This window comes from Myotis yumanensis, unplaced genomic scaffold (genome assembly GCF_028538775.1).
Source record: "Myotis yumanensis isolate MYYU_CA2020_CCGP unplaced genomic scaffold, mMyoYum1.0.hap1 SCAF_15, whole genome shotgun sequence".
NCBI lineage: Eukaryota > Metazoa > Chordata > Mammalia > Chiroptera > Vespertilionidae > Myotis > Myotis yumanensis.
This window is the reverse complement of record NW_027223766.1, coordinates 42,094,303-42,238,481: the sequence shown is the minus strand read 5'-3', so window position 1 is coordinate 42,238,481 and position 144,179 is coordinate 42,094,303. Positions and strand designations below refer to the sequence as shown.

At 42.3% G+C, this 144,179-nt stretch overlaps 2 protein-coding genes, 1 long non-coding RNA gene and 1 other non-coding gene across 7 annotated transcripts in view; 2 read left to right on the top strand and 2 right to left on the bottom strand.

Annotated features, from left to right (window-relative positions):
- The window catches only part of SPAG1 (sperm associated antigen 1), a 52,448-nt gene extending 34,687 nt beyond the window's left edge, over positions 1–17,761 (top strand). Inside the window, exons 14-19 of the mRNA XM_070391858.1 lie at positions 190–356; positions 3,443–3,575; positions 6,343–6,469; positions 14,058–14,222; positions 15,729–16,094; positions 16,199–17,761. Of these exons, the coding sequence (XP_070247959.1) occupies positions 190–356; positions 3,443–3,575; positions 6,343–6,469; positions 14,058–14,222; positions 15,729–16,094; positions 16,199–16,330 (1,090 nt within the window). The 3' untranslated portion in view covers positions 16,331–17,761. The remainder of the gene's footprint in view (positions 1–189; positions 357–3,442; positions 3,576–6,342; positions 6,470–14,057; positions 14,223–15,728; positions 16,095–16,198) is intronic.
- Positions 17,762–25,381: 7,620 nt separating this feature from the next.
- On the bottom strand, positions 25,382–62,739 carry RNF19A (ring finger protein 19A, RBR E3 ubiquitin protein ligase). 3 transcript variants are annotated; one of them, XM_070391850.1, is made up of 10 exons: positions 62,649–62,739; positions 45,989–46,756; positions 42,055–42,263; positions 38,275–38,419; positions 37,461–37,623; positions 34,143–34,257; positions 33,524–33,685; positions 30,173–30,386; positions 28,153–28,296; positions 25,382–27,568 (listed from the first exon to the last, which is right to left on the bottom strand). In XM_070391850.1, exons 2-10 carry the CDS (start codon positions 46,660–46,662, stop codon positions 26,878–26,880), a joined length of 2,517 nt encoding a protein of 838 aa, XP_070247951.1. In that variant the 5' UTR covers positions 46,663–46,756; positions 62,649–62,739; the 3' UTR covers positions 25,382–26,877. The 3 variants fall into 3 exon arrangements, with proteins under 3 accessions (XP_070247951.1, XP_070247949.1, XP_070247950.1); XM_070391848.1 differs by lacking the exon at positions 62,649–62,739 and adding an exon at positions 62,247–62,488; XM_070391849.1 differs by lacking the exon at positions 62,649–62,739 and adding an exon at positions 61,651–61,729.
- A 3,585-nt stretch (positions 62,740–66,324) lies between these two features.
- On the top strand, positions 66,325–101,934 carry LOC138992884 (uncharacterized). Of its 2 annotated transcripts, none has more exons than XR_011468194.1 (5): positions 66,325–66,465; positions 70,146–70,292; positions 72,509–72,626; positions 84,745–84,852; positions 101,832–101,934. It is a non-coding gene; the product is annotated as an uncharacterized lncRNA (long non-coding RNA). The 2 variants fall into 2 exon arrangements; XR_011468195.1 differs by lacking the exon at positions 101,832–101,934 and adding an exon at positions 85,283–85,333.
- Positions 101,935–133,415: 31,481 nt separating this feature from the next.
- On the bottom strand, positions 133,416–133,622 carry LOC138993579 (small nucleolar RNA U3). The gene has a single exon (XR_011468298.1). It is a non-coding gene; the product is annotated as a small nucleolar RNA U3 (small nucleolar RNA).
- Positions 133,623–144,179: the final 10,557 nt, after the last annotated feature.

Sequence of the window (144,179 nt, the reverse complement as noted above, 5' to 3'; positions counted from 1 at the left end):
GGGAGTGAACCCACAACACAGGTATGTGCTCTTGACCGGGAATGGAACCCATGACTCCTTGGTGCATGGGTCGATACTCCAACCACTGAGCAACACTGGCCAGGGTGTAAATCTTAACTCTTGATATGACCTTTGGTAATATAAAAAGCAAATTGCATGATCAATAGCGAAAACTCATGTTCTTTTTAGAATAACAAGAATTTTAATGGATCTGGATGGACCACGCTGGCGGGAGAAGCTGTCGCCCATACCTTCTGTGCCCACTTCCGCGCAGTTGCGAGCCTGGCGGCCTACGGCAGAGACGCCCCCAGACCAAGTGGGAGATTCCTGCAGCCATCACCAACCGGGCAGCACAGGTAGGGGAAGTCTGTACTCATTTCTTTCAAGGGTTGAGCCCTGTACATTTCACAGTAGAGCAGTAGAATAAGAGTATAAAAGTAGGCGTCAGACCTGGGATTAAGGCCCTGTATACCCTCTTTCTAACTACAGAGTCTTAAGAACTTGCTTCACACCTCCCGGGTCCTAATGCATATGATAGGGATTAACATGAGCAACTGCCTCATGGAGTTGCTCCTAGGAATAAATGGAGCTATGCATGTAAAATGCTTAGCACATGCTGACTGTGAGATCACAGTAGCCTCAATAAAGATAGCATTATATTAACAGTAAGAAAGAAAAGAGTTAAGTCGCCGGTATTTCTCTGTGACACCATTAAGACTGATGTGTTTGAAATATAAAGCACCCTACTGCATAAGTAGGCAGCAGATACTTCTGCCTTATGTCACAGTTGTGAACGTGTCTGCATTGCCGTAGTACCTACCTCATTGCTTTGTGCCGTGGTTAGTAAATGGGACTGCCCTCTTGCTTTCTGCTTTAAAGCTGGTTGAGGCCTCATTTCTCCTGCCTGCTGAGGAACTCTTGTGTGTTCCCTGGATGAGCTTCATCTTGCAGAAACCCCGAAGTTCCAGAGCCGTGGTGTCCCAGTGGCTAGTGTTAGACCTTCATCTCTCATTGCCTCGGAAGAAGATGCAGGGACCGTCTGCCAAGGCTTTTAGATGATGTAGCAGTCCCCGGGACATCACAGAGATCTCTGCTTCTCTAGAGTCCGTCATTAATGGGGCCTGGCTCAGAGCGTTTGCTCAGTGAAGGGTGGCTATAATGTACAAAGTACATCTACTAACCATACTGTAGATATGTCATAGCAAATCATAAGGACACGTATAGTTAGCTCTTTCTGTTCCTGGTGTCCTGATTACTAGTGAGAATGGATACCAAGGGCTTACAAACCTTGTTGGAAGAAAAGCTGGAGGAAAGGTTTTTAATTTTTAGCAAATTGAGGGGGGAAAATACTGTGTTATTTTGTTTTAGAGCTTATATATACCAGCATTCATTCAATGGGGAGTGTCATTTGACCCCTTGGAAACTTGAAACATTAGAAATATTCTGTTATTTGAAATAAGAAAATGAAAAATTAAGATTTTATGCCATTTGTACAGAGGGACAAATAAGGTTATCATTTACATTCAAGTGAATGCTGTAAATTCAATACATCTATCAAGATTTTTAGATCACAGAATTTAAAGGTATATTTTAGAGTTTAGGTTAAGGATTTTTATTTATTTACCAGTATATAAAGTTATTCATAGGGTAAAGTTACTACATAGATTTAAAACTTAAAATTTTAACAGTTTATGTGTGTTAGAAAACTTTGGTTGTAAGTAACAGAAAATCATAAGGAATGGTTTTGGCTCAAGTAACTAAAAGGGCCCAGGTGGGCTCTAAAATCATGCACAGCTCATCAGGGTTCAGGCTCTGGCCGGAAACAATGGAACCACAGCAGTTTTAGGCTTCATGTCTGTACATATCAATGTCCAAAGGGAGAGAAACACCTTTGCTTTTGGTGGCATTAATTTAAGAATGAGGTAATACGTTGCCCCAAAGTCATAGCTTTTTTATGCTGTTGTTCTATTGGCTCGAATTCTGTTGCTACCTTTTTTTTTTTTTTTTTAAAAAAAAATGTTTTTATTGATCTTTAGAGAGAGAGGAAGTGAGAGGGATAGAGAGATAGAAACATCCATGGGATAGAAACATCATCATTAGGCTGCCTCCTGCACGCCCCCTACTGGGGATAGACCCCACAACCTGGAGATGTGCCCTGACCAGGAATTGAACCAGCAACCTCTTGGTTCAACCGCTGAGTCACACCAGCCGGGCACTGTTGCTACTTATTCTAATGGGTCATGTGCTCATTCCTGAGCTGGTCTCTGATGAAGAAATGCTATGCGCTGGTTGGCTTAGGCCTAAAGTCCTGATCCCTAGGGTCAGCTTCTCCTGAACACATGGGCCGAACAGAAGGGGGTAGCTACGAGGGACCCTCAGGGGGACGGGGGTGGGGGGTGGGAGTGGGGGGGGGGGAATGGATCCTGCGCAGGCAATCAGCCGTGATCACTGCAAGACAGTAGCTAATGATAATAGTTGGGACACTGATCGCAGATAACAAAACCCAACTCTTAATAGCTTGAAGCAAAAAAAAAAAAAAAAGAAAGAAACAAACCCCACAAAACAGGTTGTTTTGGGCTCTTATAGTGGAGAAGTCCACAGGTGGGGAGCTGCAGGGAAGGCTGGCTTTAGGCCGCATTCTCCTTCAGCTCTCTATCTTGGCCTTTCTCTTGCTCTGTTGGCTCCATTCTCAGACTCTTCCTTTGTCTCACAGGATGGCAACATCGCTCCTCCTTTCACCCTCATTCCCCGGGAAAGAGCAAGAATTACCTTATCAGATGCTGCCACAAAATTCATAGTGCAGCTCATTGACTCTCATGGGCCCAGGCCTGACCAAAGATTACCCCAAAAGGTAGGGGAAGGGTAGGGGTTGCTTTAAGCCACAGGAGTGAAGACTGGAGGAGGTGTGACTCTCCCAAGAACTTTAGGGTACTGGACAAATGTCTACTTCATGCTTCAGTGGGTTTGTTTGTCCATTTTTCACGAAATAGTGATTTAATGAAACGCTAGATTTTTATTTTTATTTTGGAAAGCACATTGGTTAAAGCTGGGCTCAGCGAAAGAAGAAAGGGCTGAGGATAGTGGAAGCCACAGGAGAGCCTAGGCGGGGCTGCCTTAGCTCCCAGGGAAGCCAGAGGAAAGGGCAACACTAGGTATTCCTGTCTCTAGCAGGGAAAAGGGATGCCAGTGTGGATAAAGGTGATAAAATTACGTGTATCTTACATGTTTTCTAATTTGAAAAAAGTGTCATAATGGTATAATCACTTCCACTTACAGCCAGTTTATCTTTCTAATTTGTATGCAGTTTTGTTCCATTTGGACTCTCGCTCCGCACGGTATGGGGCAAGTTGATTTGCAGTAGATTTCCTTACAGCTGCACTTGAGATTTTGTAGAGGTGCTTCGATAAACATTTCCTCTGTTTTTATTTTTTGGGTTCCATAGATGAAAAAATGTTTCAAACCCTTAAAGAAGAAGGAAATCAATACGTCAAGGACAAAAACTATAAAGACGCACTTAGTAAATACAGTGAATGCTTACAGATTAACGATAAGGAATGCGCCATTTATACAAACAGGCAAGTTCTGTGTAACTTTACATATTTCCTATGTTAATATTTTAATTGTGAAAGTTTTTCCCATGGATCTGATAATTTATGTAGCAAATTGTCCAAGAGGTGTGTGTGTGGGGGGCGGGGGGGCGTAGGAGTTCCGGAGAGATTGCAGACATGCGGTGTGGTGGGCTGGGAGGTCCGGTGTGGCCTGTGTTACGCACAGGCTGGCGTTCCTGCGTGGACGGGTGCTCTGACCCTTCCGGGCGGTGGCCTCGCTGCAGCTACAGGCCTGAGTGTTGTCCTCCTTGGTGGGAGTAGGACAACACTCGAATTAGTGTCATAAGTGCCCTTCTTCTCTTGAAGTGTTAAAGCAGTGGTTCTCAACCTGTGGGTCGCGACCCCTTTGGGGGTCGAACGACCCTTTCACAGGGATCGCCTAAAACCATCGGAAAACACATATATAATTGCATATTGTTTTTGTGATTAATTACTATGCTTTAATTATGTTCAATTTGGAACAATGAAAATACATCCTGCATATCAGATAGTTAGTTACATGACGATTCATAACAGTAGCAAAATTACAGTGATGAAGTAGCAACGAAAATAATTTTATGGTTGGGGGTCACCACAACATGAGGAACTGTATTAAAGGGTCTCGGCATTAGGAAGACTGAGAACCGCTGTGTTAAAGGAAGGGGTCAGCCTCTGTAGTGTGCAGCAGGAATGGGCAGATTGTTCTAGAATGCTGCTCAGGTGCCGTCTTCACCACATTGTGGTATAAGATAGTTACCTAGACGATGGTGATTTGGGGAATTTTAGGGAGTAAGTGGAATCTGGGGTGACAAGGAAAAATAAGGCATAGTTCCTAAAGAAGAGGGACTCTTAGCGTGAGCTTTCTAGCTATTTCAGATTAATTCTTTTAACTGAACTCCTCACGGCTTTGTTTTGTATCTTTTCCTCTATTGGTAACCTTTTTGCCAAAAATTTGTCACTGACTGCACCAGGTGTTTTTCTACCCTTCTGCTCAGTGTTAGGGCTGCTCAGTGTCCCGGGACAGCCCTCTCTCCCTTTGGCGGCAGTGCCAACGGCTCAGTTGCCTGCCTCTCCTCTTCTCCCTCGGGCATTCTTGGGGTTCTAAAGGTGTAGACCCCTTTTTCATCCTCTATGCTCTCTGGCCATTTCATTCTCTCTGCAGTCCATTTAACCACCTTCTGATTATGGCCTCTAACTCTGTCCCTGAGTTTCGGACCTGAGCGCTCCCTCCCCTTCTGCGCTCCTGATGGGCTATCCTCCCTGACTAATGCCTCCCTTTTTGACCGGCCTGTTTCTGCCTTTTGTCTGCAACACCCTTCACGTGTGCCTGCAGTCTTGTTCCCTCCTTTCTCCTCCCCCAAGTGGCAGCCAGAGGGCTCTTTCTAAACATGGGGAACACGTCAGCCCCTATTTAAAAACCCATTAAGTTCGGGATAAAGCTCAACTTCCCTGGCACAATTTGCAAGGCCCCTTGTGATCTGGCCTGCCCGCCCTCCCAGTCTCATCCCTACACTACGGCCATCTGGCACTTTTCTTACCCCGTTAGGAACATGGGATATGATCCAGATACTGCCCTATGCGGAGTGGCTCAGTTAGTTGAGTATCATCCCATGCACCAAAGGGCCACTGGTTCAAATCCTGGTCAGGGCACATATCCAGGTGTCGGGTTCGATCCCAGGTCTGTTTGCATATGGGAGGCAATCAATCAATGTTTCTCTTTCACCTCAATGTTTCTCTCTCTTCCTCTCCCTCTACTCTCTAAAAAAAAATAAATAAAAAAAAATAAAAATGCACATGTTAGCCCTTGACCTACACTCTCCTCTCCCTACATCTTAACTCTCACCCCAGTGCCTTTGCTTTGGATAATTGTCACTTCAGACTCCGGGCTTCAGTTTAAGTGTCTCTTCTTCTGGGAAGTCTCTTCTGGCTGCTCTTGCCCTCTCCTTGGCGCCCCCAGATCTGATGAGACTCTCAGCTGTGTCCTCCCAGAGCACCCTTTACAGATTTTATTGTGTTTGTTTTTATTTTTAAAAATATGTTTTTATTGATTTGAGAGAGAAAGAGAGAGAGAGAGGGAGAGGAAGGGAGAGGGAAAGAGAAACATCAATGAGAGAGAATTACTGATGGGCTGCCTCCTGCACACCCCCTACCAGGGTTGGAGCCTGCAACCCAGGCATGTGCCCTGGCCAGGAATCAAACCGGCAACCTCCTAGTGCATGGGATTCTCAACCAATGGAGCCACACCAGCCGGGCATGTTTGCTTGTATTATTTATTTATTTATTTTAAAATATATTTTATTGATTTTTTACAGAGAGGAAGGGAGAGAGAGAGAGAGAGAGTTAGAAACATCGATGAGAGAGAAACATCGATCAGCTGCCTCTTACACACTCCCTACTGGGGATGTGCCTGCAATCACAGTACATGCCCTTGACCGGAATCGAACCTGGGACCCTTCAGTCCGCAGGCTGACGCTCTATCCACTGAGCTAAACCAGTTAGAGCTGTTTGCTTGTTTTAATTGTCTCTTCCTTGAGGGCCGGGGCTGTATTTTGTTTGCAGTTATATTCACAGTGTCATAATTACATGTGTTGCAAGAAAATGCCATGATTGTACTTCAGTGTTAGGTTTTAATTGAGAAACAGCTGTGGTATATAGATACATACCCAATAAGCTATTTTCTGATTTTTCTTAGCAGTCAAATGTATAGGCATATTGTCTTTTCCTTTCATAATACTGAGTTCCCTTGTTACACCAGAGCTCTCTGCTACTTGAAGCTGTGCCAGTTTGAAGAGGCAAAGCAGGACTGTGATCAGGCGCTTCGGATAGATGACGGGAACGTGAAAGCATGCTACAGACGAGCTCTTGCTCATAAAGGACTCAAGGTGAGGACCTCTTCATTTCAATACATAAAGTTCAGCTCCGAACAAATCAGGTGGTTTTCACGAACATCAGTCTCGGGATCTAGGAACGGGAGTGAGATTATCCTGGGATTTAATCCTGGTTCTATACTAACCAGCCCTGAAACCTTGGACTAGGCCTCAGCTTTCTCCTGATTATAATGTGGAGCTAGATAATCTCTAAGGCTCCTTCCAGCTCAAAAATGATGATTTCTTTCCTGATTTTCTAAGGAGTGTTGTTAGTTATGAAAAGTCTACTTAAAGGACAGGAATTTTTTTTTTTTACTGACTTACTCCAGGCCACCAGCAATGCCATTGGATTTCTCCAGCAAAGGACTGGGGTTGTCCGGGGTGGGAGGAAGGCATCAGAAGGGAAGATGGTAGAGACATATCAGAAATTGGGAAGCTCATGTTGATTTGGGTCTTAACTGACTGGCGGTCAGTATGGGACTAGCGAGTGGCATTCTTTAAGAGCATCACACTTTCAAAGAAAGTATTGTATAATTATGCTTTGGGGTTTATTTTTGTTTTGGTCTTTAAATATTTTTGTTGTTGTTGATTTGAGAAAGAGAGAGAGAAACACTGACTGTGCTTTTCCACTCATTTATGCTTTCATGGGTTGCTTCCTGCATGTGTCTCGATGCGGGATTGAACCTGCAACCGTGGTGTACTGGGATGATGGTCTAACCAGCTGAGTTACCGGCCAGGGCTGCTTTTGTTTATGCTGGTTCTTCTGCATGGAAAACGTGAATGAATGTTCATGCATCACAAGGGAAAATCATACAGAACAAAATGACATTTTCTGAAATGGCATTTTTTTTTTAATATTAACCCTGGCCTATTATGCTTTCTGCTGGTCATCTTTTTATTTATTTTATTTATTTATTAATTTATTTTTAATCCTCACCTGAGGTTATTTTTCCATTGATTTTTAGAGAGAGTGGAAGAGAGAGGGAAAGACGGAGAGAAAATACCGATGTGAGAGAAACACATCGATTGGTTACCTCCTGCATGAGCCTTGACCAGGGCCCGAGCTGGAGAGGAGCCTGCAACTGAGATATGTGCCCCTGACCGAATCGAACCCGGGACCTTTCATTCTGCAGGCTGGCACTCTATCCACTGAGCTAAACCGGCTAGGGCTGAAATGGCATTTTTAATAGTCATGTTGATTAAGGTATAATCCAGTGAAATTCACACATTGTAAATGTGCAGATCTTGGATTTCTTTCTCAGCAATTTTTTAAAAAATTGACAGTAGTTTCATGTGCACAACATAATTGTATGTATATATAGCAAAATGATCACCATACTATTCATCACCACAGTTATAAACTTTTTTCTTGTGATAAGAACTTTTAAGATCTATTCTCTTAGCACTGTCAGATATATACCACAGTGTTATTAACTACATTCACTATGCTGTACATTACACCCTCATGAATTATTTATTTTATAATTCGAAGTTTGTACCGTTTGACCACCTTCACCCATAGTGCTTATTCTCCACCCCTCACCTCACCTCTGGCGACCGCCAATCTGTTCTGTGTATGAGTTTGGGTTTTGTTGTTGTTTGTTTAGATTCCACATAGTAGTGAGGTCATCTGGTAATTGTCTTTCTCTGTGTGACTTATTTCACTTGGCATAATGCCCTCAAGGTCCATGTTGTTGCAGATGTCAGGATTGCCTTCTTTTTAATGGCTGAATAATATTCCAGTGTGCATAGACACACCACATTTTCTTTATCCCTTCTTCCCTCGATGGGCACTTAGGTTGTGTCCAGTTGTTGGCTCTCGTAAATAACGCTGCCGTGAACATGGCGGTGGGATATCTTTTTGAATTAGTGATTCTGTTTCCTTTGGATATAGACCCACAAGTAGTATTTTTAATTTTGAGGAAACTTCGTATTGCACCAGGTCACATTCCATCAACAGTGCCCAAGGGCTCCGTTTTTTCCACATCCTTGTCAACACTTGTTATTTTTGTCTTTTTTATAATGGCCATTGTAACAAGCATGAGATGATATCATTGTGGTTTTGGTTTGCATTTCCCTGATGATTAGTGATGTTGAGCATCTTTTTTCTTTTCTTTTCTTTTTTTTGTTAATCCTCACTTGAAGATATTTTTCCATTGATTTTTAGAGAGAGTGGAAAGGAAGGGGAGAGACAGAGAGAGAAACATTGATGTGAGAGAGACACATCGATTGCTTGCCTCCTGCAAATGCCCCCGACCAGGACTGGGGATCGAGGTACATGCCCTTGACCAGAATTGAACCCAGGACCCTTCATTCTGAGGGCCGACACTCTATCCACTGAGCCAAAAGGGCTAGAGCGAGCATCTTTTCATGTACCTCTTGATCATCTGTATGTCTTTGGGAAAGTTGTCCAAGCAAGTTCCTCTGCCCATTTTTTAATCGGATTGTTTGTTATTTTGCTATTGAGTTGTATGAGTTTTTTATACTAGTACATTTTGGATATTAATCCCTTATCAGATGTATGATTTGCAAATATTTTCTCCCACTCAGTAGGTTGTCTTTTTTATTAATGGTTTTCTTTGCTGTGCAGAAGCTTTTGAGTTTAATGTAGTTCCACTTGTTTATTTTTGCTTTTCTTGCCTTTGGTTCTAGTGTCAGATCCAAAAAATCATCACCAAGACCAAAGTCAAGAAGCTTACTGCCTATGTGTTGTTCTGGTGTTATGGTCCCAAGTCTTACATTCAAGTCTTTAATTGACTTTTAGCTATGGTGTAAGAAAGTTTCATTTTTTTGCATGTGGTGTCTAGTTTTCCCAGCACCATTTATTGAAGAGACTTTCCTTTCACCAAAGATAATTCTTGGCTTCTTTGTTATAAGTTAACTGGCCATAAATGTAATAGGTTTATTTCTAGTTCTAGGCTCTGTTCTTTTTCATTAATCTATATCTGTGTATTTATGCTAGTACTGTACTGGTTTGATTGCTGTAGCTCTGTAATATAGTGTGAAATCAGGAATTGTGATGCCTCCAGCTTTGCCCTGCTTTTTCAAGATTGCTTTGGCTATTTGAGATGTTCTGTGGGTCCATACAAATTTTAGAATATCTTTCTATCAGGATCTTAAAGTTTTCGGAATACAGGGCTTTCATCTCCTTCATTAAATTCATTCCTAGGTATTTTATTCTTTTTGATGCAATTGTAAATGGGACTGTTTTCTTAATTTGGCTACTGACCTGAATAATACATGTTCCCATGTAGCCACTGCCTCAGTTAAGGTAGAGAACATTTTCATCTCTCCAGAAAGTTCCTTTTGCCCATTGCCTTTAATCTCCCCCCTCTCACCCCACCCCATTTATCTAACTGCTGCCGCTATAGATTAGCTGGGCACAGGCCCAGGTTGTGAGCTCAGTCCCCAGTGGGGTGTGTGCAGGAGGCAGCTGATCAATGATTCTCTCTCATCATTGATGTTTCTATCTCTCCTCTCCCTTTCTCTCTGAAATCAATCACTCAGTGTATATATATATATATATATATATATTTTTTTTTTTTTTTTTTTTTTAAAGAATACAGTTGTAGCCACATATAGAGGTGGTGCAGAGGGTGGGATCTAGGAGGGTCCTGAGCGCAGGGGCCTCTGTCTGAATGGAGCTGGATGCGCCACCCTCCCAGCACGTGATGCAGTCACCAGCCCGGAGCCCCACACTTGCCTGCGTGACCCAGACACCCTACGCCCTTTTGTTTTGTTAGCATCACTCATTTGTAAACCTCACACTTCCTAGGCGGTGTGTGGCATCATGAATTAAAGTGGCCTCTTCAAAGTTAACTCAACTTTTATTGAGCTCAGTGGATTTGGGTGCATGAGGGTAGATCCGCCGTGACGCACTGCTTTCCATATGTCCAAACACTTCAGCGGCTTGACCTCATTCTGGCTGCCTGACTCGGAACTTGTTTACCCGACTGGAAGTCAGAAGGTGTACCGAACGAAAGACCAGAATTTCATACTTCCTGGAGCAAATTCCAGAAATTGTATTGTGGATGTAGAAAGACAATCCCAAATCTCAGTAATCCTGTTCCACTAAATGAGGAGGCCGGCAGCTTGTTTTTCTGGTTTGACTTCTTAGGGCTTGATTCGTCTGCCCTGTCATTAGAGCTCTGTGCCAAGAGAATTGTTCCAGGATCTGCGCAGGCCGCGGCAGTTTATTAATGTGTCACTCACCCCTGGACCCACTTCCTCAGGACCCGGGATGAGGAAGTGGCCCCAGGGCCCACCGTGACAGGTGCCCCCAGCTCTCAGGGGAACCCTGCTGCTTGGATCCCCTGTCTCTCTCCTTAGCTGGCTTCCATTTCTCTGTGGGCCAGTTTGAGAAACACAGAGCTTTCCTTAATGTACAGTTGTTCTTCACAAGAAAAGGTAACCGGACATTTTGCTGTTGGCTTACAATCTGTTTCTTTGATGGAGCGCCGCTTCTGTGCTAGGCTCGGGGACCGTCGAGGTGAGTGAGGCCTAGGGCCTGCCTTGTGGAATTTACAGCCAGTTGGCGAGGCTACGGTACTAAGACATCAAAAAACTTCTGTCGTTGGGATAATCTGCCTACATCATAATGCAATTTCTGGAATAGCCAATTTTTATTGATATTAGTTGGAGCACATCTATTAATAGTAAATGTCATCATAAACCCATGTGATTCTACTTCATTTTTTTAAGGCCCAGTGAGATCAGCAGCAGCTTTTACTGCCCTCTTCCTGCCAGAGCCACACTCCCCTGTTTGTATAACCTTCTCCTTCCCTCCACCCTGCAGGCTGCTTTCCCTTCAGATCCCTCCCCCTCCTTAGTATCCATCTCAACCTTTGGTGTTCTTAATTGCATTAATGACATTTTATTAATTTTTTTACTTGTTTTTCAATATATATTTATTTTTTAATTGATTTCAGAGAGAGGAAGGGAGAGGGAGAGAGAGAAATGTCAATGATGAGAGAATCATCGATTGGCTGCCTCCTGCACGCCCCCTACTGGGGATTGAGTCCACAACCTGGGCATGTGCCCCGCCCGGGAATCACACTGTGACCTCCTGGTTCATAGGTGGACGCTCAACCACTGAGCCATGTGGGCTGGGCTGGGCTTACTTGTTTTTTCTTTTTTGTTTCCCTTCTTAAGACGTATGTTTCCACAAGGGCCAGACCACAGCTGTTCTTGTTCCCCACGCTATTCCCAGTTCCTGGCACACGGATGTGGCCGTGGCCATCTCTCAGGTGAATAAACCTTGCCTGACCACTCAGTGGAGCCGGCAGACTGGCCCCCCCGTCTTCCACTGCCTCCCTGCTTGATGCTACCGCCCTGCTGTCCTGCCCTCTTGCCACACTTGCCTGCCTCTGTTGTGGCATTATCAAGGCGTATTTCCCGTCTTCTTAGGTCCCCTTCAACCAGACAGGTTGCTCTTTAGGCAGCGATTTTTCTGGAATAGATGGGAAAACTCGTATTGATGCTTGTGGTGGTGGACTTTCATTTTGTAGCCCCACAGCTGAATTACCATTCACCTCAGGCCCTTGCCTTGATCATCCCAAGATGATCTTACTATGCCTCAGTTTCCTTATCTGTAACATGGGGACAATAAAAGTTAGTACTCATAGGGCTATTGTGAGAGTAATAATACTTGCAAAAAGCTGAGAATGGTAAGAATTGGCTCTATTACTCCTTTGGCTTACTACTTCCCTGCCTTTCAGGATGGCCCCTGACTGGAACACTTAGGATGGAACACAATGGCATTGGGTGTTTTGGTAGCATGTTCCAGCTGTGTTATTGTGACACAGTGGTGCCTAGATTTGTTACTAATAGTACATCATGTGCTACAGTTTGTAAATAATCTACCTTATCTTTTTGATAAATAGAGAAGATTTAAGGTTATGCCTTTGAACTCATCTCTCCATCACTCTGGCTCTCGTGTGTTGCCGGGCTAAGGGGGAAGGGATGTGGCATTACAGCTAGTCCCTCAGGGTGGTCACATGACACTGCTTATCTGTCCTGGGCCTGAGCCTGCGGTGTGTGCTGTGATGGATATATCATAAATACTCAGGTTGCACGTCACTGGGATTCTTCACCTCCTCACAGAATTAATTTTGGTTTAATCAAAACATGGGTTTCCCTGGCCAGCGTGGCTCAGTTGGTTGGAGCGTCGTTCTGTACACCGAAAGGTCGCAGGTCTGATTCCTGGTTAGGGCACATACCCAGGTTGTGAGTTTGATCCCCAGTCAAGGGTGCAGTCAGGGAGCATATGTGATGCAACCAATCAATGTTTCTCTCTCATAGTGATGCTTCTCTCTCTCCATCTCTCCATTCCTCTCTTTCTAATATCAATACACTTATCCTCAGCTGAGGATTAAAAAAACACACACAAATTTAAATGCAGGAGGCAGCCAATCAATGAGTCTGTCATCATTGATGTTTCTCTCTCCCTCTCCCTTCCTCTCTGAAATCAATAAAAATATATTGAAAAAATTTAAAAAGCATCAACCCATAAAAAACTATGGGTCTAGTCTGTAGTTCTGGAATGTGGCCTGTCACAGTGGCTGATGTTGTGGTACATGTCTCTACTGCCGGATTCCATGCTGTGTTTGGTGAGCTTAGATTTCTTTTCTTTCCCCTCGACCTCTCCAATGTATTGTCTGACTCTTTATGGGAGAATAAATGTCAACTCTAGCCTATTTGAACAGTGTAAAACTTTGATGGGTTTTATGGAACAGATAATCTGGTAGCAGCTAACATTTGTTTAGCCCTTTATAGGTTTAAACCACTCGTATATTATTTTAATTCGTTTATTACTTGGTAGAGCCTTGTGGAAACTAGAATAGAAAAGCTCCTGTTATTCACACTTTAACGATAAGAAAAACTGAAGCTCAGAAAAGTTAAGTAGGATCTTGTTCAGGTTTCACTGCGAGTAGGTGCTAATGTGAGGATGTTCGTTATTTCACTTATTTAGCCGACAACATGTGCCCACCGTGTGTTAGGGACTGTGGAGGTCATGGTGATAGAGAGTTTAACCTGGGTCTTCTAACTCCGGATTCTGTGTGCTGTCTCTTATAGAGGACTAGAGGCCCAGTGCACAAATTTGTACACGGGTGGGGTCCGGCCAGCCTGGACCAATCGGGGCTGGGCCAGCTGGGGAGAGGGGCCGCAGGAGGTTGGCCGCCCAGCCCCCCCTCTCCCCTCCAGTCGAACTCCCGGCCAAGGAAACAATTTGCATATTAGGCTTTTATTATATAGGACTAGAATCCTGATGCACGAAAGTCATGCAAGGGGCTTGGCCCTCACAGTCACGGCGGCTTGCCTCGGCCCTCGCAGCAGCGGCTTCGTCCAGAAGGATGTACGGAAGGTTGTTTGGCTGTCCAGTCTAATTAGCATATTGTGCTTTTATTATAGATGCTCACTGTGTTATGGGTTATAATAATTTAGCCCAAGTGTTTCCCTGAAGGCCCAGCTTTCTAACCGTGGTGCTGACAGGAGCCCACTGCGCCACCGTGCACTCCCGACCGTCCTCCTCCCTCCCCCGGGCTGATCTGTGCCCTTCTCCTGTTATCTGTGAAAATGACTGCCTCTGACCTTCTACTTGCAGGATTATCAGAATAGTTTGAATGATCTCAATACAGTTCTCCGGCTAGACTCAAGTATTGTGGAGGCCAAGATGGAACTGGAAGAGGTGACCAGATTCCTTAATGTGAAGGATCAGGCAGCATCACTCAACAAAGAAAAGGAGAGAAGGAAAATTGAGATTCAAGAGGTATTTGTGTTTGATTATCTTTGAAAGTACTTTTTGGGAGATGTTATATTGAATTCTAAGGTCATGTTCTTATGAGTTCTACCAATTTCTTTTAAATTTTGTGTGTTTTTTTTATTCTGATGCCCAATGAAGAAATTTAAACCGATTGTAAAGACAGACTTTTCCTGTGCCGTGGTTTAGCCTGTGTCTTTTCCTGGTTTGGTCCATGGACGGTATTGGGAGTCTGCATTAGGTTCTTCCGTTCTTTGCCCCTGTCCCCCATTCCCTCCCTGTCTGGCCTGTGTTTTGTATTGCTTCCATGCCAGACTGCGCTGGGAGCCTGTGGCCACTGAGCTTTGCTTTAGGGTGGACCCAGAAAATGCTGACAGGACTGATGTTGTTTCAATGGTCCTGGCAAGCCACATGCTATAGAGATTTTCCAGTTTGATTCAGACCTTTTAGCACTCGAAGACTGGCCTCCTCAGAGATTTTTGGACTACGTTTGATTTCAGATTAAATTGGTGTCTTGTGCGATATAGCTTTCTGCTTTTGCCTTCAGTGAAGAATATCAATCATGAATTCCTGTGTATTCACGAATACTAACATATCATATTACATTTCCACTAAGAGTAAGGAACTAAAATGTGAGAGGCCAGGAAGTGTTTTTCCTTTAAGGATGGAAGAAAACTCTTTTAAGAGAATTGAAAAGTAAGTTTACTTCTCTATTAAATGTAAAGAAATAACTAAAAGTTATGAAAAAGAGATAAAGTTGTTATAGGTCTTCTTTTATACAGCAGCTTTATTCATGGAAAATTTTAACAAGAGCCCTGGCTAGTGTGGCTCAGTTGGTTGGGCGTCATCCCGTGCACCAGAAGGTTACTGGTTTGATTCCAGCACATGCCTGGGTTGCAGGCTCGATCCCCAGTAGGGGGTGTGCAAGAGGCAACTGATTGATGTTTTGCGCTCTCTCACATTGATGTTTCTCTCTCGCCTTCTTCCTTTCTTTCTCTCTAGAAATCAACAAACTATTCTTTTTTTTAAAAAAATATATATTTTATTGATTTTTTACAGAGAGAAAGGGAGAGGGATAGAGAGTTAGAAACATTGATGAGAGAGAAACATCAATCAGCTGCCTCCTGCACGCCCCCTACTGGGGATGTGCCCACAGCCAAGGTACATGCCCTTGACCGTAATCGAACCTGGGACCCTTGAGTCCGCAGGCCGACGCTCTATCCACTGAGCCAAACCGGTTAGGGCAGAAATCAACAAACTATTCTTAAAAAAATTGTTTTCAATGTTAAAAATATTTTAAATTTAAAAAATGCTTTTATGAATGAATACTAATACCTTAAAACTTCTCTTCCTCAAAAAGTAGATTTTATGATTACAGACTACACATTTTCACTTAAGAACCTGACTGACTACAGTGTACTTGTGTTTTTCAGTTCCTTCCCATTGTAATAAATGTAACGTGGGATGTGTGCAGTGGCTGTTTGTGTCAGGGTGTAATTTTTTTTCCTTGTGAAGGTGAATGAAGGCCATGAAGAGCTTGGAAGGACCCCCGAGGAGGTCTGCACGGGCTGCCCTGCCTCTGAGGGGGCCACCAGCCGTGGGCCACCAGAATACTACGAGAAACTGCCCATCACCAAGCCCAACAATGCCTATGAATTCGGGCAGGTGATGAACGCTGTCAGTGCTCGAAAAGATAAAGAAGCCTGTGCACATCTGTTAGCCATCACTGAACCGAAAGATCTGCCAGCGTTGCTGAGTAACAAACTCGAAGGGGATCTATTCCTCCTCCTCATTCAGTCTCTGAAAAGTGAACTTATTGGTAAAGATCCATCATTGGTATATCAGCATCTTCTATATCTGAGTAAAGCAGAAAGGTTTAAGGTAAGTGGCAGAGTATCTCATTGAAAGAGACTGATTTTTACAGGCTTTCTACAACTTTGACATGTTAATGTTTTATGCTAATGTAATTTTTCTCCTTCTTTCAGATGATGTTGACCCTAATTAGCAAGGGCCAAAAGGAGCAAATTGAACAGCTTTTTGATGACCTCTCGGACACACCAAACAAACATTTTACTTTAGAAGATGTACAGGCCCTAAAAAGGCAGTATGAGCTTTAAATCAGGATTATTGTTAGATCTCTTCCATGCATGCATGTGCTCCAGTAAACTAGTGAGACGGTATTGTCATACAGTTGCATGGATAAAACCTTGCTTAGAAAAGATCCCTGGGTCTGGACTATAAAATATTTTACTTATTTTTATACATAGAACATGTATATTCTACAATCTGCTTTTTATCAGTTGTAAATATTTTCTTATGTACCAGAGCTAACATCTTTATATTTAATAATAAGTATATTTGGAACTTATTCAGATGCATTTTAATTTATATCATCCATTTCCTTTAATAACTTGTTAAAAATTTGAGTTAAATTGCATTTCTTTGGGCTATGAAGGCATCCACTTAGGTTTGACAGAAATATATTTCTTTAAAATGCATTTTTAAAATGAAAATCATTAACAGTGATTATGTCACCTTTATTTCCTGCTAACACATACATATAAGTCCCATTTTATACTACTTGTATATTACAGTCTGCTAAGATAAAATGCAATACTTAAATCCATAATATGAAATGATTATTAAATAAATTGTGATTATCAATTTAAAGCTATAAGAGGAACTTATTTTTTCTAATATGGAAGCATTGCCTAAAAATTAAGAACCAAAATTGCCAAAAATTTCTACCACTTTTTACTAGACTTTAAAAAGCTCCTTTCCCTTATAAATTGCTTATATAAGCAGTAACAAAACAACAAATACATGAGAGCAAACTAAGCCTTCGTTTCTGTTTGCATTGTCAACCCCATATTTCCCCAAATATTTAAATGTCTTCTTGCCCTCTTTCATCCCTCTTTTAAGCAGGACCATGTTTGTTCCCTTAATGTCAAAGGAAAAGTGAAGAACTCTTGAAGCTCTTTTGTTAACTGAGGGTAAAGGTATTTCTTAAAATAAAACATTCGGTTTTTACCAGTATACCATCAAACATATTCCTGTAGTCTTCAGTCAGTTCTCTTTTTCTGGAGCATTTTCTTCTTTAGAAGTGAAGATAAAAGAAGAATATCACTAATTGTTTTATCTAATTTTTTTATAATTATAGAATATTTTTAATTTGTTTTATTGATTTCAGAGAGGAAGGGAGAGGGAGAGATAGAAGCATCAATAATGAGAGAGAATCATTGATCGCCTGCCTCCTGCACACCCCCCAGTGCGGATCCAGCCCACAACCCAGCATGTGGCCTGACCAGGATCGAACTGTGACCTCCTGGTTCATAGGCCTATGTTCAACCACTGAGCCACGCCAGCTGGGCTAATTACAGAATATTTAAATATCATTGTGGGTAAATGGTGTCTTTCAAAACATGCCATTTTTCTTAAACTTTTTTGTTCATAAATGGAAATCTGTAATAATATTTAGTTCTAGTCTTCAAGCCAACAAACAAACCAGTTTTCTCCTTTGTAATACTATTAAATTTGTGTAAAAGTAAGTTGATGGAGTGTGTTAGTTACTTTAGAACAGGGACATAACAAGGAAACACCGCCTCTTGTTGACAGTCACATACCCAACACCTAGCTACATGGGATTAAGCTGCCTGCACGCTGGTGGCAACCTGTCCCGCGAGGAGGTGGAGAGCAGTGAGTGGATGCCCGTCTGTCCCAGTTGTGTGGGTCGCAACTAGAGAAATCCACTTCTCTCCAGCAGCACCCAGCGCACTGAGGCCGCACTTCCGTTACTGAGGTGAGGAAAAGGAAAGTAAAGGAAGCAGATAAGAATGTCAAAGCGCATTAAAGGAACACGGGTCCTGCTGACCTCTCAGGACTTCATCAGGAAGTCCGTCCACAAGCCCCTGGAATATCCCACTCGATCTCCCCACCAGGTGCGTGGGTACCCCCAGCGCCCCAAGTGCTAAACCCGCACCCGCTCCCACTCTGTGGCCGGAGCCTTGTACTAGTACATGCCCCTGCGTGCGGGAGCAAAAGCAGATCCACTGATCAGTGCTCTCAGAAAAATGTGGGTCGCAACTAGAAAAATCCACTTCTCTCCAGCAGCACCAGGGTGTGCAGGCCAGGAAGAAACTGCAAACGAGCTATAGCACCGCTTTCTGGAAAACAAACCAAGTTTCCAGCAGTCAGCATTGTGAGTTATAAGAAAAGATGTAAGAGGTTAAGGATTCTGCCACAAGAGGGAGCGATAAGAGTGGAACAAGTCTGCCCATTCAAAAACTGAGGAAACCTTCAGGCAGGAATCCCAACAGTCACTGCCACCTCAACTGTGAGAACAGCAACACAAAACTACAAGGAACATGACAGATCAAGAAAACGTCACCCCCAAAAGTCACACAGCACCTCTGCCTCCACTCTCCCGTCACAGGCGCTGACCCATCACAGAGAGGCTGAAGAGTAAAGAGTAGTCTTGCCTTTGCCAGGAGGGGAAGAAAACCAGGTATTGGTTCAGACAGATAATGCCTCCCAAAGGAACTACTTGTATAAGTAAACCTCTGATATTTCTACCATTTTATATGCAACGTTACTGTGCTTCTCTCAGACTTTTCCCTGCTCCAAATGTTCTCTCCTCCCCCCTCCCTCTCCCAAGCCACAGGCTAACTCCATTCTTGGCCCTCCTTTAAAACCCAAGGCAGTGTCACTCCCAGCTTCTCCTCACCAGCCCTGGCTGTGAAGTGACCCATGAGCTTTCTCAGTGCCACGTGCGTGGCTCTGTCAGCTCTAACCATTGTTTTGGTGGTTTGGGTTGACTTATCCGTGACAGAGACTGTCTGGCTTAGTTCTGTCCTCCATATTGTTCAGCAACATGCCTGGCACAGTAGAGAGTCAATAAATCATCTTTGATGAGTGAGAAGCTAATTACTAACTTATTTCAGTAGAATGTTAGCCCTTGGATGTGATGGGTTGCTGTAAAAGAAGTCTCAAAGAAAGGAACTCTATACCGAGTGCGGTGATTTCCCAGCAAGTTCTTCAGTACCTTGTAAGCAAAGTTTCTAGACCTAAGAGTGAAAGACATAATACTACAACAGAAAAAGGGGGAAAACCCCAAGGCCCTTAACCGTAAGTGACAGTACCCAGAGGTGTATGACACCCAAGCAGAGCACAATCACTGCGCTTAAGTTCACACATTACTTTCCTGTTAATCCTGAGGACATTTTTCCATTGATTTTTAGAGTGGAAGGGAGGGAGGGAAGGGAGGAGTAAAGAGACAGGAACATCAATGTGATAGAGACACATGGTTGCCTCCTGCACGCACCCCAACTGGGACAGGGATTGAACCTGCAACCCAGGTACATGCCCTTGATGGGGAATTGAACCCATGACCCTTTGGTGCGTGGGCTGGTGCTCAAACCACTGAACACACCGGCCAGGGGAAGTTTACATATTTTTAAATGATTAAGAAGTATCTAGGCTGACATGATGGTTGCTTCAAATAACACATGAAATTATTTCTCAACTGTATATAATATAAGAGACTCATTTCTGGTTCATGGACCATATGAACACCCCTTGTGAATACAACCTGAATCTATGCCTGGCCAGTGTGGCTCAGTGGTTGAGTGTTGACCTATGAACCAGGAGGTCACGGTTTAATTCCCAGTCAGGGCACATGCCCAGGTTTCAGACTCGATCCCCAGTAGGGGGTATGCAGGAGGCAGCCCATCAATGATTCTTATTGATGTTCCTGTATCTCTCTTCCTTTCTCTCTGAAATCAATAAAAATATATTAAAAACAACAACAACAGAACCTGAATCTAGGGCTCCACATCGAACTATGTACCATCAGTTCATGTCCAGGCTCTGCAGTTGTTACCACATGATCCCTTGATGACCACTACCCTGGTCGTCCTCAGCCACCTGACCTTAACAGAAGGAACCTCTCCAATCAGTTTCCCTTCCTTTGACTTATCACCAATTTTTTATTAGCCAGTTGGCACCACTCAGGCCAAAAGGACCACCCTAAAGACTGATGTTGGAGGTCATATAATCCTGTCTCAATTCTCTACATAAGGCAGGGGTGGGGAACCTTTTTTCTGCCAAAAGCCATTTGGATGTTTATAACATAATTCTTGTGTCATACCAAATTATCAACTTAAAAATTAGCCTCCTATATAACTCCCCCCTAATGCCTTGGCAGGGCCAGACCAAATGATTTCACAGGCCTTACAAGGCCCTCTGGACGTTCCCCACCCCTGACATAAGTGCTATCTGTTAGCAGAAATCTCTGCCTATGGAGTACAATGCATTTTGTCAAATTTGAAGGTTTTGATGTCTTTAGCCAAAAATTAAAGGAGATGGTAGAAAGATCGATGACAAACAAGCAGGAGATAGAATACAAGAGATTCCCACAACTGCCTTCTCTTTTCTTCTCTAGCAAACTGCTTTCGAGCATAGACTATGGCATCAGAAAAACCTGGAATTAAACCTCAAATCCGTTTAACCTCAAAGACTAGGTTCCTCATCTGAAAAATGAGGCGGGATATACCAATTCAGGGCCGTAATGCTACGTAGTTTGTATAAAATGCCAGTGGTGCTTAATAAGCATCTTTCATGTGTATAATTGCTTTCTTCCCGTAAGTCTAATGATCTCATCTATGTTGTTAGAGAAAAGATTAAAAAGCTCTTTGGAAATACTATGTGCACTTTCATGTTTACTTACTGGATAAGAAACACACATGAAGACCCCTCCAATAGTAGTAGGATAGCCAGGGAAGTGGCTGGCCTTGCAAGACTGGTGCCATCTCTTGGACATTAGTCACGTTAAAACGTAAATCCAAGAGTTTTCTCCACAAGTTGAGCTGCACTAAGAATCTCTCTGTAATAGCACGTGTCTTTCTTTTCCAACCTGTCATCGTTTTGGGGTGAGCCAACACAAAGAGTGGTACATTCAGAGTCTGGCATAGGCTGGTGGGTGCTTAGGAAGTGTTGAATGAATGAGTCTAGAGGACCACTGCCCTAAAATGTGCTCTGATATCCAACATTCAGATTAGAGAAGTTCCTATGACTGATAAGTTTACAAAGATATTGTAGATATTTCTCGAGTAGTTCTTGGAATATTTGCATCAGGATCACTTGGAAATCTTATAGAGCCTAAGGGGTAGGGAATCTAACTTTTAAAGCATCTATTGTGATTCTTAGGCAACTTGGAATATGCAACCCACTGTCCTAAAAGCTGAGGAGTGGGCAATAATATCTGACTTCCATAAGCGTTGTAAATGAACAAAACTATTTATGGCCCCGAGAATAAAGTATTGTGGGGCATAAATAAAAAAGATAGCTCTTCCTTTTATTGAGTTTATATGATTAATTTGGGAAAACGAAACAAAATAAATCCAAGTTCAAGATACTCTAGTATAGTGGTTCTCAACCTGTGGTTCGCGACCCCTTTGGCGGTCGAACGACCCTTTCACAGGGGTCACCTAAGACCATCCTGCATATCAGATATTTACATTACGATTCATAACAGTAGCAACATTACAGTTATGAAGTAGCAACGAAAATAATTTTATGGTTGGGTCACAACATGAGGAACTGTATTTATAGGGCCAGAAGGTTGAGAACCACTGGTCTAGTAGAAAAAAGTATCAATGAACTGTTCAAGTGTCAAAGTTATTAAAAGGTCCAAGAGTTAATCAAGAACAGTTTCAGGAAGAGGTAAACTCTAAGCCAGGTTTTTAAACAGATGGGCGTTTGAGAAGCCAGAGCTCAGTAGGACTGAACTATTCTGCAGAATTCAGTATCACCCTGCACTGGACACTTCGCCTCCAACTCAGCCACTGCAGATGCTTTGCTGGGGAGCAGGCGGAGACCAGACAAGACATTTGCAAACCAAATAGACTGGGGTTTCTACTTTTCCTTAGGGTTTTAATAGTGACCTAAGTCAAATCCAAAAATAGCTGAAAATTTCATCTAACTACCCCTTGACCTTTTTTTATGCCTATTTCCCAACTGTAAAATTTTGCCAAACATTTGCTGTAATTAAGGAGTGGTTGGGAGGACTATTTTAACAAACACAATTTTAAATTCTAATTCATATTTGTGTTAAAACAAGGGAAAATATTTCACTAGTATAGATATAACAACAAACATTGGCAAGGAGGTAGAGAAATTATGAGCCACATATATTACTGATAGGAATGTAAAATGGTGCCGCTGCTTTGGAAAACAGTTTGGCAGTTCTTCTAAAAGTCAGTGTTACTGTGTGACCCAACAATTCTGCTCCTACTATTATACACAAGAAAACTGAAAACATGCACACATGTACACAAAACTTATGCATAAATGTTCACAGAAGCATCATTTATAATAGCCAAAAAATGTAGAAGCAACTGGTGTCCAACTAATGAATGAATAAACAAAATGTAGTATCTCCATATAACAGAATATTAACCAGCCATAAAAAGGAACGAAGTATTGATTTATGCTACTCCATACAGCCGTGATGGCGAACCTATGACACGTGTGTCAGAGGTGACACGCGAACTCACTTTTTTGGTTGATTTTTCTTTGTTAAATGGCATTTAAATATATAAAATAAATATCAAAAATATGTCTTTGTTTTACTATGGTTGCAAATATCAAAAAATTTCTATATGTAACACGGCACCAGAGTTAAGTTAGGGTTTTTCAAAATGCTGACACGCCGAGCTCAAAAGGTTCGCCATCACTGTTCTAGACTCTAATCTAGAGGCTTATCCAGTGAGTCCACACAGCCCCACATGGCTCACCTTCCTATGTCATTTCTAGGGAACCAAAGCAGCCCTGCCTAAGCTCTCTCCTGTCCTCAAACCTTCCTTGTTTCACTGTCCCCTGCTTTAATAGACATATTCTAAAAAAAATAAAATAAGTAAAATCAGTATTTCTATATACTATTAGTAACAATCATAAAATGACATCTAAAAAATATCAAATACCTGGGAATAAAATTTAACAAAAGATATGAAAGACCTCTAAAGGGATAATTATAGATTCAATGCAATCCCAATCACAACTGGTAGAACTCAACTAGTTTATTCTAAAATGTGTATAGAAATGTAACGTACCAAGAACAATCAAGGCACTCTCCTAGGAAAACAAGGTGGCAGACTTACCTTACTAACGAGGCAACAAATTCCAAGATTGATGTCTAAATTGTCCATAAACTCACCTGGAAGATGATATCTTTTTGGAATATTCATCCATTAGGTATGTCTCCATAGTTCTTCCCTCACTTCCTTAAGATCTTTGCATAAATGTCATCTAAGAAATCTTTCCGGTTTTCTCTGTATAAAACCCAATACCTCTAGTCATTTTATTCCCCACTCTAACTCTCCCTGATAGAATACTATTTTAGACACTCAAAACCAACCAGTATGTAAATACTGGTTTTTTAACAATGATATTTCATACTTTAATAATGAAAATTAATGAAACAACAGGTCCATTAAAAGGAACCATATAAAACCAAAAAACTAACATGCATATATGCATAACCCAGGGACCCAAACCATAGTGCAGTGCAGGGCTGGGGGCAGGGGGTGGTGGAGGGGGGTCATTGAAGAAAAAAGGGACATCTGTAATACTTTCAACAATAAAGATAAATTTAAAAGAAATAAAAAAATAAAATGTAGCCCTGAGAATCTTGATCATTCTGAATAGAAAGGCAACATGATCTAAAGAGCAGGAATTTAGGCATTTTGCTCCCATGTCATGTAGGAATTAAAGCATCACATGATGGCTTTCAACATCTATTTTATCTTTTGGTGGTCAAAGTTTATATTTAGCTAGACAATATGATATGGAAAGTCTTACATATTTACTAGTTAACACAATTAGCCAAGAAAATAAAAGCAATGGATTGTGTACATTTAACATAAAGAGCTAACTAATTCAGTGCTCTGAAGGAGCATTTGTACTTTTAAGACAATCGAGTTAAACTGATGTTTTCCATAATGAACAACAGGTTGTACTACTATAATCTTTGCATTCTTCTTCCTCACTATCTTGTGATTTTCCCCACAGGCCTTAAGAAAGCAAAGTAGAAAGGGTTTTACCAGATTTGGTGAATTAAGGCCTGTCTTGAACCCTGTCCTCTTGTTGTAGGCTAGTCTGGAGTTGAGCTCCATGGGAATCTGACTTAGTCCTAAATTAATCCATGGCTGAAGAACCCCTGGGAGATGAAGGAACTTCTGAAGCCAATTGAAAGTTCTAGTCCATTTTAAAACTGAGACTGAGGTGGTACTGGTTGGGGGTACAATCAGAAGAGGGATGGGGTGAACTGAATTGCACTGGCACTTTTGCTGTATTCCTCCCCAAATCATTTAGCTTCCCATTTAATCTTTAGTTTTTTATAGAAATGTCAAGAAAGCAGTCAACATATTCATACAGATTATTTTCATGAAGTATTAATTCTGAAACAGGAAAACAGAAAAACCACCTGTGCATTTTTTAGAGGCTACGAGAATAGAAAGCGATTACAATTATTAGCTTGTATTTAACTGGCTCTCATTTCATAATATAATGTTGCTAGAGTAGAATCTCTTAAAATAGACTTATAAGGTCTTTTTACTTTTCTGTTAAGGTAAGGATTATAGTACTTATCTCTTCACAACTTAATAATAGATCAAATCTATTTGCTTTCCAACCAATTTCCTTTTTTTAAAAAATATATTTTATTGATTTTTTACAAAGAGGAAGGAAGAGGGATAGAGAGTTAGAAATATCAATGAGAGAGAAACATGGATCAGCTGCCTCCTGCACACCCCCTACTGGGGATGTGCCCGCAACCAAGGTACATGCCCTTGACCGGAATCGAACCTGGGACCCTTGAGTCCACAGGCCGACGCTCTATCCACTGAGCCAAACCGGTTACGGCCAATTTCTTTTTAAAAATGAAATTATTTTGATGAATTAAGCAACTCCTTTCTGAAGGAAAGGCAGGTATTAGACATGAAGAAAGGTTTCTAACAACTGTTTGCTGATAAATTCAGTAAATGCTTCTCTTTGGGCTGAGACCAGAATGCAGAATTATATCAATGGCTTTCAATATTTATGAATAATGATCACATGGCAAATGAATATTCCTGTTCTTATAAAAACACTTACGCAAAAACCGTAGGCAGCAATACATTAGTATTTACATTTATTTTATGTATGCAGCATACACACTCACTATTGAACAAAATTGGAATGCAAACAAATATACAAATACCATAATAAGCATTATCAAATAAAATAACTGGCACTAGTGTTATAAGCATAGTAATGAATGGACCTGTGAGAAAAAGTGATGTCAGAAGACTGCAGCCCATGGCATTTTTCTTTTTATCAAAAGAAAATGCTCAGTAGCACCATAATGGTAATACTTAAAAGAAACATGTAAGATGGAACATTTTAACTGCTATCAGTGAGGTTAACCTGTTTTATTTAAGTGAATTATACAGAAATTTAACAGTACAGGCAGTATTTTGGCCAACTTCTGTTTATGTCAGCTGAACATCTTCCATAAACAAAAGCAAAAGAAAATAAAGCCAGCCGTACGTGGACCCCTCCTTGGTACTTGGTACAAGCTGTACCATACTTTGACTTTATGAATGGAGAAGATTCGCATGAGTTAAAAACTGAGGTTAGGTGAGTTATTCACTAAAGCCTGAGTGTGTCTTTGGTAGGCTAATACTTTTTCAGCATTGTTATTAATCATCATAACATTATCTAGCCTGTATTCTCCTACACAATCCAAGGCGGCTAGAGAGGACATTATGGAAAGTAATACAGAAAAAATCCTCAAATAACTAGACTCTTAAAATCTAGTCTATACCAAAGGCACCAAGAATCAATGGGGTGCAAACTTCCACTTAGTGAAAGGTGACTTATTTGTAATACTTATAAACTAATGGAATTTTTGTTTTACAGTTTTATATATCTTATTTGGTGCTGTCAGTATACTTAATTACCTACCTTTATATTTCTATGATGGCATCAACAATATACAAGATATATAGAATACCAGGTATTTCTATTTCAAAGTTGTGCAAAAAATTGCCACAATCTTGGTCAAAGTGTCTAAGTATCCAAATGGTAGCAAATGGGCTGCATTAAGCTTTACATATTCACATTGCATATGAAAAAAAATTTATGCCCAGTTATGAATAGAAATGTTACAAAGAGTATCATATACTGAGAGTAACCTGCAAGGTTCTTAAAACAGTATCCCTTAGTGGTTTCAATAAAATGTCATTAACCACTTAACCCTAAGTCTCAAGTTTTCTTCACAAGAATGCTATAGAACTGCATTAGTATTTTATATTGATTATAAATTAAGCCAAATTTATAAGTACACAAGTATGTGCTTCAAGCAGTATTTTGTGGCAAATGCACAAAACATACTTCTCTGAAAGGATCATTGTCCTTACAATAATGCACTATTAAAGCCTTCATTTCATAGTTTGGTAATTAAGATCCACATGAAACACAATGCCTTGCTGAATACAGAAAATGTATCTGCATTATGACTATGTAACTTGGCCTTTGCTGGTAACTTGAAACTTAAAGTAGTCATGTGTAGCTCAACCAGCTCCAAACAAGGTTGCTCAGTGGTAATTATCCTGCAGCATTTATAGGCCTAAATTTCAGTCTGAATCGCAACTTTTAATTCCATTGTCTGATGTGGGTGGTTGTTATTTGTTTCTTTTAGTGCATCATCAAAATATAAATCAACATTGGGTTTTATTCCATTGTTACCGTGTTCTCCAGGAATGGGATTCAACTGCGGCACTTCTGAACACGAAGCAGTTTGGGAAAGCACAGAAATACTGCACTGATGTGGGGAATTTTCCAGGCGGTCGTTTTCTACCTCAGGAAGAATGCTAACAGTAGCAAAACGGGCATGATGGTCATTGGAACCATGGCTACAAGACGTTTTCATGCTTTCTAGGTCAGAACAACTAAATTCAGAGAAGTGACTAGAGTGGGAGTCTGCTACAGATGGCATACTGTCACTGAGGGATGGAGCCTCAAACTCACTTGAGTTCGTGCTTTGTTGTTCCAACAACTGTGCATCCATGTCTTCTCTGGTCTCATTTATCTTCATGTTACTCTTTTTCCTCAATTTACCGCTTTTTGATTTCTTTCCTGTTGTTGCTTCTTTGGACCACTTGGTGGCACCGGATTTACCTTCAGGCAAGCCATTGGATGAACCACTAGGATGACTTCGGGTGGCGCTGCCATCCTCCACACTGCTGCTTCCACTGTTGTGCCTGAATTTGGATGGCTTTGATTCAATATCTACTTGCACCTCCATACTGTTACCTTCTCTGAAAAATAAGAGTAACCAATATATATTTTTAACTTCCTTTTAATTTTTATTCAGATGACATCAAAGGGGAATGGGTGTCTATGTGAAAAAATCAAAGGCTATATAAAAGCTGCCAGAATAAATTAATGCAAGATACATTCTACTAAAAAAAAAAAAAAAAAAAAAAAAAAAAGCCCTGTGTGAAATTAAAGGACTATAATACTGTTTCAATTGAAAGAAAAACAAAATAGAAGCAGCTACATAACAGTACTTGTTTAAAGTGTACAATTCAGTGCTTTTTAGTATATTCAGAGTTGTCATCAATGACTGCTGCCCTAACTTCAGAACATTTTCATCTTCCCCCCAAAACCCTACACCCATTAAGCAGTTTGTACCCATACTTCCCTCTCCCAACACTGGCAACCACTAATCTACTTTCTGTCTCTACGGATTAGCCTATTCTGGACATCTCACTATTTTCTGTTCCCAGAGAACCTAATAGTTGATAACCATTATTCATGACAATTCTGCCTAATGATAGGGATAATTCTTTTTAAATTAATTTTTAAAATACTTCTGACTTTATAACAATTCTTTCCTTACTTGTCCAATGGGATGTAGGAATTCAGAATGGATCCCGCCATTGCTTTGGTGCTGGCATTATCACTAACTGTTCCCAAGCTGACCGTGCCAGATTCTCCACTTAGACTGCACCGTTCTTTCTGTACATCTGCTTGTACTTCCAACCTTAAGAGGGAAATACCAGATAAAAACAGAAAATACATATGACATCAGCACTATTATAACATGTATCTTTTTAAAAATATGTTTTTATTTATTTATTTTTTTAGAGAGAGAAGGGAGAAGGATAGATAAAAAATTTGATGAGAAACATCAATTGGCTGCCTCCTGCATGCCCCCTACTGGGGATCAAGCCTGCAACCCAGGCATGCGCCCTGACCAGGAATCAAACCAGTGACCTCTTGGTTCATGGGTCGATGCTCAATCACTGAGCCACTCCAGTAGGGCTATAATATGTTTCTTTCTTTTGTTTGTTAATCTCCTCACCTGAGGATATTTTTTTGTTGATTTTTAGAGAGAGTGGAAGGGAGGAGGAGAGACAGAGAGATAAACATCGATGTGAGAGAGACATCCATTGGTTGCCTCCCGCATGGGCCTGACCGGGCTGGGGATTGAGCCTGCAACCGAGGTACATGCCCTTGACCTGAATCGAACCTGGAACCCTTCAGTCTGTGGGCTGACACTTTATCCACTGAGACAAACCACCTAGGGCATAACATGTATCTTTAAGTAATTCAGTTAAGAGCCCTAGTAACAATAAGCTATTTTAGAAACTACTATACACATTATTTTTAAAGTTTCTTTTTATTTGATTATTCAAATTCTACTGCAGTGCACTGAATAGTACCAGCGGTCCAAATGAAATGAGAAAAATTAGCTGTCTGCCAAGTAAGGTAGCAACAGAACAGCACAAAGACATAAAGGGGTTCAAGTTAAATATGCTATATTATTTTTACTCAGGATGTGGCACTTTGCTTGGCATGTTCAGTGCAAAACACAAATACATTAAAAACCATTCTTCATGCCCTGGCTGGTTTTGTTCAGTAGACAGAACGTTGGCCTGCGGACTCAAGGGTCCCGGGTTCGATTCCGGCCAAGGGTACATGCCCAGGTTTCAGACTCCCTCCCCAGTATGGGGCGTGCAGGAGGCAGCCAATCAATGATTCTCATCATTGATGTTTCTATCTCTCTTCCTTTCTCTTCCTCTCAGAAATCAATAAAAATATTATTTTTTTAAAAAACACACAAAAATCAAAAAACCATTCTTCATGAAAGATCAGTGAATCAAAAAATTCTGGGCATCTATATGTTAAAAATGGTTCTATAAATTTAACATCTGAGTCTTTAAAAAGACATAATATAGATCACTATAACTTAAGAGTTTGTGCTTAAAAGCAAACTACCTAAAAATAAGTATGACCAATTTATCTTTTAACTCATGGACTGTCTACATTTTAAAAGAAGCTAATAAACATAGGTAAAGAGTAGCGAGTAAAGAGGAAACAAGGGAAGACAAAAATGCTTTAATTTCTCCTATTTAGAGATAAATAGGAGAGACTTGGTAAAAGACTTGGTGAGAATGAAATAAGCGTTAACTAAAAGCGGACGCTCCCAGCCTCAGTAAAGCATTCCCGGGTATCCTGACTCCCCACTCCCTCGGCTCTCAGCCAAGGTCTCATTTCCTAAGCTCCAGCTGCTGCCCCCTCCAGAGACCAGGGCCACGCCACGCACTGCCCTTATTGTGCCCACTGAAGCAGCCCCACCATTCAAACGTAACATCTGACAAAGGCAGCAAAAAACATGGCAAAATTATGTCTTAGACTTAATTCTACCTCATCATAGGTATATTCTTACAGAAAATCCAAACAAGTAAAAATCTCCTTACTCACTGTTTACCAATAATTTCATTTCTTAGCATTACTTTTTTCAACCCTGACACAGTAGGGAAATATGTAATCATGTTCAAAATTCTCCTCATCAAGTTAATAATCTGTAGTTAACAGAAGGCAAACACACAACAAAACAAAGCACATTTTCTTACCTGTTGAAACAGTTGACCATGGCACTTCCTGACAGACTCCCCGTTATGCTGGCTCCAGCCAGTGCCATGGTGCTGGCTGTTTCACTCAGGTTGTCCCGAATGGCTCCTATACGATCCATGTGGCTTCCACTTGCACTCAAGCTGCCAGTCAGACCACCAACACTTCCCTCTCCTATACTCGGGTTGTGTCTTGCTTCTGCTACTGAAGTTGTGTCTAAATGCAAATATTTCAAATAAATTAAATAAGTATAATTAATTACGTCCCTCTTAAATTCCTCCATGATTTCAGATAGGGCATTTTATCATATAAATTATAAAATACACACAATAGAAAAAAATGTATGAGGTAGGGACACATAAGTATGGGGTAAGAGTAAAGGGAAATATCTGAGAGAATAAAGCTGGATTAACAACTGGCCCTCAGTTTTAGATAGTCACTTTTTTTTTTTATTCTCACTCAAGGATATTTTCCATTGTCTTTTAGAGAGAGTGGAAGGGAGGGAGGGAAAGGAGAGGCGAGAGAGAAAGTGAAAGAGAGGAAGAGAAGCATGGAAGTGAGAGATATTTCAGTTGGTTGCCTCCAGCCCTGCCCTGGGCTGGAGTTCAGACCTGCATCCCAGGTATGGGTGCCCTTGACCAGGAATCAAACCCAAGACTCTTTGGTTTGTGGGCTGATGCTCTAACTGCTGAGCCAGACTGGCCAGGACTTTTTTAATCCAGAAGATTTAGGAATTCTATAAAAAAACCTGAGTGTTGAAAACTTAAGCTAACGTTGGAGGAAAATTATGTGACAGTTTTTAATAAGGATGTCATATAATGAGTTTATTATTCGCTAGGTCAATAAGAATGAGCCAAAGTTGATATCCAGATATATTCCATGGTTCCAATTGTCTACAAAGTACTACAAAATCTGATACCACTATATTTCAATCTTACAGTACTTTTCACATGCTTTGTATTGACAGATTCGTTTATTTGCTCCAAACTGGGTTCCTATTACACTTACCCAACACTGTTCTAAGCACTGGGGACACAGTGGATCAAAAAGACAAACACTCTGCCCTCAAGAATCTTATATTCTAGCTGGGGAAAGCAATAAATAAAATTATATAATAATAAGTGCTATGAGAAAAAATAAAGCAGAGTAAAAGGGAGTGAGAAAAAGGCAGCGAGAGTGATAAGAAGTGTGTGTGCATACCTGTGGGCTACTTCAGATAGTGTGATCGTAGTGTTATGTTTTAGAAGGCCTCTCTGATAAGGTAACACTTGTAAAGACTCAAAGCAATTGAAGGAGTGAGCCACAAAATTACCTTTGGGAAGAGTAAAGCAGGCAATAGGAACTTCATGTTTAAAAGCCTAGAAGTGTACTTGGGCACCCTCGAAAACATCACGGGCGGTGGTATAAAACAGGAGAATGCCAAAACCGGTTTGGCTCAGTGGATAGAGCGTCGGCCTGCGGACTGAAAGGTCCCAGGTTCGATTCCGGTCAAGGGCATGTACCTGGGTTGCGGGCACATCCCCGGTGGGAGATGTGCAGGAGGCAGCTGATCGATGTCTCTCTCATCGATGTTTCTAACTCTCTATCTCTCTCCCTTCCTCTCTGTAAAAAATCAATAAAATATATTTTAAAAAAAACAAAAACAAAACAAAACAGGAGAATGACAAGAAATGAGTTCAGAGATACAGCCCGGGACAGATCACGTGGGGTTATAAGGACTTCGGATTTTTTCCTCCCAGTATAGTTACTATAACTGTATTGAGGATAAGAAAGACATGATCTAAGTTCTATTTATTTATTTATGTTTTTATTGATTTCAGACAGGAACGGAGAGGGAGAGAGAGATAGAAACATCAATGATGAGAGAGAATTATTGATAGGCTGCCTCCTGCACGTCCCCTACTGGGAATCAAGCCCGCAACCCGGGCATGTGCCCTTGACTGGAACCCAACCTGGGACCCTTCCTTCAGTCCGCAGGACGACGCTCTATCCACTGAGCCAAACCAACCAGGGCTGAGTTATGTTTTAGAAGTGTCACTATGGCTGCATAGTGGAATAGTGAGTGGAAACTGAGAAGCTGCTGGATCAGTTAAGAGGCTATTACGATAGTCCAGGAAATAGGATAGTAGTAGCTTAGATTAATAGAATAGCAGTGGGGAGGGTAAGAATGGTTGGATTATGACTAAATACTGAAGAAAATAGCAGGATTTGCTGATGGATCAGATGCAGTGTAAGAAGGGAAGAGGAGGAGTCATCATAAGTGAAGGCTTTTAGCCCAAGCAACAGCAAGAATGGAGAAGCTACTTAATAAGGGGAGGATGATGGAAAGAACAGATTTTAGAGTGAAGAGTTTGGTTACAGACAATTTAAGCTTAAAATTCTCATCAGACATTCAAGTGTAGATTAAAGAAAAGGGATGTACAAGGGTGGAGTTCAGAGGAGAGTTCTAGCCTAGATACAAATTTAAGAGCAGTCAGTCTATAAATTATTTAATAGATGAGAATACCTAGGGAGTGAGTGTAGATAAAGAAGAGAAGTCTGAGAACTGAGAAACTCCAAAATTTAGAGGTTGGGAGAGAAAACTGAACCAGCAAAGAAGACTGGGAAGATGTGGCCAGGAGATATGATGAGATAAATACTTTTCCAGAAGACAAGTAAAGGAAATGTTTTAGAAATGAGGGAACAGTCTACCAAGTCAGGTGTATTCTTATATTAAGATGAAAACCAAGAATTGACCACTATACTTGGTAACACAGACGTCTGCTTTGTTAGAGTGGTAGAAATCAAATTCTGGAGTGGTAGGGACTAAAATCTGATTGGAGTGAGTAGTTCAAGAGGGAATGGGAAGTTAGAAAGTGGACGTTATCTTTGTATATTTGCCTGACAAATTTCTATAACAACTGGACTATAAAACATGTGCATGCTTTAAGGTTTATTAACTTACACTTCTACTGGCAGCACATGAGGGCCTTTTCATTCTCCAGTTCTTGTTCTAATTCATTTTTCTTTGAATAACACTGGGTTGATACTTATTTGCCATCTGTATTTCTTCTTTTATGAACTGTATTACTCTTCATATCCTTTTCTTACTGATTTGCAATGTTTCAGGCAAATTTAAGATTAAAATTCTAGAATTTCTATGACATTATGTTTCCACTAGAAACTATTCCACCTTCTTTCATCCGTTCACCTCTCCTTGGCCGTTTATTTCCTGATGTACTTCTAGATGAATACTACTGGGCCCAATGAAAGGAGGGTTATGGAAATTCTGACTTGCATGTTGTCTACAGCCTCCCCCTACTTAAACTATTAGTAAGTACATTAATTTCCCTTCCTTTCCTTAATGGACTTACCTACAGCTGTGTTATTTCCACCAACATTGATATCATTTTCATCATCAAATTCAATCCTGACTCCTTTTCCATTGCCTGCTGAGACTCCACAACCTCCACTTCGACAGAGAGAAATTGGAACAACGCCATAGACATAAGCTAACATAATAGGAACACCAATACCTAAAGAAAAATTATATTAGTTATTATAAACCAAAAACTAAATCACAGAAACATGATTTGCAGAAAGTCTTTTCGAGAGACGGTGTATAGGAGGTAAGTCCAAAAGTGGATTTACCTAGCTGTTTAGGGACACAAGCAAATTCATCTTTCAGGTGGCATACATGAGGAGGAAAAAGATGTAAACCTTTTCCAGTGCCAGGGTTCTAAACTGTACTTGGGGGAGGGAGGAAAGGGTGTCTGCCACTAGTAATTACCAACTACCCCACAGCTGGGCTCTGAGTCTGTAACACCTTAACCAAATAATTACTAAATAAGAGGCTTTCAGTAGGTTCAGCTTAAATGATCTTAAAATAAGTAACTTCTTTTACATTCAACAATATGTTTTATTTTAACATCCTCCACAAAACTTAAATTTTATAAATTCTGAGGTCATTAGTATTTTTAAGCATTTTCTTACCTACTGTTACTGCAGCTACAACTGGAGATACGATTACAGACAATGTTACACCACCTGCTATGGCCAAATTCCGTTTGTGCTTGGAAATGTCCTTGCCTTCATATCGATTGTGAATCTTGAATTAAAATAAACACAGGGGTGAGAGATTAAAGAGAAAATATATTACATACTTATGTAAATGAAACAGACCCACATTTGCTAGAAGTTTAAGGCGATTATCTCTTGTAACTTCATAGTTAAGTGTTTTGATTCAAGGTCAACATATTATTGTTCTTAGACCATATTCTTACATAATTTGCTCCTTATTAATTTGCTTACATAATAGAGTGATTTAATAGATTTTGTACTTTGTGTTTACAAGTAGTTGTAATTTTTCTGAAAAAACAGTATAATCATGTTTTTAGCAAAAAAGGCATTAAAAGTATTATTTCTAACATAGCTATGAGTTGGATGTTTGACTAATAGGATTACTTTTATGAAATTTAGCATTCCACAGGTTTCCTTCCAAATAAGCATCCCTAAATAATAATAATTGGCTCATAAGGGTGGTTTCCACAACCTTTTTAAAAACTGAACTTCAAAAGCAGTACTAATAAGCAAACAACACTAAATAGAATCAATTTTTCCTCAGATCCCTTTTTATGAAAAAAAATATTACCAAAGACTCAGGATCCTGGGTTTTCATTTATAGCTCAGAGTAAGGGGTAGAGAGAGAAAAAGAGAGAATAAACTATATTGTCACAAGACAGGTGTTGGATCTACTTAGCTTCTTTGTACTGTAGAGGTGTTACCAGACAAAATTTAGTATCATTATGAAAGTGGCTTGTGAGATATATGTACTTCGGGAAATAGCTCAGTATCTTTATTCTCATGTTTGCAAGAGCTAAAGCTAATAAGGAAATTTTCCCTTGTTTCAAGACAGATTCAAACGGCCTCAAAAGTGTACAGGTAGTCTCTCAAATAAAGTATCTGACTTATAAACAATGTGAAGCTTTAAGAAATCTATTCTTATTATGTGGTTATTTGGGAGGCTCTGAAAGTACAAGGAGTATCATAGCATGTATTAAACAGTGATAAAGCTGGGGTGGGGAAGTGGGCAAAGCATACATTGACAAAGAATATTTCTATTTCCCCACCAAATCCTGTTTCCCAGCACTGACTGTATGTGCCCAGGGAATGGGCCTCTACATTTTCCTAAACGATCCATGTAGACAGAGACTGCAGACCTTCCCAAAGTACCTTTCATTATTCTTCAATTCTGCAACCAATTCCTGCTGCTCCTCACTCCTACTCCTGAAACACTTAGCATTGAAGCAGGGAAAGCCAAAGCTAAAAACTGATGGAGCAGACTTGGAAAGGCAGGCTGCCAGGGGCAAGGAGTCTTCCAGAAAAGTTTGCATCCTCAAGCACCAATGTTCAATTACAGTGATCATATCATCCCGTTAGTTCTGGTTCAACTTTATTTTTTTACTATTTTGTCCCACATTTTCTATTTGTTATTACAAATAAAGGCTCAACTTTTAGGTACTTTATCAACTTAATAGGTTTTCCTGGGCTGGTTTGTGTCCCTGAACCCCACAGAAGATTATTTCAGTGGAAAACTAATTCATCACCTTGCAACCCTCTGAGTACATGTTTGAAAAAAGAAGACTTGTGACTGCATCTCAGACTTGCACAATGAGGTAAATAATCTCTCCTCTATAAATTATTTGTACATGTGTGCAGTGTAAGAGTCTCTCTTTTCCTTCTGCTTCAAAGTATCAAATAAACAGTTTTGTTCTCAGCAAAGCCATGCTTTGGATAATACATAAAAAGTTATTACAATCAGCTATTATGTTTGGGACAATTTAAGTTTAGTTACGTCAATCTTCTAAAATAGACATTTGGCTCATAAATATGTTTCTCTTCTGAACCAAAGCTAATTTAAAAATAGTATGTTTTGTTATTTTTCTGATTATTACAATAATATATGTTGAATATAAAAAAAGTTGGCTATTATATGGAAGAGGCTCAGCCCTGCCTTGAGTTTGGTCCTAAAAGTCAGAACTATAATTAAACAAAATAATTTAAAGAGAAACAGATCCAGACTCAACCTAAGAATTTCCTAACAATTACAGCTACCTGGCAACAGAATGGGCAGCCTCAGGAGCTGGTGGTTTCCCATCAATGAAGTACCCAAATGGCTAGACTGAAATTTATCAGGGATCTTACCTACAGAATTTGTGCATCTGGGTTTAAATCCCAGCTCTGCTTCTTTCTGTATAATTAAGATAAATTACATAAACCTCAATATTCTAACACATAAATTGCTGTGAGGTTAAAATGAGTTGAAGTACATAAAACACCTACCACACAATAAGGACTCCCACCCTCCTTTTAAAAAATCCTATACTTTGTTCTGGTTAGCGTTAGATAATTTCTAAAGTTACTTCTCAATTCTGAGATTCTATTAATTTAGATAGCAGCAAACTTCTTTGTCACTTCATAAATTATCCCTTTACCCTTTCAAAAAAGAATTATTTGCTTACCACTCATAGGCAAGTGGTAAGTATTGGTGCTTGGACTTTCACAAAATTGTTAACAATCTACAACGAGAGTATTAATAGCAACAAACTAAGGGGGAGAAAAAGTTTTGAACTGAAGTTGAAAATAATTAAAAAACTGCTAGTTATTCTTTGCCTGAGGACATGTATTATTTAGCCATTAACTTTTTATAGACTTGACTATACAAGGATATACCTATGAGAAAAACGGACAGGTGTGTATTTGTTAGTACTTTATACTTAAAGTTCATTTACAATGAAAATGTACTAAAGATTTCCGATTCAGATAATATTAAAACAATTCTACTTTTAAACATCCATATGAGCTTGCCAAACACTAAAAATTTATTGCCTTATGAAAAAATAGTAATTGTTTTATAGTGAAGATACTGAAAATGACTTAGTCTTTTAAAACAAAAGAAAACAAAAACAGTCCTAGTTAGTTTGGCTCAGTGGACAGAACATTAGCCCGTGGACTGAAGGGTCCTGGGTTCGATTCCAGTCAAGGGCTCGTACCTTGGTTGCAGGCTTGACCCCAGGCCTGGTTTGGGCATGTGTGGAAGGCAACCAATTAATGTCTCTCTCTCACATCATGTTTCTCTCTCTCTGTTTCTGCCCCTCCCTTCCACTCTTTCTAAAAATCAATGGGAAAAATATCCTCAGGATGAGGATTAACAAAATAAACAAAACAAAACAAAAACAAAGCAAAAATCACCAACCCTAAACCTAAAGATTTAGAATAGATAATGAACTAACAAGGAATTATGCATTTTACCTTGCGGCCCACGTATACAGGAATACCAATAATCATTGCAGGGATAGCAATGCCAGCTATTAAAGCAATTCCTACAGGAGCACCAACGAGTGTTCCTAGCTGCCACAGAATTTTCTTCTTTCGGCTCCAGGGTTTCTTCCCCCAAAAAGTACATCCTGATGGACTAATGGAAAAAATTATAATGTTCAAAGCTGCAAAATATCACAACAAATTACTACAATACAGTAACGTAATCACTATAAAAGACTTTCTCATACTTAGAAATAAGATTTTCCCTTTCTTTAAAATGAGTTCATTAAAAGCCAAAAAATCATAAGTACCACCATAAATTATATTTAAAAAATATTGATAAGTGGGATTTAGTTTAAATATCTATCTCTAGACTTCCATTAGCCTCAAAACCTGAGGTTAGTTTTTGAAGAGTATATTAATATTAAAAAAATGCTTATTTTATCCATTTTTGATAGTTATCTGATTATATCATAAACTCACACTGCAGCCTAAATGAGAAAATTTATACATGAGAAAATTAAATGGAAAGATTTATGACCTAGCATAATTACATGGGGTATTAAATACTAGCTTTCTAGTTAAAAAAAAGGGGTGGGGGGGGGGGGAATGTTTTCTATTTTTGACTAGTTATTAATCCCAAATGACTAACATAATAATATGGTTTCTTTTAAATTTATGTAACTAGAATAAAAAAGACCCCATAATCCTGTTTAAAAATGCTTAGAGTAACACTTTAAAAAGTCCTTTTGTCTTATAATGTAAGATGATATTCAGATGGAAATAGCTCCTTCAATATACTTACCTTAGATAATGTAAATCTGAGATTTCTTTCATACACAACCAACAAAACTCACAACCACAGACAGCACATGTCATGTGATTACAGCTCCCATCATTCATCTTTATTATATAAGCAGCACATCGTGGACATGGCTTTATATCATCAGCTATTGGGAAAATAAATAGACATGCTTAGTAAAATTGGTCTAAAAATAACAATTTCTATTGAATAATCAATTGTAGCACTGCCCAAAAAAATTTATCATGTATGCAGGGGTCATCAAACTACGGCCCGTGGGCCACATGCAAATACAAATATTGTATTTGTTCCCGTTTTTTTTTTTTTACTTCAAAATAAGATATGTGCAATGTGCATAAGAATTTGTTCATAGTTGTTTTTTTTTAAACTATAGTCCGGCCCTCCAACGGTCTGAGGGACAGTGAACTGGCCCCGTTTAAAAAGTTTGAGGACCCCTGATGTACAGTTTGTTAGCTATAGCTTCAGCCCACTATTTTTAGTATATAAAGTATTTTTTCTTCCATTCTGAGAAAAGGAACATATTTTACATTAAATTTTCAAATTGTAAACGTTTTCAAACACAGCAGCAGTATAATAAGAACAAAGAATAACAAAATGATAAAAGAGGAAAACCAAGGACAGCCCCAAATAAACTGTGAACTAAAGTTTATCTTTCTCCCTACCCCATAGTGTAGTCTTCTCTGAGTGACACTTCATATCTACAACTTTTCTAACCATCTCCACTTAATACTATTCCTATTAGTGAGTGAATACTAATAGAAAATGACAATTTGATATTTAATCTGAAGTAGTACTATATATATAATAAAGTACTTTGAGTTTACTTCTCTCTTCTAAGTAACATCAACTGTAAGTACTGTACAAATAATACAAACATCTTCAGAAAAGCAAGCCTTTTTCTTGTATTTTAGTTCACAGAGATGGGCTTTCCAAAGAATCAGTACTCAGAATAAAAGGAAGGAGGTAAGAGGTTAAGGAAGAGTTACATACTTATGAACATTTAAACAATGGAAACGGTTTCAGAATTATAGCAACCATTTGTTGGTTATGCTCATGACTGTTTTTCATTTGTCATCTTTGTCCTTTTTATTCATTTATTTAAATGCTATTGTTGTATGCTTCATGTATAGTAATATGGTTATGCTGTACAAAGATGCCAAGTTAAAATCAAGTGGGTCCATAACTTTAGGGATCACTGACACAGAGTAAGAGTTATCTCAAATTATACAACTATTTTAAACTTTAGCATCTATTTAAATAGCAACCAGTAATTATTCTACTGTTACTAGTAGCCAGCTATATTTGTATAGTGCTAGGCACTGAATTCAAGTATATAGTTCCAACTTCTTAAGAGATAAGCATTAAGTTATACTATATTTTCTGTGCTTTAACCACTTGGCAACAACAGCCAGGTCAGAAGGTTGTTTTTTTTAATGATCACTTTGAGAGACTATATTTATTCCAACAATGCTACTATTTGGTTCAAGTCATTTGGAAAAGTTTTTCTTTCATAATTACTTTCAAAGTTACTTTACGTATATTTAAAAAAATCATGCTCATGATCATATAGTTACATCTTACTTTGAATCCACTCCAAACCAGTGATTCAACTTGATATGATATTCTAGTTGTTAGTCTTAGTTCCAAAGGAATTTTTGGTCATACCCAAAAAACTCACTGACAATAAGGGGATTAATTTAAGTGAATGTATCAGGATCAAAGGTTATGATCAATACGGCATTCCAAGGAAACACTGCTGAAATGAACATAAAATCTCCCATGGTGACTACTGTGAGAAAGACCAACATTCATCTGGATGACTGAATGACAAAGTTGATTTTAAAATTAATAACAAAAGTCATCTTAGTCTTTTATTTTTCTTCTCTTAATGATGGTCTACACATATGCAAATCTCTAGCAGGAGACTGTGGTTTAAGTTTCCCTACCTCATACAGCCAGAGCATCCCATATAATAAAAGGGTAATATGCAAATTGACCCTAACAGCAGAATGACTGGGAATGACTGGTCACTATAACACACACTGACCACAAGGGGGCAGATGCTCAATGCAGGAGCTGTCCCCGGGTGGTCAGTGTGCTCCCACAGGGGGAGCTCTGCTCAGCCACAAGCCAGGCTGATGGCTGCCAGCACAGCGGTGGTGGCGAGAGCCTCTCTCACCTCCTCAGCAGCACTAAGGATGTCCGACTGCAGCTTAGGTCTGCTCCCGTGGACATCCCCCGAGGGCTGCCGGAGGGATGTCTGACCGCCAGCTTGGGCCCGATCCCCCCCCAAGGGAGCGGGCCTAAGCCAGCAGGTGGATATCCTCCGAGGGATCCCAGACTGCAAGAGGGCATAGTCCGTGCTGAGGGGACCCCCCCAGTGCACAAATTTTTGTGCACTGGGCCTCTAGTTTATTATAAGCCAGGACATGTTTCAAACTTACAGATATAAGTATTATCAGTATCTTCATTTTGCAGACGAGATAAGTAACTTGTTCAGGGCCACACAGAGACTAAGTGGAGAAGCTGGGATTTGAATCCAGACAGTCTGATTCTAAAGTCTATTCTCATACTCTGCAACTGTGTGTCCTGTAACCAATAAATACTCATCCGCACTTAGAGACGAGGGATAGCATTTCCAAGTGGACCACTCAATGGCTACAGCTGACCCTCCAGAGGACAGTTTAGGTATATTCAGGTCCTCTCTTAATTATTTCTGGACCCTTAACTACAAATTATTATTAATGTTTGAGTTCTACCCCAAATCTTGAGGAAAGGAAATACAAACAAGTCAATCAGCAACCTCCATGAAAATCCATGTACATTATATAAAGTATTAAATGTTGAATTTAAAGTTTATTTAATTTTAAATGTTTAATTTTAAATTCAACTTTAAATGTTGAAAAAGACTTTTTTGTAGCATAAAGTACATAACTATCTCAATACACTGCTGGTAGGAATATAAATTATTTTCTTGACAAATTTCTATATTTTCCAAGTTTTTTTCTATTACCTAAATAGGAAAAAATGAGAATTTTTCTAAAACTGATTGAAATTCCAATAAACAATGAAAATTCTATATATGTAAAATAGTTTTTTTGAAATTTTATTCAAAAAACATTAAGATGTTCAGAAAATTGCTTATAAATTTTGAGATTTATGAGATGCATACATTGCTCATACATAAATGGATCCTCGGGTAATTTCTAAACTGCTAGCCAAAGACCCAAAGTTCCTAATGTCCTCCCCACTTAAGGTATGACTTTGAATCCTTGGTCCTGAAATTGAATGAGACATCTTTAAATAAAAAATGTATTTCACAAAAAACAAACAAAAAAAATGTATTTCACAAAATATGATACTGTTTTTAATCTGTAACTTTGTGATATTTACATAATTAGAAGCAATCTAAAGGTAACATATTCAAAATTAATATTTTATTAAAAATACTTGCTAAGCTTTGCATAAAACACCTTTATAAACAACAGTTTTGGACCATGTTTTGCTATCAGTTACTATAAATCATCATGACACCTCCTTTTTTGTGTGTGTGTTTTGTTAATAAAATCTTTCCAATCTCAATACCACTATCTTCCATAGGAAAGAATGAGTGCTTCTGGAACAAAACTGTTAACACATGAAGACACTTTTGAAAAATCAAAGAACGGGTGAGAACAGGAACTTAATATTGTATTTTTTACTTAAAATAACTAGTGTTCTATATGTGTCAAATATTTTATTTAAAAAGTTAGACATAAGTACCTGCTGCTCCAGACTCCTGACTGTAACTAATGGATGAAGAACGTATGGTTCTCAGGCGTAAACTCTGGGCTCTCTCTTGCCGAGCAGCATCACAGGTCTGATTTGGGTGCCAAATCTGTTTACAGTGGTAGCAAAACTCTGTTCCACAGCCTTCTCGCCCACAAGTTAATTTTGGACAGCTAGCACATCCAAATGCTATCACAGCATATCTTGAAAGAAACAAGAAAAACAGTTTAAAACGTGACATATAAGAGATATTCATTAAGTAAAAATATGATCCAACTTAAATGCTATTCCTGAAGAAGCTTTCTATTTATGCATGAGCAAATAGTTATAAGTCCTAACATTATCTCATCAATATAAAAAGAGGGGAAAAAAATAGACAGTTCACAAATGGCATATAAATGGCTAAAAAGCATTTTAAAGTTCAATTTTAACTTCTAACTTGCAATTTTAACTAGATGCCAAATTGTATATATAATCTAAACTGCATATACAGTACAAATTTTATAAAAATTCTATTAAATTCTATTGTGTGCACAGAGAAAATACCAGAAGGAAATACACCAAAAATCTTAAAACATTTTTCCTAGTCTTAGGGTTTTAATTTTCTTCATTTCTGATATTTACAATTACTTGATACTTTTCAAATCAGAATGATAAAAAAAACTAGCTCTAGCTATTTAAAAACATAACTATGGACTAGCAACACCCGTCAGTTAATGACAAACTGTGCCAATTCATACATTTGATGATTATCTTGTATTTATACATAAATTCTCATATTTTGCTTCTAAGATGCATGGTAAAAGTGGTCTTTGGTACCAAAAGTATACACCCTTGAACTGCTCAATCAGAAAGTTTGGTGGGTTTTCTGCTTCAGATAAAAGACTGAGAACAGTAGATTTGTGACTAGCCCTAATACCTATTATGTGAGTTAATATTTTTGGCACTTTAAAATAAGTTCTGGGCACTACTGGGCATTTCTCCCAGAGAAATGAAAATTTACATTCACACAAAAACCTGTACACAAATATTTACAGCAGCTTTATTGGTAATAGCTTCAAATGGAAAACAGCCCAGATATCCTTATTCAACAAGTATATGGTTAAACAAATTATAGTGCATATATACCATGGAATACTATCAAGAACAAAAAGAAACTAATTACTGTACATTTAACACCCCACATGTACCTCTGGAGAATTATGCTGGTGAAAAAAATAAATCTGAAAAAGTGACATACTGTATAATTCTAATTATATAACATTTTGAAGTGATGAAATTTTAGAAGTGGAAAACTGATGAGTGGTTGCCAGGGATGCAGTGGGGAAGGGAAAGTAGATTCATTTATAAAAGAGCAACATGAAGGATCTTTGTTGTCATGGAACTGCTCAGTAACTTGACTATGGTGGTGAATACATAAACCTACAGGTGGTAAAATGGTATATAACTACACACACACATACACATAAACAAGTAAGTACAAATAAAATGGGAAATTTGGCAGTTCTATCAATGCCAGTATCCTGGTAGTGATACTGTTTTACAGCTTCGCAAAATGGTGCCATTGGGGCAAACTGTGTAAAGGATAAACAGGATTTCTTGGTAATATTTCTTATAACTACACATGAACTGACAAGTATCTTTTAATTAATTAATTAATTTTGTTAATCCTCCCGAAGATATTTTTCCATTGATTTTTAGGAAGAGTGGAAGAGAAAGAGACAGAAAGAGAAACACATCGATTGTTGCCTCCTGCAGGCCCCTCCACCCCCACACACCAGGGCCTGGGCCAGGGAGGAGCCTGCAACCAAGGTACATGCCCTTGACCGAAATCGAACCTGTGACCCTTTGGTCTTCAAGCCAACGCTCTATCCACTGAACCAAACCGGTTAGGGCAGTGGTTGGCAAACTGCAGCTTGCGAGCCACATGAGGCTCTTTGGCCCCTTGAGTGTGGCTCTCCCACAAAATACCACGTGCGGGCGCACATGTACAGTGCTATTGAAACTTCGTGGCCCATGCGCAGAAGTCTGTATTTTGTGGGAGAGCCACACTCAAGGGGCCAAAAAGCCGCATGTGGCTCGCGAGCCGCAGTTTGCCGACCATTGCCCTAAAGTAAAGTTCTTGTATAAACTAGAATCTGTGTCAGCCCTATCTACTGTGTTCTATTAGGTTGATAGTATTGATATTATCTATTATGACATACTCAATCAACCCAGCACAAGAGAATACACCTATTCAGTGACCAGAGAGCTTGTACCCTTAGATTTATTGTCTTAACCTCTTCTAGACACAGGTACTGATGTTTAAGTCTCCTTTTCATTTGTTCCATCATGTTCAGACTTTTTCTTTTAAAGATATTAAACACTAAAGGAACCTATTAAGTACTTCTTATCCTGGGGTCCCATAAAAGATCGTTAGAAAGCCAGATCAAAAACAATATATAGACATATTCCTCACTATTTGAATTCTCACTATAGGAGTATTTACTACAGTGATTTGCAAGTAGGTTTTTTTTTTTATCTAAAATTTGCTATGCAAGTTGAAATCTACTCTAATGAATGTGAAAATATGGTGCAGAGTTCCATGGGATCAAGAGTGATACACTCATATGTAATCTATTCCTCTGTCTCCTGCTCAAGTTATTTAAAAGTATTGCTCATTATCCCTATTTTCTTCCCACCTTTTTCTTTAGAGTTTTCTACTTCATGGGTCCCATAGTTTGCTTCTGCCAACCTTGAAAGCATAGCCAACGTTGGCTCAGTTTAGACAGTATCATTAACATATTATTTTGTTATTTATGTTATAGTACAAGCTCCCTGCAGTTATAGGGAGAGCATAATTCAATATTGATACTGAGTAGTCTCTGAGTTCTTCAAACACAATTAATAAATTCATAAAATGTTAAATTAGATAATATTTCTAATGCTTTATATTACACAGAAATCCCTTGTGGATAGTTAAGTGCTAGTGATACCACGGAAAATTAGTTGGGATTTACATAGGCTAAAAACATATTACTTTTCTCATATATAATTATAAAATATAGGCTAGATGCAATCTGAAAATTTGCTACTCAATAAGCTTTTAATAAAGGATATGTTTCAGAAAATGAGTCCTGAAATTGTCATTTGATAAATTCAAATTCAGCCTTGTCTCTGAGATTATACACAGATAATCTTGGAAATTCTCGTTTTCCCAAATTCTTACTTATAGATAATCTCTGTTTTGCTAATGGTAATGTTAAACCATAACCAGTGTTTACGGCTTTTATTATTCTTGAGGAGCATATGACTATTTCTTCCAATTCTGACAACTGTATATAGCAAATGCTCTATAAATAGAAGCTGCTATTAACATAATAAAATATATAAGCAAAATTATCTTATTTTAAATGTTGGTAAAATGATATTTGTAATTTAAAAACTTGAGGGAAATGAAATACATAACATCCTGGTCTTGAGACTAGCAAATACTTATGCACACCAATATGAACACATCACACTGTGACACATATTAAAGTACCTTTCAAAAGGGTTATTTCAATTTATATAAATGACCTCCCCACACCAAAAACAAACAAAATCCCTGATCATTTCACCTATTACTTCAAAATAAAAGTTCTCCAAATGGATGGGGAAAATCAATTTTGCCCACAACTAGATCTTGCATTCTACCACCTTAACCTTTTCTTCTGAAAAAATGTGTTAAGTGAATATGTGATGCAGAGACAATATCAAAATGAGTAAGATAGGTGACTTGCTTTAACAGTGAACACTGCTTGACACATGGTATGCACTTAACATATATTTGTCTATTGAATGAATTACCTAACATGTTAAGATTTTTCTTTCGAATAAAAGTCAGCATAATTCTTATTTTATCCACAAAGAAAAATATTAATTCAAGAAAAATCTAACAAAATCTTACCCACAGTCTGGAGCTGGACACCACCTACAATCAGGATCTCCAACGAGCCACCGTCTAAGCATAAATTCTTCATATTTTTCCATCAACACATCATCACTTAATATCAAGCGAATATCATGGGGATTAAACCGTTCAGTACATTCTGGGCAACTGATATTAACTCTACTTTCAGAAATTTCTATCCTCAGATATTGTCGTAAGCAATCCACACAAGATCTATGATGACAAGTCATTATCTCAGGAAATCTGTCTTTAGAATGCCGCAAGAGGCACAAAGGACACTCTATAAAGTCTCCAATTTGTTTGTTGATGGAGGTCAATCCATTGTCAGAGGAGGTATTTGTAGAGAAAATGGAGTTCTTATCAGTACACATTTCAGAATGTATACTTTCAATACTTGCAATTCCATCCACCCCGCCATTTAGCTCCCTTGATTTACGTTTGCTATCCTTTTTCCTCCGAAACAAAGAGCCTATTGAAATTCTTCTTTTCTTGGGTGCCTTTTTGACTGAAGGCAAGCTCACGGATGAAGCAGAAGACTGAAGATCTCGATCTGAACCCATTTGCCGATGTAAACTCATGTCTAAAATGCTCATTAGAAGTGAGTCAGGGTCTGTGTTTACACACAGCCCTTCATTATATTTAGAGATAAAACTTATTTCTTGTTCTTGCATTCAGATTAAGTCATGATGTACGAAAATCCTACTTGGTTCCTTCAGAGAATTCTTGAAAGAGTTCGATTTACAGAAGACTGTTATCATAGATGTTCTGGAAAACAAAACAAAACAAAACACCAAGATCATTTAATTGTATATTCTTAGTCTACAGGTTTTTAAAATAAGCTTAAAAATTCACTACAAAATTTCAAACAAGTATGTTCTTAACCATTAGTTTTGTTTTTTTTTTTTAAGTAAGGCTAATTTACTGAGTAGTCTACAAGAGAATATAAAACCAATGCTAAAATAATAAGGACATTCTCTAATCTTAGAAGGCTCTAGATTTGAACTGAACTTATTAAATTTTTTATCATTAACTATCAGACCTCAATGATTCTCCACTGATTTAGGAGTTTTTTTAAAAATGGACAATAAAATGCACATGTACATACAAGGACTGAGTGCAACTTACACAATCTTGAAGAAAAATAAAGTGTGTGTTGGAGGGGGAGTGCTCTTAAAATGCCAAGTATAATCCTATATAATAAAAGGCTAATATGCAAGTAGACCGAACAGCAGAACGACCAGTCCCTATGACATGCACTGACCACCAGGGGGCAGATGCTCAATGCAGGAGCGCTGCTCAGCCAGAAGCTGGACTCATGGCTGGCTAGTGCAGCAGCGGTGATGGGAGCCTAAGACATCAGTCAGACATCCCCTGAGAGCTCCCAGACTGCGAGAGGGTGCAGTCCGGGCTGAGGGACACCCCCCTCACCCCCCCCCCCCCCAGTGCACAAATTTTGTGCACCGGGCCTCTAGTGATTATTATAAAGTTACAATAATTAAAAAGACAGTGTGGTACATCACAAGGATGAACACAAAGACCAAATGAAAATAACAGTTACGATACAGAAAATCCAACATGTATATCCCACTTGATTTATGTCAAAGATGACAATGCTAAGCACTAAGAATAGCTTTTTCAAAAACAAAACAAAACAACATAGTACTGTTTTACTGTTTGCCATATGAGAAGAGAAAAGAAACTTGACCTATAGCTCACCCATACATAAAATTCAATTCCAGATAGTTCGTAATTCTAAATGGGATCAGTAAAACCGTAAAGCTCCTAGGAGTCCATAGAAGAGACTATTACAATATAAAGATTTATTGAATAGAACATATGAAAGTGCTTACCATTAAAAAAGGACTACTAAATTTGATACAATAAAATCAAGAAACAGTTTTAAGGGAGTGAGAGAAGTCATCTGCCACATAGTACTAACAAGGACTAGTTTCCAGAACATGGAAAGAACATTTACAAATCAGTAAGACAAAGCAGACAATCCAATAGAAAAACGGGCAAGGGACTGCACAGACGCTTCACAAAAGAATAGGGAAAAGTGCTCAACATCATTTGTCATTAGGGAAATACACATTAAAGCCATATTGAGAGACCACTATACCCAGTAGGATGGCTAAAATTCAGACTGACATTTCCAATTATTAGTAGAAATGTGGAGTGCTAGTGGGAGTAAAAAATGGAACAAGTACTTTGGAAAACTGTTTAACAGTATCTACCAAATTTAAACATATATATATACTTTATTGTCCTTTTCTACTTCTAGAAATGAGAGCATAAGAGAAATAAATGCATACATGCATCCAAGATATGCATAACAATATTCATAGCGGCATTAGTTATTATAAGCAAAAGTGATGAACACAACCCACATTTCCATCAATAAAATATATTCACACTCCAGTATACCAGAAGCAATGAAAATGAACAAAATACTCCTATACATAAAACAAGAAGGAATCTCACACACACACAAAAATGTTATATAATTCCATTTATATAAAGTTCAAAACAAGCAGAACTAATCTATGATGCCAGAAGTCAGATTGTAGTTACCTTTTGCAGGAAGGCAAAAAGGGAACTTTTACATGTGTAGTGGTTACCAAGGTATGTTCAGTTTGTGATAAACACTGACCTACAAACATGATTAATGCACTTTTCTGGATGATCATTATACCACAGTTAAAGGTAAAAAAAGAAGCAACTTCTGATATCCACACATATTCTGGAGAAAGTCATATTGATTTCCCAACACAAAAATCTAGAAAAAAATTTACTCAGGAAAACTTTATTCATGTCCATCAGTTTATATTTTCCCATTATTTGCAGTATTCTCCATTAATTGTGAAGAAAATTCTGCCAAATTTTCTTCTTTATATGTCTTTTTTTCTTTTACATCTCAAAATGCTTTCTGTACTCCAGGGTTTTACCTATATCTATACTCATATCTATATTTATATTGGACAAGGTCCCCGGAATAGACTCCCCCTACAATTCTGTTCTATGATACATCCCCCCTACAATGATATAGAACAGAATTGTAGGGGGACTCTCTCGGGGACCTTGTCCTAAGAATTTATCACTGAAAATATAAAACTGGTGGCACTTAATCAGTATCACCTGAGGTATGTTTCTTTTTTTCCCTTTTATTTATTTATTTTTCTGTCACCATTTATCCCTCTGTACCCTTTTCCACCTCCACCCACCCCTCTCCCCGCTATAATCACCACACTGTGGTCCCTATCCATAAGTTCTTTCTCTTTTTTGCTCAATCCCTCCACCTTCCCCCAACATTCCCCAACACTTTTAGAAATGTGATAGCCATATAACTTATTATCCAAACGAGAACCTTGTTAAGAGTGAATGAAAGAGCTATTAAAATTTAAACTAGGTAACAGGAGCAAATTGAAGCATATGGCTATTCTACTTAGGAAGTCTTTTTAAAATGTACAAATATGCTTCAAAAGAAAACAAATTTGAATACTAAAATTTTAATATTTCTGTATGGTAGAAAATACTGTAAAGTAGAAATACACGATATACTAGGAAAATATGTATACCAACAAACAAATTTCCTCACTATGCAAATAGCTTTTACATATTAATAAGTAAAAGTCCAAACTAATAGCAAAATGAGCAAAGATTCAAAGAGGAACTTTGGAGAAAAAGAATTACAAAAATTATGAAGGTAGGAAATAGTGTTCAACAACAATCACTACTAGATAAATGAAAATCTAAACATTAGATACCATCTTTGCATTAATTAGATTGACAAAGACTGTAAAGATTGGTCAGTGTGTACTGAAAAAAGCATTTCATATACTCTTGGGAGTGGTGCAAATCAGCACAATTTTGGGGAACCAATTTGACAATATCTATTAAACTTCAAAATAGAAATATTCTTGACCAGCAATCCTACATGTAAAATTTATCCTTCAAAAAATATGACACAAGTGTTCCAAGACATATTGTGCAAAGAAATTCACTTTAGCCTTGTTGATAGAAGCAAACAAAACAAAAAGGAAAAAAAAAAAAAAGCCCTTACCTGGAAATAACTTGTATCCAATAGGGAACTGGTAAAAATAAATGAACCAATCATAATTTATCTGCAATGATATGGAAAGATCTCTCTATATAATGCTGAGTGAACAATAACAATTGCAAAATAGTATGAGCCATTTGTGGAAAAAACACCCACACACAGGCTTACATATGTACACAATTTCTGGAAAAAATGTTACAAAACCATTAATAATGGTTGCCTTAGGAAGAACAATCTTTAGTATTCACTTTCTGCCATCAGAATAGTTTAAAATTCAATCATGAGCATCTATTACTTATAGTTCAAAAAAACCCTAGTTGAACCTCACAAGCAATAAAAATATTCTGCCCTAGAACCACCCAATCAAAGTGAAAATGGGGTCCAGCGTTTGTATGCTTTGAAAATGTTCTTCAGTAATTTAAGTGTATACTTTGGTTAAGAACCACTAATACTAAAGAAAGTTTGCATTCTCATTTAAAACAGAAATAAGCAGTAAAATACAAGTAGACACCAAATTATGTATCTCCCCCCGCCCCCGCCCTTGCCCCCCCCCCCCCCCCCCCCCCGTGTGTTCTGTTTATAGGCTGCCACTGCCCAGGCACAGATGGACTCAGAGGACAGGGTCAGATAGGCAGAATTGGAGGATTTTGCCCTTCATAGCAGGATGCAGTCTTTTTGCAATGTGCCTGCCCGTGTGAAACCATCCTTGCAGCCTATGGGGTTTCCAGTCACTCATTTTCAGCCATATTGGAACCCATCTTAGTGATGCTAGGTGCAAGCAGCAATTATGAATGGAAGGTACATGAGAAGTAAGAATGGGCCCTAGGTAGGGAAAGATTCAAAATTCAAAAGTCTCATAACTGGAAGGAACTGTGCGGTACAGAAAAGTGGGAGACATTCTGTTCTTAGAGCACTGCATCGGGTCAAGGGTATACGTTACCGAGTCTCCCTGGGAAGTGGGGAGGAGCTGGTGGTGAGACACTGATTTCTCTTTGGGACCTGCTGCAGCCAGGCGGAGAGCTGCAGCAGCTGCCTTGGCTTGGAAAATAAAACAGTGGGGGAAATCCTAAAACTTGACTTACTTTTTTGGTTCTGCTCTTAGTGTTAAGTTTCTGGGGCAGTGAGAAAAGAAAGTATCTATCCAGCACCTCCTATACAGAGAGTTGCAAAGAACCACCTATCAAATGAAATTTGGTTACGTACAATTTAATTTTGCAGTTGACTACCAAAAAACAAAATTAATGGCCTTAAGCCATCCGTTGATCAGACCATAACTAGAAGTGATGTACTAGAAATGATGTATCGGCACACAAGCTAACTTTGGCACAAAGTAAATAGAGCTTTTGTAAATCTGAATTCGTCTCATTGAGAGAAGTTTGAGGCATTAAATTGTTTGGATTTCCATATATGACTTTCTCTGAACAGTAGTAAATCACTAAGCTCATTATAATGAAGTTTGCTATTGCTCAAAAAAGGTTATTTAAATGTTTAAAATTATTTTAAGTAAGTATGTCATTCATCTTACCAACCGCAAATTTGGAAATGCCGTATTTTCCTCTAATAAATCTAGTCCACAATATAGCCGCCATATTCAGTTATAGCAGCAATGCAGACCCTGGGCATAATTATTGCATTCCAAATAATATTAAGGAGACAGACTCTCTTATAAAACTGACTTACTAAACATCTCTCTTTACAGCCTGTTAAAGTAAAAATATAATAGGCACCTTAATAAATTTTTGGAGAAGGATAACAATACTTAAAATAACAGCTAATATATGGGTAAGCTTCAGAGAAATCCATGAAATCTCTAAACCTATAACTAAATTGTGAATATATATATACTCTAGGGATAGAATCAGTAGTTTTCAACAGATTTTCCAAGGAGTCTAAAGTATAACAAAAGGTTAACTGCTACTGCTGAGATATTAGATTTTAATTTGCTAGTAAAAGTTAACATCAGTTTCTGTAAATCTTTTCTGCTCTCACTAATTTACCTTCATACAATATTCATATCTGTACCAATTATTAGCTCAGTTAGAACATACTTCTATTATATTAAGATTTGAAGTTGCAGCTCTTTCCAGAGATTTAAGTTATTGGGAAAGTTAAAAAACAACTTTCATTTGGAAACAAATGTCTCCGATCCATAATGCAAGAATAAACATGAAGTTGCAGATGGCCTAGAGCCGCCATCGGCAAACTGCGGCTCTCGAGCCACATGCGGCTCTTTGGCCCCTTGAGTGTGGCTCTTCCTAAGCCTTAGGAGTACCCTAATTAAGTTAATAACAATGTACCTACCTATATAGTTTAAGTTTAAAAAATTTGGCTCTCAAAAGAAATTTCAATTGTTGTACTGTTGATATTTAGCTCTGTTGACTAATGAGTTTGCCGACCACTGGCCTAGAGTAATGCATCACATGTTATATTAAATAAAGCAAAATCATACAAAAAGGTGAATATTGTATTCTCAAAGGACAGTTGATTATAAACATGTACATAAAGATATTAGAGTGCTATATCATCTTCACTTAAAATGGCAATTATCACTGAAAACTGTTTTTAAGTTTTTCAATCTTCCTAATTCAATTATCTTTAAAATATAATGACACAGCCCAGCCAGTGTGGCTCAATGGTTGAGCATCTACCTATGAACCAGGAGGTCAAGGTTTGATTCCCAGTCAGGGTACATGCCCAGGTTGCAGGCTTGATCCCAGGTAGGGGGCAGGCAGGAGGCAGCCAATCAATATTCTCTCTCATCATTGATATTTCTCTCTCTCTCTCCTTCTCCTTTCCTCTCTGAAATAAAAATATATTTAAAATATAATGACACAAAGAGGTAAAATAATTGATGCCCAATAAGACCCAACTATGGTGCTAAAAATCTAAATGTCTTTCAATTATTTGAATGTCTCCTCAGAAACATGAGCATATTATATGCAGATGTAAGGAAATCTGGGTTCTATGGATTGCTACACCAAGTGGTTTTGTGGCTTTAGTTCAGTAACCACCTCTCTGTTATTATCTGTAAAACAGAGAAAACACAATTGTGGCAGAGATGTTATACATTCACCTGTTTCATCTTCTTTCCGAGCATATAGAAGAACTAATTTCCATTCCACCTGCAGCTACATACAGCCATGTGCCCAGTCCTGGCCAATGCAATGTGAGTATACTAACGTATGGCCCTTCCAAAACTGGTCCCCAAATCATCCCTTTAAATATCCTTCAAGTTCTCTCTTCTCCCATTGGCTGGCTAAGTGTAGTAATTCTAGTGGTTAACCCTAAGCAGGCATTAGGGGACAGCTGAGTCACAAGATGGAAAGAATCTGGACACCAGAGGCATCTACACAGTTCTTCGTGTGAGTAAGAAATAGACTTTAATTGTGTTCCACTATGAGATTTTGGGGTTGTCTGTTTCTGACATAATTATCTTACCTACTTAGTAGGAGGAAATAATCTGAGGTAAAAATTTAGAGTAGCTTGGAGAGAAAAATGTTTTTAATACTATACATATATGGGTAATAATAGCATATATTTTATTCAGAGAGTAAAGCACGGACTTTGGAATCACAATATTTGGGTTCAAGTTCAGTCTCTGACACTTATTAGTTAGCTGTGTGACACTGGGTTAAATTACTAAGACAGTTTCTTCAACTGTACACTAGAAATAATAATGTTTATAGTCTGTAGGATCATTAGGGTTAAATAAAATAACATATGTGAAGAATCCAGCATAAGGTATGGCATTCATGTAACTAAACCATTTACTGGATAAAACTGTTGAAAGGATTACAGAAATAAATAAAGAAAAAGTTGGCTCTGAAATGGCTTTTTTATGAAGAGCCAGCCACTTGGAAGTTTGGAATACATCATTATAGTACATGAATTTCTCTAAAGTAAATGTAACTAATGTTTTCAGCCTTATGCTTAGTAGCAACAAATCTACCTTGAGTGGTCTATTATTAAAAATGGGATAAATAACTTCAACCCAACTACGTATTAGTAGGGGAAGAGGGGCTGATTCAACAGCTTATTAGCATAGGCAAGTATCAGTTTCCAGCAAGTTTTTTGGAAAGTGAATGCTTACCAAGACTCAAATATACTGCCTTGAGCTCTATCCTAAAGACTGTATGATCTCCCACAAACAGAAACTAATAGTTCAGAATAAATAATTCCCACATGCTCCAAAGCCTCCCCAAAGAGATGGTTCTTAAATAGCTTTACAAACACACACCTGCCACATTTACCTATTCTTGACTGGGAGGTAGAAAAAAAATGGTACTTTGTGATTTTAATAATACTCATTACAAATAATACTCATTACTCAATCCATTACAAAAAAATAAGTTACTACAGAAAGAAAAACCATTATTTATTCAATTTTTGCAATGAAACAAAGATTTTGGCTAGTTCATTCCAAGCTTTCTTTGTTCAGCAGGGCAAACGATGCAACAATAAGGAAATACTAGAAAAAGCACAGGGCAAAATGTTGGGTATGATGACATGAGAAAGTTTTAGAATAGGCTAGTCTCTGACAGTTACAATGCAGGATATAAAACAGATGTAATCATAGACCTTTGGCTTAATAAAAACTTTTGAGTGTATATTAGTTTCCTGTGGCTGCTGTAACAAATTACCACAAAGTGTGTGGTTAAAGACAACAGAAATTTATTTCCTCATAGTCCTGGTTTGGGGCTGCAAGGGAGAATCTGTTTTTCGCCCCTCAGCTTCTGGTGACTATAAGCATTTCTTGGCTCATGCACGAATCATTCCAATCTCTGCTTCCACGGTCACATTGCCTCTTCCTCTTTTGTGTGTCTTCTCTTCTGTATATAATTTCCTTCTCTCTTCCCTAATAAGGACAATTTATCTCTGGATTTTGGACCCACTCAGATAATCCAAGATGACCCTTTCATCTCAAATCCTTAATTACACCTGCAAAGACTATTTTTCCAAATAAGGTATCATTCACAGGGATTAAGTTGTGAACATATCTTTCTGAGGGCTACCATTCAACCTAAAACATGATTCCAGGTATATTTTTTAAAAATGTGTTTTTATTGATTTTAGAGAGAAAGGAAGGGTGAGGGAGAGGGGGAGAGAGTGAAACATCAGCTGCCTCCTGCAAGTCCCCTACTGGGGACTGAACCCACAACCTGGCATGTGCCCTGACTGGGAATCAAATCAGTGACCTTGTGCATGGGGCCATGCTAAACCAACTGAACCACACAGGCGAGGGCCTAATTCCAGATAATTTTTCTAAGGACATCATCAGAATATATTTTATTTATACCAAAAAAAACCTAAAGGATGTTCATCCATAATAAAAAAGGGTATGACTATTCCCTTTAATTTAAAGGGTATGACTATAAAGAGCTATCCATCTGATTTGACTATGTGTACGATTTGGCTATATACAGCTGCTTACTGAGCAAACCTTGGTTTGGACAGAATTAGTCATTGTGCTATACATATACATCACATATCCTGTGATGATAGGCTTTTCTAAAGGATTGTTTTACTTTGCTCACTAATATACACTTATCAGTCCCCACACCCTCTTTCCAAAGAACTTTATTTCATTATTTTTAATTTAAGGATGCCTATAAAAAAAGTGGCAGTTATTCATACAAACAAAACCTGAAGGACAGATTAGCTTGGGCAATATTGAAATAGGTTAGAAATTTAAAATCAGAAGATCAGAAGAAATTACAATACAAGATGCTTGAACAGCCTAGTTACCTCTTCTGATTCTATATGTTTCAAGAGCATCGTGTACTGATTATACATTGTAACTGATTCCAATGTGAGAGGTAACAGGATCCCATATGTGGTAATCTCATGGGGAGTTTATTCCTTTTGTTTTTATTCTGAGACTCCTTATGACAAGTTACTAATAATGAAAAAACCTCCTTGTAATAATTAGTAGTTGAGTGTTTCAAAGATATAATTTATACTAACCCAGTGAAATAGATGATAGCACATTCTCCCTCATTTTATATTCAGAGAAAGAGAGTGAGGCATAGTCATTTTGGGGAAGTTGTAAAACTGAGAGAAGTCAGGTCTCCTGACAGTCAATTCAACTAAGTAATTCCAGCTAAATGACATATGCGCTTCTGTATTTTGTCTCAAAAGACATGTCAATCAGAAAAAGAGTAACAAAAAACAAAGAAAAAGCTTTCTGTAGAAAGGAAAAACATTTCACACAAAATGCCCCTAGAGCTATGCTGCCCAGTGTACACACATACTGATTGAAGACTTAGTATGAATAAAAGAACATTGCCCTGGCAGGCGTGACTCAGTTGGTTGGAGCATTGTCTGGTACAAAAGGTGGCGGGTTCAGTTCCCAGTCAGGGCACATACTCAGGTTGTGGGTACATGCGGAAGGCAGCCAACCCATGTTTCTGTCTCACATTGATGTTTTTGTTTCTCTCTCTCTCAAACCAATTTTAAAAAAAGAGAGACTGTAAAGTCATTCATTAATACACCTTGATATAATCGTCTGAATATGCTGGGTTAAATATGTTATGAAAATTAATTTCATCTATTTCTTTTTATTTTTAATGTGACGTAGAAAAACTTAGATTACATTTATGACTCACACTAGAGGCCCAATGCACAAAATTTGTGCCTGGGGGGAGGAGGAGTGTCCCTCAGCCCAGGCTGTGCCCTCTCACAGTCCAGGACCCCTTGCTCCTTACCGCCTGCCTGCTTGCTGCTCCTCAGCTTTTGGCTTAGTGGTGCTGCTGAGGCGGGAGAGGCTACCACCTCCGCTGCTGTGCTCACCAACTGTGAACCCAGCTTCTGGCTGAGTGGCGCTTCCCCTGTGGGAGCGCACTGACCACCAGGGGGCAGCTCCTGCATTGAGTGTCTGCCCCCTCGTGGTCAATGCATGTCATAGAGACCGGTCATTCCCCCGTTTGGTTGATTTGCATGTTAGGGTTTTATATAGGATATACATAACATAGAGCAAGTTATGAAATAGACACATTATATAGACTTTACTCAGTTAGCAAATACTTATCAAACACCTATTATTGTCAGGCTTTATGCTAAGACCTTAAGAGTGAACAAAGAGAATGGTCCCTGCCATTATAGTTTATATTATTACCTACACTTCTATGGCACATTTCACATATGTTATCTCATTGTGATAATGCATAATAATTTAATTTAGGATATATTATGCTATATAATATTGATCTAGAAGCCTACCACTATCACATTCCCAATAGCTTTTCCTGGTTTCTTTTTTTTCTTTTTTAAACATATTTTTACTGATTTCAGATAAGAAGGGAGAGAGAAAGAGAGATAGAAACATCAATGATGAGAAAGAATCATTGATCAGCTGCCTTCTGCATGTCCCCCTGGGGATCGAGCCTGAACCCAGGCATATGCCCTGACTGGGAATTGAACTGTGACCTCCTGGTTCATAGGTTGATGCTCAACCACTGTGCTACACTCCTTGGGCTTCTCCTGGTTTCTTGCTCCTTGCCTCTAACTAATTTGCTCCCTCTGATGGCTCACCTCTACCTGAGTGTCTGTCTCATCAACTGGCAACCTGCCTACTATTCACATTACAGCAGGGCTATTTATATTTTCAGGGGTCTCCAGAGAAGGGCAGAGATGGAAAATGTTAAGTGTACATAATTTTAAGGGGCTAACTCCAGTTTTTTTGGACCCAAGACTGAGTTTTGAGTTTCTTCTGGGCTTAAACAAACTATGGTGATTTTGAACGGGCTTTTGCTTCATAATTCAATGTACATATTTGAGAGCTAAAACAACTCATCTGTTTTGTCCTGCTGAGGCTTTCACATATGAAAACTCTCCCAAACAGGATTTCAAAACGAATTTCTCAAAAGGTGCTAATTTTTCCTACTTTAATACAGAAAGTATTACTGACATATGATAGGTATTGAGAGACAAATTTAGTACCCAACTTATAAACACCCAAAATGATTTTATTGCCATTTTTGGTTGAAGTCTACCACCATCTGAAATACAGATGTGTTTAGCAAAAGACTATTAACCATCAATCTTTAGTTGTGCAGCTATAGTTACATAGATAGTTGTTTTAAGGTTATACATCTTCTGCCAGCTAACAAAGAACTGATATTTTATGACTTTAAAAAAAAAAAAAAAAGCCGAAGAAAAATAGTATCTACTCCTGAGTGGAGAAACAAAATCACCTAAGGAAAATTTAACTGTTCTCTATAAGTAATCCTAAATAATAAAGAGCTAATATGCAAATGGTTATCACGCCCTCACAATCCATCACCAGGAGGCTGTGCGCGGGTGGGCAAGGCCGTGTGGCAAGGCCTGAGGGTCCCGTGGATCCGTGTGGCGTGGAGGCGGGACCCCTGGCTCAGGCCTACCTCTTTGGGGCAATCCATAGAGGAGCCCCGGATGGCTGGTGGGGGCTACCTCTTGGGGTAATAGATCATGGGGCTCCTGCACTGTGAGAGGGCACAGGCCAGGCCGGGGTACCCCCCCCCCCCCCTCCAGTGCATGAATTTCGTACACGGGGCCTCTAGTCAGATTAATAATGATGCAGTGCAGTTTGCTAAAAAGGAGAGTCAACCCAAAATCTTTAAGCTAAATTTATTTCATATTTGATCATGGGTCCTTTCAGACCAGCATTAAACCCTACTAGTGCTAGCTTGCCAAATACAATAGCATGTGCAAATATAAATTTAGAAATTCGACTTTTCTTAACCTTCAGCCCCAAATGGCTTAATTTTTATATGGGCCTCCAACAATCAAAGAGCATATAGCTTAGTCAGCATGAAATCAGCCAGTAACAATCAATTGTCACTTTTTAGTAACATCAGAAAACACACAAACAAAAAACATCCCACAACTCTCTAACATTTCCTTTATAACCTGACTGGAGAAGAAATATAAGGAGGGAATTCATGTGTATATGCCCTTGCTCTATGCCCTACACTTGATTAGGGACTTTTATATGTTCTCACAAATACTTATCTTCCCTCTCGCCCTTGAAAAACTCAGAAAACTACATTTTTCAATATTCCGTGACCTCCAAATTAAAAGAAAAAGTGGGGGAGGGGTGTTATGATTAGAAACCAAAGAATTTCTGTGATAAATCTAAATACGTGTTTAAGATAAAATAAGAGCCTGCTATAATATACAAAATTCTTTCAAATGTTAAAAAAGTTTGCTTCAAATTACCTATACCTAATTCCATCTAACAACCCCATAAAAACAAATAGCATCTTTCAACCTGATCCCATTAAAGAGACGTGACCTCAGCCCTGGCCAGTGTGGCTTGGAGTGTCGTCCTATACACCAAAAGGTGGCAGGTTCAATTTCCCATCAGGGCACATCCCAAGTTTCAGATTCAATCCCCAGTTGGGGCATGTGCAGGAGGCAGTTGATTGATGTTTCTTTTTTTTTTCCTCTCTCGCTCTAAAAAAATATATTTAAAAATATATTTTTAAAAAAGAGAGGTGACCCCAAGTGCTTTACATTCACAACTGCAAAAATATTACTTTGTGACTCCCCTATTTCAAATTTGTAAAGTGCATTTATTTTCTATTAAGCTACTGAGGTATCTTAAAAGCATATACTAATATGGTTTCATTTAGTCAAGTAAAAAGGCACCCAAAATTCTACAAATCACACCAAAATAAAAGATTCCAACACTGGCTAAATGACAGTAAAATACACTCTTCTTTATACATATAAACTGTAACTCTCAATTGAGGCATCCATCAAATGAAGCAACAGTGCCTCAAGTAGCTACTGTTCAGAGACTAGGACTTGGGTTGTGTTTCAAATCCTAAAATAATGTTGCAGGTTGTTTGTTTTAATTTATATTTATTGTTGAAAGTATTACAGATGCTCCGTTTTTTTCCCATCGACCCCCTCCATCTCATAACCTACCCCCTAGGCCTTCACCACACTATTGCAGTGTCCTTAGGCCATGCATGTATGCATATAAATTCCCCCATTAATCCCTACCTTCCATCTGAGATTCATCACTCTGCTGCATACTTCCATGTCTCTGGATCTATTTTGTACATCAGTTTATTTTGTTCATTAGATTCTAATATTGCAGTTTTAAAAGTTAATCATACAGGAATCCTCTGGGAAGTAAGAGATACTGAAAAAATACAATAACATTGGTTGCCAAATGTAATTTTTTTCTCAAAAGGACGCCTTGAGGTGACATTAAAATAGTTCCCTTAGCCCTAGCTGCTTTAGCTCAGTGGATACAGGGTCGGCCTGGGGACTGAAGGGTCCTGGATTTGATTCTGGTCAGGGGCACATGTCCAGGTTGCAGGCTTGATCCCCAGTAGGGGGCATGTAGGAGGCAGCCAATGATTCTCATCATTGATGTTTGTATCTCTCTCTCCCTCTCCCTCCCTCTCTGAAATCAATAAAAATATATTTAAAAAATATAGTTCCCAAAGACACATTAAATTTACATTTCAGTAATAAAAAGGAGAATATTAAACTAACAAATAAAAGTTTTTATTGTTGTTGCAATTTGGTTTATGTCCTAAGACTTAATTCTAAACCTTTAACCACGTAGCAAGGAAAGAACATTTGAAAATAAGAGTTAATAGATCAGCACCACTTTCTAAATAGAGAAATATTTACATCTTGATTCAGTTCAGACAGCTGGGTGTTAAGGAAGCATAAACAGACAAACATGGTAATAGCTTGAGTTATAAGCAGAAGTAGAAAGATTTGCATTAGGATGACAAAATTGAAAATGAAAGTTAGGAATACTGTCAGACTTCATATAATCAAAAGGGTCAAGAAATCAAGTTCAAATAATATAAATAAATAGACAGCCATGGTCTTAGCCGCAAAGAGTGAAATGGGAAGGAAAGATCACAAACATTTTAAGGCCATCAGTCACAGGAAAGGGTTGCTTTCTGCCTCTACTGTTTACTAAAACTATCATTTCAAACGATCATTTCCAGCCAACCTGGGTTTGAACATTGCAGCGGCACTTAAACGCTGTCCTTTCCAACGTCAACGGAACATGACGTTCTGCAATGTTTTGAATAATAAATGTCAACCAGAATAAGCACCGTTCGTATATTTCTACCTCCAAGGAACAATGGGGGGGGGGGAAATAAGACTTTTCCTTACCAAAAAAAATTAATACATTTTTGTAAAGAGAGGGGTAGGGAGAAAGAAACAGCGACGGCAGAGGGAGAGGGAGAGAAACATCGATCGGTTGCCTCCCATATGTTCCCCGATAGGGGATCGAAGCCCCGCAACCTGGGAGGTGCCCTAACGGGGAATCCGGACAACGTTCAACCAACTGAGCCACAGCGGCCAGGGCGAGACCTTCCTTTCCCCCATTTACAGCCTTAACCACTCTCTCCCCTTCTTCTTCTTTTTTTTTTTTTTTTACTGCCCTTGTCGCAGGTTTACTGAACCCTAAACTTCTTTTCTTCCCATTAAGGGACGGGGAAGGAACAATGGTAGCAGGGAACTCCGATGACAGGGGGAAAATGCAAATGAAACATAGTGGCACTCCTCGCTGGGGGGAGGCTGGGAACTCCCTGAAGGTTTGGCAGGAGGGAGACAATCCTGATGGGCCCCCCTTAACACATACTTGACCCCAAGACGGCACCCTTTCCGTTGGTGGAATTTCTGCTTGGAAGCGCTCGGCGGTCTTCTCGCAGGAGCCTCCCCCGGTGCACGGCCTCCCTCCCCCTCGGGCCCCCGCAGCAGGAGTCGGGGGGCGCAGGCCCCGGCTCCCCATTTGCAGCCAGGCCCGGAAACGGGTCCCGTTAGAGCCGATTTCACCCGTCAGGAATGCGCTCCGCCCCCGCCGCCCTCGGCGTCCCCCCGCGGCCGGGGCCGGGGAAGTCAGTGCCGAGGGGAGCGCCGCCCTGGCCGGTCACCACCCCGCAGGGCGGCCGCCCCCGGACGGCCCGCACGGGGCTCGGGCGGCTCCCACGCTCCGCCCCGGGCCGCGGCCACCCGGGCGCCAACGCCGGGCCGGGCGGCGGGCGCGGAACTAGACCGAGGCCTGACCCCGGCCCCGCGCGGAGCACCGGCGGGGGCGCCTCTCCCGAGGCGTTTCCGAATCCACTTCCGTCCCGGGGAGGGGCGCGGAGGCAGCGGGGGCCAGGGCGCCTCGGATCGGAAGCGGGAGCCGCCCCTGCCCTCCCGCTCCCGGGCGTAGCCTCTCGTCCCCTCCCGTACCTTCAACTCCTCAGGACGGCGGGCGCGGGTGGCGGGCCAGCAGGCCCCTCTCGCAGCGGCGGCGGCGGCGGAGCAGGAGGAAGTATGGAGGAGGGTCCCGCAGACGCGCCGAGGCGCCTCTCAGCCGGGCGGGGGGACGGAGAGGAGGGGTCCCGACGGCCGCTTTCCCCAGCTCCTCCTCCGCAGCTCAGTCTCAACGGCCGCTCCCGGGAACCAGCGCCGCAACTGCCATTCTCCCCCGCCCGCCCTGCCTCCGCCCCCGCTGGCCCCGCCCCCTCCGCCCCGCTGGCCCCGCCCCCTCCCCCCGCCCGCCGCGCCGCCCGCGTGCCTACGTCATGGCGTCACGCCCACCCGGCCGGAGCGGGCGCCTTCGGGTGCAGCCTATGGCTCGCACAAGCTCACCTCGCGCGGGTGCGGGAGCGGCCCGCCTGCGGCTCGGGCTCCCGGGGTCCCGGGGTCCCGGAGCGCGGCCCCCGCAGCAGGTCGCCCGGAGCCGGCGGCTGCCCCTGAGCTGGAGGAAGATGCTGGACTTGGGGATTTCGCACGCCATGACGTATTCCTGCTTCTGTCCTCCGGGTCCCCGGCTGGATGGGCGGCTCCGGGAGAGGGGGCCCGGGGCGGGGCGGGGCGGCGAGTCCTGCCGCCGTCCGCCGTCCGCTGTCCGCCGTCCGCCGGGGAATGTCCCTCCCCGGAGGGAGGCGCGCCCCCGCCCGCGCCCGGTTAGTGTCAATAGACCTCAGTCTTCCGCGGGGGCTGCGGGGAGCAGCCTGAGCCACAATTTAACACCCTACAAAAGGGCTCGCGGAATATTTTCCGCTGACTTTTTTCTTTTTTTCCTTTCCTAATTTCTCAAAGTCGTTTAAGTTTTGAGAATTCATATTTCAGTTCTTAGTGATACATTCGGAATTACTTTAGCTTTGTTCCATCCCCTCATCTTTTTTAAAAATATGTATATTTTTTGTTGATTTCAGGAAGGGAGAGGAAAAGAGAGAGAGAGAAACATCAATGATGAGAGTCATTGATTGGCTGCCTCCTGCACATCCCACACCGGGGCCGGCAACCTGGGCATGTCCCTGACCCGGGAAATGAACCCGTGACCTCCTGGCTCATAGGTCCATGCTCAACCACTGGGCCACACTAGCCGGGCCACCCCCTTGTATTCTTTAAGCCAGTTCATATCCCCTTTGAGTTTTTTTAACCTAAGCATGACTTGCTATCAATTCTTAGTTGAGTAAATATTCAGTCCAGACCTGGTCCATTCCTTCCTAGTTTATTTCTCTTCAAGATTTAAATTTACTCTTCCTTGGAATACTGAGAAATGGAATGTGATATATGCTGGACAGAATGTCCCTTTGCCATCTGTTACTTAACTAAATATATCGCCCTTTCGGTCTTTGTGTTAGTGTGTCTGATTTAAATTAGAAATTAGAAACAAACCAAGGAATGATGGTCTTTCAGATGGTACTTGGTGTCTTTGGTAACCCAGTAAATGTTTACCAATTAGAAAGCTAAACAAGCGAGGCAATTTAAGTATCTTTAACGACGAAACTAAAAGGAAGTAGCGATGGGCCTGTTTTATTTTCATATATTGGAAGTTTTTAAGCTGTTAGACGTATATTCCTTTAAATGCTATTTGAAGGCTGCCAGCAATTTAATCAAAGGGATAGTTTAAGCCTAAAGGTAGTACAAGAATAGTGATTTAAATGGATTTATGGAACAGTACTCATACATAATGTAATCCTTCTTGAAAATATGTCAACATGTTGAACAGCGTTTCAGAACAGATGGGGCATGGGCTTGGAAGGGGGTTTTGAGTAAAGAGGCTGTGCTGGGTGGGAGTGGCCTGGCACACTGTGCAATTGTCATATTTTCCAGGATGCCTCTTCCTGCTTGTCTTCTTGAAAAGTAGAGGGATTTCCTACTCTTCACTAAGGCAACGTAAGTCTATTAAGAAACAAATCTATTGCACATCTCCACTTGAATCCCCAAAGGCACCTCAAACTTAATCTGTCCAAGGCAGAATTTATCTTTTCTTGAAACTTGCCCGTCTCATTCACCCAGGCCCAAGCCAGAAATCTAGATTTTCCCCAGGAAACCCTTCTTTTGGCCACTTTCAATTTAAAATTAGCCACCATGTCCTACTTATGATACATTCTAAACACACTCCTGCACTCACTCTGCTATTGGTTTCAACTTGGGCTGCACGTAGAATACGTGGTGGAGCTTTTAAAAATCCTGATGCCCAGGCTGCATCCACCAGTTAAATCAGAATCTCTGAGGATGGTCCACAGGCGTCAGGGTTTTTAAGAATCACTCCCCAGATGGTTCCAACGCACAGCCAAGGTTGAAAACCACTGCTACTGTCTCGTCATTTCCCACCGGATTACTGCAAACGCATAATAATTGGCCCCTGGTGCCTTCATGTTTGGCGGCCTCCTCCATTCTTCCTCTATTCTAATCCACTCGACATTAATTTAATAAATACTCATTCAGTACCTGGTATGTTGGAGAGACAGATTTGTTGTTATAGGCACTGGGAATACAGTAATGAAAAAGACAGCCTTTGTTTCTGCTCTATGGAGCTTACATTCTGGAGGGGGCGGTGTGGGAGGCGCTGTGGCGGGGGGGGGGGGGGGGGGGGAGGGGGGGGGCGTTGGGAAAGGCAGAAACCAGGTAGGCTGTTACTTCAGTGTCTCAAACTGAAGTCCACTCTGCTGACATTTGAGCTGTGTTCTCCAGGACAAGAATAAGGAAAACAAAAGATGGGGAAGGCAGATGGAATAGCAGGTGCAAAGGTCCTAGCAAGACAAACTTGCCACATCCGGGCAGCTAGAGGCTGAAGTAGAGTGAGTAAGAGGGAATACAGCCCTAACTGATTTGGCTCAGTGGATAGAGCGTCAGCCTGCGGACTCAAGGGCCCCGGGTTCGATTCCAGTCAAGGGCATGTACCTTGGTTGCGGGTACATCCCCAGTAGGGAGTATGCAGGAGGCAGCTGAGCTATCGATGTTTCTAACTGTCTATCCCTCTCCCTTCTTCTCTGTAAAAAATCAATAAAATATATTTTTTAAAAAGAGGGAATATAAATGGCATGGGGTTAGAGAGATAGAGGGAGTCATTATTAAAGACCTTTTAAAGTTCTGATAAGCAGAATTCTAAATAGTTGGTGTGATGTGTGATTGACTTACCGTTGCAAAGGATCACTCTGGCCCTAGCTGGTTTGTTCAGTGATTAGTGTCGGCCGTGGACTAAAGGGTCCTCGTACCTTGGTTGCAGGCTCAATCCCTGGCTCTGGTTGGGGCACCTGCAGGAGGCAACCAATCAATGTGCCTCTCTCTCTGTCTATACTCTAAAAATCAATGTAAAAAATATCCTCCAGTGAAGATTAACAACAACAAAGGATCACTCTGTTTGCTTTGTGGATCAGATTGTGGGAGAACAAGAGTGGAAGCAGGAAGACCATTTAGGAGGCTACTGCAAGAATCCAGGAAAGAAATCATAGTTGTTTGGCCCAAGATGGAGACAGAAGTGAATGGTCTCGGTATTTGTTTTAGAGGCAGAATCTGTAAGGCTGTGTAGAATGGAATAAAAGTGGGGAATGAGTGAAAGAGAACAACAGGGCTACAATAATAGCTACTTTTCATTGAGTACATAGTACGTGTCAGGAACTGTTCTAAGTGCTTTATAAATATTAAGCCATTTAATTGTCATAAGAATCCTAAAAGGTAGGTGCTATTATTATCCCTTCAACGTCTTAGGATTTGAAGCTCCAGATCCTAAGTAATTTGCTCAAGTCATGTAGTTGGTAAGTGGCAGAGCTGGGATTTGGACCATACAGGCAGCCTGGCCGCTCCATTGGTGCCACAAAGTATGAATTTCTTCAGCTACATCAAGTTTTTGTGGTACCATACATCCTCCTTTCTCCTGTCGTTTTTTTCTTCTTCTTTCTTCCTACTTTCTTCTTCCTTCGCCTCCTCCTCTTCTGCCTGGCTCCATTACATTAACCTTTGCTTGTTCTTACAGGCCAAGTCAATCCACAGCAACCCTGTGCTCACCTCTATAATTTGCTGTGTAAAGTACTTCATTGTTATGCGCAGGTCTTTCCCACTAAACTTTGAAGGTGAGGAACTTAATGCCAAGGAAAGAGCAAGGAAGCAAGCAAGGAAATCTAGCCATGCCCACATGGCGTGCCTTCCCTAAACATTGGGAGTCACAAAAATGGTAAAGTGTTGTCCTGTCATGTTACAGGAGTACTGGGTAGGCTATTGGAGGCAGGAGGCTTTGCCTGGAGTTTGTTTCGCTGGGAAAAAAAATGCAACCAGGAGTTGGAACTTGGGGCCTTTATTCCCACAGTCATTTAATGTGGTTTGGGGAGGCAGTCTTGGGACCTCATCCAGGAAGACCTGGGAGATTCTCAGTAGGCAGAGTTGACTCACTGGAATGTGCTACTTCCTGGTCACTCACCCTTACCCGTCATTATGTAAATAAATTTACTGAGTTCCAAGTTGGTTCCTTTTCTTTCTGGCAGGGTCATAGAAATTTCTTCTTATACGGTTCTTTCCTTTTTCTCCTCTACAAGGTTTCAGCATTTAGGTTGTAGCTGTGGGGCCGTGGGAAAGTTACAGAACTCCTCTGACCCACAATGTTGAGCCCAGCGTATCCAGATGTGAAAGCTGTGCCCTGTGTCACCGCAGGACGTGCCACAGACACAGATCACGCATGGTGCCCTGTGGATGCACTCCACAGTGGCCTTGCTCAACACACCACGGCTCCTTCCTCTCCTCAGATTTCCTTAATGAATTCTCTTTGGTCTATTACTTTGGGCCTTCATTAAGGGATTTACAAGAAAGTGTCATGGAGTTTGTGACTATAATAATCTCTCTGGCAAGATCTGGAAAGTATTTTTCCTTGGTTTTAGCACCTGATACAGTTATTTCCCTTGTTTATTATCTCTTTTGTTTTTGTCTTCTGAATACGTAATTGTGGAACTAACAGTATTTCCCTTGGTTGTGAGAAAGCTTAGAGCCATACATGTGGCCTTCCGGCCTGTGTATAAGATCAAACAGGATGCGTTTTATATACTTAACTCACTCCTGGCTTAAATTCTGTTTCCATTCCTTCACCAACTTCAGATTTTATTTTTCTGGCGCTATATTATATGTATCTGTAATCCATCTGTTATCCTTTTTGAAGCAAGACAGGTATAAAAAAAAATGTGTATGAACACATGCCCACAAACAAACTGGTCCTGATTGCTAGTTATATAACTGAAAGGGATTATTTTTAAATGTACACAAAGAATAATTTTCTCACTTACAAAATATAGTTTTAACAAACGAATAACACTTATGTAATACTGGATTTAGCTTTCCGCATTATTCTCTAGAAAGTGAAAAGATTCCAAACAAAAGCAGACAAGAGATTGGGTTAATTTTCAAGCTGGGGTATTTTTAGATATGACCTAGAACCTTACACCAAATAATGTAACGAAGTACATTCACTCTTGAAATCACATAGCCTAATTAGGCAGCATTCAGGCTGTCACCTCACAAGGAAATCCTGTGCTGTTGGAGAGGAAGGCGGGTTAGGGAATCTGATAATAAGGATGACCCATGAACAGGAGTCCTTGGTGACAAGTGTGTGGCCTCTAACCGTCTCTAGACAGCTGTTCTTCCCGATGCCTGGACAACATTGTGGGGTCTTGGGGGCCAGTACCCTGTGGTTTGCAGCTGTCATAAAACCACATGACAAAATTCACCTTAGTGAAATCACGGAGGAGTACGTTTTACAACTAGTTTACTTAGGAGGTTGCGCTGAATATACAAGACTCAAAGCTAGATAGTCTATGGATGGAATACTAAGTTATTTTGTGAATAAATTGGGCATCTAGTTAAATCTGCTTTAAAAAATTTACTCCAAATCTACAGAGATCATGTTCTCTATAGTGATTTCTGCCCCTCTTCAGCAATAAAGTGTATTTTTTTTAAAAAAATTAAGGTATGTACTTTTTTAAACACATAGTGCTATTGTATATTTAAGAGACTACAGCAATTTTCAACGTTTTTATCTCATGGCACACATAAACTACTTACTAAAATTCTGCAGCACACCAACATATATATAATTTATTTATTTATTTTTTGCTGATCTGACCCAAAAGTATAATTTTGATTGATTTCCTTAAAAATTACAATAGTAATTACCTACCCTTTTTGCTCCAAAGTGACTTTATAGAAAATTAGGTGCCTATGCTGATATATAAGGATTTCTGGTACCAAGAATTAACCAATCAGACACAACCTTATAATGCGACGTGACCAACAAGATGCAACTCTATTATATGAACTGTTTATTTATGCTTCAAGACAGCATTCACACTGGATGACTATTGTTGTGTTGACTGTTGTCATTATTTTTATTTGACAATATAAGGGAAAAGAGACCAGTGTCCCACAAAATAGTCAGGTATTGCATGTTTTAAAAATTCTTGCTAGCTTTTGAAAATACCAGTTGAAAATCACTGGACTATAGTATAATGTAAACATGCTAACTTTTATATGCCCTGAAAAACTAAAACAATTGTGACTTGCTTTATTGCAATAGTTGCTTTATTGTGGCAACCTCAATATCCCCAAGGTCTGCCTGTTACAGAGAGATGAATGCTCATAGGTCAAGGTCCCATTACATCAGTTTCCTCATCTTTACAATGAGAGCAATAAAAGTACCTCTTTCTTGGGATTTCTGTGAGAATTAGATAAAATACTAACTATAAAGCATTTAGCAGAGTGGCACATAGTAATAGCTCAGTAAATATTATCAAAAGTGTTATTTTCAGATGAGTGGATATTGGTTTCACTGGCTTTTATTTGAAGGTGGAGTATCATAGAACAATAGAATTTTAAAGAAAATTATTCCTCCCTGTAATAACATTTTTTGAAGTTTTATTTTTATATTTTCCATTTCCTTTCAAATTGAGTTTAATATTTTTGGCAGGATCTCAGCACTGGAACAGTAAGAAGACAAAACATTTAAGCAGAGAGAGAACAGTGGGAAGAGGCAATGTGATATGAACTAACTCCTGCTGGAAGTGAACAGCCTGTTTGGTGGAGGGCTACCTTCGTCCTTCTTTTCTGCCATTTATTCTCTTCAGTGAAATTGTCACTTTAGCTCCATGTATGCTAGCTAGGAAACTCATCAGCAATTTCCAAAAACAAGTCTATTTCTAGGATGGTTTCAGTTTTAAAAATTGCAACTACCTTTGCCAGGGGAATCCCATCAGAAATGTATTAGAAGACATATTTAAACAGTTATTTCCTAGCAAATGTGGTCAGAATCCAAACTGGCTAATTGAAAGTCTATGTGATCTTAAAAAGATGGGCATGAGATGACATGTCATACCTTGAATGTATTAAATGATACTTGGGGATGGAGATGAGGGGCGGGGGGAATTTAGAATCCTTGGTTAACTTGTTGACATTCATAATTGGGAGTTTTCAAAGTGTGGATCTAAAATGACTGTGCCAAGCCAACATTCCTATCAGTGATCAAAGAGAATAAGATTTTTAAAATAGTTGGATAACTAAGCAAGGGAGAAAAATATCTGAAGTCTCAGGGCCAGAGATCTGTATTCAATTTCAAATAGTTTCTTAGGGGTTTTATATCCTGTGATAAAAGCAAAACTTTTAACCGCTATGTCTCAAGGCCATGAGAGGAAAACTGAACAGTTACTGTGTGGCTGTGATTTTGAGATGGCTTTGTTCAAATGAAAATTCCCACACACTAAAGCTGTGTTACCACATATTTTTTACCAAGAGGAGGAAGGTGCCTAATCCAGATGATTTTATATATTGTTGTTCCATACCTCACACAAGCTCTTTTATGTTATCTTCTCTGTGTTTCAGAGTTAAACAGAAGAGGAATAATTTAATAGCAAGCATTTTGAGATTTCAAAACAATACTTGAGATATTCTATTTTCAGAAGTACAAATCTGCAGTGCAATCAGATTCAAGGATTTGGATGACTAAAGTAGATGATCAGTCATAAAGAGGTATTTCCTTTGTTTCCATCTTAATATTACTGACTTATAAACGCAATATGAAAATGAGTGTAGAGTTTTTTGTTCTCCTTCAAAATGAACAATGAAGTCCCTTGAAATATTACATTTTGAAGATTAGGAAATCTGGAGGAGGGGGGAAGTTCCTTTAATTCTCTTCTCCTTTCAATCTCCACTCCCACCTCACTCCCATTTAACAATGAGTCACTATATTTTCTTTACTAGACTTCTCATGTACCTTTGCATTTATTTTTCACAAGTGAAAATTTTCCAGCCTGAGAAACCTAAATATGTGTATTTGAAAAATAAATGGCATGAAAAAATTTAAAACAAAATAAAAAGAACACATTTCAACAAGAGGCGATAAGAAAATTCATTCAAAAAACTCATCTTTTAGATAGGAAGTCCTAGAAGGGAAAGTACATTTGATACTGAAGGCAAAGAACTTAAAAGGCTAAAGGGTCTTAGCAGAGAATTTGACTTTTGGTTCTTACAAAGAGGCAAACACACAGTAATTCTGGATTTTGACTACCTGCTCATTTGTCCCTCCCTTCGACCTGGCTAGTCCCCTGGTTCTTGATCCTGGTCAAATTGTTATCTTTCCATTCTGGACAAGGTGCCCATGCCCAGGAATTCGGTTCTAGTTCTCTGCCCTCAGTAACTCCAAATCTCCAGCTTGTTCCCTGGGTCCTCAAGCCCAGCATTTACAAGATCTTGGCTCCATCCTACAGCATAGAAAATAGAACATAACTCAAATAACTGATAGATTTTTCCATCATTGTTGTTAATCCATATTGCACAAAATAGCCGCAGGTGTTTGTGATGGAAAGTGGATTTGTGAGTATTAATATATATAGCAAGTATTTATAGACGTTTATATGTGCATAAAGATCTGAATAGCTCATAATTTAAATGACATAAGACATGTCAATCATGTCTTTAACTAATTACCTTCCTTTTCCCCTCCTTTTAAAAATTCATTTAATTAACAAACCAGGCTACAAAGAAAAACAAATCACAGTCCACGTCTGAATAGTCACATAATTTAGAGTAAAAATTTGAGTTGGATGCTTAACCTGTTACAAAGCTATATGCTACACTGATGTTTTAAAGAGGTTCTTTGTCCTAAAGCCCTCAGAAGTACTTGTAATCTCCTGACCTTGACAGTCTATTGCTGCCTTCATTCTGTCTCCACCCTTGACCCTATTTCCAGCCTAGCCTCCATTGCTCTCACATGCATATCAGACCCTCTTACCCCTTTTCCATTCTGCTCTCTTGGTCATGTCAGTTCCCATCTGTCTGTTTTTCTGTTCTTACTTCTGAACTTCAGAAAAATGATTCACTTTAAATGCATGCCACCTAACCTCAAATTAGTAACCCCATTATTCATTTCTTGTTTACTACTAACAAAGCCATTCCCAGCACTTCCCACTCTTCTAAGTCCCTATGCCCACACTCATTAATTTTATTTAACAAATATTAATTGAGAATCAACAATATGCCATGCACTGTCCTGGGTGATGGGTTTTACAGTAGGGGATAAAACAGATCCATTCGCTGCCCTAACAAAATCTATAGTCTGGTGAGAGAAACAGAGTGGTTTCTCAGCCCTGGCTGGATAGCTGAGTTGGTTAGAGCATTGTCCAGAACGCCAAGGTATCAAGGGTGAGGTGCGGACAGAGCACATAAAAGAATCAACCAATGAGTGCATAAATAAGTGGAATAACAAATTGATGTCTTCTTCTCTCCCTTCCTCTCTCTAAAATCAATCAATAAAATATATTTTTTGAAAGTAGTTTCTCGCCCTTCCTTTACTGGAAAACCCAGGTCTTTGGGGAAGCATCAACCCCCTCAACCTCCCTTCCCACATGTCATCTCTCGCTTCCTCTTCTTCAAGTCTGTCTTTGGTCCAGGCTCAGGGAAAATCCAGTATCATTTTCTTCCCCATGAGCTCTTGAATTCTTCCTTCTTTCCTCTTCTAAGACCTAACACCTTATGGTTCTTAATATTTTTTATTCTGAAATAACTGATATTTATTTTAGACATTTTAAACTGTCCATATTAAATACAAAACTGTATTTTGACTTTTTTTGATAAAAGAAATGCGGAGTACATTTGCTAATATCTTTAAATTTAGAATTGGCAGTTTCTTTGAGTGCTAATCTTATATTTTTCCTTCTGAATTCTGTGTCCGGTCCCAAAATAATCAGTATGCGAGCCAGTGGATTGACATTCTTGGATCCGGTCTAAACATTCTGATGAACAGTTCCGCAGCAGATATGTCAGCATGACTTCTTTTTCAATGATTTTATTTGGATTGCCTTCCAGGTACTTTCTTTCTATTTTGCTATGAAAAAGTCCCACACATCTAGGCTTGGGCTTTCAGTTTTTAATCTTAGACAGGCTAACAAATACAAAGAAAAATTATTTTCATTTTCTGATCTAATTTTGAATTGGTAAGGAAGAATGTTTCAGTATCTAAGAATTCTTACAAAATTTCCTGTTAGATTTAGTCATTACTTCTTATGCACTATTTTTTTGCATTGAGGAACCAGGAACCAGGCCTGGCGTGGGTCTGTCTCAGGTCAGCCATCAGTGTATGGGTTCTTGACTTCATGCAGGAAAGATTTCACAAACAAGTCCAGGTGATTTTGAGAGTATGTTTATTTAAGCTGGGGACAGTGGAACAAAGGAAGGGCTTAAGGTAGAAGAAGCAACAGGAGAGAAAAAGTCAGAGGAAAAGGGGGCCTTGGAGACAGGTTCAGGGAGTAAGCCTGGGATAAGCTGCCACTGCCCACTACTCCCCTGGTTGCAAGTCTCGTGGAGTCCTTTAGAATTTAGGAGAAAGAGAGCAGAAATACAAGGTGTGGCCGTACTCTAGCTAGGGCTTGCTATGGGTCTTTTGTCTTGAGGCTTTAATCTCTCTTTGGCTGGCCAGAATCCTAAGGGAGGTCTCAGGAGAGGGTCTTACCAGAATATTCATTAGCTTTCCAGGTGTGTTCAATATGTTAATTCATCAGAATGTACATATAGAGACCTGAGGCAGGGGGTGGGCTAGAAGGGGTCGATGGGGAAAAAGGGGACATACATAACACTTTCAACAATAAAGATTTTAAAAAATGTATATATAGAGATGTCAGGGGTTATTTTCTGGATAGATTTATTTTCAAAGAACGTCCTCGAAGAGGGACTGGGACCAGGCTGTTCTATCTGGGCACTGTCTAGAATGTATAAACCGTTTGCTATTAGGTGTCCTTGGTTGGGGAAATTAAAACTTTGTGATTCATTGTCTGGCTGTAAATTGCTCAAATAGTTTGGCCTTGTTTAATTGTTTTGTCTCAATTTCCCTTATTTTGCGCGTCAAGGAATTTTCCTAGCTTCTTACTATCCTGCCACAAACAGACAGTTGGTATCTGCTCCTGGCACAATTTACCTCCCTTCTTTGGGTTAGGAAAGAGGCTCCACTTTTGACCACATCCTCAGTGTCCCAGTTGCACATTTTGTTTAATGATCATAATTGACAGTTTCTCAGAGCCTCGAGCACTTGGGAACTCCTGGTGGGGAAGCAAGCTCAAGCTGTTAGGAGGGCGGTGTTGGGGCTGAGAGAGCATTGGAAATGAACTGAAGCAAAAGAGGCACCTCCTATCAGGGAGATGTCTGCAGTCAAAATCAAGTTCAGCCCTGGCCGGGTAGAGCATCATCCTGATACGCCAAGGTTCTGGATTTGATCCCCAGTCAAGGCATATACCCTAGTATAAGAATCAACCAATGAATGCATAAATAAGTGGAACAACAAATTGATATTTCTCTTTCTCAAATCAATCAATCAATTTTTTTTAAAAATCATCAATTCCAAAGGACAAAGTGAATTTTACTTCACTTTGGAGTACATCTACATGCAAAGGGTTCATCTAAGAGGCCTGAGGTGACATGTAGGAATGCAAATCTTAGATCAGAGAGGCCCTTAGAAATTCTGGAAGCAGGTATAGCCTCATGAAAAGGTTCTTCTATGAACCAGATGAGGGAGTCATAAAGGAATCCGGACCCCTCAGATAACACAGGTACAGCACAGAGTCTTCAGTTTCTGTAAGAATGTTAGGGAGTAGGTATCTAGGAATGTGGGTGGGTAAAAGGCTCATCAGACCACTTGGTTACATGGTGATGGTTAGTTAGGGCTCCCACTAAAGGGCTCTATTCTAACACAGGCCAGCTGAGACTGATTCTAAATGCCCCCTAGAACTGTCCTGGCTACTATTCTTCCTCCCCTTCGCTCCCCTCCTCCTTTTTGTTAATCCTCACCCACAGATATTTTTCCATTGATTTTTAGAGAGAGTGGAAAGGAAGGGGAGAGACAGAGAGAAAGAGAAACATCGATGTGAGAAAGACACATCGACTGGTTGCCTCTCGTACACGCCCCCACCAGCACTGGGGATTGAGCCTGCAACTGAGGTAGGTGCCCTTGACCAGAATTGAACCCGAGACCCTTCAGTCCAAGGGCTGATGCTCTAACCACTGAGAAAACGGGCTAAGGCCTGGCTACTACCCTTTCATTGGCCATGGGAGAGGGATGAAATGGTGTTCTCTCATCCAGAACAGTTGATACAAACTAAAGTGGGGGCAAAGGTTGCCAGTGACTGACCTGAAACCATAGGACAAAGCTCATCATCACACACACACACACACACACACACACACACACACACACAGCTCTGGGCTAGAAAGGCTGCCCATTTATCAGTGGTACAACATGTGACAAAGGAGTTGGGTTAATAAGGAGTCCATTCTTTCGCAGCAGAGTCTACACGTCTTATACCACCTGGTTATAAAGGGTCAGGTTTTGGCATGACCAATAACAGGATGGGTCTGAAAGAAACAGCAAGAAGAGATTTAAAAGAAAAAATCAAGTTCCATTTTCTTGGCTAAAAAAAACCCCCAACAAACCACACAAAAACATTACCACTTGCATAATTACAAAAGGCCTGACTTAGCAACCATTCATGAGAAAAAAAGACCTGGGTTTTTTGTTGGTAATAATACAGTGTTAAAAAAAAAAAATCCAATGAAATCTTAAATTGCATTAGTATAACGTCCAGATAAAGGGAGCAAAAATAGCCCTGGCGAGGTGGCCCAGTAGGTTGGAGTGTCATTCTGTACACTAAAAAGGTCATGGGTTCAATTCCTGGTCAACACACATACCTAGGTTTGGGGATTTTGGTTGGGACATGTGCAGGAGGCAACCAATTGATGTTTCTCTGTCAACATTGTTTCTCTCTCTCTCTCTCTCATCAATAAGCATATCCTTAGGTGAGGATTTTTAAAAAGGTTTTTTAAAAGGGAGCAAAAACAAAAGATGGTCTCACTGAACTCAGCAGTGGTCAGGCCTCATCTGGAGGCTTAGTGCCTTTTAAGGAGACACACACACAAATGAGCATGAATCCAGAGAAAGACACTTAGGCTGGAAATCCTGTCACCTAATATGTAGTTAAAAGTACTTGTGGGCTTGGCTGAAAGAGAAAATGCTGTCAGGAATGTGTCTTCCAGCACTTAAAGGAGGACCATCCAGTGAGGTAGTAGCCTTAAGGTTTGTTAATCTATAGGACAAGCTGAGAACTAGATTTCAGTTTAATGAAAAGCAGGCATTTTAAAGAATCAAATCTGTATGACAATAAAACTCAATACTTTCCAAAATCATGAACTATCCATCACTGAACACATCCCAGTGGATGTCAAATGGCCCTGTAATGGAGTGGGGAGGGGAGCTGAAGGTCTTCCCAGCCCCACGAGTCCATAATCATCTCAGCCACCCATGTTCCTACCTGAACTCCATCCCTTCCCATGTCTTCCAGGGTTTGCTCCCACAATCTCCCTGTCTTCTCTGGCATCTTAACTTTTTCTTTCTCCAAAGATTCTTTCCAATTTTTATGTGTAAAGAAGGAAACAACTTCCCTGGGTCTTTTGGTTTTGCTTAGAATGGAGTTTGAAATGGCATTCTACTTTCTTTGGGGGACTGCCTTCCTGCCCCATTAGGGGTGATCATATGACCCTAGCCCAGCCGTGGGCAAACTACGGCCCGCGGGCCAGATCAGGCCCGTTTGAAATGAATAAAACTAAAAAAAAAAAAAAAAGACCGTACCCTTTTATGTAATGATGTTTACTTTGAATTTATATTAGTTCACACAAACACTCCATCCATGCTTTTGTTCCGGCCCTCCGGTCCAGTTTAAGAACCCATTGTGGCCCTCGAGTCAAAAAGTTTGCCCACCCCTGCCCTAGCCTGACCTATTAACATTTTGAACATAGTTATTTCAAGGATGGCGTGTGACCCAAGTTGTCCAATGAAAATCAGTTCTAAGATTTTTACTGGAACTATCAGGAACTGCTAGGGCCACTTATCTGTTCATCACAAAGCTGGAGTTGCCAGAAGCCAGCATGTGGAAAGAGGCTATAAGAGATGGAAGCCAGCACAAAAAGTGGGTGTGAGGGTGGGGAAAGGGAAAGACTATCCTGATGATATTGTCTAATCTCCGACACTTTCCAGTTAAACAAGCCAGTACATTCCCTCTTTACTTTAGGCCGCTGACTCTTGAAGCCAGAGTAGTCTGAACAATATGCTTTCAGTTTCTTTCTAACTTCCCTCTTTTCTTCTCACTCCTTTGCATGGCTTCCAGGGCCCATAGCAACTTGGCCCTGCCCACCTCTCCAGCTTCATCTCTCCACAGCCTTCTCCACTTTGCTGTAGACACACAGCCCTGGTAGGGAACGGGCAGGCTGCCTCCGAGGCTGCATGGAGTCTGACCCCCTTGCAGCGTTTTTGCAGAGAACTTTCTTTTCACTCCTAAATGCTTTTGTCTCTGAGTCTGCCTTGCACATTGACCCGTCTGTTTCTCTCTGTGGCTTCTCCATTTTTCTGTTCTTTAGATTAGAATCTTGGTAGTCTAAGACATACTCCCCATCTGGGCTAGATGCTGGTGATATAACAGGGAAGTCAACGTTCACAGCCCCTACCATCTTTTCTTACATCCCGGGGCGGGGGGCGCAGGGAGGGGTGCTAACTGAGGCAGCTTTATCTGAATCATTATTTGGAGAGAATCCAAGCAGCTGCTCTTCTGAACCTTAATTTCACACAATGTAGAAAAGCCATCATCATACTCTCAACAGCCACATTTTCTCATTGCAGATGTATGATATAAAATTCAAAAGGAACAAGACATAGTGTGAAGCTCTCTTTGACTTCCCTGGCTCAATTCCCATACCTTCAGCACCCCTCTCCCAGGCAACTGTTATTATCAGTGTCAAATGTATCAATCCCAAACAAGTTTGTGCCTGTTCAAGCAAATGCAGATACATATATATATCCTCCCCACCCCATCCCTTTCACAAGTCGTAGTCTTTGAACCTTGCTTTTTTTACTCAATATATCTTAGAGAAATAGTATATCAGTACCTACTGTTCTTTTTAATGGATTAGTAATACTCAACTGTATAGATGCACATATATTATTTAAATAACCTCCTATTGATGTACCTTACATTGTGTCCAGTATTATGCTCTTACCAACAGATCTGCAAGTATTTTCTGAGTTATATATTATTGCATACACATTGTGAATGATCTGTAGGATAAATTCCTTAGAGTGGAATTGTCGGGTCAAAGGATATGTCCATTTCCAAATTGATATCGGTTGTCTATTTATTCTCCAAAGTGAGCATATAAATTAACAGTCTGTGAACAATAGATGAGTGCTTGTTTCCCAAAAGCCTCTTGACAAAGTCTGTTGTTAAACATTTTGGATTTTGCAATTTTGTTAACTGGCATATTTTATTGTGAGGTTAAGTATCTGTTTGTGTTGAAAGTCCACTTGTATTTTCTTTCCTTTTCTAGAACTATTTGTTCCTGTCCGCTACACATTCTTCTGTTAGATTAGTGACCTATTGATTGGTGTAAGCTCTTTATATTTTATGGAAAGTAGTCTCTTTCCTGCCATATATATTGCATTTTTTTAGCTTGCTATTTAACCTTTCATTTTGTTTATGAGATCTTTTTTTTTCTTTTTACTTTGTCTTGTTTATTTTTGCCAAGAACATGACTCTTTTCTCTTTTTTCATCCTTAATATATTCAATCTTAAAATTTATTCCTTCTTACGATTTCTCTGATATAAAGGGAGAATGAACAGAGCATTCATAGTGATGAAATACAAGTGACTAAATAAGCACATAAAAAGTTCAACCTCACAAATAAAAAATGCAAATTAGGTTTTATATTTTACTCCAGCAAATTAGCAAAGGTAGAGTGAATCCAGTGTTGCTATAATCTGTTGGCAAGAGTGCCAATTAATCCATACATTTGGGAAGCAAATTTTCAGTAAGTAGCAAGAACTCTGAAAAAAAAAAAAAAAAAGCTTTATGCAGTCATGGCATGTCTAGGAATTTATCGTAGGGTTAAAACCATCAAGATGGACAAAGATTAATGCATAGAGATGTACTTCTTCCCAGCACTGTTTTACCAGGAGAATTGATGGCAATTTGAAAGCTGTTGTCTGACAAGTAAATCACAGTGTATTCATACCAGCTAAGGCCACACAGCTACAAAAATGAAGCTTAGAGCTATGAAGGCCTGGGAAGATTATCACACTATTATATTAAAGACATGTTACAAAATTGCTTAGGCAGTGAGAGCTCAAATGCATAAAAATATATGGAAAACTAGAAAGAAATATGTCAAAGAGGTGCATGGTATTTTTCTTTTATGTGATTTCTCAAATTTTATAATGTACATGTATTATATAGTCTGCTAAAAATCAAAGTCAAAATTAGCACATACACAAAAAATGTAAACCTATTTCTAGAATTTACTTTTTTTCTTTATCTCTTTCTACTGTGACCATAGGCCTTCATATGTTTTTGGGTTTTTTTTCACATTGGTATTATTGTAACGGTCTATATGACCCAGTCATCTTTCCTCCTATCTAACAGTATTCTGTTAGATTACTTGAAAACATTGTCTATCGTTACTCAAGACCCCACAGCAGCTTCCTGTTCCCTATTGCATGATGTTTAAATTACTCAGACTAGTACACCAGCCCTTTATAATTTGGCCCCACTCTACTGAAATCATCCAAGTGTATTTCCTTCTATTTCCAGGAAAGCTCTGTACCCTAGCTAGAGTGCCCTGGTTATTACTTGCCCCACCCCATGCCCTTTCTTTGACCCTGTTCATTCTGTTCACTGTTCTGTAACTGCCTTCCTCATGCTCCCTTTGTCCCCAAATCTTACTCACCCTCCGGAGGTTCCATCTCCTCCATATCAACCTTTCCCCTCACCCTTGGCTGAACTCTCAAAGCACATCCTTTAATCACAGCCTCAGTCTAAGGCTCCACAGCTCTGCCATTGTTGCTTGTGTGTGAATACTGGCTTCCTAACTGTTTTGAAGGCTCTGCGAAGGCAGGCCACACTAACCAGAACCTTCTTTTCTCTTCCCACTCGGGTTCTGCTCATTGCTAAGCAGAAGGTAAGGCCTGGCTGACCGGTGAGGAGGCTGCTGGGATGAGCAGCTTCTTGGGCAGTGTCTTCTTTTCTCCTTTCTTCTGTTCCTGCCTGGACACCTGACTTCCGAGGAGGCCCTGCCTAGTGGCAGAAGCAAATTAGAGGAAGCCCTAGAACAGTGGGGAGCCCTTGGGGGGGGAGCATTGAGGGAACTTTAAAAATATGGCTGTGTGTTCTCCCCCTGCCCCTCCCCACAGCTGAGGTTTAGAATTTAACTGGCCCAAGGTGGGACCAGCATTGATATATTTTCTTAAGCTCCCTAGCTGGTTCTGATGGCTTCACTACCAAGTCTTACTCCTTTTGAGCCCCAGCCCTTTTGGCATGCATGCATTCCGGCACTTTTCTGTCTTGTTTCCAGGCAGGAAGTCATCCTAGAACTAGCCAGAGACTCCAAAGAGAGGCAGTCTTTAGATAAATCCTTTGGCATCAGCGAGAGCCTTTGTTGTTTTTCAAAGGTGTTTGCTTTCAAATTGACAACTGTCTGCAGTGGAGCCTGCTCTGAAGATTGCCTTGCCTGTGTTGCCTTCCAGTCTAGGCTCTAGATAAGCTCATGGGCAGACAGACCAGACTAGGGCTAAAATAAACTCAGACACCCTCAAACAGAACACTGCTGTTACACAGGACAGCAGGGTGATTAAAGCAGCCTGTTTCATATGGAAATGCAGTACGTTATTTGTGTGGCAAAGTGAGAACAAAATGTCCAAGAAAAGAGAATAAATATGTACAGATCAGAAAACCTGAACCATTATAAAAGTTTTACTAATGTATCAGTATGTAGCTCCCTTTTTATATAAGAACAAAACAACAGCAGCAGTAATGATAACGATGAACAACTTTTAGCACTAACTGTGCACCAGGTACTCGATCTAAAGGTTCTATCTGGATTGATTCATTTAATCTGACAACCCTACAAGATTGCTGCTGGTATTACCCTTGTTTTCTAAATGAGGAGATTGAGGCACTGCATTACTAAAGAATTTGCTAGCTGGTAAGTAGCAGAGCCAGGATTAGAAGACATTCGGGCTTCTGTTCTTAACAACTTACCAGGGCTAATTCTTAGTTCAAAGGAAAATTCGATTTTTTGAAAATCCAAGGTTTCTCAAATATCCGAGCACACATTAAATATTTTCCATTAAGTTTTATAATCTTCAGTGGAAATTATTTCAAAGTATCCTGTAGACATCACTGCTTCCTTCAAGGACACTGAACACAGTTTAACTTTTACTTAAAGCCTCCCTGTTAGCATCATAGACATTAATTTTGGGGGAGGCTAGATGGAGCCTGACACTCTCAGGCTTTTTAAGGTTTAGAGTTAGGTCATGCTGATCCACGCACTGGACAATTGCGGTGTCTGTCTCCCCCGAAGCCCCTCCTACAGGTGACTGGCTGTTAATAGTCCCTGCTGAGGCATTGGCCCAACAGCTGTGTTCTGATCTAAGCAAACTTGAGGCACCTCAGCCACAGCAGATGACGCGAAGAAGACCCCTGACCTCAGCAGCCCTGCTCTGGACCGGCCAGCAGTCTACTATATGAACCAGTGGGCAAAATTTAGCTAAAAATGGGCGCGATGGTCCAGATTCTCCCTTCAGGGGGGTTTGCCCTGGGAAGTACTGGTTCGCAATGGGAGCTAAAAGAGTGTATAGAGAGAGCCAATGAGGTAGAGCGAGCAAAAGTGACAGGAAGCAGATAGCAGTCCTGAACAGGGGCTGTGAGGTGGGAAAGAACACCCAGCTGGCTATGGCGACGAGTGCAGAGGGCATGGCCAAGATAAGGGGCAGGTGGAGATTGGGGACTGCCCCATTCAGGCCCACCCAAAGACTTTGGCATTCCTGACAATATGAAAGCACTGTGCTGTGCAAACAAACAAACAACAACAAAACTGAGTCTGCTGGTTGCGACAAGAGCTGGCAGTTTACAGATTCTAAAGAGAGGATGAGGAAGCCAGGTAGGGGCAGGCAGAGAGGCCGAAAGACCCCTGGGCGCAGCCAGAGGAGAGCTGAGTCACATAAATGAACTGATCAGTAGGTGATGATGCACGAACTCCCGATGCCGAAGTCCTGGGTAGCATGGATTCTTGCTGGCGTCCTGGGTCCAGTCTTCCTCAGGTCTGGCTCCACTACACGCCTGTTCTTCCAGAGGCTTGGTGATTTGGCCTTTCGTGGTTCCCACGAGGCCCTGTGGGGCTGAGATCCTTGTGTGTGTGTGTTTTTTTTAATTCCTTGGAACTCCTTCCCCTAATATTAGATGTAACTTGAGCTGTTCCTCGGAACAAAAAGAGCCTAACAAAAATACTCTACATGGCCCCAGATTGCTCTTTCCCCCGGCCTCCCCCCTCCCTCTTGGAATTATTGTTGTCCTATTTTTAGTTTTTCTGTTTCTTCCTTTGCTGCTAGGCTGTCAACCATCACTTTTTATTGCTGTAGTTGGCTTGCTTCTAGCCATTCTCTCTTTGTCATTAAGGCTACTTGTAGACAGGGCACTAGATCCACTAGCTTGGTGGGGCTAAATAAAGTAAAAGTAAACAGGTAACAGGAAGGCTGAATTTTATAGCATGCGACTATCTCAATATAGCTGTGACAAAAATTAAAGAAGCAATGAGAGCGTTTTAGTGTCCCACGAGCTTTAGGATGTAGTGTTTGGAAATGCACTTTGACTGTGCAGATGTCTTTCTTGCTTACTTTCTTACGTTTGGTTCCAGTCCAGTCAGTGAAGGTCTTCCTAAAGTATCCCTTGGTTCTGAGGAACCACAACGCACGAGCCAGCAGCGTAAAGGAAACAAGATTTATTTTAAGACATTACGCAGAACTCAACCGAAGAAAGTAAGCAGGCAAGACAGCCTCTCTCTCCCCAGTTCTGTCTCTCCGTCTTTCCCTCTCTCCCTGGAGTTTCCTGGTTTCCTAACCTCACCTTGTCCTTGTTTCACATCTGCTCCACGTTCCCCTCTGCAGACTATTCTGCTTCTCTGTCAGGTTTTTAGTTTCTTTTTCCTCCAATTCTGGCTTGCACATGGCTCTGGGGCTGCCATGCTGCTGATTTTGGCAACTCTTCATGACCTCGAGTCTTTAATGCCAACACCTTCCGATTCGGCCTCTCTGTGTCCGAGAATACGATGGACCTGTTTTGAGCCGTGTGTCTGTCTGCCCCTGATCAAATGAGATGGTCAGAGAGCAGTGCCGGGCCCCCACTCCTGAAGGAACGCCCTTCCGGCCTGCAGGCCGCGCTCTCAGGAGAGTCTGGCAGGGAGGAAGTGACTGGCATTTCAACCAGAGTGAAATTTCTAAATTTCTGAGCTCTGATAGGTGCTGTGTCATTACACGTTTACTCTTCCTCTTTGTTATTCACCGTTCAGCACTTACAGTCCTGCTAACAATAAACAAATTGTTCCTTGGTGCTGTCACCTATCACCATCTAGTCTAGTCAGTAGTCATTATTTTGGTTTTCATATATGTTCAAATACAAAAACATATTAAAGGTAGGTCTCCCCTTCAATATTTTTCTGTCATCTCTCAGGATCCTGTTACTCACTTATCTTCGTAAAACTGTACTCTGGGTTAAACCAACAATGCAAATTCATTTTTAACAACAGAGCTGAAGGTTGTTAATGTTTCAGTAAAAACCACTTTAAACACCACATTGCATCTACACAGGGATGCTTTCCTGACCAACAACTTGTCACAAATGCCGGGAGGACTTTACAGTTTGTCTAAAACCACTACTTTCTACCCTGTTCTTTTCACAAAAGTATGAAATAATTATGAGTCAACCATGGGTGGAAGCATTTGTTATTAGTTTTTCAAAAGATGCCAAGTGCTAGAGGAAATTTTTCTCCTAGGCCAAGAACAGTTCTATTTTAAAAACAATAAAATGCAAATTAAATGTTTCTTCATGTTTGAGTCTAGCATTTGAATGGTACTAAACAGTTTTCAAGACGTTTTCTCATGCATGATTGAACTTAATGTTCAAAATAAAGTTCTGGTGTTACTAGTATCATTTTATAGCTGGAAAACGAGCTCAGAGAAGTTATTTGACTTATTCAAATCACGGTGCTTTGTGCTTCAGATAAAAACTAAAGTCGTTTTACTCTAAATCTTGTGGTTTTGCATGACACTTTGCTCTTTCCTTACTTTATCCCTACGATTTTTGTGGGGAAGAGAGGCATCAGTATAAGTATTTCAAAATCCACAAATTCTCAGTATACAGTCCTCAGGATAATCCTGATTTGTTTTTCTAACTCCAAGACCCATACATGGATAATACTATAACAAAACTACCGCCTACTTATTTATGAAAAATTAAAAGTGATAGATTGAGGGGTTACCACAGCCTAGTACAAAGTTTGATCTATCCCTCACAGTTGAAATCACATACAGTATTTTAATTCAATGTAACCTTTTCTAACTCTTTATTTTGTCAGGGATATAACATTAATTAGTGAGATTAAAATAAAATGCAAATCTCTAATGAAACCATTCTTGGGCAGAATAACTCTCAATGCTATCTAAAAAGACTAGATTAGTCCTTGAAGTGATTGGTTGTGGTGGTTAAAAGAAGAAATGTTTTCAAAGGAGATAAGTGTGTTTGCTATTTATATGTATGTAGATCTTACTAACTACCCACGTGTTATTATTGCTAGGCAAATAGGGTTTCTGAGGACACCCCCCCCTTCACCCTTAGCAATTCAAGTTACTCTAGGTATCCAAAAGTAATAAAAAATTTTAGCTCTTTAAAAGTCTCTAATTCAGATTTTTCATTTATTTAGATTTTTCTGTCCACTAAGTCTAAAATGAGCAGAGTTTTGCTGTGTTTATTATTATACAACGGGCAGACATTTGTTGAAATTTAGGTTGTCTGTGTGCATTATTTACTAAATGTTGTTAATATTACATTGTGTGCTTTATTACAGGATTCCCAGGACTGTGTTAAGCAGAGCAATTATAATAGTTTAAAGAATATGAGCAAGAAACAACCCACATGTAATAAAATATGAAGAAAAAGAGGACACCTAGAACATGTGAGTTATTTTTATTTCAAATTAATTTTTTTAACTTTATTATTTTTAAAATTTATCTTTATTGTTGAAAGTATTACAGATGTCACTTGTTTTTTTCGCCCATTGACCCCCTTCATCCTGTACCTGCCCTCCCCAGGACTTCACCACACTATTGTCTGTGTCCATGGGCTATGCATATAAGCATATAAGTTCCCCAGTTAATCTCTCTCCCCCACCCCCACCTTCCCTCTGAAATTTGACAGTCTGTTCCATGTTTCTATGTCTCTGAATCTATTTTGTTCGTCAGTTTATTTTGTTTATTAGATTCCATATATGAGTGAGATCATGTGATACTTATCTTTCTCTGACTGGATTATTTTGCTTAGCATAGTACTCTCCAGGTCCATTCATGCTGTTGCAAATGGTAAGAGTTCTTTCTTTTTTTTTACAGCTGCCTAGTATTCCATTGTGTAGATGTACCACAGTTTTTTAATCCACTCATCTGCTGATGGGCATTTGGGCTGTTTCTAAACCTCAGCTATGGTAAATTTTGCTGCTATGAACATAGGGATGCATATGTTCTTTCTGATTGGTGTTTCGGGTCAAATTCTTTCTTCTTTATGTTGACTATATTCCTACTCTTTGTTTAAAAGCATTTAGTATCACTTTGGGAAGAAATACGACCTACACATTTAGCCAACTATTTAGGGGAAAGGAAAGAGAGCACAGCTGGTGGGCAGAGCTGAAGCGGGGAGAGCTGTAGTTTGAAGCAGAGAGGAAAACAGGGACCCACGTTTCTATCTTTCTATTATTTCATCTTCTGTTTGAGGATTTCATTTGCAAGGTCCAAGGTGGTCTAATTTGCCTGCCAGGCCCGCCGCCATGATGTTTGTGCTGTAGGCAGTATGAAGGAATGGGGAGGGAAGGGAGCACCAGCCCCTCATTCCTGTGCTTTTTAACTGGAGGTCCCACAGAACACTTCTGTGATAATTTAGTCACAAATCCACAACTGGACTGGGATATATAATCCCTTATTTCAGGCAGTAATGTGCCCAGTTAAAAATGGGGTTCTGGAAAAATTGCCATTTTGCAACCATCATGGGAAAGACTAATCTGGATAAGAATCACTAGAGAATGTTCAATCCGGGGAGGAAAGTCTGCTGAAGAGAACATTTATATGGTCTTACAGTATTTCCTCCCAGATTGCTTATTGGTCACAGAGGGGGAAGTAAGTATACAGTGGAGAAACCGGACAGCATCCTGACCCCGTGATGGAGATGGACATAGTCAGCAGCAGGAGACGTCATGTGGCCTCCAGATGTGACCTTGTGAAGGACACGAAGTCGCTTCCGTGCTGTTCCAGCTGGGAAGACATAACCTGAATCTAATCATGAGAAGGCACCAGACAAACCAAAATGAAGGAACAGTCTGTAAAAGAACTGACCTATTTAGACTTTTAAAAAATTGTCAATGTCATGAAAGATAATGGAAAGCTGATAAACTGTTCCAGATTAAAGGAGGCTAAAGAGACATAACAACCAAATTCAATTCATGATCCTGGACTGCGGCCTACACTGGCAGAAAACAAAATTCTATAGGGGACATTTGACTAAAGTGGTAGGGGTGTTTCGCAGAGAGAATGAATAGGACCTGCTGACTAAGTGTTGAATCTGTTTTCTTCTCTAGATCCCTAGAGCCACTGTCTTAATTCAGGCTCTCAGCACTTCTCCCCTCAGCCTATTTCTAGAACTTTCCAAGTAATTTCACATTGTCTTTCTCTTCCAATCTGTCTGCCATAGTGTCACCAGAGTGATTTTTTGAAGCACAAATAGGATTATGTCGTAGTCCCTGTCTTAGTCCATTCAGGCTGCTATAACAAAAATAGTATACACTAGATAACGTATAAACAACAGACATTTATTTCTCACAGCTCTGGAGGCTGGGAAGTCCAAGATCATAGCGCTGGCAGATTTGCTGTCTGATGAGGACCCACTTCCTCACTGAGGGCCGCCTGTCTTCTGGAATCTCACATGGAGGAAGGGGCAAACGAGCTTTCTTGGTCTATTTCACAAGGGCATTAACCTCATTCATGAAGAATGGAACCATATGACCTGATCGCCCTTAGAAGGCTCCATCTCCTAATACCATCACCTTGAGGATTAGGATTTTAACATATAAATTTGTGGGGACACAAAGATTCAATCTGTAGCACCTCTAATTAGAAATCCTCTGTGGCTTGCTATTGCCTATTCCTAATCTGCCATATGAGATCCTTCTCTGCACGGATCCAGAATTCCTTGTGAGTTATTTCTTTCTGGCACTCCCCTCTCAAATGGTTCCAGTTATTGATTGGTCCTCCACCTTCAGTAGCCATGACATAACATCCAGGATGACATAATGAGGACAAGGATGGGATGGAATAAGCCAGTGCGATAGACAGTTACTTTAAAGCTTTTACCTAGTTTGAAATATAGGTGTGGCTATCATGTGAAAGGACTCCATTCCAATTTTTTCAAAGAAATTAATTTTTCAGAGAAATAAAGAAGTGCCTACTACTTGTGCCAACTCAAGGAAAGGGCAAATGAAGATGGGCTTGTTGGCTGACTTCCATCCTAATATTTCCTGTGAGGTTATTAGATGCTGCCAGCTAAGGATCTCATTAGCTTAGTCCAAACTATTCTATCAACAGCCATTTTCCTCTGTCACAGCTGATGCTGAGAGTCGTGTGTCATAAAACGCCATATACTCCCAAAGTTTAGAACCCTGGTTGAATGAAAATAAATCACTGTTGTTGAATCAAGTGACCCATGGGATTCCCAAGAGAAGTTTCCTTTATATTTTATAGTTACGTCGTAAAAACTCATGATTTTCCATACCCATATGGCTTTTCTGCTTATTCCCTATAATTTTTCTAAAACGTTATTCCATCATTCTATTCAATAAAAAAGATCGCTTACCTCATTTGCTCTCAGGAATAAGAAAGACTTGCTCTCAGGAATAAGAAAGTTTCACAGGAATTGCATTTAGCAATGAGATGATAGAATTCTTTTCCTCTGGACTTATCAAATAGGATTACCAGCAGACAAATGCTTCTCTAGAATTGAGGACAGAAGGCCCAGCTATTGTATATTTATTCCATAGATCAATATCTATACCCAAACTCACATTTTTAAGGCATCAGCTTTAACTGTTGCCAAGCATTCCCTTAAAAGTCAAGGCTCTATTGGTATAATGAACAGTAAGAGAGGATTGAGAGTATACTTGTGAATTGCCTGAGTAATGCTTATTCATTCTGCACCATGGATTCTGTCAAGTAGAATTCCAGTTGTGACCATACACCATGCTCATTTCTATGTAGAAGAGAGAATCTATGGCTCTCATAATAGCTCTGTATTTCCGAGGGATGCTGCTACATTATTTTATACCTAATCTGTGTACTTGGTATGTCTTGATTTCTGCCTTGCCCTGTGAATTACAAAAGTAACTTACCTTATATTCTTGGAGTAGGGGAAGTAATATATCATTTGTGACAGCAGCAATTTCTGAGCCACAGGTCCACTTAATATAAGTTATTATACTTAGACTCTAAAATCATCCAAGATTCCAGGAAATTTATGGAGAAAATATGAGTTACCCTTTGACATTCCCAGAGAATAATACTGGTTCATCAATGTTGATATAAGTTTCCAAAGACTTGCCAAAAACTTTAAGTGTTAAATGCTCCCACATGCAATAGATTAGTGATCTCGTTTTATAAGTACCGCGCTAACTGATTGCACCACTGGAGTTCCTAGTGATCACTTATTAATGGGACAGATGATATCTGCTCTACCCATCTCACAGGCTTGTGAGAATCTTATGAAGTCATTTATAGGGAAAAGTACAAAGTGTTATTTTAATATAGAATATTATTAAAAATAATAGTTTCTTTTTATTAAATTTATTGGGCTGACATTGTTAATAAGATTGTATAGGTTTCAAGTGTACAATTCTGTGATACGTGTCTGTATCTTGCATTGTGTGCCCATCACCCAAAGTCAAGTCATCTTTCTACTGCTCCTGACTCTGACTCAGGAGTGGTCCTGAAGACCATTCCTGTCCAGAGTAAAATGGACTGGCTCCGTGCTTCTGAATGTGGAGCCTCTACCCCATGTGAAAAGGCAAACTGGGAACTAGGTCACCGATCTGGAAGCCCAAAGAAATAAGTAAATGTTTCCAATGGTAACTGGGGCATAAACATCTTTGTGAATTGATATGGAAGGAGATCCGTCCTGTCAGTGCCCCAGTTAACACTCTTGTGATGGTCTGTTCTGACTCCGACTGTTCTTGAAGTGGTGCAAGTCTATCCACAGGCCTTTCTTTTCCCTGATTGTCTGTCTTCTCTTCCCATGAGCCCCTTTGTTGCTGGCCGATAAATTATGTCTCAATGTCGCTGTTGGCCTTTTGGCAGCTTTGCCTGCAATTTTTAATAAACAGCTAGCACAAAGGAGTTGACTCTGATGGACCAATAGTCCAAGAATACACATCACAGAGAGACAGGCATCTTCAGTTAGTTCAACAGTCAGCTTGCTGGAGAGAGCTCCTGGAAGCAGATGAATTGGAGTATTGTGACTTTTTTCTTTTTGGCCATGATTTCGTTGTGTAAGGTTAGGCAAAGTGCAACTGCGCTGAGGCACTCTAGAGGAGAGGGGGTAAATGTCACGGGGCTGAATTTGTTCACTGAGCTCAGAAGGAGCCTCTGGAGGAACAGGAGAAGCAGCTGGAAGGTGAGAGGGGGCAGTAGATGGGCAAACTTACCCCCTCCAGATAAGTGGAGAAGGGTGCATAATGTGGCTGTCTGGTCTTAGCCCAGCTCAGGCAGGGTGGTAATGGGGCTGGACTTCCCATGAAGAATGGAGGGATAAGTGACAGGAATGGTGGCAGGGGTGAGGGGCACAGAGATGCAATTACATAACCTATTAGACACATTATTTAGTAATTAAAAGAGCCCAAGAGTCATGATTTTCTTTTTAGAGCTATAAAAAAAGGCAAATGTTAAAATATGAATAGCATGCAAACTTAAACCAATCATATCAAAACCTCAGGTACTCTGCCCTAGCCGGTTTGGCTCTGTGGATTGAGTATTGGTCTGCAGACTGAAGGGTCCCGGGTTCAGTTCTGGTCAAGGGCACATACCTTGGTTGCAGGTTCAATACCCTGCCCCCCTCCCCAGCCCTGGTTGTGGCACGTGCAGGAGGCGACCAATGGATGTGTCTCTCACAGCGATGTTTCTCTCTGCCCCTCCCTTCCACTCTCTAAAAATCAATGGAAAAATATCCTTGGGTGAGAATTAAAAAAACAACACCAACAAGAACAGCAAACAACCCTCAGGTATTTTCTGTGGGCAGCCTAATTTCTAGTTCCTGAGTGAAACTGCCGGCATGTTCCTGCCCACGGGGGCAGAGGTGGGGTTTCATGGCAGTGGTGACGCCTGCAAGGTGTTCTGGCAAAGCAGGGGAGAAAGTGACAGGTTGTGTATGGAAAAAAACTGGAATGCTTCCCTGGGCTTGGTGCGTTCACTGGGCAGGAACATTGAGGTGGGTGGGGCAGAGCGGGCGGGCACGAATTGTAGGGGAGGTACTGGGTCCCAAAACACCTTTACAAAATTGGAAAACCTGTGCCATTAATATTAGTGGGGAAACCATAGGACCCCCAATCTGTTGATCTGAAAAACACCTATTATATAATCTTTTACAGCATCTTTTTAGTCCCAAATGAGACTAATAAACCTTCTTCCCAAGACAATGTATAAAAAATGCTTAGCAGATATTGGTTACTAAGAAACGTTTTTCACAAATTTAAAATTGAGTGTATAATTAAACCACAAATAAAGACTCTCCCCTTTTGTCAAGAAGGTAGGCCCAATAGAGATGCAGGATAGATGCAGAGCTAGTGCCAAGCTCTCCAGGAAGTAACTAGGTCTTGCACAAGGTGTTTTGAAAGAACTGCCAGACATGGGTAATTAACTACCCTGGGGGGAGGAGGGCAGACAAGGAAGAGAGAAAGCAGAATGAAGAGGCAGTCTGGAGGAGAAAGAATAAGTTTTGCTTTAGGCATGACATGGGTGAGCTGATGGTAAGCCATACAAATGTGAGCATCCAGCAGGCCTAGAGGAAGGTCAGGGCGAAAGCTGTCAATGAGTTATTTGCTTAGAAAGTGGGCTCCTGAAGTTCTGAGGTGGGCGAGTCCACAAAGTGAGGGTGTGGGTTCAAAGAGGAGCATGGAGGTCAGAGCAGTGGAGCCTCTCAAGTTAGGATGTGGGAAGAGAATGAAGTGCAGGCATAAGTGTTGAGAAGGTGGGTCTGAGAACTGGAGAAAACACATTATTGCTAGGTCTCTGACATGGGGCAAGAAAAATTGGTAGCATCAATTGACCAGTAGATTGGCAAGGAAAAAGTCCTTGGGCGTGGCGAATTGGGTTCATAGATGACCTTTAAGGGCACAGCTTCATGAGATTTCTGAGGATGGGAGCCAGCCGGCAGGGGCTGAGGCATGACTGATGGTGAGGAAAGTCAGTGAAGATTTTCTTTGGCCAGGTTTGGCTTTAAATTCTAGCGCCAAATGGCAAAGATTAAAGGTCTGAGTCGTCAGTGTGGAGTTCGGTTTAAAAGGTTCTGTGGGCCTTTTTTGAAAGGCAATTAGTGAACCAAAGGAAGGCAGTAAAGGTTCGTCAATATTTTTGTAAGCCTTTGTATTTTCAAAGGGCTTTTTAGCACAGTCCCACTTGTTTTACACTCCCAAGAAGCCCCTGGAGGCAGGTACCAGCATTTCCATCTTACAGATGGGGCTGCTAGACGTTGTGGCTGGTGTGTGGCCGCACGGGGACTCAAATTCTGTATCCTCGTCCCCTGTGTTCTAAGATGTCATTTCAATTCACAGTTAACGAGGAGCTTTTAGGCAAAGAACTAGGATTCTAGGCCTCAGTGTTCTGTTTTGGGCCAAAGTCAGGACATGTGGTTACTTGTTGGGGATAAATATTCCATGTTTGTTTTGGTGAGGAGGATGGGTCAAAGTCGGCCGGATTAGTGTGGCTCAGAAATGAGACGGAGTGCATTTACTTTCTTCCACCATGGAGGGTAGCTAGAACAGCCGCTCTTGGCAGCATCGGTCTCTCAGTAGGTTAACTGGAATGTGCCCAGTACCAATTGTATGCGAGAGTCCAGAGCGCTTAAGGGCACAAAGATCCATCATGTCCCCAGTTAGTAACAGAACAGCGAGTGAGACAGAGAGTTGTGTACATACACACAATCGCTGGGGTAATTATAAAATTGCTTAGAAGAAATAGTCATTTAAAGGTTGTTTTGGCAGTGTTTGGCAGAGTTTTCATTCTAAATGCATGGATGTTGGGTAAATAACATTATCAAACGAATGAATAAAAGATAAGTAATGAAAATCTAAGCGAGTTCAGTGGGGAATTAAAGAAGTACAAGCATAGAATGTGTATGTGTGTTGCATGTTGGAGAGTGATGATGGGCAGATGGGGTTCAGTAGAAAGAGGAGGATAGCTGTGGGGATCTGGCCAGCTTGGACCAAGACTGAGAGGCAGTGGAGTGCAGAACAGATGCTGGACGGTGTCCAAAGGCAGCCGGTGGGAATGAAATCTGCAGCCGAGGATAAATGAGGCTGGAAGAGAGCAATGAAAGGCCAGTAAACAGCCAGTTGCCGTGTTTTCTCCTTGTCTCCATCTCTGAGAGAAGCTCCCAGGCACATACCTTGTTCTGGGCTAAGGTTTCGATGGCTGTTGTTTGCAGTTGGAATTCTAATTTAGGCAACAGCTCCCTGCCAATTAGCCCAGCTTTTTCTGATGGTTTCTACGCCACTTCCCTGTCCTGGCATTCTACAAAAACCTTGGCTCAGAGAAGAGAATGTGTCCTTGAATGCAGACAAATTTTAGAGTAAGCAGCAACATCCTTTTCCAAAAAGATGGAACTTTGTGCAGCCAGTAAGGCACAAAACATTAGGTTTGTGAATGTTGATCAAGCAGGACTCTGGAGTTTAATTTTAAAACAAAAGTACAAAAAAAAGTCACATTTATTCTAAAGCATGAACTGTCACCATCCCATCTTTTTCATCTTACGCTCTTTTCTAACGTTTGAATTTTTATCAAGTATATGCATTACTTTTTTAAAAAGTCTAGAAACAAGTTTAACTTTGTTTAACCCAACAGATCTGAAATTCTATAATTCTATAATTCCTCTCCCCCCGCCCTCCCTATAATATCCAGAGTGCAATTTGGGAAATATTTTCCCAGGTTCACTTTCCTTGTACCATTTTTCAAGATCCAATAGTTTTCTTGTTTAAGTCTAGGAATGTACTGGTTTTAGAAGACTTTGATCCGAGGGTTACAGGGAAGCCCGTTTTTATAAACTTGACTTCAGCAGAATCACTGTAATTGAGTTCAGTTATGCCAAAAGGCTAAACGTTTATTAGTCTTTCCTGCCTTCCAAAAAACTCTGCTGATGCAAATCAAGTTGTTCTTTCCACAGAGCACTCACTTTTAGCTGACCTAAGTTTTTTTCCGCCCTCTGTTTCCTATAAACCTGGCTCCCAGTTGTTCTGTGTTGCTATTCGCCTGCATCCTTGCTAAATAAACTCTTTAAGATCGGGAATGCCGTTTTCTTGTTAGAACAAGCATTTGCTGAGAGTAGATGTGAAAGGCACTCTGCCAACACTGTCTCTCTTTCTTACAACAACCTGGCAAAGGTGATATTCCTGTTCCCATTCGACTGATGAGGAAGCGGAGGTCCAACAGTTACTCAGCTTTGAAGGGATGGGCCTAAGATTCAAACCCATGTCTGTGACCCTCCAGAATGCCTGTGCTCTTTCCGCTCGATTCTGATTCCTTACACTGTCCTGCTGCTCGAATCAGGTCTTTTTTTCCCCCCGACAACTATTTCTCTGCTACTTGAAATGCATATCAGACAAAAATGTTCCAACTTCTCAAGGTTTGTGCTAAAACAATCAGAGGTTGATAAAAATGCTCCTAATGGATTTTATAACAAACATAATGCTTTCAAGATTCAAATCTTCTTCCTTATCATCTGTTCTAGTTTGAAACAAATTTGCAAGAAAACCCTGCGTGGTTTGAAACTATTATTATTTTAATCTCAGCGGAAGAGATACAACTGTCCAAACTAATTAAATTAAAATGCTATTTAGACTTGAAAGAGTTGCCCGTCTAAGGGGATAAGATTCACAATCTCTCATGTGTAAGTTCTGCATATCCCAGCTGTCCAGGATGCTGCACTACATTAGTTGTGTGTCTCCTTAGACTCTTCTTGGCTCTGACAGTTTCTCAACTGTTTTCCACGACCTTGCCAGTTTAGTTGCCTCCTTACTCCCTTTCCTACCTAATTTGTGGCAGTAAACATTAGGGTGCCCTTTACCATTTGGGCATAAACTTGTGAACAAATTACCCCAAATAAGAAATGTGGGAGCCCTGGACTGGGAGAGCCAGGAGCACAAGCAAATGCTAAATGAACCAGAGTATAGACAGTGTTGCCTGCGTATTACTATCTTCTTGTTTGTACTGCTTTTCCTTTTGCGTTTCTGCTTTCATTTTTTTTTTTTTTTTTTAAATCTTCTGTTACTCGCAAGTGCCTGAGAGGTGAGGGAATGAGATTTTTCAGCTTTTCACAGCCCTCTGTGTGTCTCTCTCCTCGGTGTCAAGAGCACAACTCGGGAAAAAACAAAGCCCAGTGGACCTGACTTTGGCGCACATGTGTGCACTTGCGGTCTCCATTTCTGGTCCTGGTCTTAAAGTCGAGAAATGCTTTGCTAGGCTTATTCTGGTATTTCCATAATCCCTGTGCCTGTGCCCAGAAATCTTGCTACAAGGTCCCTAGGAATGGATGATAAAGCCAGACTTCTGGTTTTATCATCACTGGGGCTTTCTTTGCATCCATAAAGTAAGATTTATGCTAAGCAAATGAATGTGTAGACTTTTTCATTTCTAAAATAATGCCCTTATCTTTCCCCCTTTAGTACTTACTGATTATGACAGTCTTTCAACATTAACGTTTTAATGCCAAAATTGCTGCTGCTGCTTTTTTTTTTTTTTTTTTTTTTTTTTCAAGGGACTGGGTAACTACTTTTAGATAGTTCTGACTCCTTGGCTCATTTGCTAGGACAGCCAAATTTTGCCAGGGGTTTTGATTCATCTCTGTGAACTGGTCAGTGCCTCAGTTGGATAAATATGACATTGTTTCAACAGCAGTTGCCTGATTGATCATCTTCTCTAGCTGGTGTTATTGCTGTTGTTGCCTTCTTGTCAGAATGTTGGCTTTCTTGAAGATGACTTGATTGTGTCAACTGCAGGGGAATTTATATATTTCAGTTAAATCTTTCCCTGTCTTGGCTCTATATGGATTTGCTTGTTTGGAACACATTTATTTATGACTGCTTACCCTTCTCATGGCTTCTCTCCTCTTCTTTTGCTCTTTCTCCTCCACCTTCTCCTTTCTCCCCCCTGTATGCTGAGGTAAGTTGTGATTAAGTCAAATAAATGAAAGTGTGAAGAATGGTGTACATGCATGGAGTTCTCAGGGAGTATTTGCAGCGTGTTAATCCAAAATGATTTCTGCAGGGAAGTGGATTAGAAGGAGGGCAAGGGATCAATTGTACAGTGGTGGATAGAAACTAGACTTTTGGTGGTGAGCGTGATGCAGTACAGTTGACCCTTGTAGAACATGGCTTTGAACTGTGCAGGCTCACTTATAATGTGGGTTTTTAAATATAAATATACAGTCAGCCTTTTGTATCCCCAAGTTTCATATCTGTGGATTTAAGCTAACATAGGATGTGGAGGGCCAACTATATGCATTGTTCTATATCATCCTATGTAATAAAAGGCTAATATGCAAATTGTCCCCTCGACTAGGAGTTAAACCGGGAGGAAGTTCGACCAGGGGGCAGGGCTGGCCAACTGCCTGTGGCCCCTTCCCGAGGCCGGCCTGGCCAATCAGGGTGGGCTGTCTGGACCCCACCTGTGCACAAATTTGTGCATCAGGCCTCTAGTTTTATATAAAAGACTTGAGCAGCCATCAATTTTGGTATCTGTGGGGGTCCTGGAACCAATCTTCCGAGGATACCAAGGGATGACTGTAGTTAATTTTGGGGGAAGTCAAAGGTTATACATTTATTATTTTTATTTTATTTTTATTTTTTAAAGGTTATACATTTAGATTTTGGGCTGCATAGGGGTCAGAACCCCTAACCCTCAGGTTGTTCAAGGGTCAACTATATATACAGATGTAGAATTATAATGTTGCACACCTGAAACTTATATAATGTTATAAACCAACATCTCCTTTAAAAAAAAGAGAGAGAGAATTTTTTTGACCTGAGGCTATATTTGGGGATCGGGTGAGGAGGGGGGAAGAGGAAAGGGTTGGATGGGTATTTCTGAGTGAGAAATCTTCTGTCGTTATTTGCTTACACCAGGGATTGGCAAACTTTTTCTGTAAAGGGGCAGATAGGAAATATTTTAGGTTTCACAGACCATGCAGTCTTGGTTGTGACTACTCAGCTCTGCGGTTGTAACAGGAAGACAGACATAGACAATATGTCAATGAACGAGCATGGCTGTGTTCCAATAAAACTTGGTTTATGGACACTGATGTTTGAATTTTATATGATTTTCACCTACCATTAAATGGTACTTAAAAATATTTTTAGCTATTTACACATGTAAAAACCATTGTTATTCTGTAGGTCATACAAAACCAGGGGGAGGGATAAAATGAGCCTGCAGGTTCTAGTTTGTTGACACCCCACTTAGTCCAAGATCCCTCTTCTACCAGCCACCAAACCAAACAAGAAATAAACAGGCAGCAAACTGAGAAACAGGGTTACAGGAGACAGGGGCAGGTGTCCTCTGGAGGATCATGCCATGCAGGTAGCAGAGGGGCAGAACAGTGCTCCAGGCAGAGGGACATCGCTGTGCCTACTAGAGGTGGAGGACAGTGTCGGCTAGGCTGCTGATGCTGAAACAACTACCCTTTATAAAGCACTCACTGTGTGCTGGCCACTCTACTTGCAGTGTGTGATGAACGCTTCACTCTCCTATGTGGCAGGTGTATTGTCCCTGTGTAAGAGGTACAGAGCTGCCGAACACCTTCCCAGAGTCACACGGCTCATAAGTAGCAAAACCAGGATGCGAGCCCTGGCCTGGCTGACCGGGCCCACAGCTTCCTTCCTTCCCCCTCCCCAGCATGGCCCCCATATCCTCATCCTGCTGGACTTATCCCTAAGCAAGTCTTATGCTAAATGGGAGACAGCTTTAAAAAACTGGCCAGTACCTGTAAGGATGAGCAAACGCTCTGAGCTGCTGACTTCCTCCCTCTGCCACTTTAGGAGTGGGCGGGTGGGGGGGCGGGGAGAGTAGTAGGAGGAGGCGGCATCAAAGAGGTATAATGGGAAAGACCAGTGAGCTTGTTCCTGGCTCAGTTGTTTACTACCTGTGTGACTCACTTAGCTCCCTGAGCCCCCATTTCCTTGCCTGAAAAATGGGGAGTAAGAGTAACTGTGTGTAAGTTGTAAGAATTGAATGGCTCATGAGGCTTGTGAGAATGTAATGAAACGATGCCTGCAAGCCACTGACATAGTGCTTGTCACAGAGTAGGTACTCGTCAGTGCTGGCACCCTTCAAGCGGCCATTGTTTGCTCATTCATTCCAAAAGCATCTATTAAGTGGCTGTTGTGTGCTGGGCACCACATAACTCAGGGATTACCACACGAGGCATCCAAGGAGCTGGCAGTCTAGCGGAGTAAGAGGCATATACGCAAAGAAGCCTGGCAAAGTGCCCCGGGAGCACATGGGACCAGAGAGCACTGGGGAAGAAGTGGCTATTTCCAAGTGAGTAGGTGAAGGGGCACAGAATCGGCGTCCGTCCGAGCAGATGTTGCAGAATTTATTCCCAGGGAACTCAAGCCGATCCCTGTCATTCCTGTGGCTGATCACTCACCAACATAAATCTTGTCTCCTGGAAAAGATTTTTAAAAACCCATTTTCCCTAAAAGCATTAAAAAAAAAAGTCTATGCAAATTTTGGAAAGCAAAACAGGAAACCAAATGATAGGCGAGGGAAAACACTCCTTCCTTCTCAAGTCTCCTGTGCTTGGAAGTTTCCTGCCAGGATGTTGACCAGAGAAGCAGCCTGACCGCGAGTCCGTTATTCCTCATGAGTTTCTTTAAAAAGAACCTGGTTTCATTCTTTTTCCCACATTCCGGTGGCCTTGGGAAACACCTCCTACAGAAATAGAAGTATTCAAAGGAGATTTGGGGAGAAACGATTCCTTCTGGGTCTAAACTGCCCGTGGACGACATTGGCATACTGCCTTTGAGTCTGCGCTGAATTTTTGTACAAAGCGCATTACAGCCTGGAAGGGCTGGGGCAGGCTGTCGGAGTTTGAGTTCTGGCTCCACAATGAATACTAGTAGTTACATGACCTTGTGGCTATTGGGAGAGATGAACGATCCATGTAAAGTAATGACCATGGCACTTGGCCCAAGAAATGTTAGCACTTTATTATTCATTTTTATCTCCTTAGAATTCATCTATTACAGCCTCTGAGGCTAAGTACAAGTCTGGCCCGCCTTCCCCATGTGGGCCGGTCACTGCCGGTCACTCTGCCCCTTTCTTGGTTCAGCATGCCATGTGTTCTCCCCTCCTCGGTCTTTTCACCGCTGTCCCTTTACATGACCACTCTCACCTCCTCGCTTCACCTCTGTGACTTTTACTCATCCCTTGCATCTCAGCTCAAATTGCGTGTTCAAGGAAGCCTCGTCTAACATCCCAGTCTAGGTTAGGTGTCCTGGTGAATGTGCCCGTAAGTCCAGTCTCTTTTTCATTGTGACATCATCACACTTGTTGTTACTTGTTTATGTCCAATTTCATACTGGAACGGTAGCTACGCGAGAGCAGGGATCATGTGTCTCATTCACTGCGGGCCCCCAGCATCTAGCTCAGTCCCTAGAGTAAAATGGCACTCTGTGGATAGCTGTTGACTGAGAGGTAGGCTGGCAGGTAGCCTCTTTTTGGGGGGATTTTCTGTTACTTGCAGTCAAAGCTAATCCTCAGTAACACAAAAATAAGGCAAAGGGTGCAGAGTAAAGGAGGAGAGCACAGAACAGTTTTCATATTGCCCCCAAATAACCAGGGTGCGATAGCAATGCCTCAGAGGAAGAGCTGGTTGAGTTGGTCGGGTGAGTAAGATTCTGGCAGATCTGGGAGGCAAGGCCAAGGTGTTGTTTTAAGGCTGTGAGCAATGCAGAGTCATGAGTTACGTGCTGAGCGTCAGCAGTGCCCTCCAAAGCGTCTTCAGGCGTTGGAGGGCATGGCGGACTGTAGAGGGGAGAGAGGATCGGAAGGGCTATGGCAGCGTGAACCAAGGGGGTTGGCTGCTGGAGCTCAGAGCGAGAGGAATGGAGTGTGGGAAGGATCTCACAGCTTTGTTTCTGTGCAGTGAGGACAGAGATTTCATAAGGCTCACATTGCTGGTGTATAATTCACTGAATTTAGCAACATAACAATGATAATGGAATTATTTTCCTTTTATAAACAACTCAGAGAGAGAAGGGGGGTTACTAAGGCAGGGTCATGGAGACCTGGACAAACCAGCTCTCAGTGCTTTGGGTAGCCTTGGCCATGGAGTCAAATCCGGAGTTATCCGAGAAAGAGAGCGTTATTTTGTCTCAGCTTTAAGACAAGATTCTAGGATGGAATCTTTGTTTTAAAAATTCTTTTCATTAAGAGCTGGAGAATGATTTTGAGCTATTATGACGTTACAACCTCTTAGCTTGCTTTTTTAATTTTTATGACACAATGGCAGAGAAAGCCAGAAAAGCACCTATATCTCCACTCTTCTTATCTCCTTCAGTAACAGAATGTCTGGTTTTCCAGCTGGAAATAGGGATACCCAGAAAACACACCTTATTTAGCAGCTTCCCTTGCGAGATGTGGCCCTGTTGCTGAGTTCTGACTAACGAGATGGGGGCAGAAGGATCATGTGGAAGCATCTGGCAATTTTCCTTAAGGCACCCCGTGTTTGCTCTCTGCCCTCTCTCTTCTTTGACCCTTCCTCTGTCTTGCTGCTACCACGCAGATGTGGCCACTCCTAGGGATGACAGAGTGAGGGGACAAAGGGGGTTGGAGCCTTGAGGACTGCAGAGTCGCCACACCAGCCCTGGACTGCCTACCTGGACCTTCAAAGGAGCCTGAAATAATTGCATATTTGTGTTCGCCTCTCTTTGGGCAGATTTTCTGTGACTGGCAGTCAAAACGAATCCCCAGTAATACAAAACCCAAAATTTGGTTCTGTTAACTCACGTACCTTATTACAAATATTTTTAAACTTCTCTCCTCATTCATTCTGCCCTCCCCACCATCTGTCTCACATGTCATTGATAAATGATCTCTTAAAGTCCTGGCTGGATCATATCACCTCTCACCTCTTGTAACCCATGTTTGAAATCTTCAGTGTCTTCCCTTTTCCCTCTCACCATGTTACGCCTCCCCAGCCTGGTATGTAAGAGCTGCGATCTACATCCACCCTACATTCCCAGCCTTCCTGCACCACTCCTTCTGCTTGGCTTAAACGGTCCTCTTTTCCTGAACGGTCGATCTTCTTCTGTGTCTCTCAAAGTTCTCCACATTCAAGGCCCATCTGTACTATCCCCTTTCCCAGGCATAGGACAGGACCCCTCTCTCCACGCTACATCCACACCACTGAGTCTCTCTCACCTGACAGTTATACTCCGGGTGCCCTTTAATTATTCTGTCCTTATTTTATTTCCATCCTAGAGAGCAAATTTTGTGAAAACAGAAACTATATTGATTCCTCTGTGTAATCTCTACTGCACTTGTTTAGGACATAGGCCTAGTAGTTAGTTGTGGGGTTGAATGGCCAAGGCTTCTTGGCATAGAAAGAAATCAATACGATTCATGGGTGATTGGTTTGCTTTAGATTTTACTGTTCAATTTCTTTCATATCTTCCAGTTCTTCTTGAAACAAAACCCTATACTGTCTTGCATATTTAGTTCTCTTCTCTTATTAAATTGTAACCTCTTGATATCAGAGACTTTGTGTGTGTGTGTTTTAAAATATATTTTTATTGATTTCAGAGAGGAAATGAGAGGGAGAGAGAGATAAAAACATCAATGACAAGAGAGAATCATTGATTGGCCGTCTCCTGCATGCCTCCCACTGGGGATTAAGCCTGCAACCCAAGTATGTGCCCTGACCGGGAATCAAACCATGGCCTCCTGGTTCATAGGTCGATGCTCAACTACTGAGCCACGCCGGCTGGGCTCAGGAACTGTTTTAAACTTATTTTCTATTTCCTCCCTGTCGTCTCTCCACCCCTACCTCTAATAGTTCCTACCTCAGTATCAGACTCGCTGAATTGTTTAAAATACTTGTTAAAGAAATGAATGTATGAAGTCAAGGTACCTCTTCCTTGACATTGTTCACATTTCTTTTCCCAAACCTTGTTTTTTCTTTTCCACATTCAGGACTTCCACTCATTCTGATGCCCTCAGCTTTCTTCTGCTAAGTTGCCCAAGCATCATTCTCCAGGGACCATTCCCAGCTCTTTTAAGAACTCCCAGGTGTCCACGAGCCAAAGAGACAAAATAAGCCAGCCTTTCTTTAGTCTCCATAAAATGAAAAAGTGGTGCAGGACCCAACGGCTTGAGGTGCTAAATACTGTTTAAAAGGCATGATCCTAACACAGGCAGGGTTTTCGATATCTACATGGATATGTTTAATTTTTTATATATTTAAATAAAAAACTGATATGAGGCCAACAAGAATAATGCTATGCGGTCAACACTCCAAGATAAATATTGTTCCTATAGCCAATCAAGGTCTGTTCTTGTTTGTTTTTTGTCTGAGCATATCCTACCACTTTTCAAATTGGAATTAAAAGTAGATTACAATCTGTTCATTTTCTGATTGCAGGCTTTCAAAGTATCACCAGGAAACATGCCCAGGAAGAGATTCTCTTGTTGCTTTGAAACAAAGCTGGGAGTGATGCTCAGGACAGCACCCCCAGCAGAGGGTTTATAAGCCAGTAGATTCCCCACGGGGACTGCCAAGGAGAAGGATTTCGTTTCCAATGACCACCCTGTTTCCTAGCAAAGCTTTCTCCATCTACTTTCCCTGGCATCCCTCTTGGATGGTGTCGTGTCTGATCAAAACATACTCACTTATAAAACTCCCAAAAATTAACACAAAAGGATAATACTACGAGTTTGAGTGGCTTCGCTATCTGCATATTTTTTCTACACCTTTTCCGTAGAAGCAACATCACTTTGAACAGCCCAGGGGAGCAGGAACTCGTGTCAGGTGGAGACTGCCTAGCTCTTCAATCACTCTTTCTTCTCCATCTTTCTGGGCACGCAGCTAGATTTCATTTCCCAGCTTCCCTTGCAATTTGGGTGTGGCCCTATGACTGACTTTTGGCCAATGAAATATGAGTAGCCTGGCCCATAAAACCTCCCCAGGCTCCAGCATCTTTCCTCTTCTGCAAGGTTGATAAGAGTGGTAGGGCAGCCCTGGAAGCTGTGTATTAGAGATGGTGGAGCCACATTGGGAAGGAATCTGGGTTGGACTTGACCATGGTGAAAAATGAAGTTCAATTGTGATATTAAAGAAATTATATATTTTTATAATTGTTATCTTAATTAAAATACCCATTAACCTTTATTTATTATCATTAAACAAACATGCCTAAAGTTGGTGATAGCAGAAAGTAAAGTTTTAAAAATTCATATACTGTTAGTTAGCACTGCATATCCTGAGTCAATGCTAGGAAACATCAAATGGAGGTGCCGTTCTTAGCCATTACATGAAAATCTGACCTAATTAACTCATTCTTTTCTAATAGGTACTAATGCTGTTAAACTTGTGCCTCTTTTTAGATAATTAAAAAAAAACCCCAATAAAACAAAAATCATCATTCTATTGACAGTGAAATCAGCTACAATATTTGAGAGATAAAAATGAAGCTATTGCTCAGCTATAAATATTCTCAGTTTTATGATCAAACAGAACATTTCCCCCAAGGGTCCAAATAAACAGGAAACTACATGATACAATGGACAATATCCTTAACAGACAACACAGCCTGCCAGCTATCCAGACTCTCTTAAACAAGCCACAAGCACATATTCAAGGAAATAATTTGAAAATGATTAAAACTAGAGATTAATTTGTTTCTAAAAATAGATATTTCTTGACAATTTAAAGGTGTATTACTGTAACAAAAATCAAGACTAAGGCCCCATTTTTTTTCTACTCCGGTTATTCCACACTCTGCCTTTGGCATTTGAAGATGCTAAAAGGTTATGGGTTTCTAAAAGTTTTTTTATGCACAAACAGGCTGTCGTCAGCTTTGCACTTACACACCGTCACAATTTCCCTTTCTTGCTCTCCCACAACAACGCGTTCTGCCATGTGTGGTTTGCAACTGCCCCAAGAAACACTTTTATCTAAATGGAGTGACACACATTAGATTGTGAAATTGAAACTACTCATGAATAGATGTCTTTCAAAATGGATTTTGTAGATCTTTCCTCACCGCCCCCTCCCAATTTAAAACTGAAACTTCTATTAAATTTCCATGAAAAGAACCCGTGGAAACAATAAAAACAGACTTTACACAGAACTAAAATACACAGGAGAGAGAAGAGAGGGAAATGGTGGCTATTATATAGAAGTTTTAGAGTAAATATTAATAGAGCAGAGGATGGGTATACTAGTATAATAAAGTTCTATCCCAACATTGTATTAGTTGGTGTATACAAGCAGCAAAAGACTTACTAAAAGTGTTTTTAAACAAATAGGGGTTTATATTTCTTACACAATATAAAGGCTGGAAGTGAGCAATTGATGGTGTTGAATCATCAGCCCAGTGGGGTGTTGTCAGGGTTAATAACCCTCAGTTCTCTTGGCCTGTCCTTATCAGAGCATGACTGCCCCTGAGGCTACCGTAGCTGCTAGCCTCACACCACTCTCAAGGAAGGAGGAAGAGAGAAGCCGCTCACAATAGCAACATTTTCTCTCGTGTCACAAAAGCTTTCTGTGTGTAGCTGTGTCACGTGGCATTTCCTAGATGCAAAGGAGTCTGAGAAAGTGAGTGATTGTTGGAGACAGGCAAGAGAGAATGGGAGGGCACACTGGTGTGTCAGCCACACGCGCCATACGACTGGATGGCTTGTAGCGCTCATGCCTTGTTGATCTCACAGCACATTCTTGAAGCCAAATGATGCTACATGACATGCTTTTCTTAGTCCATGTTCTGATAAGGACCATGAGTAGAATTTCATCTTTTAGGGAAAAGTAATGCTGAACTTTTCTTATTGTATCCTGCCACCAAGTTGTGACTACCCGTCAGCTCCTCTCCTCTGTCCCTACCTCAGACATTCAAGCACTCACAATTAAATCCTATCTAAACTCTCTAAGAAAACACGCCAAATCACCCAGAAACTTGGGTGAGAAGAAACTCCCTGGTTTCTGAGCATTTAATCTATTCTAACGCAGCACTTAGAAAATCAGTTAGCAAAGAGATTTCTAGACAGTAACAATTATGAAAAAGAAAATCACAATATACAAAATTTTTGAATGTCCACTATAACCTATTAAAAGAGATGGGAGCTTTGAACAATAAAGCCGTCTTCCCCTGTTATACTGTGATAGGTAATGCGTGCATTTAGAATGGATCCAAGAGGACCATTGCTCTCCTAGTTATGGAATCTTCACGATGGGGAGATAATTTACAATACAAGGAAACAGCAACTTCCTGCTGAAAAAGAGCAATGGCAGCCCATCTCCCCGCCTCACTCCACCCCCACGGGCCAAGCTCTGAAACAGAGCGGCGAATTATATTTAGCTGTAGCTTCAACGGCTCTGGTTTGCCTCCGATTCCCTGCTGTGTGTGCAGCAGCTGAGTGAACTGTGCCGGAGAAGAGTGGGCTTAGTAATTCCGGGCTACGCTCAGTTACAATGAGCAGAATGTCTAGCAGAATTTCTCCTCTGCGATAGCTTATTATGTTAAAGCAAAGGAATTAATTACAGGACAGCCACTTGCCTGATTGCACCTCTGAGTCGCATTCCTGCTAAAGACTGGGCAAGCTGTTTATAATATCCTGGCTGAGTTGGAAAGCATGCCCCCCTGTTATGGGGGCCTCTCAAACGGAATAGAAGAAAGAGTGCATACAGAGAGGGAGAAAATTGGGTCCACATGGTGAATTGTATACAATGAAATTGCCTCCTAGAAAAGGGCTGCATGCTCCCCAGCTCAGGTTAAGTCCTACCTCCAAGAAACACCTTCAAAGGGAAAGACTCTTACTGAGCTCTCAGTCTGGAATCCACTTTCAAAAGCCCATGTATGCAGCCACAAGAGGGAACGAAGCACCCACCATGCTACGACGAGGACAAACCTTAAAGACATGATGCTAAGTGAGAGAAGCCAACACAAAGACCACATAGCATATGATTCCACTTATGTGAAATGTCTACCACAGGAAAACCCATAGAGACAGAAAGTGGATTAGTGGCTGCGAGGGGTTGGGGGAAGAGGAAAATGAGGAGTAATGGCTAATGGGTACAGGATTTCTTTTTGGGGTGATAGAAATGTTCTGAAATTAGACAGTGGTGGTAGCTGCACAGCATAGTGAATCTACTAAAACCCCCTAGAGCATATACTTTAAAATGGTGAATTGAATGTTATATGACATATATCTCAATTTTTTAAATGCTAAAAAAATCTCACGTACAAGAGGATGATAATTGAAAGACAATGACTAAGGATATCAAAGGACTTTTGTATGCCTAACTCACCATTTTCTTTTACCAACTTGCATGATAAAATAGTTTATGCTCTGTGATGATAATAATAAGGTAAAAAGAGAAAAGACACCCATCCTCTTGGTGTTGCAGCCCAACTGGTGGACTGATGGAGGTTGAGTTTCCTCACCAACCCATATGGCAGGATTCCTCAGGGTCAGGTTCAAACGGCACTGGGTGTGGTTAAGATTTGTTTCCAAACCTTGCCTCCTGCTGTGATCTTCTACCCACTTTCCCCTGGATATCTTAGGACTTTCCTATGTTTTGGACTTTCCTCACACATGGAACAACCTCTACATTCTCTACCAAATGCCTTCTCATTCAAGAGTCACCTCATCCTCCTCTCTGAAGGCTGATCATCCCGCAATCAGAGCTCCCCCAGTGTGATATTTATCCCTCTATCCCTCTATTTTAAAAGTCTGGTTTGTATAATAGACTGATGTTGGCACATATTTCTTTCTTTCTCAGCAGATTATAAAGTCAGTGGTCCCAGGGTTTACATCTAACTCATAGTTCTAATCCTTGCATGGACTAATGGAGTACTAGCTTGTAGGGGCTTCATATCTCCTGGTTGGATAGAAATGAAGGGATAAGTGAATATCTCAAGACAAAACATGGAGAGCCACATGCAACACAGAAGATCTGAGAGACTTCTCTCCCACATTTTCTAGGCAGGAGCTTTATCCATTTTTGCTGAGATTATAGACACACAGTGCCAACAAGGGGTATCTCTAACACACCAGGTGTGACTATTAAAAAGGCTGACTTTCATTAATAGTGATTGTAAAAGAGACCCTCCACATGTTGGCATTGGCAGCCCTGACGGAATAAGCATGTAATAGTTATGCATTTGCTCCTTGGCACTGCAGAAGGAAATGTCACAATCTTTTAATTTTAAAAATCAAATGAAATCAGACTCATCTCCAGTCTACCAGAGTTGGCAGGTATGGCCAACGGACCTACGCCAATCTGGCTATTCAAAATTACTGGTTTTCATTGGTAGCTATCATAGTCTTCAATAGTTAAGGTCAGTGACAGCCATAACCACACCCTCTCCTTACAATGAATGGGAGTTTCCAGCTGAATTCTGCCACACACAGAAACTTATTACCATGCAGGTACCAAAACAGTCATAAAGTTATTTTGCAGGTTTGGTGAAGGCCCAGACATGGTAATTCTATTTTTAATTCTTTGAGGAACTGCCATACCGTTTTTCCACAGTAACTATACCATTTTACATTCTCACCAATAGTACACAAGGGCTCCAATTTCTCCACATCCTTGGCAACATTTATTTCCTGTTTGTTTGTTGTTGTTGTTGTTGTTAATCCTCATCTGAGGATATTTTTCCATTGATTTTTAGAGAGAGTAGAAGGGAGAGACACAGAGAGAGAAACATCAATGTGAGAGAGACACATCGATTGGTTGCCTCCTGCATATACCCTGACAAGGGCCAGGGATTGAACCTGCAATTGAGGTCCATGTCCTTGACCTGAATCAAACCTGGGACCCTTCAGTCCCAGGGCCGACACTCTATTCACTGAACCAAACCAGCTAGAGCTGTTTTTTGGGTGTTTTTTTTTTATAGTAGCCATCCCAATGGGTATCAGGTGGTATCTCATTGTAGTTTTGATTTGCATTTTCCTAATCATTAGTGATGTTGAGCATCTCCTTATGTTATTGGCCATTTGTATATCTTCTTTGGAGAAATGTCTTCAATTCCTTCGCCCATTTCTGAATCTTTTCATTCCCTTTGCCCATTGTTGTTTTGTTGTTGAGTTCTATGAGTTCTCTATATATTCTGGATATTAATCCTGTATCAAGTATATGCCTTGCAAATATTTCTCCCATTCTGTGGATTACCTTTTTACCCTGTTGATTTGTCTCTTTATGCACAAAATTTTTATTTTTCATAAATCCAATTTTGTTGTTGTTACCTGTGCCATTGGTGTCATATCCAATAAATCATTGCCAAGTCCCATGGGGTAAAGTTCTTGTCCTGTGTTATTTTCCAAGAGTTTTATTGTTTTAGATCTTACATTTGGGTTCTTGGTCCATTTTGAGTTCATTTTTCCATATGGTATAAGGTAAGGATCCAAATTAATTTTTTCCCATGTGGATATCCAGTTTTCCCAGCACCATTTGTTGAAGAGACTGTCTTGTCCCCATTTAATGGTGTTGGTGCCCTTACCAAAAATCATTTGATCATATACGTGAGGGTTTATATCTGGGCTTTCTATTCTGTTCCATTGGTGTATATATGTATTTATGCCAAATCACTGTTTTTATTACTGTATTTTGTAGTAAGTTTTAAAATCAGAAAGAGTGAGTTTTCTAGTTTTGTTCTTTTTCAAGAATGTTTTAGCTATTTAGTGTCCCTTGAGATTCTACATAAATTTTAGGGCAGGTTCTTCTATTTTTATAAAAAATTGTCATTGGAATTTTGATAGGGATTGTATTAGGTCTGTAGATTACTTGCTGAAACATTGAAAATTTAACTTTATTAAGTTTCCCAATTCATGAACAAGAGATGTGTTTCTATTTATTATGTCTTCTGTAATTTCTTTTAGCAATGTCTTGTAGTTTTCATTGTACAAGTCTTTCACCTGTTTCATGAAGTTAATTTCTGAGAATTTTATTCTTTTTGATGCTATTGTAAATGAAATTGTTTTTATAATTTTATTTTCAGATTGCTCATGGTTCATGTATAGAAATATGGCTGATTTTTGCGTGTTGACTTTGATCTTGCTACTTTGCTAAATTCATTAATTATTTCTAACACTTTTTTTGTGGAAACTTTAAAGTTTTCTACATATAAGATGATATTATCTGTGAACAGAGATCATCTTACTTCCATCTTTCCAATTAGGATGCCTTTTATTACTTTTTTTTGGCCTAATTTTTTTCGCTAAAACTACTCATACTGTATTGATAATAGTGGTAGAAAGGGACATCTTTGTTTTTATCTAGAGAAGAGCTTTCAGTTTTTCAGCAATGCATATGCTATATAGCTTTTATTATGTTAAGATAGTTTCACTCTATTCCAAGTTTGTTGGGATGCAAAGATAGTTCAACATACAAAAATTGATCAATATGATACATCACATCAACAGAATGAAGGGGGAAAAATTACATGATCATCCCAATTGGTGCAGAAAAAGCTTTTGACAAAATTTAATTCCCTTTTATGATAAAAACACTAAAAAAAAACCAAGAAATAGTTTGTAACTACTTTGACTCCGGAATCTTGAATTCTGCCAACCAAGAATATTGTCTATCATTATCATTATTTTATAAAATTATTTTATTTTCTACCCTCAATGGAATATAGCATTTGGGACGGACATATGTCTATTCATTCATTCAATAGGTATTTACTGAGCACTTACTAAGTGCCAGGCACTGTGCTAGATGCTGAGAATACAATGATAAATTAATAAGATGGATATTTTCCTGTCTTCTTTTAACATCAATCTAGTGGGAAATATGGTCACATAAAGCAAGCAATTTCACAAAATAATCTCAAGCTATATAAGTACTGTTGTGGAAATAAATCAAGAACAGAGAGTTGATTTACCAGTACACCACTGGTGGGGAAGCAAGTCAATAAAATGGATAAGGAATAGAGTTGGTGGATACACCAGTCTCTTAATATGTTTTGTACTCTTCCATATGTTTAAAAATATTTCATGATTAAGTAATTTTTAAAAAAATAAAGTAACTTCATCTATTTGCCTTTTTTCTTTTTAAATCAATTTTTAATCTGATAATGCAACATTTTAGAAATCAATATTGTGTGAAAATTTATTTCCAATTCTACTCTCACTCAGAATCACCTGGAGCAGTTAAGAATACAGATTCTCATCTCCGGAGATTCTGATTCAGTAAGATTGGTGAAAGATTCACAAATTCTTTTTAATAAACACCCAGATGATACTGAAGTAGCCATGTAAGATTCTCATTTGGGAATCTTGGGTAAAGCAAGGGGTATTATTGGCAATTGTGTGGCTAGACATATGCAGTTTTGTTTTGTTTTTTTAATTTGCTTTTTAGAGAAGACAAGAAGATAATTTTTGTAAGGAAAACTCTTTGTAACATGAATAACTAGCCAATCAGTTCTATGTCTCTACACACTATTGTTTTCAAAGAGGGCCATGTATAAAGAAATTGTCTAGGAGCATTTCTCCAATATAGTAAGTGGCCCCTTCTGCCTATTCATTATTTTCATCTTAGATACTAGTTTGGATGTGTTAAAGTATTGCTTTAGTTAGTATCCTTGGCTAGGTGAAGAGACCTATGAAGTCAAGGTCACAAGCTCATCTCTTGATGTAATAATGAGTTGTTTCTCTGGCCATACCCAGCCCAAATGCCCTACAGACACCAGGCCCTTGCAAGCCTTCCTCTGATGGTAGTATAGAGTCCTAGCTGCTAGGTCTTCTAGAAATGGCTCCCCTTGCTCCAGCCAGAGCTGCCCTCTTCTCCCACTCCCAGGGCCCCCATCCAAGCAGAAGGATCTTAGAGAAGCTTCCAAAGGACTTTGCCAACATTTGGCAGATGGAAGGGATAAATACCTCTTATAAACTCAAACTTCAAATCATTGTGTTATTTTAACACTGTCGTTGTTTTATTATTATTTTTAAGTTAGTCTTTTTCTGTTGCTTTTCTTCCTTCTCTTTCTTCTGTAACCAGGAAGCTGAGCAAGGCAGCCTGTCAGGAAGGCCTGCTTCCTGCTTGAGTGCTGTTGGTGAGGAAGCCCTGTTTCCACATTCCTGAGTGCTTTGGGGTCCCCAAAGGAGAGCCCACATTTACAATGGCTGCCTGGTCATGGGGCTGGCAGAAGGCTGCCCCCAGCTTTGTCACTTTGTTAAGAGACAGCTGCTTATTTGCTGGCCCTTCCTGTCTGGTGAGGGAGGAAGGAAGGAGCACAGTTCTCTTTCTTTCCAACTGCACGAAAACTCATGACACATAGGCCTTTCTCTCAAAGTCCGGAGTGACTCAACTTCAGGTGTCAAACACATTAATCTAATGCTAGCTATTAATTTTAATGAGTTAGACCAGTGGTCGGCAAACTGCGGCTCTCGAGCCACATGCGGCTCTTTGGCCCCTTGAGTGTGGCTCTTCCTAAGCCTTAGGAGTACCCTAATTAAGTTAATAACAGTGTACCTACCTATATAGTTTAAGTTTAAAAAATTTGGCTCTCAAAAGAAATTTCAATCGTACTGTTGATATTGGCTCTGTTGACTAATGAGTTTGCCGACCACTGAGTTAGACCAATGATGATGGAGAGAGGAATAATTTTCTAATCAATAGAATTGATTGAAAATATAATATTCTAGACGATAATGTAAATGTTTATCAAGCAGCAGCTGAAGTTAGCCGGGGACACCAATGGTGTTTGCCATAATGCTGGGGCAGACACACCCAGATTCAATGCGTTGTAGTGAGGCCACTTACCCGTGTACACCTGAGCAATTTGCTTAATCTTTCTGAGCCTCGATGTCTTTAATTTTAATATGGAAATAATATTACCTACCTTTTAAGTTTGTTATAAAGATAAAATAAAATATTATATGAAAGCACTTAACATGGGTTCTGGGTAGTCAACAAATAATATCTCACACACAATGCTACCCGCAGACTTAGCACTTTACCCATATCTTTTTATTTAATCTTCTCAAGAACTCTGTAAGGCAGATAGTGTGATGATCCCCACTTTACAGATGAGAAAACTAAGGCACAAAGTTGTTAAAGATGATTGCCCAAGGCTCGACAGCCCTACGTGGTAGTTAGAAATTGAACCCATGCTATTTGCTCCAAAATGTTGTGCTCGTCACCATTTACACAGCATTCTTCTAATATGTGGCATCTACCCTTCACCTCTGCCTTCGTGACTACAAAATATAAACTGTCAGGGCTCAAAAAGTAGGTGCTTGCTCAGGGAGCATGGCCTTTCTCTCACATTATCTATAAAACCAATAATATGTCCCAGAATCTGTTGGCCAAGGACTAATGGTTATTCTGACCATCCTCTATTGTTATGTCCAATGGCCAAGGTCGAGAAAATGTGCGCCTCTTGTTTTCTTGTTCTGAGGCTTCAGACTGCCCATCACCTTCCTCTTCCCCTCTTCATCCATCTTTCAGGCAGCCATACTGCAAAAACATATCTTTTAGTCACAAAAGATATAGGATTGGAGTGTGTGGATGGATGCATTCAGAGTAGTCACTGCTAGAGGCATCTTTATGGATAAAAGATACCTTATTATAGAAAAAAATGGGGGCTTCCCTTGCCCGACTCCCAATTCTGCTTACAAAGGAGGGTTTCAGAAAAATCTACCCCATTCACATCATCTTTGGTTTCCTGTGTTTGTTTGTCTCAGTGCCTGTCATTTTATCTATGTTTAGAGGATAGGCATTTGGGTGTCTGATTTACAAAATGCTGAAAAGAACTCTGGCACTTATTCCAGGCATACTTAATCATGATTAGAGTCAAGTGGCAGGGAAACAGAAAAGGATTTGGGAACTCAAAAGGCAGCACAACATCTGGGTATCCCTGCCTGTTTCCAAAATTATGTCTCGTGAAAACTTCCTCTCTCATAAAATTTCATTATAGCAATTGATCTGGGGAGAGGCTGAAACAAGGCATACCCAAATTTGGCAAAGCTGCATCTTTATAGCCAACTATAACATTCTAAAATTTAATTGTGAAAATAATCCCACAGCCTGAAATTTCATGATATGAAATAATAATAAACAACACAGCCCTCATAATAACTGGTTAATGTCTAAGCATTTTGAATGTTACGTAGGGGGGAAAAAAGACTTTAATGGAAAATTTCCATTAATGCCAGTTTTGAGTTTAATAACATTCATTTGCTAGCTGCCTAAATTATTAAAACTTATGAATGGGTTTGGCTTTGAAAAATTTTTTTCCTATTTAAACTCATATGAGGACATTTTTAAAACATTGACTTTTAATCACTGTGTTTGGAAGTCTTTTTAACTCTCCAAACCTTGGTATCCTAGGCTGTGCTGCCGGGACTATCTGTCCTAGCTCACTGTGGGCTCTTTAAGCTGCATTGCGGTACGCTTTACTCTTCACCATTAAGATGAGACTGGAGTGTCTACGTACCAAAACCCATCTTCTCTGAAACGCCCTAATGGATAATAGTGGGAACGACTCCATTGCTTCAGAACAATTTACAAAGTACTTCCCATGCAGGATCCAGCAGGGCTCTTAACGATCATGTCTCATTGTTGGCCAATAAGTACAAGTAAGAGGTCAAAGAGAGCAGCACAGAGCTCTGTGAGAGTAAAGAACAGATAAAGGAAGCATCCAACTTAAATTTTTAAACATCCTCCTTGTGTCACTGATCGCATACTCAAAATGAATTGTCCTAAATTCTTTTAGGAAGGGAAAAGAAAAGAATACATTTTTACTTGTAAGTCACGTTTGCGATTTTTCAGTGAACTTCTTCTTCCCAGTGAGTTAGTAAGTAGACGACACTCACAAAGGGATTTTACATTCAAATGTGAATTTGAGCCCTAACCGGTTTGGCTCAGTGGACAGAGCGTCGGCCTGCGGACTGAAGGGTCCCAGGTTCGATTCCGGTCAAGGGCATGTACCTTGGTTGCGGGCACATCCCCAGTAGGAGGTGTGCAGGAGGCAGCTGATCAATGTTTCTCTCTCATTGATGTTTCTATCTCTCTATCCCTCTTCCTTCCTCTCTGTAAAAAAATCAATATATTTTTTAAAAATGTGAATTTGAGCGAGGCCTCGTCAACATAACTCTTGAGTTCCCAAAACAATTTCTTCACTTTTAGAGTTGGGGATCAAAGTAAGCCTTTTCTCTTGTATCTTTAGAGAAGCACTCAAAACCTATCTTCTCTCTGCGTAAGATCCCAACTCTTGATGACATGGTGGCACCCGGTTTGGAGGAGACCAAGACAAAATAGGTTCTAAATGGTGAACAGGCAGGTCTGAACAAATTGTTCTTATTGGAAAGCATTACTGGGAATCGATGAGATTTACTTTCATCATGGAGGAAACCTGATATCTTTCCTGCTTCATGCAGGGGGAAAAAATCCCCGAGCAAACCCTTGGGAAAGGGCCTCTTTTCAGTACATGAAGTCGATGCTGTGTACTTTAGCTGCTGCGTAGAGGACTTCCTGGTTCTTGGCACTACTCTGCGTCAAACTACCGTGTAAGTGTTGGGAAAACAGTCTTTGGTGCTAGTTACATAAGGGTTCAACACCACTTCAGACATCGCTAACTGTGGGCTAGGCCAGTTTCATCCTATCAGCAACCTCAGTGTCCTTCCTCCTCCTCTGTGAGGTTGGGGTGAGAGTATTGTACCTACAAACCTCACAGGATGATTGTGTCGATTCTATGAGAGACTAGGTGAAGGTGTCTTACAGAGTGTCTAATGTACAGAAGAACCACAAAAAAATATCAGTTCTCCTCCCCATGCTCTTCCATCTCAGCAAATGAGGTGATAGTTTGTGTGTGGATTCCCGGTGCAATGATGCCGGTAAACAGGAGGGCTAAGTTGGCATTATGAAGCCCATGCCAATATTTGCTGTACCACTCAACAAGTCTGCCTCAGAGGCAAAGCCAGGCCAGGGCTGAATGTCCATTTCTGAACCCACAGCTGGCCAGTCATTTTCAAAACTGTATTCCCCTCTGCCTCTCACCCAAACCAGCTAAGCACAGTGGGGAAGCAGGTTAGAGCTCTGTGGTGTGTCCACTTCAGCCTTCAGTTAACCTGCTTAGGCAGCTGTGTTGAGTCATCAGAACCTCTGTCTTCACGTTCAAGTTCTCGTCTCTGAGAACCAGCGATGGTGCCAGTTCAGGATCCCTGAGGAGGAAGCTGATAGGACACAGTCATGCTACCAACTTCAGGAATGTTCCCGTGGGCCACCACTGGGCTTCATTGACCTTATCTTGAGTCATTCATTCTCTTACAAACCCTATGAGAAGGCAGGGGCGGGGGCGGGGGTGGGGTGGGGGGGGAGGGGGGCGGGCACACTGGAAGGGTCAGTCCCCTGTGACTCAGAAAACTTTAGCCATGTTTTTCACTGCCACTTAGCAAGTAAATGACAGAATTGGGTTCGAATCTGTACTGGCTGGTTCCAGGAGTCAGTGCTCTCAAGAACTCAACAGCTGGAGGAATGCAGGGGTGCCATGGAGAGGTGTCCCCAGGCCTCCTCTGCTGTGCTCCTGGCTGCAGTCTCCACTTATGTCTATTGAAGTGCTCTGCACATTGCATCTTTATTATTCATTTTTCTTTTTAAAATTTTATTACTTTAAAATATATTTGTATTGATTTCAAGGAGGAAGGGAGAGGGAGAGAGAGATAGAAACATCAATGATGAGAGAGAATTATTGATCGGCTGCCTCCTTGCTGGGGATTGAGCCCACAACCCAGGCATGTGCCCTTTACCGGAATCAAACCCAGGACCCTTCAGTCCGCAGGCCAATGCTTTATCCACTGAGCAAAACCAGCAAAGGCTCTTCATTTTTCTTTTCAAATCCATCTTACTGATCTTTGTAAATCAGAATCTGGGCACAATATCAGATTTATTTGGACAGCCTTATACAAATAATGTTTTTCCTTTGAGTTTTAAAGAGGGTTAGGCAGGAAGACAGAATCATGCAGCCCATTCCTGTCCCCCTGATGTACTGAGAAAGAATGACATTCAGGGTTCTGTCTAGACAACTGGAACAGAAACCTCCCAGGCCCTGCATTCCAGAGGCATAGGCCTGGGCAGCGTTTAGCATCAGCTCAGTGGAAGAAGAGAAATACATCAAAGTGTCAGCAATGGTCAGCCCTTCGATAATAAGCATGTTCTAGAATCAATTAAGCATAAGCACGTGTAAAATAAAATGGATAAAGATTAAGTTATTGTTCAAGCTTCCATCATTTTCTGCTGGTTTCACCCTAATGAGGAACATTTGCCAATGTTTCCTAAGTTATCTCCATTACTGAAGGAAAGTCGGAGGTTGATAAAATTTTTTGAATAACAGGAAGATAGAGACCAGGAACACTTTCTGGGAAATGCAATGAACAGTCTAGGTTTGGGAGCTTGAGCTCTCTAGAGAGCAAACTCCTAAGTCCATGCTGTGCTGGTTATGGCATTACAATCACATAACATTCAACACACACACACACACACACGCACGCACTCTTTCCCCTCTACTATAGGAGTAATATCTGCTTATTGTAGAAATTTTGGAAAATACAGAAGGCGAAGGAAAGACGCTGTTACCGATTTGGGAATTGCCTTCCTGTCTTAGCATATATGTTATAACCACATACGAATCACACGGTAGACATTGCTTTGTAGCCAGACTGCACTCTGTTTAAAGATGCTGCTCTGGGTGACTGAAGCTCATCTTGAGTAGACATAATACAGATGTGTATGGACCAGCCGGGGAGCCCCATCCTTAGGAGTTTGGACAAAGAGAAGAGAAAGCTTAAGTATCCTGTCAAGGTCTTTAATTCCAGTCTAAACCAGAGCCGTCCTGGGTGACTTCACAACTCTGGTGTAACTCAAGCTCCCTAGCAGTGATTTCAGGCTACTGCCAGCAAGGACAAGAGCTGACCCAACAAAGCATAGAGAACTCCAGGGAATACATAAGGACAAACATTTTAGCTAATACTGATCCAGCGGAAAATCCGATTCCTTCCTGCCAGACGCTCAAAGGGAGGCTACAAGTACTCCTCCCAGAGCCACAGTTAGTCTCTCGGCACAGAGGGCTTTGTTGAGAAAAATGAAATGTTATGCGGTTTGGACTTGTGTATAAATGCATGCTGTTGACAATGGTTTCTCCCCACACTCTATGGAAGTAATTTGTACAAAGAAATGGCTGGAATAGTTTATTAAGTGCAAGAATCGAAGCCAGAAGCTCAAATCAGGCCTCTTCTGCTGACTTGGTATGCAGAGCTCACGTAACCATTTTCCAGTCTTTCCTCTAGAAAACTGTTAGGGCTGACAACGTGATCAGTTGTGGTGGCTGGGCTTTGGGAGGGTAGAGTTTTGAAGCTCACTCTCTTGGTGCATGAGTGCCCCAAAGCCATTTCCAGATGGCATGTGGTTTTGCACTAACGCAGGCTGAAGCTCATAGCGAGTGTATGGAAGTGGTTTTGGCCAAGGCTTGAGTCATAAGACTGTGAAAGCTCAGCTCAACCGTGCTCCGCCTTCTGGAGCCTTCCTCCGAGAAATGTGTACTTAGTGTTACTGGGGGACACTTTGTATAAACACAGAGGCCTCTGTAGCACCAGCCCCAAAGCCGTCCTATGAGCAGACCTGCCGTCTCCCTCTGACACTTGACAGTGGAGACCTCAGATTCTCTTCTCCCAACACAGGCTCGAAGCAGCGTCCACAAATGAGCAAAGACAAGCATCTGCTCTGAGCGAGCGGTTCAGTCTGCTGCAGATGATGGAAAATGTGCTTGAGGTTTGGAGTTGGGCAAATGTGTTTTTGTTCACTCAGCTTCCATCATAACCACATCTGTTATCAGTAGGTATTAATAGCAGGACTTTCTCAAGACTGCCGCTCTCCTTTGCGGTGTTTTGGCTGCAAGCATTACACAGAGAAGGCTGGGAAAAGCCAGCTCTCTGCACTGGTAATGTTGCCCTGTGGATTTTTCTGGAAGGCCTGTCTCTGGGTCTGAAATAATTTATATTTTCCTCATTTAAGCACCTAATCTAAAAGTGAACCAGAATAAAGAGCAGCTCTGTCGTCTGTCCCTGGCTTCTCAGGCATGCCATCGTGTTTGATCTGTTCAAAATGTCCCACTTTTCTGCCTTCTCTCTCCACAGATGGGCTAGGTTTTCCTCGACATCTCCTCAGCCACCATTCTGTGGCTGCGGGGTCTGCAATAATAGAAGCATCCGGTGTGAGAGCTGGAAGTGACCTCAGGGACCCTCTAGGCCAGTAGTCCTCAGACTTCACTCCTTGGAGGAGGTGACTCTGGGGTCACCAGAGGCAGGGAACAGAGGAAAGAACCAAGATTATACCCCTAACACACCACACAACACACACACACCCACAACATACACACATACCTCACATACATATAACACATACCAGATAAACACACACCACACATGTAGACATCACATACACACCCCACACATAGACCACACAACACACACAATACACACCATACATCATCACCTCCACACACCATAAATGCCCCCCACCACATACCCACCACCTACCCACACCACATACACCACATAATACACACAACCCCCCCACCACACATATGTACTTCCACTTAACATATTCAAAGTTAATACTTCATTTGAACAAAGGATGAACAAAGGGTGCTGCAGCTAAATAACATTTGGAACCCATAAACTCGACCCCTAATTTTACTAGTTAAGAAATAAATTCCCAGGAAGGTTAACCAACTTATCTAAGGTGCCTGGTTACTTTGTGACAAAGCCAAGACTAGAACCTAAGTGTTCTAACTAGCCATCTCCCTCCCTCCCTCCCTTCCTCCCTTTCTTTTTTATTTCATAAATGTTTCCTGTCCCAGCCATTGTGCCGATTGCTATATCCCAAAAGACTTATTTAACAATTTAAATGTCACATCTATTTGAAAAATTATTTTCTGTGAATTTGAGCATCAGGCTACATAATAGATTATCTTTCAGTGACTTAATGAAAGGCCTTTTCTCATTAAATATCACTTTTTTTTTCTGATTGCACTGAGGAGTTTGTGGTAAAGTCTTATTACCATTTAAAATGTGTGGAATATATTAACATTTGCAAATTCTGTTCATTTTAAAGGCATCTTTGTAGTTTATGTTAGTGGGGTTATAGTTGGCATTTATTCCATTACATAATACCATTCATTACATTACTTTCAACGAAGGCAACATTTCAAACTGAACCATTTCCCATGAATGTGCTCTGGATGGTCATGATGGCCCGGTCAGGACACAGGCCACATTGTTTTATAGCTGCCTACTGGTGTGTCTGTTTCTCCCAGCAGAACAGGAGCTGCTTGAGGGCAGCGACCGTGTCCTGCTCATCTCTGTAACCCTCTGAAGGGCTTGGAACAAGTCCCTGATAAATGTTGGGGGTGAGGGGTGAATCATGCACAATGCTTCTCTACACACATTTTTTTCAGACAAGGAAAACTTTATGAAACATGTAGTCCTATGTTGAAACCAGTCCTCTCTTTAATTTTTTTTAAGTATGTTTTATTGATTTGAGAGAGAGGAAGGGAGAGGGAGAGAGAGAGAGAAACATCCGTGATGAGAGAAAATCATTGATCGGCTGCCTCCTGCATGCCCCACACTGGGGATCTAGCCAACAACCCGAGCATGTGCCCTGACTGGGAATCGTACCATGACCTCCTGGTTCACGGGTCGATGCTCAACCACTGAGTCACACCAGACGGGCAAAACCAATCCTCCAATGTCCTGCATCTTTATTTACTAAATGTGGCAACCTTACTTGTAACCAAAATAGGTTAGAGATGGATGGCAAAACACAGTGTTGATGAGAGGGTCTGAGAGGTCTGCTGTTTTGGTGAATGGGCGTGAGGAGTCCCTGGCTAGGCCTCGATGGCACAGAACAAAGCCTGAGGATGTTGTTACCGGCACGGCTTTCCAAACGGGGTGTCACATGTCGGTGTTCACAGTGCTGATGTGGGTGGGTGAGTGGCAGGAACACTGGCATCTGAGCTAAGCTGAGGATTAGCAACCACTGGGGAAGCCCAGACCTAAGACATACACAGGAATAAAGAGCAAGGTTGAAATGCAGTTGAGACACATCAAAGCACACATTCAGTTCACTTTGTATTCAACAGTATAGGCAAGGAAGGGGGAAAGAGAGGAAGAAAGAGAGAAAGAAAAAATACCGATTGAAATAATACGGATCGTGAGGGGAAGGAGTGACCTGACCCCGCCGCTGACCTCTCACGGGGCCAGGCCTCTCCCCAGGTTGAGTGTAACTCAAGGGTCCAAATGTTTAGCAGCTGGCATGCCAGGCTGCTGTTTACCTGCTGAGTGTCAGCCCAGGCTCCGTTTGAGCAATCTCCCTTGGAAGCGTTGGCATTAGCTCTGAACTTGTGCAGAAGAGGTCACACCTTTGAAAGAGAGAAATGAGGCCAGCGAGCAGAAACCAAGCATCAACAGATATCAGAGTCAGAGGGCACAGGGGCAGAGAGGGGTGGGAAGGGCCGTCATCACAGTGCCAGCTAAAGTGAGTTCAAGGGGCTGGACCAGCAGCCCCTGTTTTGCAGTGCTGTGCCCACCCCATCACACCCTGTGTCACCCTCTAGGCCTTTGCTGGGTTCTGGGAGCCCTGCCCTGTGGCTGACTGCTCTTGCCTCCAGCGTGTCCCAGCCCCGCCCTGATTCCTCCGTGGTTGGCTCTCCCGGCATCAGGTGGTCTCTCCTCCCCTCCCCAGTCTGGCCCTTCAATGGTCAAAGCTCACCATTTGGTTTTATAAACACATTCATGTTGGCTGTGGATTGCCTAGACCAGTGGTCTGCAAACTGCGGCTCGCCAGCCACACTCGGCTCTTTGGCCCCTTGAGTGTGGCTCCTCCACAAAATACCACGTGTGGGCGTGCATGTACAGTGCGATTGAAACTTTGTGGCCCATGCGCAGAAGTCGGTATTTTGTGGAAGAGCCACACTCAAGGGGCCAAAGAGCCGAGTGTGGCTGGCGAGCCGCAGTTTGCCGACCACTGTCCTAGACCAAAACTTTTCCAAACCCTCAATGTTGTGCTGCATGCAGAAAATCAACCTCACTCTTCAAAAATCAACTGAGAACTTGAACAAAAAAACAAATAAGAAACCGTGTCATTTATGCTAAAGTACAAACGTTGTGTAACCTGTAGTTGCCTGCTCCCAGAGGTGAGGGCATGCTGACGCGCTGGGCAGGGTCAAAGCCAAGTGTAGGGCGAGGAGCAGTGAGGTGACTCCACCATGCTGTGTTTCACTGAGAAATTGGGAATGCAGGCTGCAAAGGAGCAGGGAGCATGGCTTGAATTGTAAAATAATAAGACAAAAACCTTTTATTTTTGTAGGTTTGCTGTGTAATCCAAATATCCCCAGACCTGGCTAGCCTGCGGGTACCTAAGAGGCCACAGTAACATTAAAAGTTGAACATTACGAGGCTCAGAGAGGGTGCTGGGAGGTGAGTGGGTCTGGGCTACACTGAGCCAGTCTTCTAAGGATATACTGCTGCTGGCACATTAGGGACTATTAATACCAGACCGGTACTTAGCAAGGACTTACAAGAAGGACCTGAAGGGGCTGCTGTGAGATGCTGATGTTACTGCATCGGCATTTTTGGTGAAGAGGATCGTGTGTGTGTGTGTGTGTGTGTGTGTGTGTGTGTGTGTGTGCGCGCGCGCGCGCATAGGGCTTCCTGAGCAAGTAAGGAGAGCAGCAGATGTCACACCACACATGTCCACTGCCACGCCCCCAACCCCCACACACCCAGTCACCTTGTAGAACATCTTTAGCGATATCAAATTGCACTTTATTTCAAGTGTAGGTACTTCCTGGGTTAAGTCTACAGACCATTCTTCATACCCTTATCTCATTTGCCTTCTTCTCACCCTCTAGCTGAGCACAGAGGAGGGAGACTGGACATGGCAGAGCTAGAGGAGGAGGAGGAGGAGGAGGAAGAGGAAGAGGAGAAGGAGGGGAAGGGGGAGGGGGAGGAGAGGGGAGGGGGAGGGGAAGGAGGAATTCTTCCTTGCAACTTGTTTTTTTCGCTTACTGTCTCCTTTTGGGCTTCCCTGGAGCCCTTCACCATGCGTTAAATCATGTGGCGTCATTCCATTTTTCCATGCAATTTCCCCATGTCTTTTCAGTACGCACACCGCCTCCCCCCCGCCCCCCCCTTCCCCAAATCAGTTCCAGTAAGGGCCCTGGTTCCTGGCTCTCCCTGTGTTCCATTTCATTGAATGATTATGGCATCAGCATATCTCAACAGATTTACAGTTTTAAAAGAATCCACAAGAACATGGGGCAATACAAGTCACAAAAAGTTGTGAAGTCAAATTTTTCTAAAGATAACTATCCAGTTATGCCCACAGCCCAGCTACAGTGGTAGTATTCATCAAGCTTTTATGCTCCCATGGAAACGGATGTATGTACAAGCTGGTAAACATATATTAAGGGAGACGATGAGTGGAAAACAGGCTGCACTGAGAGTGAGGGGAGCCAGGCCTAACCCCAACGCTGCGGCTGAGCAGCGGGGTGGTCCGGGAAGCTATTTATACCTGCCTGAGCCAGTGGTGCAGATTCCGTCAGTGTTTCTCAAAGTATGTTCCACGGGTCACCTACATCCAAATCAATGGTTATACTTTTTTTTTTATTTTTTAAGTGCATATTTTGGGCCCCTTCCAGAATCACTGAATCAGACTCTCTGGGTATGGAAACCAAGAAGGATGATGTTAACGAGATCCCCAGGTGGTTCTGAAATCTGAGAATCGTGGGCTGTACAATCCCCTCCGACATGAGATAGTTCCCTGCTCAGGTCAAAATTTGATTTCTTTGGACCCAAAGAAGCATCACAAAAATCACTGAGCAGCACCAGGAGGAATACGTTCTTCATAATACTTTTCAGGAACACATACTTACCAAGCAATTTCTACGTGTCAGACACTCAAGAGATAAAGAGACCTGTCCGCATGGAGCCTGCTTTCTAGTGTGTGGGAGCAGAGGTAACAGATCAGCTATTCGTAAATATAAAAATAAGTGAGTGACATAGCATGTGAGGTGGTGATAAGTGTGCTGGGGAAAAATAGAGCAAGGCTAAAGGGTCAGGATGGAGGAGTGTTAAAATTTCTCCTAAATCACATGCACCCACAAAACCAACGGATAGATTTATTACAAAGGCCTGACAGGTGGGCCCAAATGCACCCTGAGGTGGACCTGGGAAATGTAGTAGATCCTATTGGTGCCCCTCCCAGATCCCCTTTAGGGCTGGTATTCCTCCCTGAACTCCTTCAAACTCTCCTTCTCCTCACTCCCCTGCTCACACTCTTTTACCCCCTGTCTGTGACTCCGTCTCTGATTATGGATGGCACTTTGCCTCAAGGTGGGGTCAGCTTGGTGGTGTGATTTTTGCTCCCTGAGCTCCCTCGGGGACACCACATCCTTGCTAATTTTTCTGCCGCCCCTTGTCCTGGGATCATTCTCTGTGAATCACTTGCACAAGAGTCCCTGTCTCAAGTTCTGCTATTTTTTTTTAAAATATATTTTATTGATTTTTTACAGAGAGGAAGGGAGAGAGACAGAGAGTTAGAAACATCAATGAGAGAGAAACATCGATCAGCTGCCTCCTGCACATCTCCCACCGGGGATGTGCCCGCAACCCAGGTACATGCCCTTGACCGGAATCGAACCTGGGACCCTTCAGTCCGCAGGCCAACGCTCTATCCACTAAGCCAAACCGGTTTCGGCAAGTTCTGCTATTCTTGGCCTAACACAGCCCGGTCCCCCCACATAGGATAGGATACTCACCTCCATAGGGTTCTACAGACCACAAGGACTGAGGGTTGTTATGGCTCACTTGCCCCCAAATCTTCACTCTCAATTTCTATTTCCTATTCCGAGCCTTCTGGGGGCCTGGCATTGCCCGGTGGAGAGAAGCAGGAGAGGCACTCAGAGATGCACCCTGGTGTCTGCTCTGTCTCTCATCCCTTGACTCCTGTGGCCACAGGCATTTCCTGCCACGGTCACAGCATGGAGCGACCATGGTGGGCTCGGGGACACGACCCAGCACGAGGCCCTTGACATCACACGCTCAGACACACTCCATTTTCTGTCAAATACCTACTACTTGAAAAAGGCCACACTTTGTGTACAAGCCGCTGACTTGAAAATAATGCTCACGTGACTTGCACATCAGTAATGCATTTTTGAAAAATCTGACGTTGACATATTTCTGCTCAAATAAATGAACCTTCCCATGTGACTGCCTCTTTGAAGCAGAGGCGGGCGGGCGGGGGCCGAGGGGACGGTGCCAGAAGCATGTTCCAGGGTAAGGCGATACGCACATGTGCGCGCCGGTGGTTTCTGTTACAGAGAGAAGAGGCCCACTTCTGCGTAACAGACTCCACTTTCCACGTTCGCCACATCAGAGGTGGCGTTTTTAATGATGCTGATGGATGCTGAAGCAGACATTCTTCACCGTCTGACAGCACCGACATTCTTCAAATAGCTGCAAGATTAAAAAATGCTTTGAGGGTTTTCTTTCAAATAAATTTTATAATGTAACTTTTCTTTGCTCCTGGCGGTGGTGGTGGTGGTGGTGGTGGTGGTGATGGTGATGGTGAGGCAACATGAGAAAAATTAAAGGGGCCGTCTATGGAAGCTTGCCAGGGGCCTCCGTGATGAAGGTCACCTGCCTGCCCATCTCCGATGGCTGGGACCTGGCTGTGCCCACAGGAGGGTGACGGTGGGCGCCTTGGACTGGCAGCTCCCGGGAGGGAGGCCTGAGCCCCTGGCTCCACAAGTGCTTGCTGAGCGTGGTGTCCAACAGGCAGAATGAAAGCAAACAGTGCCTCGCTGAGCGCTCAGGCCATGCACTCTGGTGGGGTACCTGGCTGGGTAGAGGAGGAACTGGTAGACTTGGAAGAGCAGGAGGAGAGATGGTGACTCACCACCCAAGTGTCTTGATTAGAGGAGTTTCCTGCAGGCGGGAAGAGCTGCTGTGTTACTCACGGGCCACTTTCTCCTGTGGCTACTGGGCTACTCGCAGGCCCACAAAGGAAATGCCTGAGCCCTCCTAGCTCGCCCTCTCGCCTCCTCCCCCTCTCTCGCCTCACCACACAGGGGGGTCTAGCGTGTTGCTCAACCTGTGTGCGCAGGAGAAGCACCAGGGGATCGTGTTAAAATCAGACGCTGACTCGGTAGCCTGGCCCAGAGCTGAACCCCACGCGGATAGCAGTGACCTAGCCGGTTCAGACCTCGGCCACACTGAGGGGTGGAAAGTGGCCTCGTGCGGCCATTATACTGAGAAGGGTGATGTCTGTCTTTCTCTGGTGACAGCAAATCTCCAGTCTCATTCCTGGAAATGAGCCCAGTGATTGGGTGCTGCTGTCAATGCCACTGACTTCCCTCTCTATCCATCACAGTCAGGCAAGCGCTCACGCTCTGGCCCCCGTTCTTCCTGCCTCCTGTGCCTGGACCCGGAGCAGCCCCCCCCCCACCCCCAAGAGCATCCAGGGGACACAGAAGTGTAAACAGACTTCTCCCCTCACCCGTGATTGCAGCTCCCGCTGCGTTAGCAGCAGCGCTGGGCTAGGCAGCCTTCTCAGCGGCCTGGAGGCGGGCTCTGCAGCTGGGCCCCTCCTCCTCCCTGGCGGCGGGGGCTTGGCAGCAGCAGCCACTCCAGATGAAAGGGTCATTTGCTTCTAAATGGCATAAATTGCGCTTTCTTTATTGCTCTCATAACAGGGGCTGCCCTAACATGGGGGTGGAGGCCTCCCAGTTTGCAGTGTCTCCTGATTTCCCAGCCTTGCTCAGTTCTCACAGCTCTTGAGAGCTCCCTCAATTCCAACCTGCCTGAGTGGGCACCAGAGCAGAGGATGGGGTGGGGGTGGAGGGTGCTAATTAGCCCAGAAAAGCAGCCTTGGCAAGAAGCCGCAGGGAGGGGCGTGAGGGGGGTTGGGGAGGAAGCCCGGTCAGGTGGAGCACGCCCGTGCCGTGCCGGCTTAGGGCTTGGTGAGGATGGTGGATGGTGACTCAGGGATCACAAGGGAACCTGCGTAAGGTGCAGTTTAGGCAGCAACCAATATCTGCCTTGAGTCACCGATGGGTGTTTACTGTGTTATTAGAAGGAAGGCAGGAGCCATGACGATCTCTGAATAGGGAGAGACTGGTTGACACAGACATGAAAGCTGTCAGGTCAGAATAAGGCACGTCTGTCAGCTCCCCCTCCGGGACTTCGTGTTCTTTGATGAACACGCAGAGGACGGAGCAGATGCAGGTGGCTGTTCAGAGCAGCCCGGCATGGATCAGAGTGCGCTCCGGGGTGGGGAGGGGAGTGGGCAGGTTGCTTCAGGCTGCGGTAGTGGCATTCTCTCCCTCTTGCCGGCCACCTTAGCTCACCAACAGATACTTGAAACTGTTCACTCTGGAACTGACTTCTAGGAGGCAGGGCTGGGCTGACAGGTCCAAGAAACGGGATAGACACACTAGGACCTTTCCTGCCTGGGCCCTCCAGGCCGCCCTGCAGGCACGCTCAGGGGCATAGGTTTGGACTAGGGTCCTCCTGGAGAAAAGGGCCTTTAAGTGGGTGGGGGTGTTAACCTGTGTAAAGAGCTTAGATCAGCACCCAGCCTTATGGAAATAATAGTTACAGTTATCAGAAGCTCCGATTCACTCTGGCGGTGCCCTCAAACCCACCTGGAGTTGACTGGCACCAACCTGTCAGAATAGCCATCTTTCCCCATCTTCTGTGCATCAGTCTCCTCTGCTCTGTCATCATCAATGTTTGGGTTTTTTTACTGATCTAAGAGTGAACATTTTCCACTGAGTTATGTCTTTAAAGAAAACATGAAATTAGAGTGGACTTGGAGCTGCTCTCTGAATAGTACAGGAAGTCAGCTATAGCTAACGCTCTGGGACTTACACATAATCCTTGGCGTTTGCCAGCTATGCTGTGACGTAGGTGGTGATGGGCACATGCACCGGAGCCACGCCACCTGGGTTTTACTCCTGGCTCCTCGTGACCTTGGGCAACTGACTACCTTTTTTTTTCCCTGTAACATTTATTTATTTTTTAAAATTTTGTTTTATTGCTTAAAGTATTACAAAGAGTATTACATATGTCTCCCTTCCCCCCCCCCTTGACATTCCCCCGTCCTCCCCTACCCCCAGGTGTCTTATGTCCATTGGTTATGCTTATATGCATGCATACAAGTCCTTCAGTTGATCTCTTACCCCGCCCCGAACCCTCCCCAGGCTTCCCACTGTAGTTTGACAGTCTGTTCGAGGCTGCTCTGCCTCTGTATCTATTTTTGTTCATCAGTTTATAATGGTCTTAATTATCCATAAATGAGTGAGATCATGTGATATTTATCTTTCTCTAACTGGCTTATTTCACTTAGCATAATGCTCTCCACTTCCATCCATGCTGTTGCAAATGGTAAGAATTCCTTCTTTTTTACAGCAGCATAGTATTCCATCGTGTAGATGTACCACAGTTTTCTAATCCATTCATCTACTGACGGGCATTTAGGCTGTTTCCAAATCTTAGCTATGGTGAATTGTGCTGCTATGAACATAGGGATGCATATATCCTTTCTGATTGGTGTTTCTGTTTTCTTGGGATATATTCCTAGAAGTAGGATCACTGGCTGATGACCTTCTTGACTCAGTTTCCTTATTTGTAGAACGGGAAGTAATAAGAGTCCCTATCTCAGAGGGTCGTGGGGAGGATTCAATGTGCTCATGTGATTAGCGCTACTGTATTGCCACCCTTTGGAGATGCTGGGTGTCATTGGTAACATGTCTACCAGTAAGAAGAAGATGGGGAACCACTCTGCTAGGTGGTCTATTGGTTAGTCCATCAATAAATTGGTCAGTGAACTCAAAATCCCCAGTGCAAGTGCACACAGAGAAATTTGGGGGAGGCTCTCAACTGTTCCAGTGTCCGCTCTACAGGGGTCTAAAGCAGCAATGTGTAAAGCTTTGGAGATGTAAAAATGTGGGTAGAAAGAAAATCGGTGAGAGCCTTTGTGTAAGGGTGTTCATTTGTCACATTTCCTGGCTGCACAGCACCTACTGAAAACTCTTCCTGTCTTTGGAGAAAGTCCTACCTTATGAACCCAAGGTAGAACTCTGAAAACATTTTCCCAGGATCTCTTGCAGCTAAAGCACAGGCACGTGAGCTGGGCTCCACGAATCAGACACCATTCACTCCCACACGAGCCCTCTCTCTGAAAGTGGTCAATGTCAGAAGCTAGTGCTGCCATTCAAAATCTATTTTCCAGTGAAGGTGGAGAGGAAATTTGGGAAAGTGGCAGTGACTGAAAAGTTAAGTTCTTAGTGCTACTGAAGGTAGTGGCAGTTGCAGTAAAGTAAGTTCCTGGTTTAAGTAGCGACATTGCAAATTGTAGCATCCTAGTGCCTGGTGACCATGGTGACGGAGCAGTTCTGCAGGATGGCCATGAGTGCTGTTCTTCAACATACCACCCAACCCTGTTTCTCCTGATCATTCTGTGAGCTACCCAATACCCTTTGCAAAAGGCCCTTTTCTACCTAGCAACCTCCGCCCCCCCCCCCCCCCAAATGTAGTAAAAGAAGTGCAGGTTGGTACCCTGCAAAATTCATCAGTAGGGAGGGCATATCCCTGGAAAGAGAATGAAAACGCGGTAAAATAAACATAACATGAAATTTACCGTTTTAAGTGTCCGCTTAGTAGCATTAGAGTATGTTCACAGCATTGTGCAACCACCACCAATATCCACCTCCAGAACTTGGGGAATGAAAATTGTTAACATGGACTCATGTCTTTGGAGAGGCTAGGTTTCAAGGTCACTTTCAAGTCAACAAGCACTCACCCTACGTTCTACAGCACGAGCTCCCCGTTCTGTTGCTGATTGCTGCGTTGCCAGCATCTAGTCGGTGCCTGAGAAATATTTGTTAGCTGTGGAGTGGTCACATGGGATAGTCTCTAGTCCCGCTCTTGGGCAGTGAGAATGGGGTGTTGGCAGGTGTACTCACTGCCTGTGGATGGGTCTTCCTTCCGTGAGAAGTGTTGACTGAAGGTGTAAAGCAGCAGTTCCCAGCCTGGGCACTCCTGTTCCCTGGCTGGGGCTGGGGCTGGGGGGGGGGGGGGGGGGGGGGGGGGAGAAGGGAGGGACTGGAAAGGCTAATGCAGATTTTACTTTTACCTAGGATGAAGCTAACAAGGTCTACTACAGCCCCGCCCCCCCCCCCCCCCCCGGGGCTGGAAATATGACAACATTTATGACGGTGCATCAGTTAGCTTCCACTTCTTAGGAACTCAGACAGGTTTTCAGTGATTTTTTGCGAGAAATATGTGTAATAATCCAATATTTGGTGGTGAATGAGTTGGGGGACCATTCAGTCACTTATTCAAGAGTATGTACTGAGCCGCTGCTTTGTGGCAATTCTCTTCTGGGTATTGAAGGCTCTGACGCAAACAAGACAGACACACGCCTCATATCTAGAGCTTACACACGGATGGGGAGAGTCGGAAATTAAGCAAATGTCAGATGGATCTGGTGGGGAAAATGCTAGAAAGAAAAACAGGGCTGGGGAAGGCTGGAGAGAGTGACTGGAGATGTACGTTAATCTTTGGTGCAGTCATCACGGAGGCTCGCTGTGAAGGTGACATTTGAGTGGGGGCCCAAGGAAAAGGAGGAAGGGTGTCACATAGACATTAACAGTGTCCCTGACAGAGAACAGAGGTCAGAGCTCGGAGGTGGAGCGGGCCAGGCGGGTCCCAGGACCCACAGGGAGGGCGGCGGGCAGAGTGGGGTGAGGGGAGAGTTGTAGGCACGAAGGTCCAAGAAGCAGCGGAGATGACGTGGGCTCTGGAACATCCTGAATGAGTATTTCGAGGCACACAGACACACCTGCTCCGTCTCAAATGGATGTTTTCCTCCAAGTGTCCGCCATCCTGTAGGGCAGCGGTTCTCAACCTGTGGGTCGCGACCCCTTTGGGGGTCGAACGACCCTTTCACAGGGGTCGCCTAAGACCATCGGAAAACACATATATAATTACATATTGTTTTTGTGATTAATCACTATGCTTTAATTATGTTCAATTTGTAACAATGAAATTGGGGGTCACCACAACATGAGGAACTGTATTAAAGGGCCGCGGCATGAGGAAGGTTGAGAACCACTGTTGTAGGGCAAGGGAACCACCAAAGGGACCCCCCGCTTTTTCCTCCCAGGGGTTGTGGTAGTTCCCTCTCTTGAGTCCCAGCTGTCTGGGTGAATCACCCATTTTTGCTCTCTGCTTTCCAGGGCTGTGCTGGCTTTTCTGCAGCGAGATGGAGACCATTCGTCAGCCTCTATGAGTCCGCAGCCTCCCCTCAGTGCCTGGCGTGGGCCGCTGTGCGGTCAGCGAGTGGGATTCGAGCTTATCCATAAAGTAAGGACGTGAGCGTGAGAGGAAAAGGACAGATCTGAATGGAAGGACAAATGGGGGAGAGAGAACTCCGGTCAACAAGCCTGGGAGGTGTGGCGTGATGGAGACGGCAGCACAGTACCTCCCACCCCCACCCCGATGTTTGCTCGGCCTCTTGGAGATGATTGCTTGTATTTCTGCCTCAGAGCTTCCCATGAACTTCCCTGTTATGAAGTGAAAAGACTGTGGGAGCTGATCAGAGAGCGTAACAAACACAGCGGGTGCCCGTGTTCCTGCCCCAGGGGCTCACGCCTGTGGAATGTGTCAGATTTGAAACTGGCACGTGGAGCCAGCGCCAGGCGTCCCCCCCCCACCCACCCCCGCCGCACAGCAGAACATCTGATTAAACACAAGGGGAACTGTACTGCTTTCGTTCAGCCTGTTCTCTGCTGACACAAACCATGCTCTGATATCAAATGGAAACGAGCGGAATTAGCATGGGAAGGGCCATTCTTGCTGTCTGCTTTGTATTCTCAGTATCCCCACGTTTCCTGGTCCTTTGTAAACTCATTTTCTTTTAATACCCAAATGTAATAGCCTGAATCCTCGCTCTGCGAGACTGAGAAAACCAGTTCCCTCCGGATATTTCTAAAGAGGTTGCCAAGCACTTACATGCCCTAAGTGTTGCTTCTCACGTACCCACAGCCTCCCACCCCATGGCACCTTCCCTGGTTCTGCCTATAGCTGTCTCCTCACTCTTTCTCATTCTACTCCTCCCTCTGCTCTGCTCTAACCCCAGTGTGAACACTGGCCCTTCCTCTGTTCTCCCCACTTAACTCCCTAACTGAGCAGGTGTGTGTGGAGGCAGGGGTGAGAGTCTAAATATTTAACAACTGCAGTGGCCCAGGCGCCGGGGTATTTCCCAGCATCTAAAAGGGTTCAGGAATCTGGAGAAGGGCTGCGAGTAAATGAATAAAGAGAGAAACATGAAATATAAATTTGAAAGGTATTTTTGGGAGCCAGAGGAGACCTAGCTTCAGTAGCCAAGTTCCCTGAATCTCTGCACCCCTATCTTTTTATTAACACAAATTGCCCTAAAGCAGCGGTTCTCAACCTGTGGGTTGCGACCCCTTTGGGGGTCGAACGGCCCTTTCACAGGGGTCGCCTAAGACCATTGGAAAACACATATATAATTACATATTGTTTTTGTGATTAATCACTATGCTTTAATTATGTTCAATTTGTAACAATGAAAATACATCCTGCATATCAGATATTTACATGACGATTCATAACAGTAGCAAAATTACAGTTATGAAGTAGCAACGAAAATAATTTTATGGTTGGGGGTTACCACAACATGAGGAATTGTATTAAAGGGTCGCAGCATTAGGAAGGTTGAGAACCACTGCCCTAAAGCAAAGCAGATATACATATCAAAGGTAAGGTTTGGTATACAGTAGGCATTGTCAGGTTGGGTGAACTGCCTTTGGCTGTCAGGCAGCAGGCAATAATATATGCAAATCTTTAGGTTTGGGGAAATGCTTTCAGCTATTCCAGCAGGCAATGATATGTATCTTCAGCCCTGCTGAAGCCTCAAGGTCCACCAACCTTTTGAGGAACTTCTTGCATTTATGACCTGCTGGAATTAGCCCCCAGCACCCAGGCAATGGTCAATCAGTCCTAAAGGTGTCTGGATCTGGGGAGGTTGGGGGTCCTGGGACTGGGGCCAGGCCATTGAGGTAGGGATGGGGGAAGAGGCTCTTTACCAGAAATAAATATTCTAACACCGAGTGCAGCTGTACAAGGGTGTGCTCTCCCAATAGTCTGGCGCAACAGATTTGCTGAAGGTTATTGGGGCAACTTTAAAACGGTCTCAAGCATCACTGTGGGCCTGTCAGGGATGCCTGTTAGAAGCCCCTCCCTGGTGGCCTCTCTCCGTGGGCACCAGCCGGCAGCCCCTGTCCTGGGTTCTCTTCCCTCCGAATGGAGTTCCTTCTCAAATGTGCTTTCACTCTCAAGTCCAGAACTCTTCCTGAACCGAGCTCAGACATTCAGAGGGAACATTGGCAATCCCTTCACAAAAATGACCAATCACGCTGTCCAAGGATGCTACCTTCATCATTTTAGCTCATTTATGAAGAGCGACTTCCGCCAATGGCCCCTCACTTTTGCAAAGTGCCATTGAATTCCTCTGCAGCAGACAGCTTGATCCCCAGGGTGAATTCTGCCTCCTCTCCCAGAGCCAGGGGCACAATTTGCAACCATCTTTTCAAATAGCATTCGGGGTTTCCTGCCTTAGATATGGAAAGCACGTAGCCAGTCCTTGGTAGAAAATAGAGGCTGAGTAAGTGATATTTGTGTCCATGACTCTCTAGTCGCACCTCTTGGTAGTTATTGAAGAAATAACAAACAATAAAAGACAAAGATCCCTACTCTTGTGGAATTTACAATTTAGCGGAGGAAGCAATCACAAAATAAATAAAACACACAGTATGAGAAATAGCAATAAATGCTAAGAAGCTAAAAAGCCAAAGGTGAAGAGGTAGTGGCGAGGGAACTTTAGGTAGAGGTCTTGATTGTAGCGAGAGAGATTTCGTAGGATTTTAGATAGAGATTGAGAGAGGAGGTATCGGAGAAGATGATGCTTCAGTGAAGACCTGAGAGGGGGGGGACGGGTGAGCTATGCTGATATCTGGGGTGCGATGGGGAAGAGAAACCCATGGCCACACGGCAAGTAAAACCAACGACATGAAGAGACTCCAGTTTGTAATAATGACTGAAATAAGGACACGTGCTCTTGGTGGGTTCTTGGTTTTTCCCCTTCATTAAATGAGAAAGATTTATTATTTTAAAGGAAGGAACTACTTTTCCTCACTCTCAGTGCTTTTGGCAATTGTCACACATTTCCTTCCATCTCACTAAGCTAGAGGAGGGTAAATGCCTTCAGCACGGGGGTCAGACTATTCCACTGATAGCTTGTTTATTTGTTCTTTCGGTGCCTGCTTTTTCCCCGGTGAGTCCATCACAGACAGCAAATCAATTGCGGGCTGCTTTTATGAACCTGAACCAGGTACAGCTGTCCTGAATAAGTTCACATTGAAATCATACAAGAATGAAAGTTTGCTCTCACATTTCAGAGCATGTCTGCCTTGGGTGGTTTTCTTAGCTCACACTCTGTTGCCTGTAACAAGTGTTTAGATTTAAGCTGATAAGAGCTATGAGAAGTGATCAATACTTTAGAGGACTTTAAAGTTGAAAATAGTTCTGCCCCCCCAGCAACTCATGTTCCTGCCACATCTTGTGTCTTTTGCATTTGGAGTTGGCATTCTTTTTGTTGTTATTGTTAATTCTGATGATATTTTTTCCATTGATTTTTAGAGAGTGGAAGGGAGGAGGAGAGACAGAGAGAGAAACATTGATGTGAGAGAGACACAGTGATTGGTGGCCTCCTGACCAGGGCCGGGGAAGGAGCCTGCAACCAAGGTACATGCCCTTGATCTAAATTGAACCCAAGACCCTTTCGTCCAAGGGCCGGTTCTCTAACCATTGAGCAAAACCAACTATGGCTGGAGATGACTTTTTTTAAAAAAAAACAGAAACCACTGCGTCCTCTCCCTCTTACTCTCCCAAAGGAAGAGAAGAAGGATCATCAATGGTCATGGTAGTTGCCAAAGGAACACCAAAAGCCAGCTTCACACTCAGGAGAGAATGCTGCACCTCCTCTTCGTGGTTTTGGGGGCTCTACACATTCAGAGAAACTTCTCTAGTAACAAACCATAGAAATGACCCCTGAAAGTATAGGCTTTGGGGATGACACTCTTAATAATAAGGCCCCATGGATTTCATTCTCAGGGCAGTAGAGAGCTGGGAGGAATTTAAACGTAGGAGAGGGGTGAGGTACTTTGGCCACTCTGGCTTCCCTTCCACTCCCCTGCAAGGTGTCCACTGCTCCCTGTCCCTGCCTCACCCCCACCAGATCCTGAGCCCCTGTCCTCAGATCCCTCGATTTCTAAGGTAACTTGCAATTATACGAGATAAACGTATGTAATGGAAGACTGTAATGGTAGTCGAGGCCTTCAGACAAGGGCTGATGATCTGACTACAGAATTGTAGGCATTGGCCGGGGACAGGAGAGAACTGATGTAACATTCTTTAATCATGGGCTGTTCTTCCAACTCTGATCGCACACCTCACAAAGGATCAGACTGGTCTCAGAGGAATCCAAGCACACACCTGGTGCCCACTTTCCTGAGGGGGGACCCACAGCACCATCCCCAGGTGGAGGGCAGGATTTGAATCCTAGAGTCTCAACAACAGCAGGGATCCTGGAGTTCCCCTGAGCCATGGCCTGCATCACCCAGGTTCCTCCGAGGGCAGGCTCAAAGTGCTTCCTCTGTTATTATTAGATTTGAATAATTGGCATCTCTCCGTGTTTTCCACACCTTGATCACCTTCTCAGAGGAGCAGGTGAATGGAGAAAGAGCCAGCAGGGTTCAGGTAACCCACAAAGTAGACACCTGGTTTTGGTATCACCAGAGGGGTCTGGATTCCATTGTCACAAGAAATAAACCAAAACCTTGAATGGCTGAGCTGAAATTCATGGCATTATCTCCCTCTTCGTCTTATCATGGATGGGTTTTTCCCTATATAGCTTCAAACCTCCTCTATATCTTTGAAATCTTATCACGTGGCTGCTGCAACATATCTTTTGAATTACAGAAACTTCAATGCAGAATAAAGCAGTCAGAAGGAGTTGCCTGCAGAAGGAGCCAGGTAACATCTGGTGCATCTCAGGTTGCCCAGGGGTACCTGTCTTTCTCTCCCACCCACACCCTCCAGTCCCCTTCAAAACATCAGCCTCGACCTGGCACCGTGGGAGTCCATAAGTCACCTGTTCAGCCCCGGCTGACCCCATTTCCTGCCTGAGCCTGCCGAGCCTACAACAGCGATGTTCCCGCCTGCGCTGTAACAAGTTAAATGTCACCCTCCGATGTTTACCTGCTTTGAAGTTTCCCGGCTGCGGTCTATGGGGAAACTTTTCTGTCTCCATCGCACTCCTCCTCACAGCCCCGTTCTGGGTGTGCTCAGGCCCTTCCTGCTGTGATTGCGCATTTCTGCCCTCACATCCTTTCAGTGGTGGGTCTCTTATTGTCTTTACTAACAAAGACGGCAACGGTGCTAACCCAGGACTTACTATGAGTCAGGCACCCTTCTAAGCACATTTGAGGGGGTTGCAATCCTGAACCCTGTTTTACAAACAAGGCAACCAAGGCTGGAGAGGTAAAGGGACTGCCCACGGCCGCCCAGCTACTGAGAGGCGAAATCTGAATGACAGGGAGTTCACTCCTCCGCCTGTCATTTTCCCCTTCGGCACCTATGTCCCCTGCAACTGCATTTAACCAACACTTACTCCTCAGGGGTGGAGATATTGAAAGCCATGCCCCCGGTCTAGTTGAGGAGACACATGGGCACATGACAACCTGGAGCACTGCCCGGGGCAGCGGAGGCTGCGCACGGGGCTGTGGGACACTCAAGGTGGACACGGAGGTGTGTGTGATCACGCTGTAAACAGGAAGTTTCTCTCCCACTGCCGGATATTTGTGTGTTTTTAAAAATATATATATTTTTATTGATTTCAGAGAGGAAGGGAGAGGGAGAGATAGAAACATCAATGATGAGAACCATTGATTGGTTGCCTCCTGCACACGTCCCGTCCCCTGCCCCCCAACTGGGGACCAAGCTCACAACCCGGGCAAGTGCCCTGACCTCGAATCGAACCATGACCTCTGGTTCATAGGTGGATGCTCAACCACTGAGCCACGCCAGCCAGGCCACCGTCAGATGTTTTGTTAGCTTCCTTCTGTCTCTTTCTCAGTTTTTGAAACTTCCATTTTCTTTACCTCTTGCCCCAGGAGAGCAGTTTTTGAATTTAGCTGTGCATTAAAATCACCTGTAGCGCCAGTGGCTGGCTGGTGTTTGTCTTGGCTCTGTGGTTGACCCATGTCTTGGTCCCCCTTACACTCAGCTGTGGCCGACAGCGTGGGGGCGGAAGCAAGGCCTCCCTGGAAATCCTCGTGCTGCGCCGCCCGTCTCCCAGGGTTCAGTGGAGGACTCTGGGTTATTCCACGCTACACCTGGGTCTGAGAATCACTAACCCAGCACATTTGCCTTAACTGTGGTCTCATTACTCCTGCTATAGCCAAGTCACCTGGCTTGATATTTCTCGGGGGGCTTTGTTTTCATCCTTTAACTTTTCTTTTAACAAACACTCCCTCAGCCAGTTTTCGCTGCTAGATTTAGCTGAGCAGATAAGAGCTGTGGGTGTCTGAGGGTCCTAACATGCACTGGAGCCATCAGGAAAAAAACAAACACATTTTCGTTTCTTCTTTTTAAAAAAAAAATATGTTTTTATTGATTTGAGAGAGAGAGGAAGGGAGAGAGAAACATCAATCAATCGGTTGCTTCCCGTATCAGATGATGCTCAACCAACTGGGCCACACTGGTCAGGCTGAAAAAGGCATGTTCTTCCCTCTCAGGCCTGGAGGCATGTGATACTATATGAGGGCAGAGATACTGGGAATGGCCCCACCCAGAATCATAAAAGTAAGAAATAATATGAATATAACATAAATAGATAAAACAGCTACTATTTCGGTAGAATTTAATATATACGTATGTGAATACAATACTATTTGAGCATCTAGTATATACCAATCACTTTACATGCAGTATCTCATTGAATTCCAACAACAACCCTAGGAGACCAGCATTATTATTACTATTACCTTATCATGCAGAGGAAATGAAGGCACAGAAAGGTGAAATCATTTGCCCAGGGTCACATGATAAGGGAGGTGAGCCAGGATTGAAAGGCCATCTAACGCCCAAGCCCACAGGACTAACCTACGTCAGGGCCTTCCCACAGCTGCCTGGGCCCCAGGCCCGTGTCCCACAGCCACCCTGTCCCCCCTCCCCCAGTGGCTCCTTTTGGGTCCTGACTAGGCTGCACTCCCCTTACCCACTGCTCACCACACTTCCTGTAATTAAACTTTACTCAATTTGAACAAAACCCCTGGACCTGGTGATTCTGCACATAGTTTGAGATTCCCGTCACCATGGCAACCAAATCTTGGATGAAACTGGATCCCTGGAGATAAGGAAATGCAGGGACTAAGGGAGGAGCTGTGAAGGTCCCCCTGGCTGGTAAGTGGTGTCCTCAGGCGGTGTCCACCAGCTGCAGGAACTTTCTCCAGCCTACCCTCCCTCACCAGGGCCATTTTAGCCATTAAGTACCCTTAAGGGTCTACAAAAATGTTTAAACCTCTTCTTAAAAAAAAAAAAAATTATAGAAGCTCCAAAGTAGGAAAAGAAAACTATAAATGGAAATGAATGAAGGTTGGGTTAAATGCCTACAAAAATATCACATTAAGCTTTAGGAACACATTTGGAATTCATAAGAAATTCAGCGTGCACGAACACAATAAGGCTTGTCTTTCTTACTTTGCAAAGCTGTCCTAGTGTGCATAAGGATTGCTGAGAAATCATGGCCAATCATGCACTGGATGTCTTTCTTGGAGGCGAATCATTTCGAAAGCAGAATTGTAAAACTCCTATTACCTTACCTCCAAAATAACAAATAGTGTTGGTTCAAGTTGGCCAAATGTTGACTGTATAACATGTGGATTGCTTTCTAATACAGTGGGGCCTTGACTTACGAGTTTAATTCGTTCGAGACCCGACTTTACGGAGCTCATTAAGGAGCTCGTTAACTCAAATTACTCTATCAACTCAATGCAAAAAATCTGCGAGAGACAGCTGGTATCTCAAAAAACTCGTTAGTCAGGACACTCGTAAGTCAAGGCCCCACTGTACGTTTGATATGATGTGGGGTGGGGCCTCCCAAAGGAGTTCCTTATCCCTCGGAATCATGCCACCTTCCAGACTCAGGGATACCCACGCCATCGAGCAGGATGCAGAGGTGAAGGGTGGCCGGGAGGAAGGGGCCCAAGAGGGGGGACAGGGATCTTACAGCTCTTCCAGGTCCAGCCAATACCAGGAAAGAGTGGCCGTGAATGTGCCAAATAGATTCCAGCTGCCTTGGCTGGAAGCGAGCCAAGGAAAGCCCGCGCCCCATTTCCCCTTCCCCAAAGGAGGGAGGTTGGGAGACTTTTATTCTTTAAAGCGGAGGAGGGGCGTGAGAGGGGCTGCTAAGCTCCATGTTATTCTTTCCCTTCAGGGACCGGGGAGCTGTCCTTATCCTTATCGCCCAGTGCTGGCCCGAGAACTCCGGGAGGCGTTGCCAGCTCACATCTGTTTTCTTATCAACGTCCTGGACTGGAGGGAGACCCCAGCAGCCGTGGACTCCCCCAGTCGGGACTGGTGCAGGGAGGGCCCTGCGGTCTGTGATAAAACCCCATGGCAGGAATCAATCAGGAGGCCGCCTTGGTCCTTTGTCTCGGCTGCCAGCCCCTCTTGATAAGGCGGCACAGGGCCAGCGGCCCCCTGGGTTCCATGGCACTAACCTCTGACGTGAGAGTCTCGGGACCTTGGTTTTCTCACCTGAAAACGAGGCTAGTAATTCCTGCCACTTTTCCATGAGAGAAACTGTGAGCCACAATGGGATAATGGATCTGACGTTGCCTGAAGCCAGTGGTTCTCAACCTTCTGGCCCTTTCAATACAGTTCCTCGTGTTGTGACCCAACCATAAAATTATTTTCGTTGCTACTTCATAACTGTAATGTTGCTACTGTTACGAGTCATCATGTAAATATCTGATATGCAGGATGGTTTTAGGCGACCCTTGTGAAAGGGTCATTCGACCGCCAAAGGGGTCGCGACCCACAGGTTGAGAACCGCTGCTTAAGTGGCTTAAAGATTTGCTACTCAGTGTGGCCCTCAGACCAGCAGCCTCAGAATCACCAGAAAGCTTGTTAAAGTGGGGACTCTCAGGCCCTGCCCCGGGCCTGCCCCTGACCTGCCCCGGGCCTGTCCCTGACCTGCCCCTGACCTGCCCAGGCCTGCCCCCACCTGCAGAAACTGAATCTGCATTTTAAGAACATCCCAGAAGCACAGCTTTAAAATAAAAAAGAAGGAACTTTTACCATTTGCAACAGCATGGATGGAACTAGAGAGCATTATGCTAAGCGAAATAAGCCAGTCGGAGAAAGATAAATATCACATGATCTCACTCATATGTGGGATATAATGATCAACATAATTGGATGAACAAGAATAGATCGATCTAGAGACAAATGGTGTGGGAGGGGGGGTTAGAGAGCAACCAAAGGACTTGTATGCATGCCTATTAGCATAACCAATGGACACAGACACTGGGGTGGTGGGGGCTTGCCTGGGGTGGGAATGATTGGGGGGTGGGGGTCAATTGGGGAAAAAGAAGACATGTGTGAAACTTTAGACAATAATAATAATAAAAAATCTGCAAACCATACCTTGTAAGGTATGACTGGGTGGGTAATGATTTGTTGAATCACTGTTAGCTCTGTGAGGTCAGGACCTAGGCTAAATTGTACCCCACTGTACCCCACTTTTGGGCTCATATACAGTGGGCACTCAATTCATATCTGCTGAATTAATGAATAAGCCTTACATCCTGTGTGACCCCAGAGGGTGATGGGAATAGACAGGACACTAAACTGAGGCCCCAATGAGATGTGCAATCTACCTGGCAGGTGGGACCCTGCCTTTGGCATCTGTTACAATGCCCAGGGCAGTGGCGCAGACTTCACGGTGCATCGGGACCACCTGGAGGCCCTGTGAAAACTCACTGCTGGGCTGCACCCCGAGTTTCTGATTCAGTGGGTCTGGGATGGGAGGGAGAATCTGCATTCTAACAAGTTCCAGGTGATGTTGATGCTGCTGGCCCAGGGACACCTGCCTCGAAAACATGACCTAGTGCATTGATGAAGCCAGAATATGAGGCATTTGCAGTGACAAAAATATCAACGAGGCACAAAGGCATTTTCAGACCGAGGGATGTGGTTGCTAATGCAGGCCCTGGTGTCCTTCTCAGGCGGCTGGGGCGGCCCGACAGGGGCCGAGGACAGGGGGGCCAAGGGAGCAGGGGGTGAGTGGTGCTGGTGGGCACCAGGCTATAACTGGGCTCAAAGACAAGGTGCCCGGCACTGGCTGTACATCAGGGTCACGTGTGTCAGGCGAAAGGCTCCAGTTTTCCTCCCCATTCCCAGGCCTCTGAACCGCCAGGGGTGGGACTCAGATATTCGCTCAATACAATAGTCAGACAGGCACTCTGGGTTATTTGCTACCAACCAGTAACATCGGCAATAGCCACCTCCTCTATGCCAGGCCTGAGCGAAGTGCTTACATGTATCATCTCATAAAACGGCCATAATAGCCCATGAACCAGTGCATAGTTTCTATTTGCTGCCATAACAAATCAACATACAAACTTAGTGGCTTAAGCTAAGAAATATATTACCTTACAGTTTTGAAGGTTAGAAGGCTGACACGGGATCACTGGGCTACACTGAGTGTCCGCAGGGCTGCGCTCCCTTCTGGAGGCCGTAGGGGAGAATCCATTTCCTCGCTCTGCCCAGCTGCTAGAGGCCGCCCACGTTCTGGGGTTCACGGCCCCTCTCCCCACCTTTAAAGCCAGCAGCATTGCATCTCGCTGCCTTTCCTCGGCAGCCACACCTCTTTTTTCCTCCCTCTTTCACTTTAAGGACACTGATTGCATTGGGCCCACCTGGATGGTCCAGGATAGTTTTCCTATTTTCATGTCAGGTCATTAAGGATCTTCAGTCCACCTCCATATTCACAGGTTCCAGGGATTAGGCCGTGGGCATCTTTAGCGGGAGAGGGGGCATCGATCTGCCTGCCACAGGAAGCACTCTTGTTTCCCCCTCTGGGAGATGAGAACATTGAGATGAGAGAGATTAGGGCATTTCCCAAGGTCTCACACCTAGATGTGGCTGTGTTAGCCTGGGTTCCCCCCAAACCAGGGCCAAACCAAAGACAAAGGCATGCCCTTTATTGGGGAGTGAGATCCAGTGAGTGAGAGACCAGGAGGGCAGAGCAGGGGGTGAGGGAGAGTTGCAAAGATGCATTGTCCAGTTGGCCACCACCCGGGGACAGATTGTCGGTGAGAAGGGGAAGGTTCCAGGTTGCACATACTGAGCACCAAGCAGGTTCCGGCTCTCCCCCCCCCCCCCCCCCGCCCCACCAATCCCCACCCTTGGTGGTCCCAGCCCACTTGGTGATGCCAGGCTGCACTCGTGTGAAGCTGGTTGGCCCCACTTGGAACTGGCTCCTGAAGAGGCTGCAATGAGAGATAGGTGAGGCTGAGGGACTGAAGAGAGGCACAAGGCAGCATATTAACCCACCTGCCTCTACCTGGTCACCACGAGCAACACGGACCCACCTGCAGTCATCGAAGGTCCAAGCAGCGGGGAGCCCCAAGCTCCCCACAAGGGCCACCTCCCATCCTGACCGCCCTCTGCTCTCAGGAGAACCACTCCTTTCGGGAACATTCTCAGCCTGCAAGCTCCCCGTGCAGACATGAGCATCGGAGCGTTTCCCCGAGACTACAACCCCCACCCCATGGATCTGCCTGTCCCCATGGGCACAGGGCGGAGGGGCGGTCAGGGGAGAACCCCACCCTGTCTGAGCGCTCCTCATGGTCAAACCACACCTATAGCTTCATAAACAGGCCCAACCATTATGGAGGGCAGTGCCGTGATGATGACCAAAAGCCATGGGAAGCATAAACCTCTAATTTTGTAGGCATTTATCCTGAAGAAAGGATGAAAGAATATACTCAAAAGCTATAAGTGTGTTCAGCTCAGTGTCGATTATAAAGGGGGACTATCGGGAACAACTAAATGCTCCTGTGATGGGAACGCCGTCAGCTGTGGAACAGTGTTGGAGGATAAATATTGACACGGAGACATGTTTACAGTACAGCTTTGCCCTCTTACTGCTGGTCTGAATTTTTGACATTTTTATAATGAGTGTGTTTTGCTTTTGTTTATTTTTTTATTAAAAATAAAACCCATTGCTCTCCCCCGTGCCACCCAGCTGACTTGGATGGGCTGGCCCTGGTTGACCCTCCTGAGGTAACTCCCACATTTGTGTCTCCTGCCCTGAGTTTCTCTCTGAGCTCAGACTCAACCATCCACCTACCCACTTGGGATTTCCACATGACCAGCTGGAACGACCTTATACTTCACATGACCCCAGATGAATGCTCGATGCCTGCCTGCCCCAAGCCTGCTCCTCCACCTTCCATCTGCTGAGTCATCCTTGATGCTTCTCTTTCTCATCCAGACCCGCCCCCCCCCCCCCCCCCCGCCCCCGATCCCCGCCACCTGCCATCGTTCTGTCATGGAGTCTTATTGACTTGACCTCCAAATTCCTCACCGTGACCTGCCAGGCCTGATGCTCCAGCCTCTGTCTCCCTCTCCACCCACCTAGTGCGACTCCCGTGCTCGCTTCCCTCAGCTCAGGGCCTCAGTCCAGAGGCTGAGAGGACCCAGCTCTCCCCACTCGGGACCAGGACACCAGCGGCTCCTCGCCCTGTCCCTCTGCCTGTGAACGTTCTCCCATCCAGATGTCCCACCTGAGAGTCACTTCCTGAGAGAGCTCCTCTCTGGTCCTCATTCAAAAGCAGCCCCGTCTGTGATTCTGTGTGAAGGCACAGGTTCTGTTCTTCTCACTGACTGTAATCACACAGACAGTGCTGGTGTGTCCACCCTCGGCTCAGATGGAAATCCAGTGGGTTCTGTTCAGTTCCTCTTGTTCCTCATCTCCACAGAGGTGTCCAAGTCCCCTTGGTTTAGAGGGACTTACAAGTGCCTGGGACTCTTGACAAGGACAGTCCAGCTGCTCCTCTCCCTGGTCCTCCCCATAGAATGTGCCCCTCTAGGGCCTGGCTTACCTGGGACCTGAGCTGGGAGAGGATGCCAGCTGTATGCACCCGAGGATCTTCCTGTGGCCCCGACAGCCCTGTTTCCTTTCGTTGTTGTTTCTGCTCTGGTGTGTACTGCTGACCAGGTGCCCTAGTGAGAAGGAAGATGGAGGTGGAAACACACAAAAAACAGGCAGATCCATACTTGCCATGTAATCCTGCCCCATCCCTTTTTACTTGTGTGTTTATTGGTTTATCATTTGATACTCCTTACCTGGTTAAACTGTGCCCCCCTCCCTCCCCTCCACATTCTATCTACCTGGAACCTCAGATCGTGCCCTTTTTTGGAAATACTGTCTTTACAGGTGTAATGTGTTAAGATGAGGTCAGATTGATTTAGGGTGAGTTCTAAATCCAATGTGACTGGTGTCCTCATAAGAAGAAAGAGATGTGGACACAGACACACGGGGGTGAAAGCCATGTGAAGACAAGGCAGAGATCGGAGCGAGGCATCTACAGGCCAAGGAGTGTCAAGAACACCAAGGACTGCCAGCAACCAGCAGAAGCTGGGAGGGGCAGGAGGGATTTTTCACTAGAACCTTTGGAAGGCGAACAGCCCCACCAACACCTTGATTTGGACTTCTGGCACCCACAGCTGTGAGACAACACATCTCCGCTGTTGTCAGCCACTCGTTGGTGATACTTTGCTATGGCCGCCATGGGGAACGAATACACACCCAACAAGACTCTAAGACCCTTGAGGGTAGAAGCCATGTCTATTTTGTCCACCGTTGAACCCCAGTGTCTAGCACAGTGTCTGGTGCATAAATGGCCCAAAATAAGGTACCTAAGCCTGAGCAGGTGCGACTGAAGCAAGAGGGAGGAGCAAGGACCCAGGTGATCCGTTTGGTCCCACGGAGAAACCCAGCAGGAGGAGAGTGAGAGATTGAGCGTGGCTCTTGCTTCCCGACCTCACTTTCAGATGCTGAAAAGACTATTTTTGGTGAATGCAAATCATAGCTGTGGCCAGTGTCTTCAGCCCAAGGCCACAAGAGCAGGGCGCTGAGCCTGAGTTTTAGTCATAAGAGTTTATTTTAAAAGTAACCACACCTGACCTTCAGGCTCAGAGGCCCGCAGACTCAGACTTTCCTGAGGGCCACCCCAGCGTGGCCTGCTCTCCTCAGCAGAGAAAAGCCACCAGTTCCACCGTGGAAGAGGCCCTTGGCCTTCCCTCCACCGCAGCTAAGGAATGCCGCCCCCTCCCATCTGTCGCCTACAGGCCGGCCGCTTTCTGGCATGGTTGACACCCACAAATCACAAGCTGTTGCTCTTGGCTTGCTCCAGTTCTCAAATTAAGTAAGTGTGAGCCTGCCGTGCAGCCTGCAGGGTGGGGCTGCCGGGGCCCTGTGCTCTCCCACAGAGTGGGCGCCTTCTCACCCATTTGGGAGAAGGGGCAGGAAAGAATTTGTCAGAATTGA

Coding starts and splice junctions, on each gene's coding strand:
- RNF19A (XM_070391850.1), bottom strand. CDS start 46,662: ATGCAAGAACAAGAAATAAGTTTTATCTCTAAATATAATGAAGGGCTG. Junction 34,258..37,460: donor CTGTATACGTGGGCCGCAAG/GTAAAATGCATA, acceptor TTTTAATTCAAG/ATTCACAATCGATATGAAGG. Junction 28,297..30,172: donor ATGGTCAACTGTTTCAACAG/GTAAGAAAATGT, acceptor TTCCCTCTTAAG/GTTGGAAGTACAAGCAGATG.